At 34.4% G+C, this 144,179-nt stretch overlaps 4 protein-coding genes and 1 long non-coding RNA gene across 12 annotated transcripts; 3 read left to right on the forward strand and 2 right to left on the reverse strand.

Moving 5' to 3' along the window:
• Positions 1-315: 315 nt before the first annotated feature.
• On the reverse strand, positions 316-29,037 carry LOC127869256 (uncharacterized). Of its 2 annotated transcripts, none has more exons than XM_052411641.1 (10): positions 28,812-29,037; positions 24,736-24,778; positions 22,276-22,644; positions 20,388-20,771; positions 20,030-20,149; positions 19,737-19,780; positions 11,540-11,631; positions 11,353-11,389; positions 8,912-9,094; positions 316-5,676 (listed from the first exon to the last, which is right to left on the reverse strand). In XM_052411641.1, exons 2-10 carry the CDS (start codon positions 24,773-24,775, stop codon positions 5,656-5,658), a joined length of 1,290 nt encoding a protein of 429 aa, XP_052267601.1. In that variant the 5' UTR covers positions 24,776-24,778; positions 28,812-29,037; the 3' UTR covers positions 316-5,655. The 2 variants fall into 2 exon arrangements, with proteins under 2 accessions (XP_052267601.1, XP_052267600.1); XM_052411640.1 differs by having other exon boundaries at positions 8,912-9,097; positions 28,812-29,035.
• Positions 29,038-49,673: 20,636 nt separating this feature from the next.
• LOC127869260 (uncharacterized) lies at positions 49,674-74,168 on the reverse strand. Of its 4 annotated transcripts, XR_008044493.1 has the most exons (6): positions 74,001-74,168; positions 72,687-72,857; positions 68,890-68,969; positions 65,060-65,108; positions 62,317-62,408; positions 60,228-62,094 (listed from the first exon to the last, which is right to left on the reverse strand). It is a non-coding gene; the product is annotated as an uncharacterized LOC127869260 (long non-coding RNA). The 4 variants fall into 4 exon arrangements; XR_008044491.1 differs by lacking the exons at positions 60,228-62,094; positions 62,317-62,408 and adding an exon at positions 49,674-49,920 and having other exon boundaries at positions 74,001-74,163; XR_008044494.1 differs by lacking the exon at positions 62,317-62,408 and having other exon boundaries at positions 74,001-74,163.
• On the forward strand, positions 49,797-53,133 carry LOC127869259 (uncharacterized). The gene is made up of 3 exons (XM_052411646.1): positions 49,797-49,961; positions 50,995-51,079; positions 52,774-53,133. The coding sequence occupies exons 1-3, from the start codon at positions 49,797-49,799 to the stop codon at positions 52,995-52,997; spliced, it is 474 nt and encodes a 157-aa protein (XP_052267606.1). The 3' UTR covers positions 52,998-53,133.
• A 2,722-nt stretch (positions 74,169-76,890) lies between the features above and the next one.
• Positions 76,891-80,635, forward strand: LOC127870456 (uncharacterized). Of its 4 annotated transcripts, none has more exons than XM_052413045.1 (5): positions 76,891-76,998; positions 79,431-79,475; positions 79,649-79,693; positions 79,966-80,026; positions 80,446-80,635. In XM_052413045.1, exons 1-5 carry the CDS (start codon positions 76,967-76,969, stop codon positions 80,554-80,556), a joined length of 294 nt encoding a protein of 97 aa, XP_052269005.1. In that variant the 5' UTR covers positions 76,891-76,966; the 3' UTR covers positions 80,557-80,635. The 4 variants fall into 4 exon arrangements, 3 of the variants coding, with proteins under 3 accessions (XP_052269005.1, XP_052269003.1, XP_052269004.1); XR_008044832.1 differs by lacking the exon at positions 76,891-76,998 and adding an exon at positions 77,390-77,675; XM_052413043.1 differs by lacking the exon at positions 76,891-76,998 and adding an exon at positions 78,395-79,088.
• Positions 80,636-88,454: 7,819 nt separating this feature from the next.
• LOC127869262 (uncharacterized) lies at positions 88,455-107,987 on the forward strand. The gene is made up of 13 exons (XM_052411647.1): positions 88,455-88,631; positions 93,662-94,000; positions 94,475-94,606; positions 95,275-95,370; positions 95,771-95,869; positions 96,209-96,355; positions 96,573-96,594; positions 96,841-96,944; positions 97,681-97,711; positions 97,870-98,333; positions 98,540-98,561; positions 98,691-98,773; positions 104,901-107,987. The coding sequence occupies exons 1-13, from the start codon at positions 88,544-88,546 to the stop codon at positions 104,930-104,932; spliced, it is 1,659 nt and encodes a 552-aa protein (XP_052267607.1). The 5' UTR covers positions 88,455-88,543; the 3' UTR covers positions 104,933-107,987.
• The last annotated feature ends 36,192 nt before the right edge of the window (positions 107,988-144,179 follow it).

The following is a 144,179-nucleotide window of genomic DNA, read 5'->3' on the forward strand; positions in this document are numbered from 1 at the left end:
TTTTTTGTTTTGTTCCGTTTGTTCGTGTTTGGTTTTGAACTTGATTGACCGTTATTCGGAGAATCTTTGGAAGGTTTGCGTTTCCTGGTCATAAATAATCACGCAGTTGTTCACTAAAAACACATTTCATTCATAAACACACGTTTAATTCCATGAACTTTCAATTTTTTAGATGTATTTCGACTCCGATAAATTTTTATCTCGCCATGTTCACGCATGCGCACAATATATAATACACACACACGCACGCACACACACACCCACCCCCCCCCCCCACGCACACAAACACACAATTCTTAATGATATCATTTCAGCTGTTGTTATACATTTATTTATAATATCACATACCAAAGTCGAAAGCGAAAGTTGGTGTAATATTTGTAAACATATAAACTTATAAAGTATTCAATAACCACACTATTTAGCTATTATCGATAACTTAATTTACTTTACCTTAAACGAAAACGAAAATTCAAGTTAACGTTAGGTTATCCATAATATACTGACAATATCTTCCTGTAAGTTATTACAAAGAAACATTATAGTCGACTTGAGCGAATATAATATAAACAAGTTAAAACAGATCACATATGAATTTTAGTAAAACGAAATTGCTAAAAAGGCCATCTTCAGTTACTGTTAATGCAAGACGCACTAGATGTCTACTCATTGTCAATACGGGAAGAGCCATAAATTGCATAAATTTGCAGTGCCCGATCACCCTGTACAGTTCAACAATAAGCTTATTCCTTTTGGATTCTGTTTTTTCACAAAACCAGAGAGTATGATTCACAATACTGTCGGTGAACTTGTAACAGATTGCACATTTACTTGCAAATTGCCTCGACATCGCCATACTTAGGATCTTCGTTGACTTGTGGTTCACAGAGAGTGACGGTGAAGTATTAGAAATGACGATGGCGGTAAGCGGTCTATCAGCTTCAAATAGCTTCAAATCCTCGCGACATGTAATTTTATTTGCAATGTCTGAGCGTCTTTGTCTGTTTGTAATTCTAACACTGTTTTTGATTGTACGTTTCCATGCCATCTTTCCGGGGAATACACCACTTTCCAGATATGTTTCTAGGGTAGGCATCAAACTGTACTTTTGTAATAGTCTGTAGATGTCAGGAATCAGCCCTGGCATATTAATGCACCCTAAGCAATATCATGTTAGTCTATGTATGAACACTTTCTTGGCCAAGAATCCAACTGGAAGCCGGCACAGTTGCCCGAAAAACTCAAGCTTCTTAAAGTCTATCAGTTCTTCCGCGGATGGATTCAATGTTTAAGAATGACAATGCAACATCGGTGTTTGTGTACCTACCGACGCTAAGAATTTGTTTAACACATCTTCTATGGGATATTTCAAGTTGATTTATGTCACCATTAGAATAGTTGCACCATAGCAGCGAGCCATATAAAGCTTTGGGCAAGACCACATTAACATATATTTTACGAAGTATTATAGGATTAAGTTCAGCAGGATTAAATCCACAATGAAGGATAGAATTGAGAGTACCTCTCATCTTCGACGAAGCATCACACATCAGTGCACCGCTCGACATGTTACGGTCACATTTCAGTCCAAGATGTGTGTACGTTTCTGCTTCCTGTATAGTTTCACGCCCGAGTGTCCAAGTACGTTCAGGTCGACTGAATCGCTGTTCGTTGAATACTATAACTGCACATTTTGATGGATTATATTCAAAGCGCCATTTACACGAATAGTCATAGCATATTTTCATCATGCCATAAAGTGCGTGCTTTGAAAATGCAATTAGAATCATGTCGTCTGCTACTGTAGGACTGTTCATATTCATTCCGTACATACAAAAACCTAGACCAGAATGTTCAAGAGCATTGATAAGTCCATTTATATATACTAGATAGCAGTTCGGTGAACTTTTCCCGCCTTGGCGAGTTCCATGACAAACAGGGAACCATTTCGATGTAAGGCCACGATTTTTGACACAACTAGTCATGTTCGCGTATAATTCCATGAATGCGGGCAGTGAAGTGTCGTCTATTTTTGTTTGGAGATTGTAAAAGAGGCCGTCATGCCACACTTTATCGAACGCTTGTCTCCCATCCAGGTAGCACACGTATAGCTTTGATCCATGTTCACGTGCAAAATAGACACTTTCACGTAACATGAATGACGTCATCAGACAGCCAAGGCCCTCCTGGAAACCACCCTGTTGAATGCTAATGTCGGCCATCATAATTGTACTACATCGTTGTAAAAGCACAGATTCAAAGAGCTTTAACACAATAGAGGTAAGGGTTATAGCTCTGTAGCTATCCGGATTGTCCTTTGGTTTCGATCCTCCTTTATGTAGCTTAATTATAACACCACGCTTAAGAATGTCATGAATGTACAATTGCAGTGAAGAAATTAGCTAATAATGGCAAAATAGCACTCGCTACAGGCTTCAGATGCTCGTATGTTATACTATCATATCCAGGAGCCTTTCCATTTGGACAAGAACGTATACACCTCTCAATGTCTTCGGGCATTACTGTGGCGTTGCTGTCAGGTATCAATGTCTCACGCAGTTTCCCAACGTTTGGTGACACATGATGACGCCATTTGTCATCAAAATGTTCAGAGATAGATGGCGAATATAGTCTTTCAAAATAAAACCCCCATTGTTCCGTAATCGCTTTCTGGTAACGATGTACAATTTCACCGAACTTGATACCAGATGTGGACTTATTACAGTTATAGGCCATACGACGTGTGTTGACCTGTTTCTAGAAATCATTTGTATTCATTTCTGCAGATTCGTCAATTTCCCGGTTCAGCTGCATCATGTGCCCATTTGCTGCCTTTCTATGGGCTCGCCGGAAGTCCCTTTTTGCCGTCTTATAGGACATATACTCTGTGTTAGTTTCGTTCCTCGGACGTCCAGCACGACACCACTGGGACCTATAATAACGCATCTGTTTATGGTATTCACGTAAACCACTATCCCAGTACGGCTTTAAATGAGACTGAAATTGTCTATTACCGATGCAAGTTCCTGCCGCTCCTGTCAGCACGTCACATAACATAGTATATGTTGAGTCAATACTTTCTTTACTATCGCACACATATGTACATTGATTCAAAGAGTTTGTAACATTTCCAACATAGTCACTAATGTGTGCATCCGTGGCTTTTTTCCAGCTAATACGTTTAAAAGATTCTTCACTGATGTTAAATTAACCGTCTGACACAGGAAAGTTTATGCTTACTGTGACAGGTCTATGTCTAGATACACTAAGACAATCATCATCTAAAATTTCACAATGCGAAACGAGATCAATACAGTCACTAGATAAACAAATATAGTTAATCACTGATTTATATACACCATCATATGATACAAATGTAGACTTCATACCATTACAAGCTGGCAAACAGTTTACAGTTATATTCTGCGAGTCTGAAAAGAACTGCCTAAGAAGCAAACTTCTAGGTTTGTCATCAAGTACAGAACAATTAAAATCACCCATAAGAATTACCATCCCTAACTCACAATAGGCAAACCAAAGTTCATACGATTTCTGCACGTAATCTCTGTATAACACATTAGAATGATTGATACATTGCAGATACACTTGAAAAATAAATACATAATTGCTTGGTGAGATTTGTAACTGTAATCCAATAATCCTATCATCATCAATTTCAAGGGGCGAAACTCTGTCATTGAGTTCATGTCGCCAAAGTAGGGCTACCCCCCCTTTACCAATTTTCCGTTTGCTGGCAATAATTGGTCATTATCACACTTGACAATATATCTATAATTTTTAAAAGCAGATTCAAGAAAATGTACACTGTTATGAAGTAACCAATGTTCAGAAATACCACAAACCACAACTAAGAATCGTTAATTTCTAAGGTGAGAACAGCTGCTGGAAGAACATTTCAGTGCTGAAAAATATAAGACCGATGATAATATATTTTACCTTTTGATGCTAGCAAGCCTCCATGGAGTGCTTATTGTTTCAGCGTGTTACACAATAACAAGTAAAAATTTATATGCCATGCTGACTGCACACATGAATCTGCAATCGATGTAAAAGGCACATCACAGTGCACGCCTACTGATATACGTAATGACTTGACGTGTGGTGAGATTCTATCCCATATGCTGGAAAATTCACTTATATTGTATCATTGATAAGAACGTGACTGAGTAGAAAAGATACATTAGTATATCCATTTAAGACAGCCTCTCTATAACCAGAGACAATGCTGTCTTGATGGTTCGTGTGTCCTAGTAAACCTAAATACAACTCTTCTTTGTGAACAATTCGTTCATTCAACAAAACTGATAGCTTGTTCGCTGACGAGATGTTTAGATCGCACAGAAACTTAAATACTTGTAATACGCAAATACTCGCACCATGATGGCTCCTAAGAAAGCCGCAGAGGACGTAATCGATGAGATGTGGATTGCATGCGATATGATATGCAGTTAGAAATTCCTGCAGACATTTTTTAATATAAGTGGTCGAAGTATCAGTTCCACTGTAACATTTGCTGATTGTCAAGATTCCTGTCATGAGAGCGAACTGCTTGCGAACTGTTAACTCTTTCCAATTCAAATAGTCCAACATTGATTCGTCACAAAAGGCAATATAAGTTTCCTTGTTTCTAGAGAACAGCAATTTGCAAGCAGTTTCAGATAGCTTATTTAGGTAATTCATGTTTGGCTGAAGGTAACGTGTGGATCTTCAAAATGCCCACTTGTATTGTTAGCCTTTTCACAAAAGTGTTCAAGCAGAGCCTTGTATATAACACACATGACAATGCTTTGAATTGTTTCTCATTTTCTATTGAGATAATCCACGTGCATATAACAACTGTGTACAACATGGGTGCTAGTGATATCAGGTTAAATGTCTGTATGAATGTATGCAATGCATTTACCGTTTTTTTTTAAAGCTTATTGTTCACATCAGGTATGCACCTTATTATCATTTCACTTAATGTTTATGTATCGCCTAACCCCTCAACCTCTATCAGAGTGTCAATTTTAATATTATTGAAACGTTCATCAGCCAGTTTCCATGGTCGAGTTGTTGTAAGTACCGTACACTTGTCATATTGAAATCCCGCCATCGAGGGTTCAACTTCATTCCGACCCTCCCATTCATCAAGACCGTCTTGAACTACAAGGAACTTTTTACTATTTATTATACGAAGAAAATGTTTGTACCCACCCTCGCGATCGTCTTCGGTAAACATTTTATCAATAAGCTGTGTTTTAATCATCTGAATTAAATACTCCTGTCCTTTTACTTCTCTCAATCGGATGAAAAAAAGGAACTTGAATTGTTGAATTGTTAACAAGTCGTCAAACGCTGGATTTTCATTCGATGAAGGCTGGTTAACGTTGACCCAATCATGAACTAACTTAATTGCAAACATAGACTTTCCGCAGCCGGGTTCGCCTTGTACGTATATACGTTTATTTGAAATACCATCTTTATAAAATATGTTCTTGTAGGCTATTACTCGTTTCTTATTCATGGACGTCCCATCTTTCTTAATATCTATTTCGTATATGTGTTGCTTTACGTATATGTCTTCTATATCCTTATCAAAGCTCGGATCCAAGGTTGAAAGAGGCACATTGCTACAGGTGTTCTTATAATGTTTCACCAAACGTCGGTAAAAGTCTGAAAATATAATACAATTGATAACGATGTGCTTAAGCTATTTACAGGAAATAAGGAATACAATACTATCTGATAAGTTCCATATATAACAATCCAATAGATCTTCTTTCTTTCTAATAAAAACATGCGATGTATACGCCTTTTCTCGATAATGAATGAAAAAATAATGATATGACCTAAAAACAATCGAAATATGTTTATATTGCATTCACCAGTAATCACGGCCGTTAATCACGCGCGCTACCTCTTTTTTGCGATGCATTAATAAACGAGCCAATGCAACTTCCGAGGTGGCGCTCAAGCCCGGATGTTTTGAAATTTCATGGACAATTTTACATGGTGATTAGATTGTACATGTTTTGTCAACATAATTCGCATTGTTTTTAAAATCGGGCAATGTAGTGCGATTCAGCGAAGATTGATTCATCAAAAAATGTACAGAGACGTACATTCTCAGCCCATTTTAAAACGTGAGAACCTTTATAAGTTGTGGCATGTTGGAGTTTAAAAAAGCATTTCGATTAGTTTTTCCTTTGTGACGAGAAAATGTCTTTCCAATTCAATCGCTAACGGCATCAAACGATCGCGTACAACATACTTTAGATACTGCAGGCACAACAATATTTGCTTCTTGCCGACGTAGTAGATAATTTTGCATTTTTCCAAAAGAGATGGAGCCAATGCCTTGGAGGTGGCGCTAATGATAGGAGGTGGCGCCAATGCAGGATATATCAATTAACAGTCGTATCACAATGACATTATCACATGACGTAGATTTGATAGATAATGTTATTTGTTATATTTAATTATTTTTTCAAGGTACAAACGATGGCCCAAATCTTTACAGGATATAAACACAATCTATTATAAATAAGATGTATTTTTTTTTAAATATACAAGTGATCAACTCAATAAAGAAATCACCAACATAAATAAAACATATTGTACGATGTATAACAAAAATTTGTAATACTCAATCAAACCAATAACTTAATGTTCAACATTATAAACATAATTCATCGACATCAATATTTGTATTCAGTATGATAATTCACGAAATAAGTACAAGATAACACTTCTTCATGAAACTATGGTTTGTGGCCGTTAATCCAAATGCTTAATTTACTAAAAGGCCAAGGTCAACGAATATTAATTAGGCTCATTTATGTTGGTTTGTTTTTTTCTACTATCAACTCCAAAAAAAATGAAGATATCTCGGTCTTTTTCCGTTAACATTTTTTGTATAATGCATGTTAAGTGTTGTTATCCTACAAAGACGAACGTTTAAATCCATCAATACATTGTTAGAAAACTACTTTTTTCTAATTAAAAACGCACGCGACGCAAATGTGCTGAAGTAGTCAACTTACAAAAAATAATGTAAGTCCTGTAAACATAATATAAACCGTAACATACACTATTTCACTTTAAAATAGCTATACATGTGCATTGGCGCCACCTCCAAATCTGAGCGCCACCTCCTTGGCATTGGCTCCATCTCTTTTTGAAAAATGCAAATTTATCTATTAGATCGGCTAGAAGCAGATGTTTTTGTGCTCGCATTAACTTGTACAGTTTCAAAGCAATTGTTTTATGTAATGAGCGATTTAATTGGCAGGGATTTACTCTTCACACAGGCAAAAGACATCGATTTGTTTTTACGAATTCTACCATGCCACAACTTATAAAGGTCCTCACGTTTCCAAATGGGCTGTGATTGTATGTTTTTGTACATTTTTACATGAATTCATAATCGCTGAATCGCACTACATTGGCCGAGATTTTACAAATATTGCAAAATGTGTTGAAAAACATATTAACCTTATCACCCTGTATAATTATCCGTTAAATTTCAAACCATCCGGGCCTGAGCGCCACCTCGGAAGTTGCATTGGCTCATTTATAAATGCATCTCAAAAAGAGGTGGCGCGCGTGATTAACGGCCGTGAGTAATGCGCTTTACCACCTGAGGTGAGGATCAAGAGAATATCCGTGAGCGCACCTAAAACAATAATTTAAGGCGAACATATCAAAGAGAATTGCACATGAAAGTAAAATGAGACATGCCTAATTCTATAGTATTCTTCCTTAATTAGCCTTCCCGCAGTAGCTATAGTACACTAAAACGTACACTGTTCTCCTATCAAATGTGTATGTGAAATTTAAAATAATTACTATTCAGAGACGTCATCGTTTTCGGATGGACATCTGCGTGATAAGAAAGCATATACTGAGTTATATACCAGTTTTATAATATTTCATAAGTATTCATAACTTATCGCAAGATCGTTATAATAAAAGAGATCAATGTCTTAAATAACCGTTACAATATGAACCAAACGTACGAAATTACGCAATTAATACATGGTTAGGATAACGAAACATAAACAGAAAATAGAATAAGAAATTAAATGGGCACATGATGGTTCAATATCTTAACAACTCGTATTAACATGTGTTAAAAGAGAGACGAGTTTAGTAGAATTGGTAGATTTGTAACAAGTTACACGTGTGCATAAAACTGAGTAATCACATGTCACTACAATTAAACTGCACACACACTAATATATCATTTAATGCACGTTTTGTTTACTTTCAAAACACTTACTATTAAGTTATAATAAATGCACTAGCTACGTTTTGCACTTTTTCAAGAGCAGGAACGCACATATGTTAAGAGTTCATTAATGTGTGTGGCATGAGCATTATATAAAACTCGCATAAATAATCTCACATTGAGACGGATGAGTTCATACTTACTGTATTCCTTGATGAGTTTACTGGTTAAGACACAATCACGTGCTTTTATCATAAACATTGAACAACTCAAACAGAAACATACACGTGTTAAAGGCTGGGAAACATTGTTGGTGGTGGTTTAAACGATTTATACACGAAATTTCATGTATTGATATGAACCATTTACGATGTAAGATTGAAATATCATGGAAATGGAAAATAAATGAACCCCAAGTAAACCTCAGTTGGTATATTTCTACAACAGCATCATACCCTTGATATAATGATTAAGTTGATAGTCATAATGTTGAGATTGCACTTAAGCGGAAATAAATTATTACATTGTGTACGTACAAAACAACGTCGATGCGAGCATTCAAAAATGGAATATCCCCTTAATGGATGACAATTGATGGTTATAGAATGCTTAATAGAAGCTTCCTCTGTACGATGTGTCTAAATATTACAATCACAATTTGTTAAGATTAAGCCATACCTTCAAAGGATGGTTGGTCTTTTCCTTGTCTCTTATATACACCGCATGCCCGCTTTTAGCGTCTAGACCAATCCCCTTGTGTTGTAAGTCAGTGTGTTCATGTATAACCTTTTTATAATTTACTGCGAGTTTATCAATGGGCTGTTCGATTTCAGCAGTGTTTGTCTGAAATGGACCTTCTTCCTGCTGGAACATAAAATAAAAACCTGTATCCTGTTCTTTCTAGAAATACAAATATGTTATTGAAAATAAATGACTTGGTTGCTTGCGGTATTTGGTATTTGTGTTTCCCGGCAGGGTTTTTACAGATGATACTGTTTTGTTACTTCGGACGAAACTCACACTGTATCTGTAAGTAATGTAGGTACAAACAAATACTAAAAATCAGCCATAAAAAATCCTGCAAACGGAAACTTTCGAATCCCGTAAACATTAATGGACCGGAAAAAGGTCATGTAGGCAGAGTCACATACCAAACAAAAGCTCAATATCTTAAAGCGTTTTGTAAAAAAAGTCCAAGGCAATTAACTTCGCGAAAAACAATGGACCGTAACGAAACTGACAATTCATGTGTAAGTCATGAATGTAGTCTGACATAACAAAATGAACTCAATATCTTTTTCTTCTTCCCATAAATTGAAGGGCACGGAAGCAATTTGACTATTTAAGGAGTCATCGGCATCGGTAGAGCCAGTACTTGGTGTCTTTGGGGCAGATCTTTAGAGCGCTTCCACTTCCGCGAGTGTTCCAAGTCTCAAAGCTATAGCTATGACACTTTTGGAGTTAAATGGACCAAAACACAAAACTTTACCAAATTTTAAATTGTCTTAGTATAAAAGGGTCATAATTCCGTCCAAATGCCTACCAGAGTTATTTAACTTGTCCTGTACAGTCCCCTTATGATAGTTAGCGAGTGTTCCAAGTCTCAAAGCTATAGCTATGATACTTTTGGAGTTAAATGGACCAAAACACAAAACTTTACCAAATTTTAAATTGTCTTAGTATAAAAGGGATCATAATTCTGTCAAAATGACAGTCATTTGCCTGCACAGTCCACTTATCATAGTTGGTTAAAAAAGGATGCAAAGTATAAAAGCAATATGTCAAGGGACATAGAAAATATTTGAGGTGGTACGCAAACTTAAACATAGATTTATCAATAATATGCATATTCTAAGTAGAAAAGGGACATAATTCTTACAAAATGCTTGATACAGTGTCTGCTCATGTTTATAGATATATAGATTGGGGTCATGTCGGTAAAGAAGTTTGCAAAATATAAAAGCAATAAGTCAAGGGACATATTTGAGGTGGTACGCAAACTTTAACATAGATTGTTTATAGATTAGGGTTATGTTGGTAAAGAAGTATGCAACATATAAAAGCAATATGTCTAGGGTCATAGACAATATTTGAAGAGTTACGCAAACTTTAACATCCCAACGCTCACGCTCACGCTGACGCCGACACCGGGGTGAGTAGGATAGCTCCACTATATACATTTCATATATAGTCGAGCTAAAAACAAGTCACTTGCAATTTCACGAATCTCAGGGAGCGTCCGCAACACATTTTCAGTACTTATTTTTCCATCTTTAAAGGAATAAAAATGGTCTGCAATGCAGAAAATAACGGTCACGGTCATATGAATCGATAAAAAACATCAATAAATCAAAAATTTACTTTCGCATGCAAGCGTCTCAAAAATAAAAAAGAACACGTACGGTTTCTTCCAGCATAGTTGGTTAGAAAAAAACCCGAACACTTTTATATGTGGTGACTTTTGAACCATATAATCTTTATTAAATTGTAGTTTTATTAATTGTCTGGTAATAGTATGTGTTTTAGTTTGTATAAAGTAAGTGAATAAGAACAAGAATTTATCACCAGATATTGTCTCTGTGGTTTCTTTTTTTCTTTATTTTAAGACCCAGTTAACCAGCAATGGAAACATTCAAACTTAACATTTCGTCCCTAATAAGCCTGCTCAAACTGCACGGATGAATTTTTCAAACAATGTGCTACGCATATGCATTTAGCCAGATGGATTCCATAAAAAATGCATTAGTTATATGCAGATACAAGCGTTTGTAAAAATAACTTCGCAAACAAATAGCTTAAGAGTTTGGATATACCCGACATTGATAGAGAAAATTACAATATAGTGTGTATTTTAATAGGCTTCGGTTCAAGATCAAAAGCAGTTCTAGATACAGTAAGTACGCAACACAGGGCATATTGCAAAAAAAATAGGGAAAATGAACATCCATACTTTACCTTTTTTTTGTCAATATCCCCTCGACACTGGACGGGACTCGTATATAATTTATTACTATAAAAAATATACTTTCTTGAACGTACGCAAACAAACACAATACAAGATGCCCGTGTTTTATGCATAGAAAAATATCCATTATACAAAATAAAGATAATACACATACCGATTGATTTTCTTCATCGTCATTTTTGCAATCAACACTGAAAATGCACAACATACATCGCGCGTTATTTAGCATACCCGCATATAGCAACAGGTAAATAATGAACAATGCCATTATGAAGAAATACTGACTCATGAAAGAAACTCAAAGTGTTATTCTCAAGAATATGCATATTTAATTAACTCACCTATGAAGCAGCTTATGCGTTTCTTTGCCAGTTTGTTCCTGGTCTGTATCACTTTCCTTAGAGATAAGTGCTCTTTTTGATTCCGTTCGTTGCTGCAATCAATTGAAAATAAGTCATTGTTTAATAGAAAACGTAAATGATGTGTAATATTGCACTGATACATATATATGTTCTGCTCGAATATACCGACGGTATGCAACAAAATATTAGCAAGGAAGTCAGTATCACACTACTTTGAGTGGTTATTAAAATATATGAATTATGTGTGTGTGGTTGTAGTACTAACGTCACTGATGGTTCGCCGTCTGATTATACCAGACATAAACCCGCAAAGACTAGAGAAAGTCAACAGGTTCTTTGAAAATATTTTGCTTGCGAACTGCAAACGTTTCATGGTTCGATTTAACCATACCTTTATATTATTTTATTGTCTTAGAAGAAGAACATGTTTACTGTTTTTACTTCTTTCATACATTTGATGCCTAAACTATAAAGCTTGTAATAAAATGGTGTGTAAAACTGTAAATATTTTTTTCCGTAAACAGTAAGTTAACATAATATGGACACACTTCCAATTTTCCGACAGGAGCTTTTACAATTTTTTTGGCTAGATCTCCAAATTTATTTCGTCGCATCGTATCAAAAACGTGTATGCATTGAGTAATTCGTTTTTCCTAAATAGTATCCGTAAACCATTAAATTGCTAAATTTCCGATAAATTCCTAGGTGTTATGGTAGTTTTTTTTTAAGTTTTTCAGTGTTTTTCTTTCAAACAATATACAAGTTTGTCTGTATTGATGGAATTAAATGTACAAAAAATCTAGTGAAACAATCACGGTGTTTGTATGAGTCGTTTTGGCTGACAAAATTTAAGAAGATATGTCTGTGTCTGTTTTACCAGAAACTGGGCGAAAGTTGTCAAAATGTAACAAACTTCTAATTTGATATGTTGTTGTTGAACTTTCCTGTTATGACAGTAATTACATTTCGTTGAGAATGTTTTGCGCATGCATTCTTCTTTCCTTTTGATTTTCACTTTATGTAATTTAAGATGATTTTTTAACAGTTGATCAGTTGACAGCAGACACACTAAATTGAAATGGGTTGTAAAATAAAATTTATTTTGCAAATTTCTAAGCAATCCCTCGATGGCATGTAAGCAATACCATTGCCATGCGCAGTGACAACACAATGAAAGTTTCAGCATTGTGATTTATTATATTTGATGATGTTTATGAGTATAAATTTTAATGTTTCTTTTCTTGTCAGAATTTTAAGTTGTGGATGTCCATATTAATGGTCGTGATCATGATGAAATAGAAAATATATTAATTGTTTTCCTAAGCTGCATCCTATCGGTCAGGTGTTTCAGCTAAAAATAAAGATCGAGCAAAACCGAAAAGTGCAAACACCAAAACAAGTGCTCATTAATATCAGGCATCATATTACTTACACCCTGCATGTTTTATCTTATATGTGTTTAGCATCCTGTAATTTAAAAATGATTATCATATGCAAAGTGATGAGAATGTTTTGTTAAAACACAGAATTACATATTAAAAGAAAAATGTAATATGTTACAGGATGGACAACAGTTTACGATCTTTATGAAGCATTTATGACAAGCAAGCATGTAACCAGCTTAGTTAATTCTTGTTTTCAATACTATGGTGGCGACAATTAATATTATAATTAATAATTAATTGCATTAATAACATACTTTCTAAAATACATGTTTTAAATGCATGTATGATCAAGTAATTAAAAAGCCTTATACTTTATATTAATGTTTTACTTTAAGACATTTATGAATACTATAAAATATAAATTGATTAATAATGTGTTGTGTTATTTTCACACACATCAAGTTTGAAAAGAAAAATATCAATAGAGAAAATGATTGCATATTATATTGATTGCAATTTCAATAAATTGTGGACAAGTGGGTGGTCTCCATTGTGTGATGTACCGGTATATTCACGTGTTTGTAGAAGGTTGCTTATAAAGAATCAGCCATTTATATATCGAGGGCTGAACGGAAAACTGTCGTATCTCCTTCTTTATTTAATATGAATTACAACAGTTTTCTGTTCAGCCATCGATATTTGTTATTATTGCAGATTTTCAAATATGAATTTTGCCAATTCTGGTGCAACCTCAACTTACCAAGTTTACATCTAACAGTCAGTTGGACATTATGTGGATGATAAAAAGAGAAAATATATTTTGCGCTTAAGGAGTGTTGTCATTGCTTTTTTTCAATGAATAACACAAATACATTTTGATTGATATGCATGAATTTGTATAACATAAAATTAACTATGCGTATCTTTTTAATTACTCTGTAATCCATAAGTAAACATAGTAAGCATGTTACAGTATGTAAATCATTATGGAATATAATGAAAATGTTTGTTTATTCTGCAAACTAAGTAAGATACATTAAATCTAGCTTATGATAAATGATAATTAACTCATTCATAGTGATATTCATTATAGGTTCAATCTATGGTGACCTGTGGCATTAAACATGTAGTGCTTATTGCTTTAATCTTGTTTTAGTTAAACGCATATTTCTGAACCCACTCGAATACAATGGGTGAATTTTGTTTTCTATCTACGCTTATGCTTAGTTTGATAATATATTGACTATAAATACATTGTTGATAACAAATATCATGTATATGCAATTGACAATTTACTGTTTTTCATAGCAATTGTTAACTTAATTAATGTTGGCTCATTTATTTGATCAATCGTTGAACAAAATACACAATACAATTCCTTAAAACATATGAAACAAAATTATATTTTTTGTATAAATTAAATACAGCGTTTTTGTATATATATAAAAAAACGCTGTATTTAATTTATGCCGAAGCTTTCGACCTCACGGTCTTCATCAGCGGCCATTTTTTTATTTCAAGATGTTTTATTTATGAACGGATATGACGTCTTGCATATTTGGCGTCAACGTTGTTTTCGCGCCCTTTCATGACTGTTCATTCTTGCACGTTGATGCCATATGGTCGGTATGTTCTTAGTTTTGCCTTCTATAATTGCTTAATGGTCTTGCGATACTCGTCCGACCCGCTGAGTTTTTCAAGTCCCATTATTTGGAAATCATCGATGAAGTGTTCGTCTGTGTAGAAATGTTAAGCTATCGGATCACTGTTCAGTGTGCGAATACGCGACAGATTTAACAGGTGTCGCTGGTACAGAGTTCCGCCGGTCTCTCCCACATACACGTACCTGCGACAGCGACGACAGTTGACCGCGTACACAACATTGGATGATTTGCAATCCACATTGTTTCGCACGCTGCACTTTTTGCCGCTGTGATCTGTGAAGTAGTCCGCCGTCATCATTTACGGGCAAATGGCGCACCTCTGCGCCCCACAGGGCCCGCTCATGTTGGGCTCCTGGAAGAACATCCTATTGTGTTTTTGTGCACTAGGATGTCTTGCAGGTTGCAATCCCTTCTGAAGCTAGTAACGGGGGCTCAGGGAACACTTCCTTCATTTGATCGGACGTGTGCAGCATGTGTTGGTATCTGCGGATGATACGGCCGATGTTGGGTAGTGCGCGCGAAAACGTAATCACGAGCGGAATCCTCGTATTACGCTCCGAGTTTGTACATGTATTTTCGCGTAGAAGGTCCTCTCTCTTTTAATTGTCGACCTTCATCAATTCGGTCTCCACAAACGCCCCGTCATATCCACGGTTCACGAGCTGTTCTTTCACCGCCTGTCTGTGCTTCCAGTAGGCAACCTCTTCTGAAAAAAATATTTTCGCACGCACACTCAGACCATATGGTATCGCTTTTTTTTAGACTCCGGGTGCGAAGAATCCCTCTGTAGGTACAGATGTTTATCGGTAGGTTTAGTATATAGGTCGGTTTGAAGGCGCCTGTTCCGTTTTGATGTCTCCGTGTCCAGGAACTCGAGTTTTTCCGAAGAATAGCGGAGCTCGAGTTTATTGCGAGGGTTGATGTCATTTCCTTGTGTGTGGAAAGTTTTAAGTGCCTCGATATCATGCGTCCATAAGCACCACACATCATCCACAAACAGGAAGTAGGCGAGCGGTTGCTTTTCTGACCGCCGAAACAGTTCCTCTTAACAAGCACCCATGTAGGTTGATGCATAGTTCAGCCCGAGGCTTGAGCCAATTGCCGTCCCTTCCGTCTGTATAAAGTGCTCGTCGTTGAAGAAGAAGGTGTTGTTTTCTCTGTCCATCATCACGATGACGTCCTCTGTAGTAATTTCCGGGTCCGCTCGCCTGTTTGAAGCCTTTATAGCCGCAGCACGGGCCTCATCTCTCTGGACACTCATATACAGGGCTTCACATCTAAACAGAATATAAGCGTACCTTCCGGAATAGGTTGTTTTACTTTTTGTATTTTGTTTAAGAAGTCCATAGTGTCTCTCACAAATGACAGAAGTGACGTCGCATGGCTTCGCAGCTGGTCCATAACAATTTTCGCCATTTTCTCTGTCGGGTGGCTTCTACCAGTCACAATGGTGAGTAACGTCATATCTGGCTTATGTAACTTCGGGTTCCCTTGAAGCTTACCGGAAGTGCCATCGTACCCTGTCATAAATTGTTGTAGATCACTGTCTATGGAACCTCTTTTGAACGGGTTGTCTACCACCTTTTTTACCTTGTTTTACACTGATTATGTTTTGTCGTCGGAAACTTCCGCATATGTGTCGCTATCGGAAATTTCACCTTTTATTTTTTTATGTAATCTGTGCTATCCATTAGGGCTAAACCAGAACCTTTATCAGCAGGCCGAATGACAATGTCATCGTCGTTAAGAAGTTCTTTCAGAGCGTATTCTTCAGATTTTCACATATTGAGCTTAAACTTTCTTTTGAGACCCTTAATGATGTCATCCTTTACAGCCTTGATATACGCATCCAACCATTTATCGCGGCCTGCTTTTGGAGTCCATGTTGACGGCGTCTTTTTCCTGTACGGTTTCTCTTCATTAAGATGTCCGTCTTTTTCTTCAGAGAATAAATATTCTCGGAGATGCATGCGACTTTCCCATGCAGTGAGGTCCGTCAACAACTTGCCTTTGTCAACGACTCTTCTTGTTGGAAAAAATTTCAATCCCTTAGATAGAACTCTTTTTTGTGAGGCGGTAAGATGCTTCTTAGACAGGTTTGTCTAGTTTGTCACTACATCCGGTTGGACCGACGATCTCTCAGTGACGATAAGACAATTCTTAGACGTTGAATCGTTTCCTGTATAGCGGCGTTTCCTGTATAAAAGCATGATGACGGCGGACTACTTCACAGATCACAGCGGCAAAAAGTACAGCGTGAGAAACAATGTGGATTGCAAATCATCAAATGTTGTATACGCGGTCAACTGTAGTCACTGTAGCAGGTACGTGTATGTGGGAGAGACCGGCGGAACTCTATACTAGCGAGATCTGTTGAATCTTTCGCGTATCCGCACACAACACAGTAACCCGGTAGCTGAACATTTCTACACAGACGGACACTCCATCGATGATTTCCAAATAATGGGACTTGAAAAACTCAGCGGGTCGGACGAGTATCGCAAGACCATTGAGCAATTATGGAAAGCAAAACTAAGAACATACCGACCATATGGCATCAACGTGCAAGAATAAACAGTCATGAAAGGGCGCGAAAACAACGTTGACGCCAAATATGCAAGACGTCATATCCGTTCATAAATAAAACATCTTGAAATAAAAAAATGGCCGCTGATGAAGACCGTGAGGTCGAAAGCTTCGGCATAAAATAAATACAGCGTTTTTGTTTAAATAATACAAGGCTTATAGAGACTTTGTTATACATATATATATATATATATATATATATATATGGCAGTATAGATGCAAAACACAAATTGGATCATGAGCGGTTATTCTTTTTGTATCAAGTTAAAATCTATACAAAATGTTCAATTTCTGAATACACGCCTATTTCCAGAAAATGTGCATACATCATTTTTGACGATGCTGCGAAGCGGCTCGTCTAATTTATCATACCATGAAAAAAATCTTCACAATGGCGAGCTATGTCAAAGACCAAGCCAGTCCAGTCCGATTGAGATAGCTCGATTTTTTCTACCGTACCCGGGGAATGCTAAATCAGTTGTTGTCGGCATACCTCGCTTATTTTCATTGATAAAGATAAAGGTAGCTCAGCTATAAATAGGATAGCATATTCTGGGGAAAAGATTTAACAATATTTTGAAAACGTTCATTTTAAATCAGTTATAATCAATCCATTATATGTTTATAGATCAATGAAACAACACAGAAAATGCAAAGTTGTTTCATTGTATTTGACATTTGCCGTACTTCTGTAATTAAATTGCGAATGAAAACGTGTATAATTCACGTTTAACGCGATCATGAGTGTCAAGAAAACGAATTATTTCGAACCTGCCATTTGTAAACGTTATAGCGAGTATGGTATATAAACCGCATAATAGCCGTGCGACATCTATGAAACTCGCCCTTATGCGTGCTCTCTCATTTTGCAAATTTAATAAACTTTTCAAACAGAAATTACAGAGCCACATCAGTGCACACACTATGTTTGATAATTCATTCGTTTGTTTGATATTGTTTTCTGTTTTAAAACCATATTAGGTCATATCGCGGAGATTTAGTTAACCTTACCATGTGTTCATGAGCGAACTCACGTATTCAAGTCGTTTGTTTCGTACCCAATTTTTTTTCGTACTCAAATTCTTTTTCGTACCCAAATTTTGTTCGTACCCATTTTTTTTCGTACCCATTTTTTTCGTACCCAATTTTTTTTTCCTAACCAAATTTTGTTTCGTACCCAATATTTTTGGCATAATTTTTGTACACAAAAGTTTCGTACCCATTTTTTTCGTACCTAAAATGTTCATACCCACATGTACAATTGTGGTGATGTAGATACAATTAAATTGATGCTTTTATATCTATCCTCTTCAAAAGCATCGTCACACCAGTACTGTCAGTACTTGATTAATATTATGAATATGTTTACCATGTTCCGTTACCGTCCAGAACTTATTTTGGTGATTTTACTGTTAGTTGTTGTCTTAAATTCTTAAAAATGGTAATAAATATGAAAAAAGGTAACCATGAGTATTTAATTATTTATAAAACTGCAATTAATTCTGTACTCTTTGTAATCAAGTATATCATCAACATACGCAAACAACGGAGTTAGTAACAGCACAAACTAATCAGCATAACATGTAATGATATTCATTACATTGAAAAGTCATTTGATACAAAACAGCGCTATTCAGCGTTTGTGACATGATACACAAAAATTGGCATAACTTCGTCATTTTTAGGATTTGGATGCACAAATATAGTATTTTGATTATTACGATATAGCACTTTCATAATATATGCTTAACTGAAAAAGTCATTTTTTGACCAGAATAGTTAAAATCGCGTTCCCAGCCGCATAAAAATCTAAATAAAATATAATCACAATATGCTCAAAACATGGCCATACAAATATATTTATTTAAATGCACAACACAGGATCGGTTAATTAAACATTAAAAAATAAATATATTAAAACTATATTGTCACCATAGCAAAAATATCGTTTTCAATGCGGACATGTTTTCTCAGGAACCGGAACCATTTTCTAACTCAGCAAAGATACCATTAGGACGAATGATTTGACCAAGTTTCGAACCAAAATTTCGACTTTAAGAGAGTTAACAAAGTTTTACTATAGCCAAAAAAAGAAAACGGCCCCTCCCTCTAGCGGCCATGTTTTCAACGATCCGAAACCTTTTCGAAATCAGACGAGTTATCATTTTAACGGATATGCTGACCAGGTTTCATGAAGAATGGACAATACAACTTCTAGAGCGTTAACAATGTTTTACTGTAGCCTTATTAGGAAAACTAACCCGCCCCCTGACAGTTTTCATACTCAGCTGAGCTATTAGTAGAACAAATTTTCTGACCAGATTTCAGAAGGATTAAACAATAAATGATGCCTCTAGAGTGCTAGAAATATAAATACTGACGAAGCACGACAGACGACGTACGATGGAAAGGCGATCACACAAGAAAAAACAAATACTTCGATGTTGCAGTCAATATACTACGTCACTATTTACGACTGACACTTAAACACTGCAGGTAAACTCTTGCACATTTTAACACCAAGTTAATGCAAGGTATTACCTTTGGTGCCTGTTTGGTTGTATTTGCAGCATGGCATAATTTCACTGAAATATTGATAAATACAAATACAAATTCAAACATAAACTAACACTCTAACAAATATGATACCTTTTAAATAAATGTTAGTTATTTACTCAAGAAACGTATGTTTTTTGTTATTTAAATATTTAATTTCACCCTCGCATTCTTCATTTAACGCTACATATAACGTATCTAAAACTGTCCGTGAATTTAATTCTAGCTTCCGTGTAACATAAACTGATGCTCAAAATATAAAGGAAAGGGGAACTTACATTTCTTCCAATAACGTATTAAGAAGCAAACTATGCATATGCAACAACAACCGACCCAAATACCCACAAGACCTTCAAATATCATGTTATTTTGTATTCCAGTTTCCTTCCGATCTCGTTCTGAAAGAAGGTATATAGAATAATGTACTTATATTGTTATTCACTAAAACCAATCAGATATATGCTTGATAAATATGTTGATTTGTGGGACAATGTGTGTATCATTCATGATAAAGGAGTATTTGTTATTCGCAATCCGTCTTTAAAAGTCCCAATATATTTTTTACAAAGAGATTGATAAATGTGTATAAGTGCTAGACTAAACGTAAAGCAAAAGCATAAATACACTTATAGTTACCGGTATTACTTTCGGTCGATATAGTAACATTATACGTAGTGTCAACCACTAGATCTGTGTAGGGAAAACTAATGTCAAAGCTGATAAAGTTGGTAGGGTTGAATGTTTCGAAACATGAATAATCTCCAATTGTGTCGTTGTCTTGACTTTCTATATGCAAAACTCCACCACAACCCGTGTATACCAGACTGTACTTGTTTTGTGATGATGTTGTAATCATACGGCATGTTTTTTTCGCTAAGTCGCATTCTGCTAGTGTTACAGGCGTTTGTGATGTATTGCTAAAGAAACTGAATGTGAGGTCTACATTTGAAGAACATTCTATAGACGCGTTCTTCAATGTGCCCAACACGATATGTCCGAACGTGTCCGTTTCACCAGCGTCTGAAATTGCATAAAGAAACAATTAATGCATGAATTAAAACAACGTGCTGACTAAATTACTATAATTATGATAATTAATGACCCAATATTTTAAATACAGGAGTAAGACATGTTCAAGTTAGTGCAATAAGTCAGTCACAATAGTGACGATGAATGCCCCTGACCTCGCAAAATGTTGGTACAAGGAGCACTAGTCCGTTTAAACCACACATGTATGGTTTTAAAGAACCACTAGACAATTACATATAACAAATACTACCTCGCCGTTTAAGAAATATATTTTAACGTAAACGTCTAAATAACGGTAAGTCATGCGACCCAGCGGTAGCTGCCAGTTCCATATAAGGGGAATGATTGGAACAAAATAATACCGAAATCTGAATACCATAATGCGATGTAACACACAATGTTCAACCTCTGGGTCTTGTTGCCCAGAGACATAATTTGAGACAAAGTATAGAAGATAACAATTCAATAGAACATAACAAATATAACACAAGTGTACCTTGTTGCGAATGAACAGTTATGTTGCTAATGCAAATACTGATAATCATTGAGTGTCAGTGTGAAAAAACGAGACGAACTATCGTATTTTAATGTACGAGGATGCTAAAGGTCGCACATGCCCAAATTCATACTTATTTTAACGAAAAAAGCATGGACGTTTTATGAGTGCAAGTTAAACAAGGGACAAAATTGTCACAAAACCAGGTTTTCATTCTGAAAAAAAAATCTGATAAAGGGAGAAAACTCAAACTGAACTTTTGAAATGAACAAACAAAATTAACCCCCTTTGTAAGTTTGTTTTTAAAAAAATCTATTTTTAGTCGTGGCGACCTTGACATTGGAGATATTGACGTGATTCTTTCGTGCGACACACCGTCCCATGATGGTGAACAAATGTGCCAAATGATTTTAAAATCTCACAATGAATGACATAGTTATGGCCAGGACAAGCTCATTTATGGCCATTTTTGACCTTTGAACTCAAAGTGTGACCTTGACCTTGGAGATATCGACGTTATTATTTCGCGCGACACACCGTCCAATGATGGTGAACAAATGTGCCAAATGATTTTAAAATCTGACAATGAACGACATAGTTATGGCCCGGACAAGCTTGTTTCGCCCGCCCGCCAGCCCGCCAGCCAGCCAGCCAGCCCGCCCGCATTCGCCAATCTAATAACCATTTTTTCCTTTGGAAAACCTGGTTAAAAAGTGTAGAAAAATAAAATGCTTTTGAATATTCGTTATGTGGTTGATTGTCGTGAAAAAAATGGCATAACTTGTGTAATGTTTCATCATGACCACAATAAACAATACCTGCAAGTCCGAACGTGAAAAGTCTAGCAGAACCCATTTGGAGCAATTTGTGTCTACTGACAGACAGTCGGAAAGACATCTATTGCGATGCAATGATGATTTGAGTTGACACACTTTACTTTGTTAAAGAGGTATAGTAATTACTTTAAACACTAAAGGAGCTGAATAACAATATACGTACCAGAAACTTCTACTAAGTTCTCTGAACAGTTTTCATTTGTCGATATGAAGTCCGATGGTGAAATATTTGTGCTGACAGTATTGTTTGGATCAAATGTTTCATGGCATTGATATGTTCCGATGGTTTCTTTGTCGAGGACTCTTATTATCAGGATGCCACCACGTCCAGTGTAAGAAACGTTGTATTTGTCTTTATGAGTCTTGGTCAACATTAAACATGATTTCTTCGCGAAATCACATTCTGCAATTGTTATAGACGTGTGCAGCATGTTGTTATGAAGTCTGAACGTGAAATCTTTGTCCGAGGAACATTGTATTGATGTTTCCTTCGTTGAGTCCATCAGGGTTAATTTAGGCATGATTCCTAATACTGAAACAAATTGGCTTAAAATAAAACGAAGAGCTCAGCTGTAGAAAACAGATGTCCCCATCACCCAACAGGGCCTTGACATCCATCATTGAACATTTTACACTTAATGTCAAATTGACCTTGACCTGTGAAATAGTGACCCCAATTTCAATTAGGTTCATCTGCTCTCCCAAGGCAAATGCACATGCAAAGTATCAAGCCAATCGGTAAATTCGTTGACGGGTTATTAATCTGAAACGATTTTGACACTTATGGTGACAGTAGCCTTGACACCTCTGATAATTTCAATTGGGGTCATTTACTGTCCAAGACCAATGCATATGGAAAGTATCAAGTAAATCGATCAATTCGTTGACGAGTTATTGATGTGAATTGATTTTCATACTTATTGCGACATTTGCCGTGACGGTTTACCTTGTGACCCCAATTTCAATAGGGGTCATCTACTATCCAAGGCAAATGCACGTGTGAAGTTTCAAGCAAATCGGTCGCTTCGTAGACGAGTTAATGATTGGAAAAGATTTTCACACTTATTGTGACAGATACCTTGACCGTAGACCTAGTGATCCCTATTTCTATAGGGATCATCTACTGTCCAAACCAAATGCACATGTGAAGTATCAAGCCAATCGGTCAATTCTTTGACGAGTTACTGATTGGAAACGAAGAGACAGACAAACAGACAAACAAACAGCCAGACAGACAGACAGATTGACAGACAGACAGACAGACAGACAGACAGACAGACAGACAGACAGACAGACAGACAGACAGACAGCCAGACAGCCAGACAGCCAGCCAGCCAGCCAGCCAGACAGACAGACAGACAGACGGACAGACAGACAGACAGGGAAGGCAGGCAGTCAGACAGACAGACAGACAGACAGACAGACAGACAGGAGAGGCAAAAATCGTCATTATCTTTAATTTTAGCCATCAAATAAAAAAAAGGATAACTGTTTTCAGCATATGGGTCCGAGCATTTGAGTTATTTGTGATAGTTTATCGTCTGGTTAAAATGTATGAACCACTTTCTAACCTATGTTATTATTTATTCGTATGTGCAAAGAGTAATTATACTCATTATGGCGCATTATAAATCCAAAGCTCGTTGCAAGTCCACATACATAAGTAAACGAAAACTTTGTTCATGTTTGGTTGAGGATCATTTTGCATGGTTACGTAGCAAAAGAAAATCATTTAACTTGTAGTTTAAGAGTAAAATAATTACTGAATATGATTGAATATAAAGTAAACAAAACATTTTACCCCCGTCTGTCCGGGTTAGATTCAAAGGAGAACATGATATATATATACATATTTGAACATATTTGTTAAGTGTCGTGAAAAATCATCTCTTTGAGATTTGCCGATAATCTCTCAAAAAGTGGATTAGAAGATGTAATTTGATACAAACTTTATTGACGACTTCAAGTAAAAACCAAACAAAAGACGATCCTTAAAGCTTACCATGATCATTGTGTACTTCGGTGAATTGCATTGTGATTTTAAGGGATCTTTTCACGGTTTGGTAAATTGACAAAATTGAAAAAAGTTGTTTCAGATTAGCAAATTTTCGTTTTAGTTATGATATTTGGGAGGAAACAGTATTACTGAACATTTACTATAGTCCAATATAGCCATTATATGTATCTTTTGACGATTTGAAAACCTAAAAATTATAAAGCGTTGCAACGCGAAACGATTGAATAATTTGGAGAGTTCTGTTGTTGTCGTTTAAATTTACGAAACTACGAAGATTGCTTATATAAGGTATAAAATACTAAAACTCGTATACCCGGCGGAATAGCTAAAGCGTTTTTACTTCTGACTAACTCCAGGACTTCAGGGGTCACTGGTACGAGCACTGATACTGGCTACTTTTTTTTTCCTTTTCTAAATTTTATTCTTGATTTTTTTATTGGAGCTTTTAAGATCCAATGTTAACATTTATCAATATAAAGCATTTAATGACAAACTTAAAAATATGCCAAAATCTGTGAAAAGGCCCCTTTAACAGATTCACTGACCATGTTCACACGTATACAACATTCGCCAAGCCATTAATGTATACTACGTGTATATAATTACCAAAGATATGGGCTTTCATGAGACCACACACGAACCGCATTTTCTGAAAATAAATATTTAAAAGAGTGACAAACGCTATATTATATAACATGTTCATCGAAAAAGTACATTTCTTGAGTTATGTGATGCGGTCAGCAAAAATGACTGCTCCGGCGATAAAGTCGATATCGAGACAAAAACAAGAATTTCATTTTTAACGATTTTCTTAAATTATTTTCCTTTACATTGAACGTTCATGTCAATTAAACGCAGTTGCTTCGATTACACATGCATAACTACCACACACAGTTCTTTACCCCAAAACATATTGCTAAAAGACAATAAAATTTTACTGTTTTGTAACAAGTTTGATATTATGATAATTTTACAGTAATCCGAAGATGTCGCGGTCGCAATTTTGTGTAAACGATGTTGTTTAGATATCAGAAATATACATGGTTGGTTTCAATTTAACGTTAAAGCTGTAGTTTTGGACTTTAAACATGAATAAACAATGCAAGCAGAACAAGTTGTGTCATTGTTTACTTATTGAAATATTAGCCTGTTCATAATCAGATTTGTATACTTGGACCCGGAAGATATATAACCATTGAAAGCATTATGCCGGCAATTAAATCATTTACGTTTTAATAATCAGCATACTTTGACCCAGAGGTAATATAGCCGTTGACAACATTGAACTGTCGTAAATTTTAAATTGTTTTTTTAAGTTAATAACGATGGATAGACACATTCATACTGTTCATTTTGTAACGCACATTTGAAATTTCTTCAATCAAATTTAAATCATTCAAGTCAATTTCCATTATTCGTGTTAATACCTAATGAATAGTTAATAGTTTTGACAGTTTGGAAAATTACTATGTAATGGTCATTTGTAGTTTGCAGTATTTCTTATATCTTTCTACTGCATCTCTATTTCTGCGGTTATCATGTCTAATTGTAATGTAAATAAGTACATTATAAAAATCAAACCTGTGTGTTTTTTTAACTAGTATCACTTTTTGTTTTAACAATGAACATGAATTTTTAACAATAATAAAAGTTGTGTGTTACTTGGCAGCTTTTTATCAGGTTCCATCCTTCTATAGGCTAAGAAAAAAATCGATAATTTTGCAGAGCCTAGTTTAATACTTTTAAAAACAAGAGGACCGTGCGCCTTAAGGCGGTCACGTTAATAACAAAGAAACGAAACTATTTTTACTTGAAATGTTACTTATATTCTCAAATCTTTTCTATAAATAAGGAATGTAGTTGACAATTGTTAATAGTTTTATTTGATCGTTCGTCAAAAAGTTGTTATTCTGTTACTCTTGTATCTTCAATGCAATTGAGTAATTAAATAGTATTTAAATTGAATGCGTTTTAATTCCCTTTTATTATTGTTTAATTTGAGTTACAATGCTATGACGTTAAATTTTATTTACACTTAAATGTATTATGAATATTGCTGGGCCAAGTGTGAGGTTGAGCGCTCTATAACCAGGTTTGAACCCCCAATGCTTTGCATTGACCGTTCCAAGGCGGTGACCCCAGCTTTATTCATATTTTGTGTTCATGTTGGTTTGTATTGTGCTGTATTGTGCTGTTTTGTACTGTTTGTGCAATCGGTCACTTGCCTTAAATAAAGGACCAACTAATTGTTTTTAATGAAAATTCAATACTGCTCCAGCAGCTGGAGTTTCACTTCTTTATATTGTAGATTTTACCAAGCTTTGACTTCAATTTGACCTAGTTACAACGTTTTCTTTTATTTCAAATGACCAAGTTTCGAACTCGGCCGCGATTTCATTGGGACAAAAGTCATGTTCTAACCGATTTTCATTAAGATTTGACTACAAATGTCATTGTGTACACACCAGTCTTACCGACCTGTGTACTAACGCGAAAGGTATTGTGGGTAGCACTTCTTTTACGAGTGAAAAGTGAAAGCGAAAGTAGGTCAGGTAACTGTGCTTCTGATAATCGCTATCAGTCTTGATAGAGATTCAAAATCACATTTAAACATAATTAAATAACATTTCTTTAAACAACATTCCGTTTTAAACACACAATAAAAGACGATTTTTCTTTCATTATTAACCTTTTTTATTCCTACGCAGAACTACTTTGGCGAAAGCATAATTCCCCAATCCAGGGGAATGTGATGCGTCTTAATATAGAGGTGACAATAACGTAGTGACGTCACCATCTATGTATAGAATGCTACAAATGTTACTTCTGAAGTGTAAACAAGGTTAACTATAGCCTTATGTGGAAACCTGCCCCGCAGCCACCCGCCGGCCATGTTGTTTAACATACCAAAGCCTTTTTTAAATCGGCCCGAATTAATTTCTAAACAAATGTTCTGAACACGTTCTATGACTTTTTGGACAAAAGCTGTGACTAAGATTCATAACGAATGCCCGGATCATCGGCCATTTTTTTAAACGGACCGGACACATTTCGAACTCGAGCTATCATAAGAACAAATGTTTTAACCAAGTTTTATGAAAATTGCAGTATAGATATGAATGCTTGAGTGTTAACACGGTTTTACTTCAGACATATGAGATAAACTGCCCGCCCCTAGTCGACTATGCTTTTCAACGAATTGAAACCATTCCAAACTCAGAGCTCGTTTTGCGGTGTAATATGAGCTTAAAATGAAAAACGCCATGTTGATATTATGTTGTTAATTAGACTGGTGGCAATAATGTTTTACCCAGATGCAATTGTGTGGTCAATCAAAGCCTTTGATACAAAATGCATTGAATATAGATACATTGAATGATAAAATAAAGTAATCAAGTAATAGTTAACACAACCGTTTGGTTGTTTGAATTCAAAAGAACGTTTGAATGAATATGTTTGCTGTGCACCTACTGTCCGCATACAGTATGTTTGTTTGTTTTTTCTGTAAACGGAGACACGAGTTTTCTTTTGTGATAAAAGCTTATTGCCAGGATAATAAGCCCAGCGGCCTATTTGTATGATAAGCGTAGTAGTGACTGGGATGTAAACATGTTCCAGCAAAAGCACAGTATCAACAGGAAAGTGTCAATATCTGTGTTGTTTGTAGTAGATTGATTTGTAAATATTTAGCCATTAAACTAATATAATAATTTACATACTAATTAAGATGTTTTTTATGTAAAAAGTTCATTTCATATAAAAATAATTGATAGAATGTATCAATCATACATAAACTACATAAACTAAATAGTGTAAGACCAATACAATCCCGAATCATGCCATTTCCATATGTGAAGTCTATTTTTTCGATATCATATTATGAAAATATATTATGTATGCTTTTACACATGCATTGACACAACAGTCATGAATCAACGTTTTTATTTCCTACGGTTTCATTTTACTTTACCTGCATATATGAACACCATATTTATAAATGTGAGTGAGCTTCACTGCGTGATACAGTGAATGCTATAAGTTTAATTTGCTCTCAGTATCGATACGAAATTTTAGTTCACTGGTAGGTGACATAATTTAAGGATTGTGGAGCGCATAATGGTTGAATAAACATTCTTTTTGATATTATGAAGAAGTGACAGATCATATATTATAATTAGTTTCAAAACTTGCTAACAGAAACTGTTTATACCATACGTTCAATTATAGTATTTTTGTATTATTGTAATCGATAGCAGTTTACAAGTATATGCAATCAGTAAACTAAATGTTAATTACTAGTTAAATAAATAATTTAGATTTAGTGTATGATCTCAAATAGTAATATTTAGTACCGCGGGTGTTCCGTACACAGTTTGAGACTTGGATTTCCTGGTTTCGTTTTCGATTTTAACAAACTCGATTGATTTACACTATTTCAGCTACATATCATATACATTTTAAATGGATTTGGTAATGTTTAAGATGTTGAACCTTTCAAGCCTCTTCTCAACGCAAATCTACATAAATGCGAAAAGACACAACGTAAATAAACACACACAAAAATTCAGTGGCAGTTTACATCTACGTATTTTAATTTGTGCCAACTGCAAACGAAGTATTGATCACCCCAAAGCTGTTATCAGAATGTTACACAGTAAACGTGTAAACATGTGAATACTCACGATTCGTAATGTATCCACTATCGGATTACACCTAAATAAAGTAACATTTTACTGTTTAAACAGCCGTTATGTAATTAATTACGCACATTTGAACATTAGTCATCGGTATTCCATACACACGCCTTTATGCGCTTTAAAAGTAGTGCATGTATTCGCTTTCTCTAAAATGGTATGTGATGACTAAATTCAGTCTATATTAATTTGCTGGGAATTGTATGTGCAAATGTATTTGATATATTGCTTTGAAATACACACTAAAGGATATAATCTCACACGTACATGGTTTACTAATGTCAATATCAATATGCATATTAAGGAGCGGCGTGTTACTTAGCAGCGTCAATCGGAAAACTATGAAACGCCATGACTGTCTAAGCAAGTAATGATGTGCATGATTCGTTGCGAGTAATTGTATCATGTCAAAAGGACGAGTAATTTTATAACACATACACCGATAATCAAGTTACAATTGTACACAGTTTTTAGATGGTCGCTTTAGCGACCGTCTAATGTGTTTGATGTAAAATTCAGGTCGATACGGCCTGGGTATGATTAGCCCAATTCCCGCTTACACTACGCGCGAAGAAAGAGTTGTATAATTTATGCAAGAGGTTTGAGTTTTCCAATTATGTTTATTCACAAATGGAAACATTATATTAATATCGTCTTAAATGCAATAGTTTCGAATGGTGTTTTATAGAAAAGAATAAAAAAAACAATGATCGTATTGCACGTGTCGCGGAGGAGATTGTTTATGAATGATTAAAATAGTCCACTTTCTGCTGCGTCTGCGTGACGTAGTATTTTCGCTCATCTCATTCATAAATCTGAGGCTGGCGATAAACAAAGGGGAGTCCGGGTGAGAATTACGCACTAGTATAAGGTTACGCTTGTTTATATTCACAGGTCTCAATTAATAACACGTTGACCACGAGTTCAACAATTATTACAGGGATACGATAGACAACATAAAAATGATTCATTATCGCTGAAACTGTTAAAAAACATTTAAATATAACAAGAATATTCTCTAAAAAATGTAGTCTTGCTGTTTTGAAATAAGGTTTGGAATTTTGTTTTCAAAATAACTTAATTAAAAACAAAAGTTTAATTATAGTGTTTTTTACTTTTAGTCGCATATTTACCGCATTATAATGTGTGTTATAATAGGCAAACCATACATTAGTAAAATTCAATCTGCCTTCGCACATAGAAGGAATGGGTCAATTAGGTGCTGCGTTTCCTTTGTTTACTTCAGTTAGAGGTCAATTCTTTACGTAAAAGCAATCACAAGGCCCCGGCTTCAGAGGAATTGCGGAGCGTTCTTACATAATTAAAGTCGTAGTCGCATGGTATTTGCGTTTAGCGTCCTATTTGGTCACGTGGTTCTTTTTCGCGGGTGTTTTGGCATTCATGATATGAGGCTATTAATAGATGCGCCTGTCGATAAACAAAGGAAAGTTTACGGGCGATAACAACGCAATAGGTTACGCTCTCACATACAACTCAATGACGTAGTACAGGTCGTAAATTGAGAGATTGGGGGAAAGTTGACGCTTATTTATATTCTCAATTTATAAAACGTTGAACATAAGTTCAACAATAACTTAGCGATACGATAGACTAAAAAAATCATAATCGCTTAACCCGAATATAACAAATAATTTATAATAATAATACGAATGACCTGTTTCATAACCTCGTTGAAGCTCCTACATCGGGTATTTCTGGAAAGCGTTCTTGGTTCTCAACACATAGCGGCGATCTTTTGTATTTACGGGTGCTAGCAACGCAATAGTAGAAGCTTAGTAGAAGGTTTAGCTTGTTTATATTCACAGTTCTCAATACATTGACAGTTGGATATGAGTTCATCAATTACTCAGGCATACTATAGGCAACCTCGAAAATGCTTTATAATCGCTAAAACCGAAAACAACTAAATATATTATATTAAATATATTTATAACAATTTTAAAAATGTAGTCGGCGTATACGCCGACTTTGAAATAAAGTTAGCAATTTACTTTTCTAAATAATTGAATACAATTAAACAAAAGTTAAACTATTGTGTTGTGTTTTTCACTTGTTAGATGCATATTAACCGCATGAAATGTGTGTTAGCATTGTCAAACCACACATTAGTGTGAGTAAATAAAAAATATACTACGGGAGAGCACTTCATATGTGTCCTCATATGCCTTGTTATGAGTATCTTTCTTCATTATCGAAATATATCGTATGTTTATATTTGATTTAAACGCAGTTTTCTTTCGTCACATTTAAATCACACCCCAATAGCGCCGTCATGCGAAAATGGGTCTTATGCGTTTCGGCAAGCGTTTGTTAAACCAAACATGTGCTCTTGCGCAGTCAGGTCATAGGCGACGCTGTTCGCTTTAAAATCACTCAATATGTTATGTTTCTCCTTACCAGAAGGAGGGATAGCTGAGTGGGCTATTTGTATGATGGGCGCATATGGAATAAGACCCATTTTCGCATGACGAGGGTCATTACAAATCTCATTGCGAATTGAAAATCCCACATTTAAAAACAATGCTTTTTAATACAAAATTGAATTCAAAATAGCAAACTTGTTAATAATGGCAGCCTATCGACGCATTAAGGAATGATTTCCAGACGTGCTGACCAAGTACGGCAAACATTGTGGTATGATAATTAAACGATTTTCTCTTATCGTGACACTATACTATTTCGCTAATGATTGTTTTCTCATCTTGAAGGCGAAATTGAAATTCTGCGAGATGGATTGTAACGCGTAATTGTAACAGGGCCACAATTTGTGTCGTTTGAGCATACAGAGAGTAGTCCGGAATTCCTTACACTGAACAGTGCTACATCCTTTGAATTGAGCACATACGCAGTGATGTAGCAAAAATTCAGAGGTTGTATCTCGAATCAGCTTATTAAATATTCGAAAATATTCATGCGTGTCTGTTGGCGTTATGTTAAAGTCACTAAGATGAAAACTGAAACAGCTTCGCCTAAAAGCGCATTAGTGCTCTATACCTATGTTTATGTTAGCGTTGTTGACACCGTGTGAACTGCTCGGGTAACAAGTAAAGCATAAACAGCAATGTTTATATACTTTTATTCCTCCATATACAAGATACGAAGATTATTGTATATTTTGAATTTGTATATGGTGTCAAAAATCAAAAGTTTTGTACACGGAACTTTCATTATGAATTTATATTCTTGGTGAGATAGTCATTTGATATTAGAAAAAATATTCCTTTAATATGATGGTGACTGCAAATTTTCTTTATATTAAGTTCTCATTACCATTTTCATCATACTTTCTTTGCTTTCAGAACTTCCAAAAAAGCATGCTGTTTTTATTTTGTCTTAGTTATTTCTATGAAATAATAAGGATGATAAAAAGTGCACACAAAACTCGACCCGTGCGCTATGACACACACTTTTTAAAGTTGAATGGCGTGTGTTCATTTCAAACTTGCGATTGATTTTGAAAAATGAATTGCGTGTTAAATTATGCAATAGCGAACATCTTCAGTGCCTTCAGCGCTTTGATTTAATATTGTGCTGATCAAAGAAAATATGTTATGTTATATAAATAACGGAGTACAGCTAGATTACCATAACTACTTATCTGTTATGAACGCCGCTCTCTAAATGCATTGGAATACTTATGACCGATATGGAAGATGCAATATAATTTTGTGTTATTACTTACTTCAATATTTTATGTACTATTTTTAAAATAAAAACCATAAATTATGAAAAAAACAACATATGAATTATTGCAACCGATTCGGAAATAAAATGTGAATATCTCACATATATAAGAACAATACAAAACGTATACTTTTTAACTGTATTTGAAAAATTAAACACGAGAATTATTATCAGGAGAGAAATTCGTTAGTATTAGAAGTATTATTGGTATTCGCCATTCGCAAACAGTGATGTATGTAGTCTTCATAGGCTGCATTTATGTTGATGTTTGTGTATATGGTAATGAAAAGTATTACTATAATCAAACAAGTTGGTAAACTTACACATTGGAGAAAGTAAATTTAACTAAGATTAAAAAAGAGGCCTTTTAAATAAAGTAGTGTGAAACTTATTTTTCTAAAATTGTATGTGTAGAAAAGCCTAAAAGACAAAACATTTTGTCAATATTGCACTCATAACATTTCTACATTGGGTTGGGTTAGACCATGCTCAAACAGTTAATCGAATACGCTTATCTACTGTAAACGTGCAAATTATCTAATTCAAATGACAAACTCGGCTAACGAGCTTAGCCTATGATAAATAAAATAGGATGATATGTATTCGTTGATAATGGAAATGGTTAACTATATAGAAACAATATCGTAGAGAACACGTGTACATGCCTAGCTTCTTTATAGTATCGTTTTTAAATGGAGATTCCAATATCCAGCAGCGTAACTCAATCTTTCCATGCCGTTATTGTTGTTTTCTTGTTAGCAACAATTATGTATATAAGCTAATATTTATCTTTAATAAATATGTTTTTAAATTAATGTGTAATTTGATTTGTTAAGTTTGTATTGGTTATAAAACGTAGGTTAAATTTAGAGATTTCAAAAATAGTTTTGAATGATAATAACATACATTATTTGTATCAAATTTTAATGACTAACGTTATGTTTGATATTTAATATAATGCATTCGTTAAATTGCTTTGTTGACATTTACTGTTTTTATTTTCGGTTTAATTATTTATTGATTGGTGAAATACGTTCAATAAATTAGAAATATTTATATATTATGTTGACATCGACAGGAATACATTTAAATATAGACGTTACTGTGCACATGCCAACGCAAAAAGAAAAGTCTATACGTATCAAGGAAAAGATAAGGAAGCATTGACACTTTTTCTGCGCGAAAAATGTGTTTTTAAGATTTATATGATTTGTTCATAATTGATAAATGATACCTCTCAACCAAGTAGAAATCGTATCAAACGCGATTCCTTAGCAATGTACATGATCATATAGAGACCTGCCATGCCAACTGTATTATAAGACTGGGTCGGTATTCATAAAGTTTTGAATTTGATTTGTTAAGTTTGTATTGGTTATAAAACGTAGGTTAAATTTAGAGATTTCAAAAATAGTTTTGAATGATAATTGCATACATTATTTGTATCAAATTTTAATGACTAACGTTATGTTTGATATTTAATATAATGCATTCGTTAAATTGCTTTGTTGACATTTACTTATTTATTTTCGGTTTAATTATTTATTGATTGGTGAAATACGTTCAATAAATTAGAAATATTTATATATTATGTTGACATCGACAGGAATACATTTAAATATAGAAGTTACTGTGCACAATATTAAGATTTTAAGATTTATATGATTTGTTCATAATTGATAAATGATACCTCTCATTAAGTAGAAATCGTATCAAACGCGATTCTTAAGCAATGTACATGATCATATAGAGACCTGCCGTGCCAACTGTATTATAAGACTGGGTCGGTATTCATAAAGCACCTAAGGCTTAAGGAGAAAATTTCCTTAGTTATCAAACAATTTGAAAAGGTAGGGCTTAACTTTCATTTTCATAAAGAACCTTAGGTTATTACTTAGGTAAGATTTCACCTTAAATCTAAGGCAAACTTATTCGATTTCGTCTGTGCGACAATTCGTATTATTTTACCTCACTTTTACTCACAATGCTTAACTCCAATAGGCCATCGTGACATAGAAATACTGTCAGACCCAGCGGGAATACATTTACTGTCCAAAATATGCTGTATCCCGCTGCCATAGAAATCACGTGCCATCAGCGGGAAAAAAAATTACTGACAAAAAAAAACTGTATCTCGCTGCCTTAGCAATCACGTGCGGAATGTTCGAAAATTATACTGTCCCATTCGCGCATGCGCAGTACGCAGTTTTGCGTGTCCGTTGCATTTGGATAATTAAAATATCGATTGCAGCTGAAACTGTGCGGTAGAATAGATTAATGCCATTATTTAAGCTTTGACAGGAGTCAAAAAGAAAATCAATTTAGTATAAACGACACGCTTACCTCAAAGGCAACTTTAATCCAATGCTAATAACAATAAAGTTACAACGATTTACACTTCCAGTGTGTGTTCTTAAGGTGTTATGCATGACAAACACACAATCCGAAATACGTTTTGGATTCGTTCGATGCTTTAAACAAATATTTTACTGTTAAAAAAACCACCACGTCCATATTGTTGTCCCAAAATGTTTCGTCACCGAAATGACGTCACACAAGTACGTCATTAATTTTGTAATCAAGTGATGAAAATAAAATACGGAAAGCTGGTTCTGTAATATATTTTCAAAGAAATATTTGACGAATTAACAAAATTGATGGGATAAATTGATTACTAGGTCGGTGCCGAATAAAGCGAAGTTCATTTTGCTCTGCCCGTAAATCTGAACCACTCAACATATAAATGATTGTTCATTGCTGAAATTAAATTATATTATTGAATATTAAAATTGTTCATGGTTCATATAAATTGTTCATGTTTGAATAGTTTATTCGGTATAATAAAATAAATATTACATGTCTGACAGGGTGACAGTAAATTTGTCAACTTTCGGAAAAATACTGTCAACCTTGGCTTCGCCTCGGTTGACAGTATTTCCTAAAGTTGACAAATTTACTTTTACCCTGTCAGATATGTAATATTTATATATTATTATACCTCACTTTTATTGACAATGCTAAACTCACATAGGCCATCGTGTCATAGAAATACTGTCAGACCCAGCGGGAATAAATTTACTGTCCAAAATATACTGTATCCCGCTGCCATAGCAATCACGTGCCACCAGCGGGAAAAAAATTACTGTACAAAAAATACTGTATCCCGTTGCCTTAGCAACCACGTGCGGACTGTTCGAAAATTATACTGTCCCATTCGCGCATGCGCAGTACGCAGTTTTGCCTTTCCGCTGTAAACATACGACAACATGGCAAGTAAACGTTTTTCAACGATAAGCGAGGAAGTTTTGAAGGCATTGGATCGTGACAAGGACTCTAAAAACACTAAACGTGTAGTTAAACATGGTATGAACGTGTACGACGAATATCTTCGTTCAAATTACATGGATCTTAGTGATCTCGTGGAAAATCCAGCGGAACTTCACAACCAGTTATTGGGTTACGCTTTTTCTATGCACCTGTACGTCAGAAAAACGGCGAGGAACTAAAGAATAAAACTTTGGACAGTCTGAAGTAGGGAATATCCAAGCATCTCTTAAGCACGTATAAAATTAATTTGAAAGACCAGCAATTTTCGTCAAGTAATGAAGCCTACAAGTCAAAAGTTAAGCTGCTTAAGCAAAGTAGACATGGGAGTGTCGACCACAAACCTGTAATATCCGACAGCGATCTGGAAAAATTAAGTGGCAACAGTGTACCGTTTAATATTAACATATTAACACTCAATGTGGTTTTCAAAACAGGATGTGGTTTAACTTAATGCACTTCCTTCTGAGGAGAGGTCAAGAGAATTTAGGGTCGATGACGATTCAACCGGGAGAAAGTTTATACACCAGGTCATCGCATAATCAACACAAAATCACGGGTAGGTTCAATTAAAAAAATATATATTATGCCAACCTTTCAAATGGTAGTAATTTTACTAAAAGCTGGCAGTTACTGCAAAGAATTATAACTATAAAATATGGCTGTTAATTTGTTTGACAGAGGGAAAAAAACATGAATGACATGGAATTTTAGTGGTGAAACCACCTGGGTGAAACCGCATAATCTTTAAGCAAAAATATCTATTTTCGGTTTCAGGCAATTTTAAATGTCAGACCAATGTTTTCAATTAAATGAATTCATCTTTTTAGGATTGACGATACGCCTGATGATACCACAGGAGAAGGAAAGATCTACGAGCAGCCTGGCAGTACGTTTTGTCCAGTCCAATACTTTGAGAAGTACCTATCTAAACTGAACCCTAAACTCAAAACATTATGGCAAAGACCGTTAGAATCATTTCAAGAGGCCAGTGACATTTGGTATTGTGCTGCATCATTAGGAAAAAATACTTTGACTGTGTTAGCCAGTGAACTTTTATTTTTGTTATCAAAATATAAATAGTTATTCATTGCTGAAATTAACTACAATTATTGAATCTTAAAATTGTTCATGGTTCTTATAAATTGTTCATGTTTGAAAAGTTTGTTCGTTATAATAAAATAAATATTACATGTCTGACAGGGTGACTCCTGTCAGACATGTAATATTTATTATATTATACCGAACAAGTGATAATAAATTGACTGTGTTAACCTTCATATCCTCCTTGCTTATCGTTGAAAAACGTTTGCTGGCAATATTGCTTGCCATTTTGTCGTCTGTTTACAACGTCATAAATTGCGTAATCAAGTGATAAGAAATTGACTGTGTTAACCAGTGTACTTTTATTTTTGTTATTAAAATATAAATGGTTATTCATTGCTGTATTTAAATACAATAATTGAATATTTAAATTGTTCATGGTTCTTATAAATTGTTCATGTTTTAAAAGTTTGTTCGGTATAATAAAATACATATTACATGTCTGACAGTGTTACAGTAAATTTGTCAACTTTCGGAAAAATACTGTCAACCTCGGCTTCGCCTTGGTTGACAGTATTTCCTCAACAGGGCTTGCACTAAGAAATAAATTTTGGAAGTCCTGACTTCCTGCCCTTTACCTATGGAAGTCCCACTCAAAAATGTTGGAAGTCCAAACATCTTTAATGTTGATGTTAATGGAATGTCAACTGCGTAAATGATCACAAACTCTTCCCATCCATTTTGGGTCACTTTAATTCTGTGAAAGTAATTAGATATATCATACAACAAGGCGGAGACTACCCAAGGCTTTAAAAATAGGGAGAAGTTTGGAAAATCAGGGTATAAGTTTGTGCAAACAATATCGACTTAAAAGACAAAACATGTTAATTTCAAAACTTTTATTATTTCTATCATTTTACTATGTTCATTCTAAAAACAATAAATTCTCATTAAAATCTACTTAATCATAACACATTTAAGTCATTCAACACATTTAAGTAATTTGAGATATGTGCGGTTGCACCTTTTCATCACATATTTATTGTCATTTTATTATCCTCATCCCTATGACTGCATTTGCAACAAAACACAATCTTAATGAATGGTAATGATGGAGCATCTAGTATATCAATTACTGTTTATCCGAATACTATACATGTCCGAAATATGTACACTTAATAAATGCCTTACCAGTTTAACTTTAAAAATCCAAACTTTCCATGTTGGTATCTGGTTTAACAAACCTTATCAAATGTTTGTTAAATCCATTTAATGTTTTCTCCATTATTGAACCAACATTACTTGTAATTTGAATCGCCAGCTTTGAACTGAACGCGGGTTGAATGTTACAATAGGTCAGCCATTTGCAATGTCGAAGGTCATGACGTTGCAATGTAATTCTACTCGGATAATTTATATCTAATCCAGGAAATGTGTTTTCTGAATGTTTCTGACTAGTAAAATGACTTGTTAGTATAGAAAATGAACTGTGATTCCAGTTTATATAAGATGGTTATTACTCGTAATTATCGGTGGATTAACAAACTGAGAAAACTCGCGGGACCTAATACGGTAGTGAATCTATGTAATTAATTAAACTTTTACCAGTTTTGTTTTTCTTTAATTATTTTTGCCGTCTTTCTTTTACCGTGCCGTCTGCCCAAAACCAGCAGTTATCTCCTAATCATTAGACAACATACGGCACGCGCAAAGAGACACGAGTGTGTTGTTAAAGCAACCAATATTAAGGGACTGCTTTGTAACGGTCAATTTGCGATCCGCGCGGGGGGGGGGGGGGGGTGGCCCTCAAGTTGACAAATTTACTGTCACCCATGTAATATTTATATACTATTTGAATAGCCGCTTCTCCGAGATCTATAATTAGGTAGCAAAATGGCGGACAATTGTTTAAGCGTTGTAATCAAATTGAACGGGTTTTACTATTATTAATGGTAGGTAATTGATACAAAAAGGATATATATGTGAGGTTTACAGATTCGGTATGTATCGAAACAGTTGCCACATCATTTCTGTATCGTTAACATACTTTTCTCGTCGACCTTGTTTTCAACAACAATACAAATTGGAAAAACCAGGAAATAGACGCAAACGATTGTCAATCAAAATGGCAAAACAGAGGGCGGCGAATTTTTCAATGCAAGAAAATGTCATACTTGCTCAGATTATGGGTGAACCATATAGCGACTCAGGCTTGTCGAGGTACAACTACGACAAGCATCGTTTAAACAGCAGTAAGTGAAAATGATAATTGTGGTGTACAGTATGTTTTCAAAGTGACAGTTGATATCCCCCAAAATAGAAATAAGCATTAATTAACCCATTTATGCCTAGTGTACTCTCCCATCCTTCTTAATTGGATCAATTCATTTCCAAAATTTGGGATGTCTAGTATATTTATTTCTAAATTTAATATGATAATAGGTGCTACCTAATTTACGGGCAAAAACTTATTTGATTTTTGTAAAAGATAACACGGGTAATATATGTCTGCACATTATCATGCAACAAAACATTCAATTTCTTTACAAAACAATATGTAATTTAGCAAAGCAATAAAATATAATTTGTTTTAATCTTAAACAAGTTTATGAAGCTATGCTTTATGTATAGTAACCCCTTGTACTGTTTTCAAACTCTTAAACATGTATTTCTTTTTTTGTTTACTTTTAAAAACAATGTTAGAATTAAAAAAAAACAAAAAAATCTCGCGAAACTGTGTTTTATTGATGTTTTCCATATGCAGGGATGCCATTTATGTTTTAGGGCGAGAATATTTCTAAAACGATTTTATTTAACTTAAGCATAAAAAAGAAAGAAGCCGTACTTCATTATTTTGGTCCCATGTCTAAATCATCGACATCGTAAATGTATCCCATGCCAGGGTTTTTTTGGGTTGTGGGGGAAGGGGCCTTTAGCCCTTATGTGGGGGAAATTTTACGCGGGATTTTCCACTTTGGGGAAAAATTGTGCGCCTGGGAATTTTCGCGGCGTTTCCCTTTTTGGGGGATTTGTTTACTTACTCTCTCATTATTGCAATACATGTGTACATGTTTGCACTATATTCTTTGTTTTATTCATAATTTATTACGTTTTGCAAGATTAAATTGAAATAGAATTGAGATATTATAATCATGAGACACATCTTTCTATTAAAAAAAAGGGGGAAAAACAGCCTAGTTTGGTGGGGGAAGACGCCGATATTTAGCGTCTGTTATATAAGGTAAAAAACCCCTGCCTGCATATGTAAATGAAAAACTTTTTGTACTTAATTAATGTTAATAAACATATAAATGCAACAATGCTTGCGGGAGTGTTTGCATCTATCTTGAAAGAAGTGCATAGACCTCATTCACTGCGCAAAATTACACAGACCAGAAATATCACCTTTGGCTTTGGACACAATACTCTGTGCATATCTTCCGCATTGTTAGAGCTTATGTCATGAAATGTGGTAAACTTATTGTATTTTTCTGAATCCTCAGGAATTAACAGTTGGTAAAAACTATCGCTTATGGGATACACAGATACATTACTAGGTTGGTGCTAAGGAGAAAATACTAGTAGCAAAAATTTAGATTTATGATGAAGACCCACATCATAAGCTTAACGCTAAATATATGAGTGTACCTGTCACTTTATGTGTGAGACAAAAAATAAACAACAGCATACTTATTATCACGAATTTACTGTTATCAACAAGAATTGTTTTACCAGTTAATAATTTACCAAACCATATTTAAATAAAATATAATCAAATATTTTTCACCTGAATTTAACTTCATTATTTCGTTTATTTTCATTTCATTTAATTCATTTTCATGTTTTGAAAGTAAAGATATTCAGTCATTATGGAATGTGGCATTAAACATATAGACAGCATCTGCGTTTTGCATGTGAATGAGGCAGTTTCCACATGAATATGATTATAAAATAACAACCCGATTATTAAACTGCATGTACATCCCAATTGATTAAAGTCAAGTTTTTGTATGTTCAAGCTCATAAACAAAATAACACATTCAGTATGTTCATTTATACCCTTATCTTCTCGCCCTTGTTTCTGTGCACTCAACACATATAGTATTAGACACACTGTTATGAGTTTGCATATATTCGGATAAGTTCCTACCACGCGTTTGTTAGTTCAAAAACACGCTCAGTCATGGCACTAAATGTCAATGAGTTGACTTCATCAAAGATGTAGAACCAAAAAAATACTCTTCTCATCCAGTACGCCTTCTATGAAGAAATAATAACAAGCAGTCATCAAATAAAATGAATACCGTATCCTACATTTTCGCTTAATTCTTATATGGTCTAAGGTGTGTCAAATGAATTTTTAGCCAAGGATTATTAATTATAGGTATAAGTTCAAGTTGCTTTGTAATAAAAATATTGCAAAGTGTGCTACTGGCACTGCATTATGCACATTTATATTTAAGCAAAAATTAACATTGATTTATATAATAAACAAGAAATCTGATACTTAAAAACCACTTAGTAGATATTGTTTAATGTACAATGTATTACTCAAAGTCATCATCACACAATGAGATAACACAATGGTCTCTAAACAGAGTTTGCTTTTCAATTGTGGCATACATTTTCAATCTCCACGCAGAGTTGTCGTTCCATGCTCTCACATACAATCTCTGCCATCACAAGAAAATCCTACCAGATTTGGTAGGATTTTTGTTGTTGTTGTTTAAGTATTATATTATTAAAAGTAGTATCATGTTCTTTTATATTTTGTAAATAGTGTTTAAGTTTAGGTTCATAAGAAAAAATAAATTACCTAAATCAAGAATAAAATAAAAATAACAACGGTAAAACTATTGTACTACATGCCTTGGCTATCATCACGTGGTTGGTTATGAATGCAGAGATTTGATCCAGCTATGCTGGTTCCAGTCAAATCTCTGCGCGCAGGTTGATACATTTTATGAAATAATACTAGTAATAGAAATACAGAAAAAAACGTCTAGAGCTGCCTGGGAACTATCATTTTTAATATCAACAATTCATTTGACATGCCTGATTGCAAATTGTTAATTTCAGTATTCTTTCACATTGTTTTCACACCTGATATTTGTTATGCTGTATATTCTTTTTGCTTACAGACATACAGAGTCTCTTCACAATAATTGCAGTTTCTCAACAGACCACTAATATTGAACATTACAGAGTCACAATTGCTAATGTTTCAGTCTCGGTCAAGCTTTATAGGTCCAGAATCGCTTCGTTGTTGAGTACAAAGCACACAGTCAGTTTTGCTCAGCAGAATGCTGCATGGAATGTGTGAAGTCCAGCATTTGACAGAGCAGCTTCTAAAAGAAAATCAAAGAGAATCCATAAAATGTACATATGAATTAGTATATTTCCAATGTGTATGTAAGCACAGTTTGATTTTTTACAGTTTGAAACAGTTTGGTACGAAAATGATCGAGTATGAGTCGGAGATGCAATATTGTTTACAATCACAACGTAACTTAATACATCACAAAAGAAAGGGTCTTTAGAATAATCACGTAGAATATACTCAAGAAATAACTCCAAAACTTAATAAAATGATAACTTTTATGTTCCAGTAGTTTGACTGAATAATCGGCGAAATTTTGTATCCTCGACTAACAGAGCGACTCTGGTCCCTGGCCGTCTTTACCTTATATGGTAATCATAACCATATATGTCACAACACAAACATCTATAAATAAACGTTATGAATGAGTGTAATATGACCATATATGAAGAAAGCGTAATCAAATAACGTGCGAGGGGTACCGAATGGAGAAACAAGAAAAAACATCGTTGGAATAATCTCTCCTTTTGATTGCACACGAGCTTTCAAACGGTTGAGATCCGGTATTGTATACGTTTGTGACATTGTTTTGAGATCAAGAAGTCATTTCGGCGCTTATATATTTCAGTTTTGTTTTTGAACTTGCAATAGCTATCTTTTAATTGTGATTTGGTGTATTTCGACGTTGTAAAGTGTATAATTCAAAGTGGCATTCATTTTCGCGACCTAGTCCTAGTAACTCGGTGTGAGTGAACGAAGGATTTGTGTTTACTTTTCACCTTAAGTTCAACTGTGCGTTTTATTACCCATTTTGTGATCTATTAAATTTTAAAAACACGTGCTTCGCGCATTTGGACACTTACAGTGTGTTTTACACTAGTGCAATAATTGACACGTTTGATGTGTTTATAGTGACTGTGATATTTGCATTGATTGAACACTTACCAGTGGATTGCAATTTTGAGTGACACTTTAATACTAATTATTAAAAAACAGGTGCTTCGCGCATTTGGATACATTCAGTGTGTTACACACAAGTGCAATAATTGACACTTTTATCATGTTCATAGTGATATTTGCACTGAACACTGACCAGTGTATTGCAATTTTGACACTTATTGATTATTGAAAACTAGTGCTTTTTAACTTGTGTGACCTTTATTTTTATTAAAGCGTGATTGATCTGTTTTGTTTATATTCTTTTTGTGTAGTTAGATACACATAAGACAAGTTTAGTCGTCCTTATTAGTCTTGTTGCAATAGTATTGTTAAGGTAGTATTTGGGTTGTTAAGACTTGTCTTTTTATAATTAGTAAATTTATTACGCAGGCTCTTTTGAACAGGATGCAGTGTTGTGTCAGGAAGCATTTTCCTTTTATTTTTTCAGGTGCCCAAGACAGGAGAAAAGTGAACAGTATTGCTGGGGACTCCAATGCTCATCGGATTAAGGATATTCTTCCTGACGATATAGCTGTCAAATGGCTGCCAATCTCTGATGAGAATATGTAATGACAATGGTATAGCACAGTAATTACAGTTTCAGGTTTGTTTCTATTAATGGTATCACATGTACACATTCTTCTAAACGTTAAAACAAAATGATTAATGAAATAAACAAAAGGTTACCGTTTAAACGGTATCCATATGTCAGTTATAAAAGCGTCATTGACATCGCATTTCCAAACTGAAACTAATGATTATTTCCAGAAGTTATATTCAGATCATTACCCATTTGGGCAATGACGTCATATTAAAACCAACTGTTCTTGCCGTTGTTGAGTCATTGGGTACACATTTTCTACTTACATGCCGTAGTATTTTATAACAAAGACAAATAAATATTGATCCCACATTTCTTCAATAAGACTACACCTGTGTAAATTTTTTATTGTTTTCTACCTAACAAGATGTACATAAAAACGAGTATCTGTTTATTAAATTAATAATGAATGCGGATGAATAAATGTCGGAAAAAATGTCCTCATGCACGTTGTGCTGACGCGCGTCAAATGTTCAAGACAATTCGGGGAATGATCATGCAACAAATAGCTGGAAAATTTTCCCGAGCACTTTGTGCCGACGTGTGTCAAATATTCAAGACGTCTAGGTCGTACATGGTGTTTTGTTATGTTTACGCTGTTGTGAATAAGGGCCATCTGGCACACATGATACAAATGTATACCAGTCTTTTTTTAACAGCTTTTAATAAGTTTTGCAACATTGTAACGTAATGAACTAAAATGGATAATGTTGATATCAACAGTCGTTTAAATGTTTACTGTTTTTGTAAACATTTTTGAGAAAACACGAAATGCCACCATTTAAACGTGATACTCATAGTTTCTATAAATGATGTAATTATTTCATTTCTTTATACTTAAACAGTTCAAATGTCAAGTCCTAAGCTTCGTATGATTACAGTATTTGTCATCAATATAAAGTTAAACTTATTATGCTGATGTCATCATGTGCAATGATTGGCATCATTGCGTTTTCTAACTAATTTGCATGGTTATATATTTTATTTAAGCGTGTGGAATATTTTACAGATTGTAGGGAATTGTAATTGCAAACTTTTCATTTTAATCTTGAGGCAAAGCATGAATTTTCCTTGTGTATTCATTCATGTATATTTGTGATTTATTTACACAGACATTCGCCAACTCTGTTTTCAAAGGTGCCAAATTTTCTTGTGATCGTTTTCGCCATGCATTGTTGAGAGACTTGCGGAAGATGGATGTTCAACAGCTGTATCTTCATCTAGGCTCAAATGACATTCTTACGAATGAAGCGGTGTTTTACCGGTACATATACAATTTTAAAAAAAGCTTTGATATTTAAATTTAATGTAGTTGTTTCCCATAACTATATAAATTTGCAAAACTAACATTTTAATGGTTTATTCCTCAATGAGTCATGGAAACTTGCAATCATTTTAGAAGTGTTATCTAGTTTCTAATTTATAAATAAAGCATTTCACAATATTTTCTATTATCCATGTTAATTTGACATTTTATGCTCCCCCAAAAAAATTTGGGGGGGAGCATATAGTCGCGTCTTCGTCAGTCCGTCTGTCCGTCCGTGATCAATTTTTGGATTCTCAGCAACTAAAGGCCGGAATTCAATGAAACTTAATGGGAAGCTTCACTATTAAGAGGAAATGTGCATATTATCAGCGGGTTCTGGTCGGATGATTTGTCACAGAGTTATGGCCCTTTTAAATTTTCTATTAACTGTTCATATAGTGCAATTCTTGTCAGGGCTATTTCTCAGCAATTAATGACCGGAATTCAATGAAACTTTATGGGAAGATTTACTACCAAGAGGAGATGTGCATATTATCAGCGGGTTCTGGTCCGATGATTTTTCACAGAGTTATGGCCCTTTAAAATTTTCCATTTACTGTACATATAGTGCAATTCTTGTCCGGGCTATTTCTCAGCAACTAATGACTGGAATTCAATGAAACTTTATGGGAAGCATCACTACCAAGAGGAGATGTGCGTATAATCAGCGGGTTCTGGTCGGATGATTTTTCACAGAGTTATGGCCCTTTGAAATTTTCCATTGTACATATAGTGCAATTCTTGTCCGAGCAATTTCTCAGCAACTTATTACGGGAATTCAATGAAACTTTATGGGAAGCTTCACTACCAACAGGAGATGTGCATATTATCAGCTGGTTCTTGTCGGATGATTTTCCACAGAGTTATGGCCATTTGAAATTTTCCATTGTACATATAGTGCAATTCTTGTCCGAGCTATTTCTCAGCAACTTATTACATGAATTCAATGAAATTTTATGGGAAGCTTCGCTACCAACAGGAGATGTGCATATTATAAGCCGGTTATGGTCGGATGATTTTTCACAGAGTTATGGCCCTTTGAAATTTTCTATAAACTGTACATATAGTGCAATTCTTGTCCGGGCTATTTCTCCCCAACTACTGACTGGAATACAATGAAGCTTTATGGGAAGCTTAACTACCTTGAGGAGATGCGCATGTTATTAGTGGGTTCTAGTTAGATGATTTATTTACAGAGTTATGGCCCTTTGAAATTTTTAAGTTACTAAACCATCCATTGTATTAATTTGTCCAAAGTTATGCCCCTCAAAACGTTTCCTTTTATCTGAATATATAGTGCAATATTGTGACAAAAAAACCTTTGTGGAGCATCACCCGTCTCAAACGGTTTCTTGTTTCATTATTTGCTGTCTACAATTAATTTTACATGAAATAGCAAATGTTTTATTTATGCGCATAATATTAACAATATAATTATACATATTTGTTTATGTAACTATTTTGATAGGTAAGTCAGTCTGCAAAGAAAAAGAACACATTTGTATATATTTTACTCCACATTTTTAATGCCCCCTTTCGAAGAAAAGTGGGTATATAGTTTTCTCACTGTCTGTCTGTCTGTCACACTTTTCCTGTCCCCTCTCTAATTCAAATAGTTTTCATCTGATCTTTACCAAACTTGGTCAGAAGTTGTATCTAGGCAATATCTAGGTCAAGCTCGAATATGGGCCATGCCGGGTCAAAAACTAGACCATGGGGTCTATTAGTGCATTTTAAGGTTTAAGCATGGTGTCTGCTCTCTAATTGAAGTAGTTTTCATCTGATCTTTACCAAACTTGGTCAGAAGTTGTATCAAGACAACATCTAGGTCATGTTCGAATATGGGTCATGCCGGGTCAAAAACTAGGTCACAGGGTCACTTAGTGCATTTCAAGGATTAAGTATGGTGTCCGCTCTCTAGTTTGGGACTTATTTTGCATTTCTAAATTAACGTTTTTTATGCCGCCGAAGGAGGGCATATAGTGATCGCACTGTCCTTCCGTCTGTTTATCTGATGTCTGTCTGTCCGTCCGTCACACTTTGTGTTTAGGTTTCGAAAAATGCTCATAACTTCTTTTGTCGCTTCAGATGTAACATTCATATTTGATATGCATGTGTACATGGACAAGGCCTTTCCATATGCACACAAATTTTTACCCCATGACCTTGACCTTAGGGTCCGTGTTTAGGGTTCAAAAAATGCATTTAGATTTCGAAAAATGCTCATAATTTCTATCAAAGCATTTATTGGGGGCATACGTCATCTTATGGAGACAGATCTTGTTTAACAATTTAATTGAAAATAATATGTTGTCAACATGAAGTGTATATATGCAAGATCACATTCCCAGTGACAACAACTCTTTAATTGTTGACTGTATTTTAGCTGGACTATTATATATGAAATATATATAGTGGAGCTATCCTACTCACCCCGGCGTTGGCGTTTCCGTGAGCGTGCAAATGTTAAAGTTTGCGTACTACTTCAATTATTTTCAATGTCCATTGACATATTGCTTTCATATTTTGCATACTTGTTTACCAACATGATCCCAACCTATAAACAAGAGCAGACCACTGTATCAAGCATTTTGACAGAATTATTGCCCCTTTTATACTTAGAATATGCATATTATTGATAAATCTATGTTAAATTGTGCGTACTACCCCAAATATTTCCTATGTCCTTTAACATATTGCTTTGTTATATTGCATACTTGTTTACCAACATGACCTTTAACTTACAAACAAGAGCAGACCACTTAATCAAGCATTTTGATAGAATTACAGCCCCTTTTATACTCAGAATATGCATATTATTGATAAATCTATGTTAAAGTTTGCGTACTACCCCAAATATTTCCTATGTTCTTTGACATATTGCTATTATATTTTGCATACTTGTTTTCCAACATGACCCCAACCTATAAACAAGATTAGACCACTGAATCAAGCATTTTTATAGAATTATGGCCCCTTTTTTACTTTGAGAATTGGACATTTTGCTTAAATTCACATAACTTCTTTATTTATGATAAGATTTTATTAATACTTTGACAAAACAACACTTACCTGAATACCACAATGGATTCCACCCGTGCAATACCAGTGCTCCAGCTAGGCCTAAATCGAAGGGCGCCCCGCCCTGCCCTCCCGAACCTCCGCCCTGACCTTCCTAGGGCCCCCCCTGCCCTTAAAAAAAATAAATTTTTTTAAATTTTTTTTTTACATATGATGATTAATAAATCTCTTATTAAAATACATTGTAATTAATTTATTCCTCATTGTAGTAATTAAATTTGAATTGTTTAATGACAATGGGAATAATTTATTCTTACAATTATTGATAACACATAAATTAACATGCATGAGGAAGCGTTCTAGAAACACCCGCGCGCTCGAAAGTGCCCTTTTGACAAAATACTGCGCGTCCAAAGTGCCCTTTTGACAAAAAATCCCCCTGCCTTTTTCAAATCCTAGCTGCAGCACTGCAATACCCCACGCCCCAACCCAGAATCCCTGCCCCCCCCCCCCCCACCCCCCCCGCAAATTTTTTGTTTTCCTTTTTTATTTTTGAAAGATCGTCAGATCGTCAAATAAATGACCACACCCCACGTTATACCCCCCTCTCAACCCCCCTACCCCCTCCCCAAATTTTTATTTTTTTTCCTTTTTTTATTTTTGAAAGATCATCTAATAAATTATTGAATATGAACAATTTCCCCATGATGGCTTACGTTATACTGTCAAGCATTCGAATAGTCGAGCGCGCTGTCCTCTGAAGCTCTTGTTATCTATTTTTATTAATGAAAATGATTGTATTGAAATAATTTCAGAGATGTAGCTGACTTGTGCGATTTGGTGCATTAGGTCAGTCCAGACACTGAGGTTGTCTTTTGCAAAGTTTTCTGAATAAAATACATTTAATTTAGTGGTTTGATAAAAATAGAAAATGCCCAGAGCCAGTAGCACTGACACTTGCAGTGTGATATAAGAAATGGCAAAAATATTTTGAACCTTCTCCCATAACAGATATCTCCCTGTTAGCTAACAAACGTTTTTTTGACTGATAGTTCAGTCACATAAATGTGAGGGGACTGTCAGGATGTTTTTTTTTAAATAATAATTATTGATTAAGTGATAAGAAAATATTGAAATTGTGTTCATTGTTATTTGAACTAACTTTAAGAAAGTATTGAAATTGTGTACATTGTTATTTGAACTAACTTGCTTACATTACGTGCATTTCAAGGATTAATTATGGTGTCCGCTCTCTAGTTTGGGACTTATTTTGCATTTCTGGATTAACTTTTTTAATGCCGCCGAAGGAGGGCATATAGTGATCGAACTGTCCTTCTGTCTGTTTGTCTGATGTCTGTCTGTCCGTCACACTTTGTGTTTAGGTTTCGAAAAATGCTCATAACTTCTTTTGTCGCTTCAGATGTAACATTCATATTTGATATGCATGTGTATATGGACAAGGCCTTTCCATACCCACACAAATTTTTACCCCAAGACCTTGACCTTAGGGTCCGCGTTTAGGGTTCGAAAAATGCTCATAATTTCTATCAAAGCATTTATTGGGGGCATACGTCATCCTATGGAGACAGCTCTTGTTTAACAATTTAATTGAAAATAATATATATGTTTTCTTATCTAAGTTAATGTCAAAGTTCTTGTTTAGTAGGTATTTATTGGTTAAAATGATGAAAAATAAATGTTAAATATATTTTTATGTTTCACAAAGTTTTATATTTAAAGGAGGCGCACAATCGGTGTCCAGAATGCAGGGTTGTTTGCTCCAACGAAGACGCTTTGCTGAGCCACTTCTGCAGTCGCCACATCAAGCAACCAGAGACTGGAAAAGAGAGTAAAATTAAGCTGATAGGCTCACCAATGGTATGACTTTAAATCACTAACTTGTGTATGCTTGACAAGCATTTTGTGTACAAATAAAGTAACAAAAAAAGGGGGTCAACACATGCACTTTCCCATATAATGCTTTCTGTATCTTTTAGCAACTAATGACACGATTTTGTGTTGACATACTCAATATGATAGTTATAGCCCTATATAACTGGTATGTTCATTTTAGTTAATCTTTCTATTTTATTAAACCTGTTTGTTTTAGCTAGATTGCTTGAAAAACACAACCAGGATTATTTTTATGCCCCCGGATCAAAAGATCGGGGGTATATTGTTTTTGGCCTGTCTGTCATTGTATGTGTCCATGTGTGTGTGTGTGTGTGTGTGTGTCCCAAAACTTTAACCAAAACTTTAACCTTCATCATAACTTTTGCAATATTGAACATAGCAACTTGATTTTTGGCATGCATGTGTATCTCATGGAGCTGCACATTTTGAGTGGTGAAAGGTCAAAGTCAAGGTCATCCTTCAAGGTCAAAGGTCAAAAAAAATAATTCAAAAACTTTAACCAAAACTTTAACCTTCTTCATAACTTTTGCAATATTGAACGTAGCAACTTGATATTTGGCATGCATGTGTATCTCATGGAGCTGCACATTTTGAGTGGTGAAAGATCAAGGTCATCCTTAAAGGTCAAAGGTAAAAAAATAATCAAAGTGGCGCATTAGGGGGCATTGTGTTTCTGACAACCACATTTCTTGTTAGCATTGTCTTACCCCTGTTACATGCAATGTACATGTGGCTTATTAAATTGGAAACCCTGGTTTGCATGAGAATATTTTGCAAAACATAGTTGAAAAAACATACATGTATACAAACTTAGTCATTACTGTTAGTATAATGAGCACCTCTATTTCTGAATATTTTGATTGGATGGTTATGGGCCTTTATGCTTGTGTCACATTTATGTATGTGAAAGTGTGTAATTAGACAAAAGAATTTATATATTTTTATTTTTTGGGTAACAATCACTTATTTTAGAGTTATTTATAAGTAAATCTTACAGATTGCATCTGCTAATCATGAACTCAACGAAGTCAGCTCAAGGAAGTGGAAGGCATGCTTGGAAAATAGAAGTTTCCATTATGAAGGCAAATTTTAGTATATTTCAAATTTGTAACCAAATGAAGTGACAAGATCTTGAATGAAAATTTGATTGAACATTTGTTATCTGTCAAGAGAAACAGTTTGAAGCGAATGAATTAAGTATTGCCTATTGTCTATAAGTTAATTGTGTGACCTGAACCCTGTGAGGGATATTACTTATTTTTATACGCCGGTTTTGAAAAAACGGGAGGTATTATAGTTTCACCCTTGGCGGGCGGCGGCGTCCATAACAGTGTCCACTCTCTAATTCAAATAGTTTTCATCCGATCTTCACCAAACTTGGTCAGAAGTTGTATCTAGACAATATCTAGGTCAAGTTTGAATATGGGTCATGCCAGGTCAAAAACTAGGTCACGGGGTCACTTAGTGCATTTGAAGGATTTAGCATTGGTGGCTCTCTAATTGGAGTAGTTTTCATCTGATCTTTACCAAATTTGGTCATAAGTTGTGTGTAAATGATATATAGGTCAAGTTCAAATATGGGTTATGCCGGGTCAAAAACTAGGTCGCGAGGTCACTTAGAGCATTTCATGCATTTCGCATGGTGTCTGCTCTCTAATTGAAGTAGTTTTCATCCAATCTTCACAAACTTTGGTCAGAAGTTTTATCTAGACAATATCTAAGTCAAGTTCAATTATGGGTCATGCCGGGTCAAAAACAAGGTCAGGGGTTCACTTAGTACATTTCAAGGATTAAGCATGGTGTCCGCTCTCAAATTGAAGTAGTTATCATCCGATCTTCACCAAATTTGGTCAGAAATTGTGTCAAAATGTTATCTAGGTCAAGTTCAAATATGGGTCACGCCAGGTCAAAAACTAGGTCACGAGGTTACTTAGTGCATTTCAAGCATTTAGCACGGTGTCCACTCTCTTATTGAAGTAGTTTTCATCTGATCTTCAACAAATGTGGTCAGAAGTTGTATCTAGACAATATCTAGTTCAAGTTCAAATATGGGTCATGCTGGGTCAAAAACTAGTTCACAGGGTGCATTTCAAGGATTTAGCATGGTGTAAGCTCTTTAATTGAAAGAGTTTTCATCCGATCTTCACCAAATTTGGGCAGAAGTTGTGTCTTAATGATATCTAAGTCAAGTTCAGATATAGGTCATGCCGGGTCGAAAACTAGGTCACTTAGTGCATTTCCAGCGTTTAGCATGGTGTCCAAAACCTTCAAACGGGTGTATCTTGTGACAGTTTAGCACTCTTGTTTATTACATTAAAGCCACACACCTTGAAATTAAATACATGTTACTCAGTACATATAGATGCAATTTGAAAGTGTGCAAAATTGTCATTAAATCTATAGCCTAGTTAGCAAGTAATTTATTTTTTTATATTTTAAAACTGAATGTATGATTTGTATACGTACATGTTCAATTCGAGAAACACAATTATTTTTAAGTTTTAAAGCACAAGAAAGACGGATTTCTACCTTGCAACCACCAGATATATTCTAATTGGCAAAGATAAAATATGTTTCTTATTTATATCCAAATTTACTATGCCAGATATTTCATTTCAAGGTGTGTGGCTTTAAGGAATGTTTTTTAAATGGGTATATTACCAAGATCTGCACAGCCAGGGTGATATTAACCTTCAGATGTTAAAGCTTTCTAAGAATTTTAAGGCTTGCCTTTTATACTTGAAATGATAAATCATTAACATGTTTTGTTCTTTAGGAACATACAAACATTTCCCACCCACCATGTGGATCAAGATGTTTGGGCTGATGATTCTGGGTCGTATGTGTGGACAAGGTGGTCTTCATTACATCATGATGCAGCTGTGTATTCAACAACATGTTAACCTGTCCCAGCGGATGTTGATGCTCTTAAATCTCTTAAATGATGTTGAGAAAAAACCAGGACCGGTACTTTATGACAAAATATACATCGTTTATTGAATAACTATATATATTTATTTTAACATTAAAGTGATTTTTTTCTTGCATTTTTGTGCCTTTTGTTACTGAGAACTATTTTATCATATGTTGGTGATTGAAACCCAGGACCTGTAAGTGCTTCTTAATATTTGCAACAAATGACATATCATGTTAAGTTTTTGAAACATCTGTTTTTTGTTCAGTTAAAGGACATATTGAACTCACTAATTGCTAAGTTAACTTAGATGCATCAAGTTTTTTTGATGATTTCTACTTTCTGTTGAATCATTATCCTTTCCAAAGCCAGAGAGATATAGTGTTGGCGTTTTCCATCGGTCAGTCTGTCAGTCCATCCATCTGTTTGTTACAAACATTTTAGGGCTTCATATCATGAATTTAATAAGATTTCAACATGGAAAAATAAGTGTATGCCATATTCATACAATAGTGCAAATTTACTTTTTTTCTTTCTTTTTAGATTAGTTATTAACAGAAAAACAGAACAGTAACATACTTTTATTACATTAACAGAGGCTCTGATTAGATGTGTATCTGCGTAAAGAACTCATAGAAAATATCAATATATAGATAAATAAAACAAAAATAGAGTTAAACAAATCATGGTGAAATCCACAATACACACCAAGAGCTATTAGTAGGCTTATCTCCATTGACTTATTTTACAGTAAATCTCTTTTTTTTGCCTTTTCATTAACATTTTCAATCAAAAATAACATTTGTGAAAAACTTAGTCAATGATTATAACTAAAGTTAAAAATGTGGACACTGTAAGTTAATTGACTTTGGCTTCCAATCTGCAGTTTACAAAGTTGCTTGTTATAGGAGTATTCGTGCAAATGGATATCCTGCAAGGAAGACTTCCACTCCATAGGACAGCAAGATGCACATATCATCTCTCATGTGGTTCAAGAGAAATGCTGTAGATGGGGAGACTGTACCAAAGTCCTGAGCTTTAATAGTCTTGAAAACCATGAACTTAAACATCTCTATGATGTGAGTTTAGCACTGTGTATGAACTGGTGTTGCTTCATTTTCTGCATATCTTTATCTCAGTCTTCTCTAGTTTTGATGGTCAAATACATATTGTCTGCCAGTTTTTTCCCCCAATACTGCCGTTCATCGTTTGCTTGCATCAAGAGTTTTAAAAGAAATTAAAACTCATTTGTTTAGTTAGAATCTTATGAAAGACTTAAATGGCCATGTTTAATACAATTGTATAACAACATATATGAGCTAAAAAAATAGTTGGAATAATTAATGTTTATATGAACATAACAAATTTACTTAAAATCATAGTTCTTGTTTTTGTCTGCCACTATAAGAACCAGAACATAAATCTTACTGAGTTTTCTCAATTTTAGCTACTATTCGGACATGGACTGACGGACAAATGGGCAACAATGTCGCAATTTGTATACCAAGTTTTATAAGAATTGTTTCATAAAAGTAACCAATGTGTCTGTTCTATGTCAAGGTAACTACTAGGATGAAATACACAAAGATTTTGGTTCACAATAGGGTAGGCTCCGCGTGCCGTGAACCGGGCAACAGCTTTTGTCATTTAACATTTGTGTTATAATGGCATAAGCTGGCAGATACCCTTTAACTTTAACGATGTTTTCCGATAATTTCTCGGAAAATACAATCTAGCAATTTTTATTTAATTTAGATTACTAAAAATTAATATTATATTTATGCCCCCCTTGGAAGAAGAGGGGTATATTGTTTTGCACATGTCAGTTGGTTGGTCCACCAGATGGTTTCCTGATGATAACTCAAGAACGCTTTGGCCTAGGATCATGAAACTTCATAGGTTTATTGATCTCGAAATAGTAAAATGGTTTCCGGATGATAACTCAAGAACGCTTACGCCTAGGATCATGAAACTTCATAGGTACATTGATGATGACTCGGAGATGACATCTATTGATTTTCAGGTCACTAAGTCAAAGGTCAAGGTCACAGTGACTCGAAATAGAAAAATGGTTTCCGGATGATAACTCATAAATGCTTACGCCTAGGATCATAAAATAAAAAAATCATTGGTACATTGATAATGACTGGCAGATGACCCCCTTCATAGGTACATTGATAATGACTGGCAGAAGACCCTTATTGATTTTCAGGTCACTAGGTCAAAGATTAAGGTCATAGTGACTCAAAACAGTTTAATGGTTTCCTGTTGATAGCTCAAGAATACTTAGGTCTTTGATCATGAAACTTCTCAAGTACATTGATCATGACTGGCAGATGACCCCTATTGATTTTCAGGTCACTAGGTCAAAAGTCAAGTTCACAGTGACAAAAACGTATTCACAATGGCTGCCACTACAACTGACAGCCCATAGGGGGGGCATGCATGTTTTACAAACAGCCCTTGTTCTGTGTTAAAATTATGTACACATCTGCGTTAAATAAATATGTTTACATTTGAAATAAAGCTAAAAATGTGTATTGTTGTTATTAGTAATTTGAACCGAATTGCTCTGTGGGAAGTATAAGTACTATCAACCAGACCTAAATATGTGGGTAATTAAAGAGCACGAGAAAAGATGAAAATTAAGTTAGCTCAACCATTTTAAGCAATATTACTGGGTCACACTTTTTACGATGCAAAATCTGAAGGGTCCCTAGACTATGATGATTACTTACACGAGGAGTGTCCTATTCATTGCTGCCGCATGATCCTATCAGTAACGAATTAACGCTTGTATCGTTAAAGCAAGTCGTATATTCACGTTTATAAATATTTAAATAGAAAATAAAGGTTTAATTGTCGCATATCCACCGCATGATGTGTTTCTTATAAAGTGCACGTATATTCAAACCGAACAATTTTGTCCTTAGATAAAAATATACTACATGTGATCATATGTGGCCTTACAAGGCTTATTATGAATTTATTATATCGCAATGAGATGTAAATAGTTCATACATGCACAGTGTTCTTTCAACACAACCAAATCACACTTATAGTCGCGTCTTGCGAAAATAGGTCTTAATGCGTATGCGGCCAGCGTAAGTCAAACACGGTCTGCGCTATTTCGCAGTGATTGTTGTTAGGTCAAAAACGTGCATGAAGAAGTCCGGATTTCCGCAGTGATTTGGCCAATGCTGTGGGTGATTTCTCTGAAATCAATAATTAAAATATTCTGATTCATTCATTCGGGTCTACAGGCGTGAAATTTCCCCATCATTTAATTGTTTGTTGATAAAGGGTATTTTATGTGAAAAGCTTGGTAAGACAGCTACGCCGAACAACCGAACTAGCATTCATTAATTTGATCAAAATATGCACACAGCAGAATGATTGTGTTTCTTACATGGCTTTTAGAAGAACAGACCATGCAGGCGAGCAGTGAACAATATGTTTTTTAGGTTTAGTTGCCCTAACCCTATATACCCTTGGTATGACTTGTGAGTGTTGAACTAATGTGCTACAGCATCACTTAAATACAAACATACGATAGTCAGGTATCCCCGCATAATGACATATAGAATATTACTGGGTAGATACCGCTTGGCAAACTTGAGCCTGGGATAGTCGGTTATACCCGCTTTGTGAAATTAGGAATATAACAGGTTTAATAAAGCATTAACAGTACGTACTTGGGGGTTATAGGAAATACCCGCTATATGACTATCCTGTATATAACTAAATGACGTCAAAAATACAACTGATGTGATACGGCATTACTTATACGAGCATAGGGTAGTAAGGTATAACTCGCCTCCTACAAAAATGACCTGATTCGATTTGCTTTGAGAGGCCATGTGCCCATTGTGTATTTTCCATACACCCTGAGAAATTTCCATACACCCCGAGTAATCGGTTGAGATATAATGGATACACAGTTAGTAACTGATTGTGTATAGGATATACACCCTCAGTTCCCTTCTCGAGCTTCGCTCTCATACACCATCAGTTACAAACAGTGTAACTAATACGGTATTACTTATAACAGCATGGGGTAGTAGTATATACCGCTATATAACTCGCTAGTATAGTACAGGCTTGATACGGCATTACTTATATACGAGCATTGGGTAGTAGGATATATCCGGTATATTGCTCGCTAGTAAAGTACTGGCTTGATACGGCATTACTTATATACGAGCATGGGGTAGTAGGATATACCCGCTATATAACTCGCTAGTATAGTACTGGCTTGGTACGGCATTACTTATATACGAGCATGGGGTAGTAGTATATATCCGGTACATGACTCGCTAGTATAGTACTGGCTTGATACGGCATTACTTATATACGAGCATGGGTAGTAGGATATACCCGGTATATAACTCGCTAGTATAGTACTGGCTTGAAACGGCATTACTTATATACGAGCATGGGGTAGTAGGATATACCCGGTATATAACTCGCTAGTATAGTACTGGCTTGATATGGCATTACGTATATACGAGCATGGGGTAGTAGGATATACCCGGTATATGACTCGTTAGTATAGAACCGGCTTGATACGGCATTACTTATATACCAGCATTGGGTAGTAGGATATATCCGGTATATAGCTTGCTAGTATAGTACCGGCTGGATACGGCATTACTTATATACGAGCATGGGGTAGTAGTATATACCCGCTATGACTCTCTAGTATAGTACCGGTTTGATACGGCATTACTTATATACGAGCATGGTGTAGTAGAATATACCCGCTATATAACTCGCTAATATAGTACTGGCTTGATACGGCATTACTTATAATGAGCATGGGGTAGTAGGATATACCCGCTATATAACTCGCTAGTATAGTACTGGTTTGATACGGCATTACTTATATACCAGCATGGGGTTGTAGAATACCCGGTATACAACTCGCTAGTATGGTACTGGCTTGATACGGCATTACTTATATAAAGGCATGGGGTATTAGGATATACCCGGTATATGACTCGCTAGTATAGTCCTGGGTTGGTACGGCATTACTTACATACGAGCATGGGGTAGTAGTATATACCCGCTATGGCTCGCTAGTATAGTACTGGCTTGATACGGCATTACTTTTATACGAGCATGGGGTAGTAGGATATACCCGGTATATGACTCGTTAGTATAGTACTGGCTTGATACGGCATTACTTATATACGAGCATGGGGTAGTAGGGTATACCCGGTATATGACTCGCTAGTATAGTACTGGCTTGAAACGGCATTACTGATATACGAGCATGGGGTAGCAGTATATACCCGCTATGACTCGCTAGTATAGTACTGGCTTGATACGGCATTACTTATACCGGGTATACGAGCATGGGGTAGTAGGATATATCCGGTATATGACTCGCTAGTAAAGTACTGGCTTGATACGGCATTACTTATATACGAGTATGGGGTAGTAGGATATACCCGTTATATAACTCGCTAGTATAGTACCGGCTTGATACGGCATTACTTTTATACCAGCATGGGGTTGTAGGTTATACCCGGTATATAACTCGCTAGTATAGTACTGGCTTGAAACGACATTACTTATATACGAGCATGGGGTAGTAGGATATACCCGCTATATAACTCTCTAGTTTAGTACCGGCTTGATACGGCATTACTTATACGAGCATGGGGTAGTTGGATATACCCGGTATAAGACTCGTTTACCAGCATGGGGTAGTAGGATATACCCGGTACATAACTCGCTAGTATAGTACTGGCTTGATACGGCATTACTTATATACCAGCATGGGGTAGTAGGATATACCCGGTACATAACTCGCTAGTATAGTACTGGCTTGATACGGCATTACTTATATACCAGCATGGGGTAGTAGGATATACCCGCTATATTACTCGCTAGTATAGTACTGGCTTGATACGGCATTACTTATATACGAACATGGGGTAGTAGGGTATACCCGGTATATGACTCGCTAGTATAGTACTGGCTTGGTACGGCATTACTTATATATAAGCATGGGGTAGTAGGATATACCCGCTATATAACTCGCTAGTATAGTACCGGCTTGATACGGAATTACTAATGTACGAGCATGGGGTAGTAGGATATATCCGGTATATGACTCGCTAGTATAGTACTGGCTTGATACGGCATTACTTATATACGAGCATGGGGTAGGAGGATATACCCGGTATATAACTCGCTAGTATAGTACTGGCTTGATACGGCATTACTTATATACGAGCATGGGTAGTAGGATATATCCGATACATGACTCGCTAGTATAGTACTGGCTTGATACGGCATTACTTATATACGAGCATGGGGTAGTAGTATATACAATGGCTGTTTGTAAAACATGCATGCCCCCCATATGGGCTGTCAGTTGTAGTGGCAGCCATTGTGTGAATACGTATTTGTCACTGTGACCTTTGACCTAGTGACCTGAAAATCAATAGGGGTCATCTGCCAGTCATGATCAATGTTCCTATGAAGTTTCATGATCCTTAGTTTCATGATCCTAGGCCTAAGCATTCTTGAGTTACCATCTTGAAGCCATTTTATTATTTGGAATAACTGTGACCTTGACCTAGTAACCTGAAAATAAAGATGGGTCATCTTCCAGTCATGATCAATGTACCAATGAAGTTTCATGATCCTAGGCCTAAGCGTTCTCAAGTTATCATCCGGAAACCATCTGATGGACGGACCGACCGACCGACATGTGGAAAACAATATACCCCCTCTTCTTCGAAGGGGTGCATAATTAGAGAGCGGACACCATGCTCAAAGTTTAAAACGCACTAAGTGACCCCTTGGCCTAGATTTTGACCCGGCATTACCCATATTCGAACTTGACCTAGACATCATATAGATACAACATCTGACCAAGTTTGGTGAAGATCGGGTAAAAACAACTTGAATTAGAGAGCGGACACTTAATACGGACCGACAGACAAGACAGGCAGACGGACCGACAAACTTCGTTTGTGGGGGTATAAAAATGTATTAATAATGCTACTGGTATTTCATTTCTGCGTATTTTAGTCTTATATACAATATGTATAGTTTCTATTAAGTGCATTATTCCAATTTACTATTCATGACACTAACTTCTACGTTATAAACAAAATCTTTCAGATCATTTGCTGTTATTAGTAACTGAACGAGCAAAGAAAAAAATCTTACGTTTTGAATAACTAATAAATCCTTCCAACAATAAGCATTTTTCCTTGTGACTTGACTTTCACTGGGAATCAAACCCAGATCTCCGACTTACTTAGTAAGTCGGCATGTTTTCTTTACACCATGAAAGCGATAAGTTGAAGGAAAAAGCTAATCATTATGTACACAAAATATATTTAATGGATAAAATTTTTAGAAGTCTTTTTCCTACAAGTCTGTATTAACCATTTGACCCCCATGGCATGGCCAGTTTTATGCTAACACAATTGTGTTTCGTTTTACTACATTTACACGATGCTTTGCTGAATACCAAATATCTATGCAGTCAGATTCATAGATGATTTTCCACTTTATACATTAATTAAATTTGGACTTGCTCACATTTTGGCAAAATGACAATTTTCCAAAACAATCAAATTATAGAACAAGAGCCCTAAGGTGCTCAACTGTGACCAGCAGTAACTAAACTATTCTGAGAGGGTGTAGTTTAGAATAATAAATGAACTTGATCAAAAATATGTAATTTGTAGGCAAATAATCATTTATAAACTTGACTTTGCTTATCATTACAGCAAATGTTTTGACAAACTTTAAACAAGATGTGTTTGTGAAACACAATGTCCCCCTATATGACGTTTGACCTTGTAGGATGACCTTCACCACTCAAAATGTGCAGCTCCATGAGATACACATGCATTTCAAATATAAAATTGCTAGCTTCAATATTGCAGAAGTGACATTACATGATCAATTTTGACCCATATATTTGACCTTGAAGGATGACCTTGACCTTTCACCACTAAAAATGTGCAGCTCCATGAGATACACATGCATGCCAAATATCAAGTTGCTATCTTCAATATAGAAAAAGTATTCATAAAATTAGCGATTTGGGCCACATATATTTGACCTCTGACCTTGAAGGATGACCTTGACCTTTCACCACTCAAAATGTGCAGATCCACGAGATACACATGCATGCCAAATATCAAGTTGCTATCTTCAATATTGCAAAAGTATAATAAAATGAGCGATTTTGGACACATATATTTGACATCTGACCTTGAAGGATGAACTTAACCTTTCACCACTCAAATTGTGCAGCTCCATGAGATACACATGCATTTCAAATATAAAATTACATTGGGCCAAATGCTCTGATCATCTTTCATGAAAAATGCACATAAAAAAGCCCAATTGTGTGTTAACAAGGTTCTACTCTAGCACTTTAAGAAAAACTGTCATGTCCACTGGCAGCCATGTTAGTCTACAAACCGGAACCAGTTACAAACTCGACAACTGAGCTATCATTAGAATAAATATTCTGACCAAAATTTATGGAGATATGGCTAAAAATGTCACTTCTAGAGAATTTACAAGGTTTCATTATAGCCATAAAAAGACAATTGCCTCGTGCTCTAGTGGATATGTTTTTTGAATAGATTAAAAAATTTGAAACTGGACTGAGCCATCATTTGAACAAATATTCGACCAAAATGCATGAAGATTGGAAAAAAAACAGTGACTTCACTAGTGTTCAAAAGGTTTCACTATAGCTATATAAGGAAAACTGCACAGCCCTGTTACATACGGTCATTTATGAAGTTCCACAACTGTTGTCGTACGTTAAACAGTTATCTAGATAGTAATGTCCCACTATTTTTTCCATCAGTGCAGCTTATGATCAACAGTTAACTAGTCACTTCCACTTTAAACCTGTCCACTGTAAACACAAGGTTTACTGTTTTGACCTTTTTATACTTTTTATTTCTTATTGCTTTTGAAATATCATCTTATATATAATGTTATAATGTTCGCATGTATCACAATTATATTCTACGACACCGGTTCAATACATTGAGCTGTACACTATAAATGTAGGGACTAAAATATGATGATAACATTTCTCATCTCTTCTTCTTCTTGTCAATCACTCAAATGGAAACACTGGCCCCTGTGGTACACATTCTTTTTGATCATCATGTTTTGTCTGCCAAACTGAAAAAAATAATAATCACAAATAAACATTTTAAAGAGAAGTGTTATGCCCCAACACTAATCTTTAGTTTCAAAACAATTGTAATGTCCAAACAAAATTAAACTAAAATACCAAAGTGTGCAAATTCAAATGCTTTTTACTTTGAGCTAATAGAGAGAGTTATACAGACAACAAGACATTTGCACATGATGAATACTTGTGTTATTTGGATAAGGCATTACCATGATATAGTCTGAGCAGTAGTAGGACGCAATGCATGCCTCTCCAACCGCTCAACTATTGTGACTGCTAGATGATGATTTCAGCTGAGGAGCTAAACAAAAATGAGCAAGGGCCATAGTTCTGCAAAATTTGGGCTCATACATAATTTATTCCTTTAAGATGCCAATGTTTCCAATGTTGACTAGAAATGGCGCGGCAGAGACCGACGCACATCCCCACGCCGCATGTTTGACCCAGGGGCGCCCCAGGGTTGGTAATGGGGCCATGCATAGTTGACCGTATTGTCATAAGAGAAGTTCAGTATCAATTAGAAGTGAATCGGTGTAGAAATGAAGAAATTATAGTAAAAGGCAATTTTGGGTGGGCGTGGCCTATGTGGGAGGGGCACCCCAGGGTTGGTAATGGGGCCATACATAGTTGAGATTGACCGTATTGTCATAAGAGGGGTTCAGTATTAATTTGAAGTAAATGGGTGAAGAACTTTTAAAGTTATCGAAGGATCCAGAAAAGTGTCAGACTGACAGACACAGAGCGCAAACTGTAAGTCCCTCTCCTTTTTCAAGGGTAGGAAACTAACAAGTTTTGATAATAATGTAAAAATAATGGTCAAAACAAGAAACTGATTGAAATACAAAGTTAGGTCGCCCAAAGGGTGTTCTCATTATGTTATATGCACAAACAGGGATTTCAGATATTAAAGGGGTCAGGACCATGGATAATTAATAAACCCTCATGTCAATTTCATGTGAATTGCCAGCATTTAATTCTTACGTTCACCTACCATTACTAACATCAAGAGTGTCTTGGTTTGGGTAAAGCTTTCGTATATTGTTTGGAGGCATAGTGTAATAGCTGTGATATTTTAGGAATAAAATGAACCTAAACACAAAACTGAAGCAAATCTGCACCTTTCTAGGTATATTTTGACCTTTGACCTTGAAGGATGACCTTGACCTTTCACCACTCAAAATGTGCAGCTCCATGAGATACACATGCATGCCAAATATGAAGTTGCTTTCTTCAATATTGCAAAAGTTATGGCAAAATATTAAAGTTGGAGCAAACAAACCAACAGACAGACCAACAGACAGGGCGAAAACAATATGTCCCCTACTATAGTTCATTCCAACGCTCACGGACACTGGAACCCCGGGGAGAGTAGGAAAGCTCCACTATATATATATTTCATATATAATAGTCGAGCTAAAAACCCTATTTTACTATGATTCAAGGGCCATAACTCAGGGGTGTCTGGGTCTATTTGGCCCATTATCTAACTTGACCTAGATGTTATTGCCTTACACATTTTCATGAAGTTTGGTTAAGATCTGATGTCAATTGCTTGACTTATTGAACGGAAAATAATCCGGACGGACTGACGGACGGACTTACTAACTTACAGACGGACGGATGGACTAACAAACTAAAGGACGGAGCGATTTTAATATGCCCTCAAAATCGCTGGTTCGGGGGCATAAAAACGACATTGTATAAAATGTATTGTATTTCTTAAACTGTATGAACTGTTATATCATACATGCCATACGTCCCGGATTTTCCGGGACAGTCCCGGAAATGAAGAACTTGTCCCGCTGTCCCTGAAATCTGTCAAATGTTCCGAATTTACAAAATCCATATATACATGTACCTTATCTTAGGCTTAACTGCACCTCGAATCTGTGTATATATGCAGCGTCTCCATGACAATGCCTACCCGAATAGGCAGACTACGCTACGTGTCAAAATCAATCAATTAACAGGGGTCCTGTTATCATATTGATTGTCTCACGTTCGCTGTCAAACCGAAAAGGCGGCATTGTTTTGGTTGTTAATTGACTTATATCTACATCGAAACAAGAGTGTAACTAATGTGTGACTGTACGGATTTTAAGTTGACGATCTACCGGTACTGTTTTGTTGTATTTGTTTTATGTGATTGGTTGTATGTATTGTGAATTGATTTGAGTTGACAATCTAACGGTACTGTATTGTTGTATTTTTTATTATATAAATGTTTTAAATGAATAAAGGCGTATCAACAACTACGCGTTACACACCAGTCTTAATAACAATAACGCAGTGACGTCACCATCTATGTTTAGAACGATTACACTGAAAACACATGGCCTGTATCTAGTAAAGGAACTAGTAATGTTTTATTTGACGTTAATAGATCAAGTATATTTCGGATAGGCTTTCGAACTTTTGCAATTAACGATGCGAAACAAAACAAAACGTACCAAAAATGCATATGTCTATAAATATCGCTACATTTTATACATGTCCCGGAAAATCGGCAAAAGTCCCGGTCATGTATGGTTATATGTAATTTCCATTTAACATTATCATTACATCTTCTCACGCTACATTGGAAGTCTCTGAACTGTTATATACAGACAGATCAATCCCTAGTTTATCTTCCAGGGATCAGAAGATGTCTTGAAATCATTATGAACTGTTCCATCATTTAAAATACTGTATGAAATAAATGACAAAGTTATGGCCCAGACAAACTTCAGGTTTAAAACACAATAAGTGACCCCATGACCTAGTTTCTGACCAGGCATGATCCATATTCAAACTTGACCTATACATCATCTAGATACAATTTGTGACCAAGTTTGGGTGAAGATCTGATGAAATTTCGGGACAGACTGACGGACCGACAAAGTGGTTCCTATATAGCCCCCATTACCAAAAAGATAGTATTACCAGCAGTTGGTTTCAATGGAAATTTCTTACCAGACAAGAGGTTTGATGCAAATTGTTGTGAGGGGAAACTGGAAAATATCTGAAACAAAAATAAAGTCTTATATAATTTGAAGCGCTATATTGTTAAGTCAAATTTTAATATTTGATAATCATAATACTGCTAGCTGTCTGATTACAGAGTCTTCACAACATAATGCGTTAACAGTTTTCCTGCAATAAGCAAACAGGACAAAATCAACAACACGAGTATTTATAATATATTCAGAGACAAAGATGATCCATCCATGTCTTTGGAAATAAAAAAAGGGCATTTAACAATTATTTTGGCCTCATTTTAGCCATGTTTATAAATATAATGGGTCATACTGCTTGGTGCGTTACAAGTGAAACACCATCAAAACCAGTGCTCCAGCTTGGCATGAATGGAAGGGCGCAGCACCCTGCCATTCAAAGATTCCAACCTGTCAACCTTGGACACCCTTCCTGCCCTTTGATGAAAATGCCGAGTTGGGAATAGGGAGTTACAGTTGTAAGATCGTACGCGAATATCATTTGCCATTTAAAAGGAATCATGATGTTCAAACTTAACCTTTGACCTAGAAGTTGGCAAAGGGTTTGTTTTTAGTTGGTCGCATTTTAGAATTTACAGAGCATATTTTGCAAATCAGTGTGTGCTTAGAAGCCTTAGCTACGGAAAGAACCGCAACTCAATTTGCTTAGAACGATCACCACTGCCTGTCTGCAACAGATGACAAATGATTCTGTTCTAGCAGTGAGTGTATATACCAGCTTGTAAGACGACATTGGCCAGACTAGTGTTTATCATTAAAGTCTGTACGTATTTGTACCATTTTCGACCTCATCCAAGATATCATTGGGACAAAACTTCGGACAAAGTTTCATGATGATCAGACAATAAATGTGGCCTCTAGAGTGTTAACAAGGTTTTACTATATAGCCATAAAAGAAAAAATGCAGAGCCCACTGGCAGCCATGTTTTTCAACCAATCAGCATCATGTTTGAACTCGTCCAAGATATTATTGGGATGAATCTTCTGACCATTTTTCATGAACATCAGAAATAAAAGTGGCCTCTAAAGTGTTAACAAGACTTTACTATAGCCATATAATGAAAAAAATGCCCCGCCCCCTGGAAGTCGTGTTTTCCAAGCAAATGTACCCATTTTCAAACTCTTTCAAGATATCATTGAGACCAATCTTCTTACCAAATTTCATGAAGCTTGACAATAAATGTGGCCTCTAAAGTGTTAACAAGGTTTTACTAAAGCCCTATAAGGAAAAATGCCCCGCCCCCTGGTGGCCATGTTTTTATAGCAACCATACCCATTTTCGAACTCATTCAAGACATCATTGGGACAAATCTTCTGACCAAGTTTCATAAAGATCAGACAATAAATGTGGCCTCTAGAATGTTAACAAGGTTTTACTATAGCCATAGAAGGAAAAATGCTCTGCCCCCTGGCAGCCATGTTTTTCAACCAATCAGCATCATTTTTAAAAAAACTCGTCCAAGATATTATTGGGATGAATCTTCTGACCATGTTTCATGAAGATCCGACAATAAAAGTGGCCTCTAGGGTGTTAACAAGATTTTACTATAGCCATTTATAGCCATATTAGGAAAAATGCCCCGCCCCTTGGCAGCCATGTTTTTCAAGCAAACATAACCATTTTCAAACTCATCCAAGATATCATTGAGACCAATCTTCTGACCAAATTTCACGAAGATTGGACAATGCGGCCTCTAGAGTGTTCACACGGTTTTACTAAAGCCATATATAACCATATATGGACCATATATAAATAACCATATAAGGAAAAATGCCCCGCCCCCTGGTGGCCATGTTTTTAAAGCAACCAAAACCATTTTCAAACTCATCCAAGATATCATTGGAAAAATGTTCTGACCAAGTTTCATGAAAATCTGACAATAAATGTGGCCTCTAGAGTGATAACAAGGTTTACTATAGCCATAAGGAAAATGCCCCACCTCATAAATGCCATGTTTTTCAACCAACCGGCGTCATTTTAAAACTTGTCAAAGATATTATTGGGTTGAATCTTAAGTAATATGCATATAATAATGGAAAAAGGGCCATTATTCTTACAAAATGCTTGATACAGTTGTCTGCTCTTCTTTATAGATTGGGGTCATGTTGGTAAATAAGTTTGCAAAATATGAAAGCAATATGTCAAGGGACGTTAAAAATATTTTAGGTGGTACGCCAACTTTAACATAGATTTATCAATAATATGAATATTCAAAATGGTAAAGGAGCCATAATTATTACAAAATGCTGGATAGAGTTGGTTGCTCTTGTTTATAGGTTGGGGTCATGTTGGTAAAGAAAAATGCAAAATATGAAAGCAATATGTCAAGGGACATTGAAAATATTTGGGGTAGTAAACAAACTTAAACATTTGCTGCATTTTCAAAGTGGAATAGGGGCCATAATCAGTCTTCGAAATTAGCACACGCCCGATCGCCCGTGGCGAGTAAAATTACTGCCGGGAACATACAAAAATTCAAGTTTGTGGCCCGCCGGGCATGTAAATTATTGAAGCCAATTGACAGTTTATAAAAAAAAATCGTAAGCGGTTCTTGATATTTGCAGATCTATTTATCAATTTTGCGAACAAACACCTTTCCGTAAGTTGTAAAACAATGAAATTCGATTGGTTTAACAACACGCACCTGCTTGCACACGTCATCGTTATTGTTTTTGACCGATGCAGTTCGGTCACATTCCGTTCTTATCGACGGTTTCTCTAGACATTAATCGAGAAGATACTTTTTGAATCAATCAAGTAATACACTTCCGTTTTTGTCAATGTAAACAAATGTCATTGTCGACATAGAGGCAGTATCTTAGGTATGTTGATGGGGCTAAGCCCGATAAAGCACTTCCAAAATAGAAAATTGACAATGATTTAGAGAAAAAGGAAGCCAAGAAATGGTATGAGGACACCAGAGAACGCTCTTTTCAAGAGCACTGGTGTAACGATTGACCGTCTTAATTCTAGTGATTGATTAGATGTAATTGTATTCACTACTATTGAAACAAATGTTCTGCTTTACTATGTGTAGCATGTAAGTGTTAAAATGTTGTGATTTGTTATAATTTTGGTTAAAAAAGTTTGGGCATGTAAAAAATATGTTGGGCATGTAAAAATTCTTAAGTAACTGGCCCGACTGGCATGTAACTTTTCAAAGCTAATTTCGAAGACTGCATAATTATTACAAAATGCTTGATAGAGTTGTCTGCTCTTGTTTATAGGTTGGGGTCATGTTTGTTAAGAAGTATGCAAAATATGAAAGAAATATGCCAAGGGACATTGAAAATATTTGGGGTAGTACGCAAACTTTTAACATTTGCATGCTCACCCTAACGCCAATGCTAAGGCTAACGCAAACGCCGGGTGAGTAGAATTGCTCCACTATATAGATTTCATATATAATAGTCGAGCTAAAAAGGGTCTTTCTGTAAATCTTTAAGAGAACAAATTAAAAACTCAACAGGCCTTTTTTATTATTAAATATGCTTGTTTCCATATATAATTTAAGGCCCTAAAATCATTCAGGATATAACTTTGAACATTTTTTACAGAAATAAAATGATCTTAAAGTTCTCTGCAATGCAAAGTAATTTTTACACACTAGATATTTAAAAAAAAAAATTGTTAACTTGTCCATGCTATTCGGGCCGGCTGTGCTCTAACTGCCTATGGAAAATCTTGATTATATATATATTATATATATATATACCTGTGTGACCCTTGAGATCCTTATGAAATGTTCATAATTCACTAATAACTGTATGTAAAAAAAATTGTATTACCAGATAATCAGGTTCAAAAGTTATTTCTTTCAAGACAGGATGGTTGGTGGGAAATGTCTTCCGACGAAACTGAAAAACATCTAAAACAAAAAGAAAGTGACTTCTTGTATAATTTGAAGCACTATTCATTTTAATACAATTGTGTTTTGACAGCCATAGTTCTGCTGAGCCTAAAAATTAAAAGTAGGTCAACAAAACACAAAATGAAATCCAATGATTGCATCACCAAATCTTCTACATATCCAATTAATAAAATTAGTGTTTATATATAGACGGTTTTGATACATGGCACAACATCAGGGGTGTCAAATGTCCCAAATTTGAAATCCTAATGATAAAGTCTGGAGTCTGAGCCTGTAGGTCCCTTACAGGTAGAGCCCCCCAAAGCCATAGTTCATTGTTCTTTTTATAGTCTTAGTTGCTATTTCTGGTGAGTAAAATGCAAACTATTATAAGCCAGACCACCAGTAACACTCGATGTGTAATTGTCATTTTATATAAATGTTATAAAGAACATCGATAACAAGGGCTGTTTGTAAAACATGCATGCCCCCCATATGGGCTGTCCGTTGTAGTGGCAGCCATTATGTGAATACGTTTTTTGTCACTGTGACCTTGACCTTTGACCTAGTGACCTGAAAATCAATATGAGTCATCTGCATGTCATGATAAATGTACCCATGAAGTTTCATGATCCTAGGCGTAAGCGTTCTTGAGTTATCATCGGAAACCATTTAACTATTTCGAGTCACCGTGAATTTGACCTTTGACATAGTTACCTCAAAATTAATACGGGTCATCTGCGAGTCATGATCAATCTACCTATGAAGTTTCATGATCCTAGGCGTATGCGTTTTTGAGTTTTCAACCGGAAACCATTCTACTATTTCGGGTCACCGTGACCTTGACCTAGTGACCTCAAAATCAATAGGGGTCGTCTGCAAGTCATGATCAATCTACCTATGAAGTTTCATGATCCTTGGCATATGCGTTCTTGAGTTATCATCCAGAAACCATTTTACTATTTCGGGTCACCATGACCTAGAGCTTTGACCTAGTGACCTCTAAATGAATAGGGATCATCTGCGAGTCATGATCTATCTTCCTATGAAGTTTCATGATCCTAGGCCTAAGCGTTCTTGAGTTATTATCCGGAAACCACCTGGTGGACGGGCCGACAGACCGACCAACCGACATGTGCAAAGCAATATACCCCCTCTTCTTCGAAGTGGGGCATAACAAATGTTAATCCACTAACCATACAGTAAAACAACTGTCCAAAAATATATCCAGATATGTCTTTTGCAAATGAAATAATATATGCACTTAGTTTGACAGCAGAAAATGGAAATTTAATGATGGGGGACATATGCTACATTTTGTAGTATGTAAGATTTCTGGAAAGTAGCCAAGAGGTTAGGTCAGTTACCTTTTATGTCCGTGTCAGCGGATAACCAATCAGACAATAGTAAAACAAGGGACAAAATTGTCACAAAACCAGGTTTTCAATGTAGAAAAAAGTCTGATAGAGGGAGACAACTCAAACTGAACTGTTTATAATTAACCCCCTTTGTTTCAAAATAAATATATTTTTAGTTGTGGCGACCTTGACCTTGGAGATATTGACGTAATTCTAAAGTGCGATACAACGTCCCACGATGGTGAACAAATATGCCAAATCATTTTTAAGTCTCACAATGAATGACATAGTTTTGGCCCGGACAAGCTCTTTTATGGCCATTTTTGACCTTTGAACTCAAAGTGTGACCTTGACCTTGGATATATTGACGGTATTCTTTTGAGCCACACACCGTCTAATGATGGTGAACAAATGTGCCAAATGATTTTAAATTCTCACCAAGAACCACAACGTTATGGCCCGGACAAGCTTGTTCCGTCCGCCCGCCAGCCGGCATTTGCCAAATTGAATAACCCGTTTTTTTCTTTGGAAAACCTTGTTAAAAAGACCAGGAAAAATCCCTACTAAGCGCACATGCCCGGCATGCCAATGAAGCAATTACAATATTTGTTCACACCCCCTTAAAACAAATCATCAGATTTACACTGATCTAAAATTCAATCCTGAATGGCTCAAATCGGGATTTCCAAATAATCCGGACAATTAACACCCTTGCAACATGCATGGGTTGCTAAGTTACTAAATGTCCTACATATAACAAATTCAGAATTTGTGTACCATCCCACTCACATAAATAGCAATTGCAAGATGATGTCCATTACAAACCTGTTTGTTATCATTCTGACCTTTTTGTACTTCTATAGTTTTTCAAATTTTAATGTGATTAAAGTGCAAACACCTGATTATAGAAGGTATACCTAAGATCATATTGCTTGCCATGAGTAATAATCCAACAGATTGGCTTTGTTTGTATGCCAATAGATAGAGCTTGCACATTCTTTTTCAATATGTGGTTATGGACAACTGGAAACATTACTTCATGTATTTTAAGGGGCCTTTGCATGTTTTGGTAAATTGACAAAATAAAACAAGAGCAGCTGTCACCATAGGATGACTTATGCCCCCTATAAATGCTTGATAGAAGTTATGAGCTTTTTTCGAAACCTAAACACAGATTTCGAAACCTAAACGCGGACCCTAAGTTCAAGGTCACAGGGGTCAAAATTTGTGTGCGTATGGAAAGGCCTTGTCCATATACACATGCATACCAAATATGAAGGTCATATCTCAAGGGACATAGAAGTTATGAGCATTTTTCAATATCTAAACGCAGATTTCGAAACCTAAACGCGGACCCTTACTTCAAGGTCAAGGTCACAGGGGTAAAATTTTTTGTGCGTATGGAAAGGCCTTGTTCATATACACATGCATACCAAATATGAAGGTTATATCTCAAAACATAGAAGTTATGAGCATTTTTCAAAACCTAAACGCAGATTTCGAAACCTAAACGCGGACCCCAAGTTCAAGGTCACAGGGGTAACAATTTTTGTGCGTATGGAAAGGCCTTGTCCATATACACATGCATACCAAATATGAAGGTTATATCTCAAGGGACATAGAAGTTATGAGCATTTTTCAAAACCTAAACGCAGATTTTGAAACCTAAACACGGACCTTAAGTTCAAGGTCAAGGTCACAGGGGTAAAAATTTGTGTTCGTATGGAAAGGCTTTGTCCATATGCACATGCATACCAAATATGAAGGTTATATCTCAAGGGAAATAGAAGTTATGAGCATTTTTCGAAACCTAAACGCAAAGTGTGACAGAAATACGGACCGACAGACGGACAGTCTGATAACTATATGCCCCCTTTTCTTTGAAAGGGGGCATAAAAATTGTTTCAGACTTGCACATTTTTGTTGCAGTTATGATATTTGTGAGAAAACAGTTATACTTAACATTAACAACCTCAAATTGCAAAACAATTGAATAATTTGGAGTTCTGTTGTCGTTTTTAGTGACACTACGAGCTTTGCTTATAGAAACTAAAAGTATAAAATATTGTATGAGCATGGATGGCCGTCTTAGCGTTAGACTTTTACTCCAGAGGTCAGTGGTTCGAGCCCAGATGAGGATTACTTTTTCTTTTAATTTGTTCTTGTTTTTTAATTGAGCTTTTTAGATTTAATGTTTATATTTATAAATATAACGCATTTAATGACAAACTTCAATACATGCCATAATCTGTTATAAGGTCCATTAAATACCAAGATGAGTATCAAGGAACCTGAGTGAAACATTTTATTTTATTTCGGATATATACAGGACTGCTTATTGGAAACAAAAAGTTTGCTCGATTCTTGAATGACTTACAAAAATGTTTATCAAATCAAGTAGGTTCGTTTATTCTTCGTCTGTTGTCCCATCTCGCCAACAGTCAACCAGCTCCCTCCAGGCTTGTCAGTTCCAGGCGAGTCTCTCTAGCTGCCCCCATTTTGGCCCATCTGCTTAGAATCTGCATCCAGGTCACGGCGCCAGGTGTTACTGTATTTGAAATAAAGTAGGTTGGATGCCATTAAATGTGACTTTAAACACCATAATGAGAGACAAAATAACAGGTCTATTTCCCTTCAATTAATAACAAGCAAATTCATTGAATTGATATCCCCCGCTAATTAGCTTCTGGACACAAAAGTGTTATATTTGACACTCAGGTAAAAAAGCATTTTTTTAGGTTCGAAGGGCCATAACTCTGTTATTAACAGATAGTGTACAATGCCATTTGGCATGCATCATCCTCTTATCTATACATATACTCATACCAAGTTTCGATGAAATCCACCAAAGCACTTCCAAGGTATGGCTCCCAACACAAAAGTGCCGGATGGACGGAAAGACGGGCGGACAAGGCCAAAACAATATCCCTCCGCCTATTGCAGGGTGATAATAACATGAATGTAAATTAAAGCCAGCACATATATGAATTAACTGCCTAGATGGGTGTATTAAATATAATTTAGGGCTGTACAATACTTACTGATATGTGAGCATATATTTACTTTTAATAAATATAAATAAATGTAACAGTAATACTTACACACTTGTGACTGTGAGTTTATACATGTAACTAAACCTCCTTTATAATTTTATAACAGTGTTTTATTCCTGCCATAGTATTAAGAAGTCACTTGCTCAATAACACATTTAAGCATGAGCTGTTTTTTTTAATCTGCATACATAAGAAAACATCGAAAAAAAACACAAGAGGAGCATGTATCCGAAAGTAAATTACGTCCGAAATCGGGCAAGTTAAGCATGCGCAAAATTCACAAAAACATCGATTAAATATGGTTTAAACAGAATCATATGTAAAACTTGAATGATAAATTAAACATTATCCAACAAAAGCATGCAGCTTTAACCAAAAAACAACAGCAAAAATCAGCAATATAGCGATGTTGTTGAATAACTCAGCGAAGGCTAGCAAGAAGAGAATTTTCCAGGGGAAACAACTAAAAAAGTAATGCGAACGGATTTAAATGGCTCATGCACGAAAGTTTATAATATAGCAACAACACATGATTTAGCTATAGAATTAGAATGCGAAAGATTTATTTTAACTATTACTCGAAGATTCCTTAACTAAATAAAATATCAATAAAAGTTAAAACTTTGAGTTTGACCTACTTAGCAATCAATGGTCAAAACAACCTCGAAATAGCTTTTTCTTCATGTCAACAATACAATTGTTGAGTTAATGTTGACGTAATACTAATAATGGTAATACTATCCATATTCTCTACCTAGAATATTCATCATATTAAAATATCCAATATTTCTTTTCACGCTAACAATTCAACATGGCTTACAATCGGTTTTGCTTGGGCATGCGCATTGCAAGCCTATTTGGTTTGGTCCCGCCTTTTTCTCCATATATGGTCATTTGAGCTTGTGGACGGCCGTGGACCATCCACCTACAGCTAACCATGGATCGCCGTAGTCACAAAGAATCACAAACACTGCAAATCAATAACTAAAGTAAGAAGCAATAAACTTACTTGTTTCATGAAGTTAATCCTTTAAACTTATATTCCACACAAAAATGAACGTCAAAGTAAGCATCCTCGTAGTTTATAATCCCAAATTAACACACACATGCTTGACTGCGTCTTTTGTTTTGAATGTACCTTGAATCGCCGGAAATGACGTCGTCATAGCCTTGGTTGCAATTAAGGCCAAAACTAGTTTATTTGTGGTTCTGTGTTCATAACATATACTTGCGCAATAGTCTGACAAGTGTTAAAACAAATTGGGTGTTAAATTGTTTTTTTTTATAACTGGAAACTTTAACAGTGTAACATATTTACAGTTTTTAATATGACTTTATTTTATTCTTCTGGTTTTTGGCAATGGGGACAGTAGAATGCATCACCCCTTCTTATTACTTTCACTGGTGCGCAATAACCTAGGTGTGTCCAGTGCAAGCATGGCATACCATTGCGAATCCCATCACACTGTGCCCACTTAACAAAGGTAAGTGATAAACATGCTGCCTGCTCTTCGGTTTGAAACCGATCACAGGCACAACAAGTTTCATCATCATCATCATCATCATCATCATCATCATCATCATCATCATCATCATCATCATCATCATCATCACTGCTTGATGTTCCTGGGATCACATTCATGCGCGATGGACCTGGCTTCGGACTGTCTACAATGAAGTTTTGTTCAGGGGCTTTTTTCATAACACATGACTTGCTTGTTGTTTTCAATAACCTGGCTGGGACTGATTTTGTTGTCTTCTTGGGTCTTTTCATGACCTGTTCATGTTGTTGGATGGCATTTATGACATTGTCACTGGTCAGTTCTTTGCCAGACACAAGCTTACTAACTGTTCTGTAAGGTTTCCTGACCGATTCATTCTTCTTTTTTACTAGCTGTTGTTCCTTTTCTTGAAATACATCCAATGGAATCCCCCCTTCTTCAACGGTAGCTTGACTTGACTGACTGTCACAACTGTCATGAAATACCTCAGCTGGAACCATGCTGCTCTTTGGTACAACAGTTCTATCCAGAGGGTAAATACCTGTTCTTCTAAAAGAAGACTGCAAATTATCCGCACATAAGGCCCTGTTATATACCTTACAAGAAATTTCGGCTAAGCTGTACTTGGTGATGGAAGCATGTGTTTGTCGTATGTATTTGTGCAATTGGACATGGTACATCCTCTGAAAGGGTCCAAAGCATCCAACATCAAGGGGCTGCAGAATGTGGCTTGTATGTGCAGGTAGGATGTATAGTATGACGTTGTTGTCTTTTGCCCACTCAGCCAGTGTTAGGGCAACATATGTGACCTATGTCCATCTAGGAGCAAAAGAACCTTTTGATCGCCCCTTCCTGGTACAAACTGTTTGAAGTGCTCTGTAAGAAATTTGCGAAACACATCCCTATTTGACCAAACTGAATCGGATACAGTTCCACTTGCTCCTGCTGAAGAACCCTTTAGTAGGTCATAGTTCATTTTCTTGCCAGGGAACACGAAATATGGTGGAATGGCTGAACCACTTGCGCTACATGCACCAATTATTGTAACAGTGTCACCTTTTCCAGATGTCACCGCCTGAGCGGGATGGTTGGTACCTGCAACTATATGAGGTGGTTTATGCAGTATTGACACACCTTTTTCATCCACATTATAGATTAAATGTGGCTTATCCAAGAGATCATTTTTTTGCAGACAGGTTTCAAGATTATCAAAGTATGTCATGACAACAACCTCACTAGCCATCTTTGCCCTAACAAACTCCAGTGCTCTGGGTTTTGTTACCCGCATCTCTGGCCACCGCTTTAGAAATCCTTTCATCCATTTCATAGACAGAGGTTTATCTTTGGTGCGCTTCCCCAGCTGAACAGCAAATTCACTTGCAACATCGATGCATTCTTGCTGGGTATAGCCATAACCTAAGTCAGCCATCCACTTGAAATGATTGACAAGCTTAGCTTCTTCAAACTGGTCAAGTAATGGAAGTTTGCCCATAACACACAACTCAGGATCAACTCTGCCAATAAACCTGTCTCTAAGTGTTCTTTCTGGCACATTAAACATTCTTCTAGCCCTGTAGACAGTTAGGCCTTCCTCTTTCACCATCCTATAAGCATTTGTGAGGGCACTTGGTGAATAAACCCTATAATGTTTCTTCACAGGTGTGGGATGTGCCTGATGTAAAAATGAAAAAAATGCATCTTCAAATTTATCTATCAGAACATGGGTCAGAAAAACCATCCATACAAATAGTTTGGCCTTACTACGAAATACTACGGTCACGTGATCTTCATTGATAAATGTAAACAGAGCAGACGGTAAATGTAACAATTAAAAGGTTTAAAAACGGAATTTTGTGTGATTTGTTTGGTTTTTTCAATAATATTCATTTTTGGAATAATAAAAATAAGCTTTTTATCAATTAAATTCTTAATTACTTGTGAAATACCTGTTGTCGAGTTTGACAGTTTCCTTCCGTGGGAACAGCTTTCTCACAACACTGTGACGTCACATCTCGCGCATGCGCGGAAATATCGCGTGATGAGAACAAAACTTGTAAATACGGCGAACCAAGGTATACGGCGATTTTAGGTACGTCTACGATATGTGCCGAAAACAGTTCCCATGCTTTCAAAGGTAATCTTTAGCAATATAATTATAGTGTGATGTTTTATGTAACCAAACGCAATATTTTAATTGAATAATTACTTACCAATCGAGTGCATTCCATTAATTTATTAAATTTCAACAATGTAAACATCCACCAGATAAGTCAGTTTCAATTTTCGCTTCTTGATGACGTATTGACGAAAGCAGTGACGTCACACAGACATGTATAGTTGTCGACGAAAGAAACGCGGCCGTTCATGTTTAGAACAAATTAAACTTTTAAACAATTGTTTATTTATGAAAATGGATAATATTAACTATAGAATAGTGGGTTCATTGAAGAAGTTAATTCGAGAATTAATCTTATTCGATATTGTAAACCGGAAGTACGCGAATAATTTAGAAGAGTTATCTTTTTTAAGATTTTGTTAACAACATCTAGAGCAATTTTCAATTTGCAATGCATTATGGGAAACAGAAAGTGTCACACAGGGAGGCAAACAGACGTATTTTAACGTAGAAATGCAAGGAGATAGAGTACCATTACCTACAAAATAATACATTTCTTGTCGTATTTTTTATTGAGGAATGCATCTACGTGCCATGTAGCGTGTGTCGAAGTGCCTATGTTGCTCCAGCGGTCTTTGATTTTCCATCGCGAAAATAGATGACGGCAGGAATTATTTGACTTGATAGCCTATAAGGTAATGTCTCTCTGTATTTCAGAAAATTGATACAAATAAACGGTCAACGCCCGCTTCGTGGGCTTTTGCCCGTATAATATTTCTTACAAAAATTCCTTTAAGCAAACAGCGCAGACCCTGATGAGACGCCGCATCATGCGGTGTCTTATCTGGGTCTACGCTGTTAGCCAAGCCCTTTTTCTAGACGCTAGGCATAAATGGAATAATATTATGTCATTATTTATCATCAAAATGACCATTAAATCATTAATTGAAAATGTGTATAAATACTTAAGAAATAATACTTTTGTTATTTTCCACTATTTGGCCCTTGCATATATAATGAGTTCTAGATGAACAGCGTTAGCCGTTAGTTATAAACACTTTTGACATGTGTCAGAGAACGTCCAGAAATTATATATAGGCAATTAGGCATATTTATTCAAATTTAATACAAAAGGTGTACTAAAATAACAGTTGTTTTAAACTTAAACAGCTGTGATGTCACTAGGCACTAGTGCTGCAACAATATACCGGTATATCGGTATATCTCGCAATACGCAATCTGCATATTGTATTGCGATGTGATTTTCATCATACCGGTACGAACATTCTACAAAAATACCTCCACATTTCGGCCAGAAAAGCCATCCGAAATAATGATATCAAGGTGAACAAAACAAATCGGTGTTTACTGTTCACAGGCAGCAGTATCATAAATTTGCCCCTCCCCCACCCCCCGGGACCCTCCCTCCCCGAGTTTACCCCAGGGGTTCCAGATTGTTAATGTACACTTATTGTGTATGGTTTTACTTTTTAACATCGAATATTGACAAAAATACATTGTTTGAAAAAATAACCCTCGTATAGCTATTATATATACACACGGTATGAAACGCACTATATGCCTATTGCTGAAAGATTGTGGAACACTGGACCTGACCTTTTTCATCGAAAACACACATGTTCCAATGCAGTTGCCGACAAAAAGCAACTGGATTCGTTAAAAGACAGTAAAAGCAACGAGATTACGCTACTAACCGATCTCCTGCTCGGCTAATAACTTTGATATTCAATTAAATTCGACTTTCTCGCTACATGTCGGTGTTTTGCTGTCATATTTTGTCAATCGAATGCTCGGTTCTAAAACGCCATATCATTGGCCAACACAATGAGAACAACCAACCAGATGACGTGTTATAAAATTAAAATGGTGTACATGTGTAGATGAAACACCTAGTGACATATAGCGTGAAAGTCAAATTTAATTGAATATTAAAGTTATAAGCTCTTTACAGGAAGTGCCCCTTTTCAGTCAAAGTATGACATCATTACAGAAGCTGTGATGTGTGTCATTGGAAAAGACACCGTAACCGTGACATGCACTGCTCCATTAAACTTGAACAGCACCTATTTACAGCTAACAGGGTCAAGGTTAATGATCAATTTATTAACACTTTATATGCAATAGGTTAACTGATTTCACACTCTTTCAAAAACATTACCATTGAAAAATGCATTTTTTGTCAGAAATGTTTACTGGTATAAATTGACTTGGGTATAATTCATGTATATGTGCATAATTAACTTAAATGAACAACAGTGCATGTATATTAATAATATTCCATGTAATATAACACATAATTTCTTTTGATACACAGTCATTTAGATATGTTTTCAAAATGTATATAACTATTTAAAAATCCTGTAAATATAATCTGTTTTAAAATTAAAAAAAATTAGGTAATGTTACTTAATCAATTTCACTATTTACAGTGCTGAGAGTCACGAGGATGCTTCAGATGACGCTATTTTGCCAAGGTACTAATCTTTTCTTGTCATGTGACTTTATAAAGTCAATTAACATTTCTTACATGCATGGTGCAGCATAATCATATAATATTGACAGTTCCAGATAGGGTAACATCAAGGAATAGATTATTGGCCATTTTTGCTCAAACAATACCATACAATTATTGTCCTTATTTATTCAGCTCAGACAGATGCAGTTCGCCTGAGCCCCAATCTCACAAAAGACGGTAAGATTATGGTTTATGTTTTCATTGACAATATTATTTATCATAAAAAAGTGTGTTAAGCTTTTATGTAGTTCCTTTTTTATAAAGCAGTTACAATAACAACATACAATTGCCACTTGCAAACATTTCTGAATATGAGCAAACATAAAAAACAAGAATAGTAAATCATCTCACAGCCACAGATAAACGTACCTTTAAACTAATTTTGGTTTTAAAAATATAGTTATATAAAATGATCAATTCATGTTTTAATGTTTAAAAATTTCTCACAGAAAGGAGTGCACAACCAAAGTAAGAGAGAAAAATCCTAAGATGTGTGGTCTCACATGCTTGGTAACTATACATATTTATTCACTGAGGCTATATTGTGTTTGTTTGTTTTAATGAATATGCAATGAAACAAAATTGAGTGATATGAACACATATATCATTTACCTATTTTGTAACAAACACTATGTAAACAAGGGACACAATTGTAAAAAAACAGGTTTTCAATTTGAAAAAAAAAGTATGATAAAGGGAGACAATTCAAAATGTGCATTGTAACTGATTGTTCCTATTTACCCGATTATGTAATTGAAATAACCTGTTTTAGTGGTAATTAACATGTGAATTAAAAAAAAAAGTTCAATGAACAAAAAAATACGGTGATCAACATACCACAAAAATTTTTGCGATGTTAGTTGAAACAAACAACTTTTTTTTCTTAGCATGAAACTCATCAAATACTGAATGGAATCTTTTTTATTCAGTTGAAGTCATTGCAGTTTGGATGCCATGAACAAACTGAATATGAAGAAGCTCAAACTTCAAATCAAATTGTATGTGGCACAGCTGGCAAAGTTACAAGAAGAATGACCTAGTCAAATCTCTAAGAGAAGGGCAGTTAAATGGGCATATTGACTGTGTATGATTTAAAAAAATAAAAGTTTAGATAAGAAAGTATTTACTTAAATATTGCTTAACATTTCGAGCCCTATAGGAATAAGATAATCTCATGGCATATGTTTGTTTTTTAGCTCCACTGGCCAGAGGCCAGCGGGTCTTATGTCATGGTCCTGTGTCCGTCATGCGTGCGTTAACTTTTCCTTAAAACATCTTCTTCTCCTTAACTACTGGTCCAATTCTGATGAAATTTCTCAGGAATGTTTCTGGGGTGAACCTCTTTCAAATTTGTTCAAATTATGCCCCTGGGGTCAAATTTAACCCTGCCCCGGGGGTCACAAAAATGAAAATTTGCTTATATAAGGCCTATTTTGTGAAAACTTTAAAAATCATCTTGTCCATACCCATTGAGCCTAGGGCTATCAAATTTGGTATGTAGAGACATCTAATAGTCCTCTATCTTATTTCTTCAAGTTATGCCCCTGGGGTCAAATTTGACCCTGCCCCGGGGGTCACAAAATTGAACATATGCTTATAAAAGGCCTATTTTGTGAAAACTTTAAAAATCAGCTTTTCCATAAACATTGGGCCTAGAGCTATCAAATTTGGTACATAGAGACATCTAATAGTCCTGTACCAAATTTTTTCAAATTATGCCCCTGGGGTCAATCTTGACCCTGCCCCGGGGTCACAAAATTGAACATATGCTTATATAAGACCTATTTTGTGAAAACTTAAAAAATCATTTTGTCCGTAAACATGTGGCCTAGGGCTATCAAATTTGGTATGTAGAGACATCTAATAGTTCTCTACTAAATTTGTTCAAATTATGCCCTTGGGGTCAAATTTGACCCTGCCCCGGGAGTCACAAAATTGAACATATGCTTATATAAGGCCTATTTTGTGAAAACTTTAAAAATCATTTTGTCCATAACCGTTGGGCCTAGGGCTATCAAATTTCGTATGTAGAGACATCTAATAGTCCTCTACCAAATTTCTTCAAATTATGCCCCTGGGGTCAAATTTGACCCTGCCCCGGGGGTCACAAAATAGAACATATGCTTATATAAGGCCTATTTCGTGACAATTTTAAAAATCATTTTGTCCGTAACCATGGGGCCTAGGGCTATCAAATTTGGTATGTAGAGACATCTAATAGTCCTCTATCAAATTTCTTCAAATTATGTCCCTAGGGTCAAAATTGACCCTGCCCCGGGGGGCACAAAATTGAACATATGCTAATATAAGGCCTATTTTGTGAAAACTTTAAAAATCATCTCGTCCATAACCCTTAGGCCTAGGGCTGATAATTTTGGTATGTAGAGACATCTAATAGTCCTCTACCAAATTTATTCAAATATGCCCCTGGGGTCAAAATTGACCCTGCCCCGGGGTCACAAATTTGGACATATGCTTATATAAGGCCTATTTCGTGACAACTTTAAAAATCATTTTGTCCGTAACCATTGGGCCTAGGGCTATCAAATTTGGTATGTAGAGACATCTAATAGTCCTCTATCAAATTTCTTCAAATTATGCCCCTAGGGTCAAAATTGACCCTGCCCCGGGGGTCACAAAATTGAACATATGCTTATATAAGGCCTATTTTTTGTAAACTTTAAAAAGTCAGTTGTCCATAACCATTGGGCCTAGGGCTATCAAATTTCGTATGTAGGGACATTTAATGGTCCTGTACCAAATTTCTTCAAATTATGCCCCTGGGGTCAAATTTGACCCTGCCCCGGGGGTCACAAAATTGAACATATGCTTATATAAGGCCTATTTTGTGAAAACTTTAAAAATCATCTCCTCCATAACCACTGGGCCTAGGGCTATCAAATTTGGTATGTAGAGACATCTAATAATCCTCTACTAAATTTCTTCAAATTATGTCCCTGGGGTCAAATTTGACCCTTCCCCGGGGGTCACAAAATTGAACATATGCTTATATAAGGCCTATTTTGTGAAAACTTTAAAAATCATCTCGTCCATAACCCTTGGGCCTAGGGCTGATAATTTTGGTATGTAGAGAAATCTAATAGTCCTCTACCAATTTTCTTCAAATTATGTCCCTGGGGTCAAAATTGACCCTGCCCCGGGGGTCACAAAATTGAACATATGCTTATATAAGGCCTATTTTGTGAAAACGTTAAAAAATCAGTTGTCCATAACCATTGGGCCTAGGGCTATCAAATTTTGTATGTAGAGACATTTAATAGTCCTGTACCAAATTTCTTCAAATTATGCCCCTGGGGTCAAATTTGACCCTGCACCGGGGGTCACAAAATTGAACATATGCTTATATAAGGCCTATTTTGTGAAAACTTTAAAAATCATCTCCTCCATAACCATTGGGCCTAGGGCTATCAAATTTAATATGTAAAGACATCTTATAGTCTTCTACCAAATTTCTTCAAATTATGCCCCTGGGGTCAAATTTGACCCTGCCCCGTGGGTCACAAAACTGAACATATGCTTATATAAGGCCTATTTTGTGAAAACTTTAAAAATCATCTCGTCCATAACCATTGGGTCTAGGGCTTATAAATTTGGTATGTAGAGACATCAAATAGTCCTCTACCAAATTTCTTCAAATTATGCCCCTGGGGTCAAATTTTACCCTGCCGCGGGGGTCACAAAATTGAACATAATGCTAATATAGTGTCTTTTTGGTGAAAACTTTACAAAACTCCTTGTCCATAACCATTAAGCCTAGGGCTACTAAATTTGGTATGTAGTGATATCTTATAGTCCTCTACGAAGATTTTTCAAATTATGCCCCTGGGGTCAAGTTTGACCCTGCCCCGAGGGTCACAAAATTGAACATATGCTTATGTAAGGCCTATTTTGTGAAAACTTTAACAATCATTCTGTCCATAACTGTATGACATAGGGCTACCAAATTTAGTATGTAGTGACATGTAATAGTTTTCTTCTTAGTTTGTTCAAATTATGTCCCTGGGGTCAAATTTGAAACTGCCCCGGAGGTCACAAAATTGAATATATGCTTATAAAGGTCTTATTTTTTGAAAACTTTAAAAATCATCTTGTCCATAAACATTGGGACTAGGGCTACCAAATTTTGTATGTAGTGAAATCTTATAGTTCTTTACCAAGTTTGTTCAAATTATGCCCCTGGGGTCAAATATGACCCTGCACCGGGGGATCACAATATTGAACATATGCTTATATAAGGCCTACTTTGTAAAAATTTCAAAAATCTTCTGTCCATAACCATCCGGCCTAGGGCTATCAAATTTGGTATGTAGTGACATCTTATAGTCCTCTTCCAAATTTGTTCAAATTTTTCCCTGGGGTCAAATTTAAACCTGCCCCGGGGGTCACAAAATTGAACATATGCTTATATAATGCCTATTTTGTAAAAAAAAAACTTGTCCATAACCATTAGGCCTAGGCCAACACAATTTAGTATGTAGTGACATTGTATAGTCCTCCACCTAGTTTTTTTCAAATTATGCCCAAGGAGTCAAATTTGACCATGCCCTGGGGGGCCACAAAATCGATTATATGCTTATATAGTGCCTATTTTGTGAAAACTTTAAAAATCATATTGTCCTTAACCATTGGGCCTAGGGCAACCAAATTTGGTATGTAGTGCCTCTGGGGTCAACTTTGACCCTGCCCTGGGGGGTCACAAAATTGAATAAACGCTTATAAAGTTCCTATTTTGTGAAATCTTTAAAAAATCTTCTTGTCGAAACCATTCAGACTATAGCTACCAAATTTGGTATGCAGTAACATCTTATAGTCCTCTACCAAGTTTGTTTAAATTATGCCCTTTGGGTCAAATTTGACCCTGACCCGCGGGTCACAAAATTGAACATTATATACGCTTATATCTTGCTTATTTTGTGAAAACTTTAAAAACATTCTTGTCCTTAACTCTAGGACCTAGGGCTACCATATTTTGTATGTACATGTAGTGAGATATAGTAGTCCTCTACAAAGTTTGCTCAAATTATGCCCCTGGGGTTAAATTTGAACAAGCCCAGGGTGTCACAAAAGCAGTGTTCTGCCATGGATGAGCCCTTGCGTCATTGGCACAAAAATAAAAGATTTGTCACCACCCGTTTTCCGTATATTAGTCCGCGACCGCACAGGAATTAGTAATTAAAACTAATCAATTCAATTGGTAAGTCGGTAAAGTAATCGAGTGAGTGTGTAATCAAAACGAATTATTTCATTGGACGTGACGTCATTTTGCAGCCAATGGTAAATTTACTTTAATAACACTTTATTGCATTGGTAAGTTGACATTATAACAACCCATAAAAATGGCGGAGAGTGACCGGCCGAAGAAAACAAAATCCATTTTAGTTTTTGTCCTCCGGCAAGTAAAATTAGAGAATATGACGATAATAATAACAACACCCCAACAGAGTCTTCCCAAGTCCCAACATCGTTAAGCAATGACAAAAAAGTCTATCCCTGGCCCTAAACATACGTTCCAAGCAAATTGGCTTCGAAAATTGTCTTGGTCACTGTTTGACAACAACAAAATGACATACACTTTGTGCATAAAGCACAAAAAACGCCTTTACTATCGGTAATTCTAATTATCGAACAAGTACTTTGACACGCAATGCTGAGTTCAATGACCATAAATCTGATAAAAGTTTTGTAAATATGTTGACTATTGTTTGACAGTTTTAAAAATATTCATGGTTGAATTAGAATGTTACGTCCTGTGGACTTGCTGTAAGAAGAAAACAAGCAAATTTAAGAGTGCAAGTAAAATATAATTAGTTTCTGAAAATTAAATTATGCTACAAATATATTTCTCCGTCCCCATATTTTTCCTTTTTGTCCCCACCTTTTTAACGCTAAAGGGTCCCTGTCCACAACAGCAAAAATTCACGGAAGAACACTGCAAAAGTGTACATGTGCTTAAATAGAGCCTATATTTAAGTATTTGCACATGCAGATAATATTTGTTTCAGCCTTTTTTCAGCAGTGGAGCGATACAGCGCCACCATGGCCCTCTTGTTTAATTTCATAAAACATAAGTTACGATTATATATTTGTCACAAGATCACCACATAACGGGTGCTAGGCTGTGGGTGCAGTTTTGAATAAATGAAAGCTTGTCAGAATTTTTATTTTTGTTTAGAGGTCACAGTGACCTTGACCTTTAACCTAATGACCAAAAAATGGGTGTGGCATGTAGAACTCATCAAGGTGCAGCTTCATATAAAGTTTCAAAGTTGTAGGTTGAAGCACTTTGATTTTAGAGTCAATGTTAAAAACCTTAACAAAATGTTAAGGTTTTATTAGAGGTCACAGTGACCTTGACCTTTAACCTAGTGACCCAAAATTGGGTGTGGCGAGTGGAACTCATCAAGGTGCAGCTTTATATGAAGTTTCAAAGTTGTAGGATGAAGCACTTTGATTTTAGAGACAATGTTAAAAACCTTAACAAAAGGTTTTAGCATTGCGGACGACACGACGATGGATACGGACATGGCGAGTTTGCTATGACAATACCTTGGTTTTTCTCCGAAAACAGCCGAGCTGAAAATTGAACTTTTGTGTTTATATAGTGTAATATGCCCATTAAATAATTAAGAAATATACAGTTAGACAAGACATGTATGATGAAAGATTCGTTAATATTCCAAAGAAGTTATGCAAACATATTTATGAGGTTGGCTGTTTTCGGAGAAAACCCGAGGTATTGTCATAGCCAGCTATGAAACGAAAGAGAAACTAGTATTTTTTCAATGCTGCATAGGCTTTTGTTTCTTCTTGTTAAAGGGGAAATTACATGCACTAGCTTTTCATTTAAAAACAAAATACCATTCCTGTCAAGTCTATACCGTTCAAGCAATTCCATATTCGACAATTTATCCAAAACATCTGCGCGTTCACGAAAATTTCTTCTAGGCATTCTGCAATAAAATTGACAAAAACTATCACATAATATGTAAATAAATAAAAAACTTACACGTAAATGCATAAACATGACCGAAATTGAGTCAAACATAATAGGCTATTAACAAATAAAAAAATCCTACCATATAAGCTATGGTGGGGCGAGTCGTTATATATGTGGGACGAGTAATTATACAGGTGGGGCGTGTCGTTATATAGGTGGGGCGAATCGTTATAAAACACGGGACGAGTCGTTATGGGGCGAGTCGTTAAGTGGGCGAGTCGTTACTAATTCGCAGTTACACCGATGTCTTTGTGATGTCAATGACTCGGATATTTGGTGTCATAATGATGAATTTCCAGACTGAACAAAAGACATACCAAATCATTCGTTGATAAATAAACAATCGAACGATAAGGTTTGTGTTATCGTACACTCAGATTTATTTGCCAAGTGTACATCACAAAATCAATATCAAAGTGAAAACACAATCCGCTTTGTTTACGCTATTTTGCTTCCGGTGTTCATAAATACCGCTTATAAGTTAGAAAATTATCTCCCTTTGCAATACAGAGAAAAATAAAAAAACGAATGTTAGTTCGTAAAAAGGTAAAATATGTACCTTGTAGTGATTAAAACACGATAAAATGATTTAAATACCAAACGTCGTCTGCGTGGCCGCCATTTTTAAGGATTTTCTGTGAAAGTTAAGGTAGGTATGCAACTGCCTTACATTTTAGGGGGAAAACGCTTGACTTAAGGATGTTTCTTAGGTTAATTTCTTTGTTAATAAGACCTTAGTTTTTTTCTTAACTTTGAGGGAAATTCCACTTAAAATTTAGGTTATTTTATCAAACTAAGGTAAAATTCCACCGTAGAGGCTTTATGAATACCGGCCCTGATATCACTGACCATTTGCTACCGTCATGTCCAGAATGATAGAAATACATCACGATAGGATATGCCGTAACGTTGCACATAAAGACATTAAGATGTGCAGACGCATAAGGCAAAAGGGAAGCCGCGGTCATTTCTTTTGTAATTGAACGTCAAATATCTACATCAACATCAATCAGAGCTGGAGATGAAAGTGCACCGCTCCGATGTCGTCCAAGCCAGTGTACATTTAGACATATAAAGTGTTCATCAAACGCAAGATCAAAGCGATAAAACTCACATGGGTAAGGTTTCAAAAGGAAAATTAGTATCAACCAATCACACCGATCATAACTAATTGCGACATAGCAACGCCGATGAAATCTGAAGCCATGGTTAGGCGAAGTGAATCCGGTTGTTTTCTCGTGTTTGTGCCAAAGTCATGTTCCTTAAATTAGTGAAACAAATTAATAATGAAAACATAAGTTTGTAATTAATGAAGCAGTCGGAAAGACCAAGCCTACGGGGACAAAGTGTTTTGCTTTCTGGTGTTGCAAAGCTTAATTCCTAATCAACGCAAATCTTAGGTATGATATGTAGAGACAAGTATGATAGACAGTTGTCCACTCTTAAATTGAAAGCCTATCCAAAGAGTTACGAAGAACTTTGGTCGCGTGTTCGATGTATGGTTAACGAATGTGTTGCTAATGTGAGCAGTACTGTCTAAAGGATTAAGTTGGGGAATTAGTAAAGTGTACCTTTAAACAACAACAGCTACACGCCTTTGAATGGGTTAACATTTTCCAGACGAAAGGGGAAGACATCGGCAAATTTACATGATGAATAGTATGGTCCTTTTAACTTTGATAATAAGTATGCCTTTCACACATCGTTCCCATTGTTCAACATCCATTCATATCTTCTGTCACCGACGCAAAATTGTCGATACTTGAGCACATTTGCAAACTGGCCGCCATAGAACTGCACTTAGCGTTCGCTATGTAATAGTCTCGTTGTTATTCTCGAAAACAAACACTTACAAAAACATGCCTTCAACGAAACCAACAGTATTGCGATCAAAAACGTCCTCCTTCTATTGTCAGTTCCGATCAACACTTGATACAATTCAATATACACATTGTTCAGGCATACAACTTTTAACGCGTTACGGGCTGCCATCGAAGCGACTCGTATTTATGTGCCGGCCATTTGAATGCTTAGAAATGATACACCGAATATTGGAATTATTTGCTGTGTCTTTGATTATAATGGCGGAAAATGGCGGTAAGTAAGTTTTATTTAAAACTGAAAAACACTATGGAATATTACGACTTGTAAAACGAAAATGTGATTATTAATCACCGTTCTTATGTGTTTTGATACATTGGCGAAATCGCCAAGAAATGTATTTTATTATGTATTGATGTTTTAATTAATACATACTTCATTATGTGTTCTGTATTAATACTGAAACTATCGCACACTGTGCAATTCAGTATGTTAATAGTATGCGTTATAATTATGTAAAAATCCTCGATGCGGATAATACCATATTGACATTTTGTTCTGAATATCAATATGCTAGATTTTCAAGTGATTCAAACACCACGTATCAGCATTTATCAGTAAGTGAAATATAAATGTGGTGCCTGCAGACAAAGTTTCCCACGGAAGAACACAGCGCTGGAATGTGACACCTGCAAAACCTCGTACCACCTTCCGTGCCAGGGTGGCATGTCGGACACAATGTATGCCATTATGGACACTAGCAATATTTCTTGGCACTGTCTTAAATGTGACCTGTCAATTTTTTCTAGTTCTTTCTTCAACCATAGTGACAGCCTCCTACTTTCTTATAAATTCTTGGTACTAAGCCACCCGGATAGCCCTGGTAAACCCTTTGCCACATCTTCACCTACACCCAAAGAAATTTAACTAGAAAAACAACAACATAAAAGTAAAAACATTAACAAACCTCTTAAAATTATTAGCCTAAATTTCAAATCACTTAAAACTTAAACGTTAACATTAAAAACCCTGAACTAGACCCACCTATAGAATCTACTTGCCCTGATGAAGTAATTGGAACTGAAACCTGGCTTGATCCAACTGTCTCATCGTATAAATTGTTTTCGTCTGATAGATTAACATTATACAGGAGAGACCGAGAGTCAAACACAAAAGGCCAATGCCATGGTGGGGTCCTTGTTGCTGTGAATAATCAGTTTCTGTCTTCAGAAGCGAGGGAACTGCAGACAGATTGCGAGATAGTCTGGGCTGAAATCACAATCCAAAACTCAAGGAAAATTCTTATTCGCTCATTTTACAGACCACAACAAAACGATGATACATCACTTGAACAACTAAACATATCCTTAAGCAAAATAAATGAAAACTCAAAATCTATTATAATCATAATTGGATACTTCTTTCTTGGTAACATCGACTGGAAATCTTGAAGCTGCCTCCCGGGAAAACCAAATATGAAACAAAGCCAAAAACTACTTAATTTAGTACATTTCCATCCTCTCACTCAAATATAAGCACCTCTTATAATAACTAAAATATTGTGACGTAGTTAACGGAGAACATAATGACACGATAAACACATACAGAGTCCAATAATGATTTCTTTACATTTTATTTCTGCTTATTTACACAGCACAACGTTATCAAAATGTTTGTCAATTTCAATATAACACGCGAATCCCACAACGCGCCCAGCCTGCGAAAGCAGGTAATAATGCGCCTTCTATGTTCGGATACTCAAGTAAGACTGCTTTATTAGTATAGATATCAACAACAAAAGCTTTGATAATTGTTGCATGTACAATTCTGATTGGCCGTGTAAAGTCACGTGTCTGCGACGTAAGCAACGGACACTTAACGAATACATACGGCATTGACCGGAGATTGACACATATGTTAAGCAAATATTCGTTTCCGGTAATTATTGACGTTTGCTAACCCGAGGCTACTGAAATATTGATCTAGGTGAAAAATGTATGCAATTGATACAAATTTCGATAAATATATTTATTCAATAATGCACCAACTTGTTATATTATGTTACACAATTATGGAATTAATTCAAATGCTTTCTTCTGGATATCTGACTTCCTAACAAATTGAACCCAGACTGTTGTCCTGGAGGGAACCATGTCAGACGAGGTACCTTTAACCTCCGGAGCGCCACAGGACACTGTCTCTGGGCTCATCTTATTTCTGATCTATATAAATTACTTTGCTGATTATATAAAACATAGGACCCTAAGACTTTTTGCAGACGATAGCATCATCTACAAAAAAATCAACAACCTTTCAGACGCTAAGAACCTCTATTCACGCTGCTGGACGATGGGAGCAGGACTGGTTGATGTAATTCCACTCCGAAAAATGCAACATTCTCAGCATAACTAAAAAAAGAAACCCCATAATCTTCTCATATAAATTACATGATCACATCCTTGAAAAAGTAAATCATGCCAAATATCTAGGCCTCACTCTCCAAAGTAACCTCAAATAGGATAACCATATTAACTCAATCACTAAAAATGCAAATCAGGCACTAAGATTTCTTCGCCGCAACCTAAACATTAGCTCATCAACAGTTAACGATCATGCTTACAAAGCAATATTGAGGCCTTAACTGGAATATTCCTCCAGTGTCAGGGACCCACATACAAACACTCAAATAAATCAACTGGAAAAAGTACAAAGACGTGCGGCCAGATTCGTAACAAACATATACTACAACAACAGCTCAGTAACTAATATGATAGACACCCTTAACTGGCAAACTCTTGAAACATGCAGAACATAATTCCTTCTTATCATGTTATATAAAATTAGCCACCACATAGGTGCCATTACTCCTTCAGATAATTTTCTTGTTCCTGTCGACCGCCGATCCAGACTCAGCAATAACCATTGTTTTAGGCACATTGAAACTTCAAAGGACCCTTATAAATTCTCATTCAACCCAATATCAGTAATACAATGGAATTCACTACCTCCCCATTTACATGAGGCAGCCACAGTAGAAGTGTTCAAAACCCTTACTACTGTGGCCGTCAAATAAAAATAAAATATCAATCTTCTTTATAGAATGTTCGCCAATATGTTTATGTAATGTATATGTTTATGTAAAACATTCGAATAAACGTAAGCTTATTGGGATGTAATCACTTTACCTTTCGTCTGACAAAACAGGCAATTACAAAAATAAGTTATGGTTTGTAAATATCATGTTGATTTTAATTGGGTGGTTTATGTTCAGGATTAAGGGCATAACATAATTTATAAAATAATATTTAAAAAAAGTACAGTTTTCACAATGACTCTGTGCTTATATGAACACTTTAACGATATTTAATAAAAACTAAAACCGTAACCTATTACTTTGATGAAAACATATATATTTTTTGTAATTGTTTTTGATTTCGATGCGTACATATTGATTTCTTGTATCGCTAAACAATATAAACAAATGCTAGTGAAATATATGTTATGTTATCGAATTATATTACGCTTCCATATTATATTTCTGTACAGTCAAACGTTAGAACAGCGGTCAGTTAATGGAAATGACCAAAGTGACCGTTGTCCACAGGTGACCGTTGAATTCGGATCACAATTTTAAGATGGTTTGTCAGTTGGTAGTATTGCTACGTCATTTCCCCACCCAGTCGTTTGCATACAGTGTAAAACAAAGGCTCATTGCCATAATAACAGAAATAACTTACGTGTGTATATTGAATAATACAGAATAATATCTTATAGATTGATTTAATACCATCTTGTTAAACTAAAGCAATGGCTTTATCAACGCTGGTATAATTGTTTACTCATGCATCTCGTTCATTCAGTAAATAAAGTTTGTCACGTGCCGTTGACGTCACGTCCGTACAAGTCTAAAATGCTGATTTGCTGTCATAAACCGATAGTACAATGTAATTGTACCGTTGAAAGTACCATGTACTAATTAGTGGTCATTTTATTAGCGATAATTACTTTAAACGTGTCACAAACTCTGACATATTTTCTTTTGAAGATACCCCCATATTTTTCAATTTATAGTTACAACTACAAATAATTATATGTAATACTACTATTGTTCTCAACTGGTTCATAACTGTTTGCAATATTTAACATCCTTATACACGTTGTTATTAACGTACTAGGCAGATATGCTCTGAGTAACAAACTGCAGATAGTCATAGTAGATCATTTTATCGAATCATATTGATATGGAAATAACGCTAGAGACAAATCACTTACACATAAATAGCACCAGTATGTATTATGCATTAGATATCAAAACGGGTTTATAATCCAGCGTGGACAAAACTGAAATTATGTTGCGTTTATTAAATATGCACAATTCGAGTTAGGTGGTTAATCTACAATATCTCAAAAACATCAAAGCAGCAAGTTGCTAATTTTGTTTAGAAATAGTATCTGCTATCTTACTTGTCAATGAATAACAAAAGGTTAAGTTGTAGAGGAATTAAATCGCTAGAAACAAATGATTTCCTCACATGTATATTCAAAATTCTCACCGTGTTGTATTCGAAAATAAATTTATAGAATCAAGTACATTAAGTAGATTATTTTGATTCTAAAACGATATTTATTTTCTTAGCTTTTGTTGTAACGGCGTATGCACAGAAAGTACATTTAAGTTGCATTTAATCATCTATCTAAAAATGTGACGTCATTTATTCATAGCAAAACATCATGCTATAGGTTTAATGCATTCCAATACAGTAAATGCCGTCGGAATCATTGATAAAAAAACATAAGATCCATGATGATGTCTTAAGGTGAATGTAATTTGATTACAAATAGAAATAAGACAACAACTTTCATAACGTTACCATGTTTACGTTTTATGTAAATTTAATTACTACTGATATCCTTAAAAATGTTGCTGCTTCAATACTTACTTCAAGAACGGTAAGTTTGTAACGCTTGTGATATAACGCATTTAAGCTTAAGAAGGGTTGCACGCAATTTTCCGAAACTATTAACAAAACAGTAGAACTCTCTTTATTGCAGAATATCCTACACTTGATTTCGATATAAGTATATCGAAATCAAGTTGCATGTCCTGTTAAAATTGACTTTTAACTAGCATATGGCAGCGACCACCTGCGAACTTGCCATTATCAACTAGGCGCATCTGATCATGCTCTGACAGTATGAATGGATATGGTTAATTCAAAAGTCAACATTTTTTCAAATACTTAAAATCTCTCGAAACAAATTTACGTTAACATGTTTGCAAAATAGACATATATCTTAAATTGCAGGGTCGTTGGTACTATTGACCACTATTGACATAAAACAGATTTGCAAAACAACCGTGGAAATAACGTGCAGTTCAAACAATGTAAACCGCGGAATATGGAATATATACAGGAGCCAAGACGGTTCGAAGGAATTAGTAAATATGGCAAAGATTGATGACAGTAAATTAAAATGCCAGGTTTCTGCACAAAAATTGTATAAATCGACCAAGTGTATTTGCTTCGAAACTAATCGTATCACGTGTACTATACATGATGACAAGGTTGTTCACACTGGTCACCAATGGGAGTGCAATATATTCGTGAATAGAACTACTGATGTTAGCAAACCACGCAGTGTTGGTAAGCTTACTATTTCTAACGATTTTAAAATGATAACATATATAGCAATAAAGGGTTTAACAGAGAACTGCATGCATACTTTGTTTAAATTCATATAATGTTTGTCAAATTGCTTCTATTCATTTACCCATATAATCACATACAATATTAAATTTGTTATGATTGAACTTTGCTTAGAGTTTGGCGATAGTTTTTGTAATATGTTACATATTGGATCTATTTTCGGAACATTGTTCGTGCATATGCTCCTACAATTTCCTAAATGCATAGTTCATTATATAATAATCAACAAAACATAGCTACAACTCAAGAACCAGAATGCAAATTGATGTACAAAAATGCAATATAAAATTGGCTGAGGGAAAAGCGAGACTGTTTCCATGCGGTTATATGGGATATGAGATTTTTTTTATGAACACTACACTGAGCGTTTTTTTGAGCGCATGTATCATTTATCATGAATAACCATCATAGAAATCGATAACGTCGAGGAATGCACAACAACGCATGTCACTGCACACGTCTCCGAAGAAAGCAATACCTTATTTACAACTGGAAGTATTGGCATGATAGAAGATACAGATAACGTTTTTAAGGAGATGGAAGGTAAAATAGTTTTGTGTGTCGATATTTGCGTATAGATCTGTGAAAGCTATTTGTATGCGCCAGTGGCGGGATTAGTATACATGTGTTTGCATATATATCAGGTTTTATGCATTATTCTGCATAAAGATAGTTATGTTTTCGGAGTCATTTTCAAACGTATTTCACGAGTTTAATTGTATCATCACGGTACATTAGGTGTGATAATACTTCATATATATAATTCGGTTTACTTAAGGAAAGTTATAACCCAGTTATCATCTTTAAAATATTTTTGGTAAATATATTCATGCATAAAAAAGTTATAAACACGCCTTTTTACGTGTTTACATTTACAATGTTATAATGTAAACCTGCTTCAATGTGTTGTTTGTTCAGTTGTTGATTACAACGGTATACAAGTCATAATAAAGGCGGTTAGTTAACCAACTCACACTTTTCCTGTGTGAGCCGGTTTACCAGTTCATACGTTTGCAAGTAACTGACGGCTGCCGTTATTGAATTAGAGGTATGGGGAGAATGGACTTAATTTCCAATATCCCCACAAGATATGTGGCAAGGCTGAGGATCTAACTCACGATTCTCGGGTGTTTAGTCCAGCGCTCTACCAAATGAGCTAACAGGTTAAATTTATTTTAACATGGTTTATGTTGTTGTTATTGTTTTTGCAGAAAATATAACAACACAAAGTTTTAAGATTACGACAATTCAAATTGATAACGATGTTGACGAAATTGAGCGTAAAGGATCACAAAACAAACCGGACAGTAAGTTGACGGAAGCATACATTTAAAAAGTCTTGATGCGCTTCGATTGTAAAATAAAACATCTTTGTACGCTTTTAACAATAACACAATAGGGATACTGAAACTTCAGAAACATGATCAGGAAATAAATATCATCCGCATGTCGTTTTACAGACAAATTATCAATGGTTTATCAAAAATATAACGAAGCAAGATTTACCATAAAACAAACTTAAAGAAAGATACCTGAATGACAATAACTCATATTGTAGTATAACTGTTATACATTATTGTGTGTTTTTATATCAACATAACCTAAAGTGAATGCATGTACACTGAAGTCGTTCATCGTGTGTAACTTTTTCTGTGCTGAATGAAACATATTACAGTATATTAATGTTTATGTCCGTTGTAATTTCAGTAACACAGCTAGCTCTAATGATTGCCGGACCGTTCATTGCCTTTGACATAGGGCTCATTATGTTTATTTATAGAAAGAAACTTTTATCATGCTTGGCAGGTACAATTAAGTTGAGTTTTTTTAGTTGAATAAGCATTTGATTTTCAAATGTGACCCTACTTCACAAATACATGTTTTCATTGACAGCTGAACTATACTCATGAATTTAAATTAAGGAGATATAGAACCAGCGTGTTTATTTATCTATCCAAAGTTTCGTCTTAAATAAGTAATGAATCTTATCATTTATAATATCGATTGGCATAAATAATGCTATTTTTTTCTGTCATTAAAGTAGCCAGAAAATAGTTAAGATAATATAGGTTCTGTAAAATGTTATATGTTTATCAAATATATTAACATTCCTTTGCTTAATCTTAAACGTCTATATCGATACAGGCAAACATGATTCCGCACTCATCCATACCAATACGTCCAACTTCGGTGATCGAAACATTAACATCAATAGTGAATGTAACAATGACGCCTGCTCAAATTGCAATTTACCATCGAATGAACGGACAAGAATGTGTCAACCAACAACAGGTTAGTACAAATTCACGGATCAATACATTGAACAATAAGCCGTGTTCTGTTTCAAATCTTCATCACCAAAAATTTAGAATAACATAGGCAGATTGATAATCGTTTTCTCTTTAGAAAAAGCAGTTTGGTTGTCAATAAAACTATTTAACAAGTATGTAAGGTTATTTTGTTCTTTTTTTTCAAACACGTTATATATTTTTATGTTGTTGTTTTCCAGGCCCGGCTGTCGATCAAATAAGGTCACCCTTTCTTCTTGATTGTTGTTTTCTAACCTTAAGGACGTTTTCTTTTCTCAACTTAATGGTGTATTAATTTCAAAATTCATATCTGAGTTAGACGGTTTATTTTAATTTAAGGTGACTGCTGATATTTAATGATACAGCACATAGCAGTATATAGTGAATTATACATATGATGTTTATTTTTTTTTATTTGTTTCTCATTTCGACAACGTGTTTTTGATGTTTATTTCACATTGTTATAAGCATTGATCTTAATGGGGATCAGCAAGCAGATACAGACACTCGCGAACGCATTGAGGATGACCCTTTGTATAGCCGTGTACAAGGAAATGCTAAAATGTGTGCAGGTACTTTAAATGATTGATATTATTTTAATCTCATTATATACAGGGAAATTGGAGAAATAACTTGTATCATTTTCATAAAACGATCAATGTCTTAGAAGAAAATTTGGTAATAAGCCATGTTTAATTTATTATATGTATAATTATTTTTTGTGCTGGTATAGTATGAATTTAAACTTGTAAGGCAGGAATCACATATATTACGTTGATTTAATATAATGAACAAATATTAGACACTTTGATTCTAGGACTTATGCGCAATATATAGGAAGGGCTATTTTATGGCATTTGCATTTTGTCTCGCAAAAATCATTACTCTTGTGCCATTTTAATCGTTTATTAAGAGCCTTTTTGAATCATCAAAATTATATGAACCTTGGAACATAGCTTAAGTAAATTGATGCACACGTAAAACGATTCAAACTAGCATTCTTCTGTATGTCATGATGAAGACTATTTGGTTTTAATGTTTTGGGGTTTCAATGTTTTTGAAATTTAGATTCTTCTGTTTCATATCTAAATTAATTGTGTAATAGTTTAACTCACACGTTTTTATACATTGAGGTCGAAATTATCAACTCGCAGTTGAGATGGGACATTTAAACCATTATACAATAATACATTAACACGAAACCGATTTTTTTTTAAAATATTTTTTGCGTTGTGCATAAATAGCACATGTATATCACAGCCATTACTAGTGTGTTATGCAGCTAGTTCAACAATACATGTATTGCAGAAGCAGGTGCTTGTGGCTTCACCCTTCATGGGTAAGTGGACTTAAAGACATATAAAAATTATGAAATAATATCAAGATGAACTGATATGTATTATTAAAAAAAAATTAAATAATGAACTATTATTTCGAGAATAGTACTTGCATGCGTATACACCATTATCAGGAATGATATAATTACGTTAAAACTAGGGAGGAATTCACACCAGCCGATGCAGTATATATAGATATTGACAATATTGACGCCCATTATGCAACTGTTAAACGGGATGGACCTCCTGGCAGCAAAACACATACAGGAAAGCGACTGTTCGCAACGCGTACTAATGTAACAAAGATTGTAAATGAAGATCCACTCTACTCAAAAGGATTGAACGATATGTGTCAATCACCTTTAGAAAATCCACTTTATCCTGTTGACAACGCAGCATTTCCATTTAATGGTGATAGCAGTTATAGCAGTGAGGATCCCCTGTACTCAGTTGTAAACAAGCCTGAAGGCATTTATTCACTTGCGAAAAATATCGATCCTCTGTTCTCAACGGTGAGGAAGAAAAAACAAATATGTGAAATAAAGCAATCGAGTGGCGCCTTTGATACAGTTGCAATCAAAGCTGACCCTCTGTATTCAGTAGTGGACAAGACCAAAAATAGAGGTACTATCCATCACATAAATTAGTTAGATTATTGAAAGAGAAAAGTGATTACAAGCCTCCTCATAATATGAAACAATAATCTTGGCACACCTATTGTAGATTGCTAAGAGTTGAATGAGAATCTGATATTTTCCTGTTTAATGAATGATTCATGGTAGTGTTGTGTCAGTAAACGTTTATTTATGAACGTATGTTTTCTATTTTAGATGCAGGGAATGATTGGAATACGTAAGTATTAAATGAATGTAAACTGGATTTTACTCGTTGTATGCATCGCTTATTAGCTGATTAACTAATTGTTAAAATAACCAAATTAGCCTTCATGTGTTAATTGTTCATTTATTGATTTAATTACAGCACAGTTCCTCCCGCGCCACTCCGTCACATATCTACGTATCCTCCTTACAGCAAAGTCAACAAGAAAAATACGCAACGTGTTGGTAAGGAACAGTGAACAACCTGGGTCTAATTTATAATTATATTTGTTGTTTCAAAACCTCAGTTTCGGTGAACCGATTCAAACAAGTAAGTTTTAAAAAAAATAAGTATTATGCATTTCCAACAGTGTATAAGACATGTGTTGATATTGTTATTGGTACATTAATAAACGACGTACAGTTTTTGGAATAATTTCCGCTTCAAAACACCTTTGTTCATTGAATATAGGTAATATATTGGTAAATGAGCGTACACATTAAATACTTTGAATGACATAAAATATCAAATAGTCTTAACCACAAATTGTTTTACTTTCGGAAACTAAACGACCTACACTATGAAAAACTTTCATCTCAGAAGGAAAACAACATATTTAAACGTGATTCAATATAATAAAACGACCACGTTAAAAATGGCAATCACAAAATTTAATGCCTGTAACCTAACACAACAGGGATTAATTAAATAAAGCTTCGTTAACCATGATATTTATTAGCAACGTTTATTTTTATTTAAGAACTGAATAGCATTTTTCTGCAATTCATCGGTGTATGAACTGTCGGGAAAATTACGCCTAATTTGCATTACGCCGACGGCGTTTATGCATTAATTAGGTGTATTTTTCCCGACATGTCATACACCGATAAAATAAAGAAAAATGCTATTCAATTCTTATAATTACAACACAAACTGATCTTAAAGCTGAAATTCTATCGTGGTAAATGTCATGAAAGTCCTTTTTAATCTAGCGTATGAATCTATTTTCAGTTTCGGTTTCATCTCCGTCAAACGGGTATATCGTTGAAGTTCGTGCAATAAATATAATGTCATTTCGCTATTGACCAATAAAAATAACGCCATTAAGTTTTGCGCAAAACATAACGTCATTTTTGCAACTTGTTTATGACCAGAAAGAAGCGCTATGAATATTCATGTTTAAATTTGCATACAAAGTGGGTTCATCGGAAAATGAAAAACCGGTCACGTGAACAAATTATCCAATCTGAATGCAGCATTCATATGATAAGACAGAAGTTGTAATTATAACATAATATTTTAGTTTTTATACAAAACTTGTCCAGAAAATTGTTGATACATTATGAAATATCCCACCAAAAAAGATTTCACAGTGATGAGCTGATATACGTTAGCAAATTCAATTGTGTTCAAGTGTTTACTAAACAAAAAATATAACGTTATAGCAAATGGCGATGACACAAATGTAACACGCTTAAACGCAATATGAAATAAAGGTCGAAACTACAATCGATGTCAAAATTAAAATTCGGATATCATGATTGGATGTTGTGATCAAAATACATACAGGGACCATATGATGGTTAACGCGACTTTTCTAACCCCATAATATGCTAAACATTATATCATTACCAACGCACATGACACGCACTGATATAAAGGTTCATATAGTTGATAGAATTGTCTTTGCTTGTAATAGAAATGTTCTTTTATGTATGCCAAATGATATAGCTATTGAATTATATGGAACAACGAAAGTAGCAGACCAACCATGACATAAAATGAGTAAACTTGATCATAAGTTCTATACCTTTTTCTGAAGTTAAATTACAAATTTATTTAACCCGTTACCTAGTATACAATTATTACTGCGCTTTGTGCAGAAAGTCATAAGTAAAACTTTATATTTCATGATGATTATTAAAATACTTCAATGCATGCTGTTCTGATGCGTTAGTTTACATCAGATTATTTAGATGTTCTGTTGTAATTTAATTGAAATTTATTCTCTTTAATTGTTTTTTGTTGAATTGTGTGGATATGACGTTCAATTTAATTTACCTTTAAATGCGTTATTAATACATTACGTAAAGTGTGAGCTTTGGGCTGCCCTTATACCAGTTCAAACATGTCGCGGTAAACTTTTGATTGGCTGAACAAAGTTGGTGTTGTGTTTGTCATATGTAAGTATAGTTTTAGGACAAGTGGTATTTTCCGTAAATACCGGAACTAGTTTTGAGAATAAGAGTGATCTGTTTCAGATCCAATTTGATTTGCCTAGATCAGTTTAATTGACGTCTCGCATAGACGATGTCACGTGGCACAGCGGTCAGAGTCTAAGCTAACACCAACGTGGGTTCTTTGCCTATAGATTGCCTATTGATTACGCGATTTTTCGGATGATGTTTATTGACTTTTTTCACACCCTATAACACTGGTAAAAGAAATTTGTGTCACATATTTATTATGCAAATGCAAAACCATGTTAGTTTATTAAGAACATTAGCTGTGTATAACGGATGTTTCGGTACTTTAAACACGCTCGCAAACGCTTGCGCCCATACCGTAATCTCACCGGTTACTAAGTGTAATGGTGGTATTAGTAATAAATTAATACCTCAACACAGGTATTTACCCATGTTTTTTTTGCGAAAATGCTAACGAAACATTTGTCCACATGTATTTGACACGAATAGCGCTTTATAACTCGAATTTTGTTTTACGCGCTTTCTGGCAACGAGCGGGTACCGAAATCCCCCATGGTATAATGTATAAAAGTGCAGACCAACACAACGGTGGCATCGATACATTTTTATTAAAATATTAACATAAAATAGTTTGCGCTTGTTTCTGACATAACAATCGCTTTATAACGTTGATATCGCTCAGTTACGCAAATACCAATATTCCCTATTAGTTTACATATACATGTGATATAATTCATACTTAATATTGCATATATCACATTTCAGTTTCTAAAATAAATTAATTTTCTATAAGGGAGATTATGGTAATTTTGGTTATTCTACATATTGAAGTTTCCATTCGCACTTGTCAAGACCACATTTCCGCGTTGGAAATTGTAGAAATTATATTCCTCTAAATTATCTATCTGGAGTTGCATGTACCACTATGTTAGAAATACACATATTTGCAATGAAAAGCTTAAGAAAAGCTTTATGATTATCTATTTTAATTGATGATAAATCCATAACTGAAAACTTACACCTGTTACATTTATTTTTTCAGAAGTCTGTATTTTTTGGATATAAGAGAAAGATGATAACCTACATGTTGTGTATTTAAAGGAGAAGTTTATCTTTGTAGATCTTGTTCTAATTGTTCGCATATTATAACTTCATGATCCATAACTGAAACCAAAAACTGACTATGAATTGATTCTTTGGCAGTAAAGTATATGAATAATAGAACAGAGTTGATGGAAAAAAAACTACCTGTACATGTACAGATACAGCCCGGGGGCAAACAAACATCGTTGTTTGTTGGTGTTGACTGATTTAACCTTCAATATGGCGTCTTTAATAACCACGGTGGTATGGGGTCGAATTTGACATTTAACCCTTCACCACTTAGATACGTATTCTGACATGTCTGTAGTCCCGTAGAAAGTTACATTTAATTAAATATCTTTCTTACTAAATGCAAGTTGTTAAGGCTTCATTTCCAATCCTTATATACTGATGAGCAGCAAACAGCATTAAACCGGAACAGACTGCCAGTTACTCGCCGGCTGTTGTGGTTTTACGCTGTTTGCACATAGCCATTTTCACCTCGCTTATGATTGTGGTATATGGTTGAATTTTGACATTTAAGTTCCTCAGACCATAAATAGATTGAACAGTTGCTGCTTGAAAAGACATCACCGACTGATTTTACCGATTATTGGTTTATACTTTTGTTGTAAAATTAGCAAATGGTTACATAGTCAGATTGATTTCAAATGTATACAAACAGATAGGTTGACACAAGAATGTAAGTTTGTATCAATTTTTAATTCAACCCTTAATTTATTTAAAACTGTATGCATACTGAGATAACATTTTCATATTGAATAGTAATAATTCAATTTGTTTATTCAAAATTCACCAAAAATTAAAATTCATACTGCATGTACTGTGATGTGACTTCACTTTTGCAACAGAGTATAAAAATGGCGTAAGTTGTCAACACAGTTTTTCACTTGATTATAATGCTTTAAAATGTTGAACAATCATCTTTGAACAAAGAACAAGAGGAAAGTTATTACTAAGACAGTAAGGAATTTAAATCGACTTTATAAAAGTGCAAAGCCATTTGTATTGACTTTTATCATTGTATAGTACAATTATTCATGAGAACCTGACAAGGAAAGTATATTTCATTCTATAGTCCAATTATTTATAAGCACCGGACAAGGAAAGTTTATTTACAACAACAATTAACACCACTCCCATTGTGTGTGCTACATATGTACTGGTCAATCGGCTGGTACAATAAAACTGGGAAAATTAATGCAAAATTATATTTTGCTGCAACAATACTGTATGGTGTCTAATAACTAATGCTATTTACAAGGAGTATAACCGGGTGTAAAATCCTATGACCGAGTAGACAGAAACGGGTAATTTAACTATTGTACAAGTCACAATTTCCTGTCAGCCAGTCTGCAGACAACTACAATATTGATCTACCAAAACGATAAGAAATGTTCTAATGACATGTTTTAATTTTTTATTTTATCGCTTGAGAGATGTGAAAGTAGTTTACCACTAATCAATGCTGTGCAGAGTGACAGACCAAGTGACTCCAATAAACATCCTTTAAATCTTTGCTTTCTGAGGTGTAATTAAGCAGTAAACCAATTCATTTCAAACCAGCGTGTTTTAAATTAAAAGAAAATTAAAAGATGCAAATATGTAAAGTATTGTTAGTTTTATTAAGACTATTCCCTGGACAAAACATGCAACAAAATATTGTGCACTTTCAACACCACGTCATAATAATTAAGCAAATTAAAATGAAAATTTGTATATTTGTAGCACAGAGAACATTGAAATATATGTTGGCATGTAGGTTACATCCAAAATATATATTTCTTTATGTACACACATGAAGACCTAATCATGAGACCTCACATGCCAACATGAAGAAAATTATATATTGGATTTCTCATCAATGCAACAGTAGAGATCTTTACAATTGGTTAACCGATTTGTAGTGCATGTACCAAAACTTCATCGTGTATGATTCGAAATTGATTTTGTTTCTGCATAAAAAACTAATCAGTTTCTCTATATCCATCTACATGTACATAAACCTAATTTACACCGTTTCTTTATATTTCCTTTCCTATTTTTCGAACAAAATAAACGAAACTCGTTGAATAAATAAGAACTAGGCATTCGGCTTGTCTAGAAAATGGCGGACATGTCGATAGCTACCGGCGCGCACGATTTTTCGATCACTGAATTGTCGATCGATATTTAGATTAGAATCTGATGAACAGTTGGCGAGATGTCAATAATAGACGAGCTCTAATTAATGTTCATTGTTTCATGTCAGTATGCATCAGACATAACTTAATTGGAGGATTATTTTTGTATCGAAAATTGCTTAAGGTGATTAGAATGAAAATACATCCCTAGTATTTTACTTGATTTGATTCATGATGGTATGGCTTACAACTTTATAGTTCAATGTGCATACTGTAAGAAAAAGAGCTTCATAAAATATGTTTTTACCCCAAATGTCTGATATTTTATTGTTTGCGTTTTTGTTCGACCGTTATACGCTCATTGTAAAATGTCAATGACAATCGGTAATTCGTAACAGATAATATTTCTCAAAAATGTATGCCACTCTGGTACTGTTTTTTATATCGTTATTATTAAAGCGAACGGTTTTATCTTCGTCATACATATAGGTATTAATACCTCTAAAGATTTGTTGGTAAGAAATCCCAATGACTATCTTTATACCAAAGTCAAACATGTGACTTGGAAAAGCAGGTACTAGTATTTAAAAATAGTAATAAGTAGAATACATATAGATGTGTTTGTGCACCATTTTGATTGTTAAAAGATATGGGTATAAACACCTTTAATAATATGATTATAATATGTAAAGTAATTAATAATGCAAAAAATAAATAATACAACACCAGAAACAGTTTCGGTTAAAAACTTCTTGTCCGCTAAAGTCTTTTACGGCCAATACAAATCAATTCTTTTCAAACGATGCTACATTAAACATTTAATCATTATTAAAACTGGGTTATGAACATTGAACCCTGAAAACCCATTTTACACATGTATAAGTCAGCAAATCGAGATAACTATTTAGCAATTCATACTCATAATAATCTATTTGCAGATACTGATGGCACAACAGAGGAAAAATCTTAAACAATAAACCTCATGTTAAACCGACGAAGGCAAAAACGATCACCGGTAGAAAACTGGTACATATGTGTGAATGAATTCTAGTTGATTGCATTTGTGTTGTTATTGTCTCGAGTTATCCCACTCAACTGTTTAATCGTATTGTACACCAGTATGTGTAATGTCATTTATACAGCTGCATAAACATTTCGAGAAGTGTTGATTTGTAAATTAAAAGTGTGACACATATTGCATTGAAAATGTGCATGCCCGTGTCTTGTAAATATAAGTAAGCATGTAATATGAAGGAAGACGTCTCCGCATATTTCCAAACAAATGTCTCGTTATTCAGATGGTTGGATATAAACTTTCTCAATATGACTTTTCACATTTATGATACTGGGTAAACGAGTAACATATCTAAACAACATATGCCCTGTTTTTTTTTTTAAATAAACGTTTGATTTTGACAGGACCTCTATAGCAAAAAATCAAATGTGTTCGAACCATACAGATAAAGGGCGTGCTTTAATAAATATACACACAAACAAATCATCGTCATGTAAGGTATCTATATGTATTAAATTGTATTGGTCTTGTTATTCGACTACACACAGTTCTCTCCATCAGCGTTTCAATGAGGATTTAAATAATTGAAATGCATATCATTAAAACAAGAGTTATAATAACTCAATAAATAGTTTTTAATGTTTCAGCAGTGTTCAGCTAAAAAAAGTAATGACTGATATGCTTATAAGTGTCTTTGAAACCGGAAAAAGACGACTCGATCTTTGATGTCCAATGTTATGAATAACTACACAAACAAGCAAACGCTCAACTAATTCGCCGATTCCCTTTATGTTCTGGTCAGCATCAAGTTCAATATAAATCAAAATAGTAGATACTAATTACATCAAATTCATAACACGAGTGACTGCGGCTTTAAATTGAATATTAAAGTCGAATTTATACTCAAGTCTTGCCTTCACAGTCTATGTTGTAATTATTTCAAAAGGTTCACTATCACAAATGAATGAAACCAGAAACCGATCACCTGCTTAATAATGTATAGGTAAATAATTATTATCAAAATTGATTTATTATTATCAAAGTAAATGATTAAATTTTTTAAATTTTCTGGATGATAACAAGATGTTCAATTTATTTTTGTGTTCATTAATTTCTACAACAGGCTTTTCCTATTAAATGACATTTAATAACAGCCCGTCATACCAAATTAATTTCGTTATTTATCTAAATTGCACTTGTGTTTTGTTCCTTGGAAGTCAGTGCATGCAATTAAATCAAACTAAAATAAACCATGAAACGATTACACATTGCAAGTTACTAGTTTTTACTTCAGTGTTGACACAAGATACCCCTCAATAGATTGCTTAAATCAATCTGTGGATATGAGCATCTTACAAAAAATGCAATCACAAACTTTGAACTCATCCCGCTAAACATGATTATAAGCTAGCATCTTTACAATAAATAAATAAGCTGCGACTTAATAAACAATTCAAATGATCTTGGATATTTTCGCTTTCCATTTCTAAGATTGTTTGATATTACTGTTCTTCTTAAAATAGCATTGACCCACTTCTATTGTCTTGTAACATTACAAGATGACGAAAGTGAGTCATCTAGTTATTTCACTGCACACTATGAATAAACAACAACACAAAAATAAAAATAGGTACTGATACTAAACTAATTTCATTAAATATGTGCATAAATTAAAAATAAATTAAAAATAAATTATTCATCAAATCTATTGAGTTACCATCCCTTAATATGTATCTTGCTTCTATAAGCTTCTGTACATAACATATGTTATAAATAATCTATGGCTATGGTGTATAAAAATGGTATATAAAAATTGTGCATATTAAAGTTGTGTTATGTAAATGATGGTAATCAGGTGTTGATAACAAATGGTAATTATGTACATAGTACGTATATTATATGATACATTTTCATTGTGTATATGACAAATGGTAATATTGTATAAGTCACTGGACAATATGTTATGTATGTGTGTATTGATTGTGTATTCCCAATCACTTATTTTTTAACATAATACTGGTAAATGTTTTAGATACTACTTGTTTAGTACATTCTATTGGAATATATGATACTCAGTAAATGGTAATGATGTACAAGTCACTTAATAATATGTTATGCATGTGTGTATTGATTGTGTATTTTCTTGCACTTATACTTGAACATAATTTAGGTGTTTACTTACTTAACAAATAGTAAAGGTGTATATGATAAATGGATATATTTTATAAGTCACATGTTATGCATGTGTGTATTGACTGTTTTTTTAGCACTCATATATGAACTTGAACAAGTTGCTGTGTGAGTTATCTTACTTTGTACAGCAACTTTAAAATCGTAAATTGCCTGTGTACTCTCTAGCACTTATTAAGTCTAACCACACTTACTGGATGATCAATTTTCTAATTGTACATCAACATAATTATTTATTACTTGTGAAATCTCAACACTTATATATTTGAACTCCAGTTGTTAGATGATTTATCTTTTGTTGTACAGCAACTAAATTGTTTGTGTACTCCCTAGCACTCATACATTTTGAAACTCAGCTGCTAGATAGCTTATCTTGCTTGTACACCTATTTGTTTAGACCTAGTGTGTTGTCATATTGACTGAATGCAAGTCTATATGCTAAGTCAATTAATTGTAATAGGACTGATTTTTCTCCCTTTTAATTAGTTATTTCCCTTTTTGTTATTAAAACTTTAATATTATGTTGTATAAGGGGTTTGTGTATTTTTCGTGTTGGGTGGGTGTTTCTTATACTTAAATTATTGTTGAGGGTGGGAGTGGGTTTGTTTGTACATTGTTATATTTTTTTACATTCATATATTGTTTATACTCTGTACTCTGGGAAGTCATCTTCCATTGAAGGAGTCATTGCTAAGACGTAGTACACCGCCTTACAAAGGTATTATTGGAATCTAGTATTCCACTTTATAGATAATTCCCAGCTTTGTATTTAATAGAATATTTAATAATAGAGTAATTAATAAAGGATTTAATTATTTTATATTTGAATTGCCTTGATCCCAAAAGCCTTTTTAGGTTTAATAATTAAATTGAACCCGAGACTATTACATAATCAAGCAGTTATCTAACATATCAAACAGTAAACATCTACGTTCTACTATGATTTGTAAGATCTTACCAAACTCAATTCTTGTAAATATATGTCCAAATGCTGCTTTCAACTGTGGTGTGCAATAAAGCCCACATCAGCTGGTAATACATCCATGAATTAATTAATCCACAAGCTCGAAAAATGAATATTAACACTTGGGTGAACACACACATCCATTTCTATTTAATTTTGTAAATGCAACTACACATATTTCATTACAAATCACTCAATAAGATGCACATTTCAAAATCCATTTCACCCGAAATTATGTGTAAACTCTTATTAAGAAAAAATACAATTAACACAATCACTCACTCCTAACTTGTGCCTAAACTGTAATCTACAATCTTTCGACACACCATTAGTGCACATGTATTCTTTCAGCTTGCGGAAATCATGCTCTTTCTTCAAACACAGACTATCCCGTTAACACGCCGCATTAGCATATATACATCAAGCTTTGTAAAAAGCTTGTCATTTTTTCGGTGTGCCTAAGTACTAAGCCCATGTTGCGTAGATTATTGTACTATTATGTTTCTACGCGATCATCCAATATAAGCTTCACTTCTTGTATCATTTATACAACCCAAAATATAAATGTATCAAATGAGGTTTTAACATTTCTTTAAAACATCAACATGACCAAACTGTTTGTCTATTTTGGTTATTTTTCTCTTCTCAATATTCCTCCACCCAATCTTCCACTTCTTGCGGGCCGGGCGCACGATAGCTTTTCCTCATCCAATTATTTCTTGCACTCGGGCATTACATGCACACTGACATAGGAGTGTACAGGATGAGGATAGGTCTGTTCTACTCTCTTACTATGAAAAGTAAAGGGCTTCAACAAATGAATATGTTCGAGTTAGTTTGCTGGCTGGCAATTCTTCTTCTAAGAGGAGGCGATGTCCATCCAAATCCTGGACCCGACAGCTCCCTTGATATGTCTTCCTCGTCTTTGGGTATATCTTTCTCATCTTCAATAAATGATGCATTTGCAAATAATCTAAAAATTGTTCATTACAACGTTCAGAGCTTCTTCGCCAAGAAAGATATTCTGTAGGCTGATCTTAACAATTTTGATATTATAGTCTTTACTAAAACTTGGCTCAGCTCAACAGTTGACACTGCCGTTCAGACGGGATAGAAGAAACGATCCCCATGGAGGTATTCTAGTATACATTAAATATGATCTCTTTGCCGTTGAGCGATCTGACCTACAAATTGACGATCTAGAATGTCTATAGGTCGAACTACGTATCAAGGGAAGGCGTCTTTTAACTGGTTTTTGTACACACCACCAAACTCTTGTCCTTATCTTCTAGAATGCATTAACGATTCGATCTCACTAGCCGTTGACACCGTATTGAGAACATTGTTATCACAGGTGATTTTAATCTCGACATGAATAAACCACAGAACAGTAACAAAATAGACTCCCTTCTTTTACAGTATAATCTCACACAGATTATTAAAGAGCCTACTCATTTTACTGAAACCTCGCATTCCATTCTTGACCTTTTTATAATAACATCTTCATTGAAAGTGTTGAAAAGTGGCGTTGGAGAACCTTTTCTTAACCAGCAACTTCGATTTCATTTTCCAGTCTACTGCGTCATAAACTTCAAAAGAACAGCTGGGTCTAACTTAAAATGTAACATATGGCGATATAAAGATGGGGACTACACTAATCTAAGACAACTTGTGCAGAACTTCGATTGGAACAGTTGCTGTGATAATAATATTGTCATATATACTTCAAATTTCACACGTCAACTTATCAGTCTCTGCGAAACTACAATCCCACACAAAATAGTTACAATAAGAACAGCTGACCCTCCATGGCTACATAATAATATTCGCAAGGACATTCGACGCCGTAAACGAGCATACAAAAAAAAGCCAAGGCCAATTTAGACCGACACTGGCACATCTTTCGCCAACAACGTAAAATTGTTAATAATCTTGTCAGATCAGCGAAAAAAGTTCACTTTGAAAATCTCGCTAAACTAATACGTGAAAATCAACACTCATCATCCTACTTAATATATAAAAAAAATCACAAATAAAAACACCTCACATAACGAGTTGCCTCCCTTAATTCATAACGGTACCATATATGAGTCACCCGTTGATAAAGCGAATATTCTTAATTCATTCTTCCAATCTCAATCTACTTTTACTACACCCAGTACGCATATGCACAACCTACACTCCGAAGAGCCAGATTGCCCCGTCTTTGAAGATTTCATTACTTCCCGTCAAGATGTCTTGGATCCATAAAAGTTATGAAAACGGGAAAGGCATCAGGCCCAAACCTAATGAATAGTCAAGTCCTAAAGCAAATTGCATCTGAGATTGCAGGTTCACTACAAAATCTTTTTAATTTTTGTATTAGTAATGGTAGGATCCCACGGAGCTGGAAAGAAGCAATTGTTTGTGCACTTCACAAAAAGTCTGATCCTCAGGATGTTGAAAATTATAGACCGATCTCTCTTTTAAGTGTTATAAGTAAATGTCTCGAGAGAATTCTCCAAAAATATATTTTTAACCAAGTAAGGACTATTAAATTTATAACCCCATTTCAATCAGGCTTCATTCCAAAAGATTCCACTTTCAACCATTTAGTCTCTGTATATCACTCCTTTTGTGAAGCTCTTGACGAAGGTAAAGAGGTTCGAGCCGTTGCATTGCAACATTTCTAAGTGCTTCGACAGAGTATGGCATGAAGGACTTATCCACAAGCTCCGACTAAGTGGAATGTCGGGCAATCTTCTATCTTGGTTAAATGACTACCTAAATGATATGACCCAGTGTGTTGTAATCTCTGGCTGCCAATCTGACCCATTACCTATAAACGCTGGTGTCCCTCAAGGGTCTATATTAGGGCCCCTCCTCTTTCTTATATATATATATATATATATATATATATATATATATATATATATATATATATATATATATATATATATATATATACATATATATATATAAATGACATTGTACGAGATATTCACTGTCCAATTCGCCTATTTGCAAACGACACCACACTATATATCATCGTCGGCAACCCTGTTGATGCGGCTAACCATCTTAACTCTGATCTTGCAAAAATTCATTCTTTGGCTGATAAGTGGTTGGTTACCTTCAATCCATCCAAAACGGAATCCTTAGTTATATCTAGAAAAATCAACCGCCGAATCCATCCCCCTCTTTTTTCAACGACTGCCAAATCACTGAGGTTTCGTCTCACAAGCATCTAGGCTTAACTTTTTCCGATACATGTTCCTGGCATGACCATATTGAATCTATCAAGAAGGAAGCATGGCAAAGACTCAATCTTATGCGAACGTTTAAGTTTACGCTCGATAGAAAGTGCCTTATATCGATATACACAACATTTATTAGACCAATTCTTGAATACGCTGATATAGTCTGGGATAACATTAATACACAATATGAAATAGAACTTGAGAAGATTCAACAAGATTCAGCAAGGATAATCAGCGATACTGAAATTCTACCTGCCTTGCATATTTTTGTATGTATGTTTGTATTGTATTGTATTGCTTATATGTAATTTCAATGAACTAAATAAATAGTGTTTAAACTAATAACAATTTTGTGGAACACTGCAATTTAGAGCTTATTATAACTTAAGTATATATATCCATTTCATGTACAATTCAAACGCATTTTTTCATATGTACGGAATAATGATGCGCGCCATATTTCCGGTATCAACGGTTCATAAATACTTAGCTGCAATAGTTATCCGTAGAATAAAATTTACAAGTTATATTTGCGTTTTTTGGGTAGTGGTATACAGTGCAAAGAAAGGATTTATTGATTAAGTATTTATATTGCTGAGGATTTTACCTGCATGCCTTATGACTGGTATTACTTTGTTCACAATTATGTTCAGATCGTTCGGCGTGTATTTTGTAGATATGTTTGTATGTTATTGAAGTTAATTCATTGTATTTCCAAAGTGATGTTAAAACGTATAAAAAGATGTATATAACTGCTTGTTCGAATTATATTTTATTGATAACCAAATTATTTTTCCCCCGCCGTAGGCTGAGGGATTTAGTTTTTGCCATGTCCGTTCATCCTTCTGTACATCCGGAACACTTTTGTGTCCGGAACAATATCGCAGAACTGCTCGGGCCGATTTCATTGACGCTTGGCACGAGTGAATATATGGATAAGAGGATGATACGTGTCCAATTCCATCGCAATCCATGAGCAAATAAGTCGAAAATAAGCACGCGTTTTGTCTTGAGCCACATCTTTGGCAGATTTCATTGAAATTGGAATGATTGCATAGATACATAAGAGAATGATGACGTCAAATTGTCAAACAAGAAGTCAATAACGGAGTTATGTCTCTTTTCGACTAACAAGTTATGTCTCTAGGATCAAGAAAAAGGGAACACTAAGATCAAACATTACACGTATTCAAAACATATACCTTATTTGGTTCGGATTCAACCATATATCAAGAAATGTTCAAATGCCCTGATGAAATTATTCATCGGTACCAGGCAATTCGCCAAATGGCCAAGGTCAAGGTCAAAGAAATTGCGTTGCACACTGCCTTTTAGTAGCAGATTATCTCCTTGTATTTCTTAAAATATATTTGTATCACCTTTTTTAGTAAAATAAATAAATACTTTGTGCCAAGTGGATACACGGATAACTAAATGAGCTACTCCAATTATCATTACAAACCATGTTTTAATAACACCAACATTAAACACGTTTCTTTGCAAAGTATAAAAAAAATCTTCCTCATTTCAAGTTTTTAAAGTAATAACTTTAAAGGTTTCGTTAAAACTATATTAAACTGTATAGATGAATGATTCTATAAGTAGTTGAGTACAGCTTGGCGGGAGATATTAACTCGTAGAATGACCGTATTATTTAACCGTTTATAATTGCGATTATTATTAATTATGGTGTTCTTTTGGTAATGTTATATTTAAACATATATTTAACCGGTAGATTTACATTTCTTTGAACTACTTAAATATTTGCAAATTGAAAACAAAAATTGAAATCCTTGATACGGATATGAACAAAATAACAATATGTGTTGGATTTTTACAACAAATATTCTAAAGAATAGATTACGATGATTTTAATATACATGAATAGCTATAAGCTGGGCTGTTAATCTGGTTTAAACACGCCCATAGAGTATCTAAATTGTGCAAATGCGTAAATACAGATATAAAGTGCACTTTGTTGTCATTTTTAACGTTAACATGTTTAATACAAGTATGACAACTTTCACGCGATATCAACCCTTAACCAAATTTAATCTTCATTCATTTTAAATAAAAGCTTATTTTCATTTACAAAAACATTGCCAGATTGTTATATTAAACGCTTAAAAAATCATTTGAATTTCACTAGAAATAGTAGAAGCTGTAGAAGTAGTAGAAGTAGTTGAAATAACAGCAGCAGATTACCAGAAATCAGCAGACGCAGCAGAAGTAGTAGTTGAAGTAATAGTTGTATACAATTGACAATTTGAGCCATTAAGTAAATAATTTGTGTATATCATTTTCAACACAATACCACACAATATCACAATATTAACCTTAGCCACAAAATGATTATATTACACGCCATATAAGTGATTATTTTCCCAGTGGATGCCCAAACAAATAGTATGTATGTTTTAATGAATCGTCAAAAGCATCATCAGACAAAAAGCCTTCTAAAGAAAATAAATCGTAACGCGACCGTAACTAAAACAATGCATGTATGTCACGGTTTAACTTTGACGCTATTTTCGTCAAAGAAACAGTATATATGTTTACACAAAAAAATGATTACATTTATAACAATTTGAACAATTTGATGTCTCATTCCGCCCTTAGTTTTGTGGGCGAAATAAAGTCTAACGTTAATGAAACTTGCAAATAAATTTAATATATGTTTACATATTACTCATGTCTTTTTCTTACTGAAGTTAGTATATCGTGTTTATAGACGTTAACAACATTTCCAATTGATAATAGTAATACAACGTAATGAGAAAAACAGCTATTTTGGTGTGTTTTGTGTTTGTGCGGTTGTTGTTTTCTTGGCCATCTTTATATATAATCGTTGGCCTTAGTAACGTAAAACACACGCGTTGTTTTCAGGGACTTGTTAACTTGTTTTCTTTAAAGGATTCTGAAAGATCCTTCACAATGTCTATACTTGCTCTTTAAGACTCCTTGATGATCCATTATCATCAGCGGCATGCTTTTCATTCCTTACTTGAAATCTTGCTTTACAATCAAGACAACAAAAATAAACTTTGTCTCACCATGTCATCTACTTCATTTCCTAAAATATGAGGAATGCCAAATAAATTCATTGATATAGGTTTTGCATTACGTATGTTTATTCTAATAACAATCACCATGAGGTGAACCTTAGCACATCCGTTTTATCACTGTGATTGTGTGTGTGCAGACAAAATTTGATACATGACCGTACGTTTCATCTTAGTTTTAGGACTAAACAGAGAGCAATTTTGATGAAGAAGTATGCACAATTAAGGTATCAACGTAATTAGAAATAGCAATTGTTTTTTACAAAGAATGTTGAATTTAAGATTATTATAGAGAGGGATTGAACTTAAATCCAGTTAAGACTTTTTTTATTCATCACCATGTGTGCACTATCATAATGAAACGTCGATTTAAAAAATTAGCTCTTGTTAAGCATTGTTGGGAACAAAATGTCACGCAAAGAACTTTGACATTTTTTTCTTCAAAGGGAACTTTTCACGTTTTGGTAAATTGACAAAATTTAAAAAAAGTTTCAGAATAGATCATTTTCGTTGTAGTTATGCTTTTTATGAGGAAACAGAAATACTGGCCATAAACCATACTCTAAAATATACATTATATGCATCATTAGACGATTTAAAAACCTGATAATTATCAAGCGTAGCAACGCGAAACGATTGAATAATTTGGAGAGTTCTGTTGTTGTCGTTTTATTTTGTGACACTACGAGGATTGCTCATGATAAAGATAAAGTACATCAATCATTGTATGAGCACGGATGGCCAGGTGGTCTAAGCGTTATACTTTTTTTCCAGTGGTTCGAGCCAAGTTGAGGGTTGCTTGTTTTTTCTTTCTTTAATTTTATTCTTGTTTTTTTTTTACTGGAGCTTTTTAGACCCAATGTTTACATTTATCATTATAAACTATTTAATGACAAACTTCAATATCTGCCAATATCTGTGAACAGGTCCCTTTTTGCATGAGGGCATTTTTATTTATATCTTGTTTTTCTTGAACATTTTGAAATTACTTATGTTAGCTATCGAAATAAAGTTCTATATTTTTACGCAAATGATGAGGTAAATTTACTTATAGGTACCTGTGGAATACATATACGTTTATTTTATCGGAACGAACACATTATGTATAAAGTCACGCTAAATGAGCTCATCCGTAGTTGTAGTTTCATCTTTTATTTAAGTGACACATAGTACATACATGTTATGATTACCATATACAATTTCAAATCAAATAGCACTACCCAGTCATGCAAATGGCTTACGAGAAACTAATCAGACATGGATGAGTGTAGCCGCCTTATGCCTGTAAAGAGTATTTAGTAAAATAATCACTGATTTGATATATGATGTAGCATGTATAAGTGTCATGTATAATTTTGTGTAATAGCCATAATAAAGTCATATCGTCACACACAGCATACTTTATCGTTTTTAGTAGCAGTCGTTTATAAATAAAGCAAATGTATATATCACTCGTTTATCCGTAATGAAGCTTTTAAGTATGTCACTATATTCCAATCAGGTCTGGTATTATCGTTATGATGGAATTATAAAACATACATTTAATGTTTATATAACAGGAACATTCAAATGAGAAGTGGAACTCGGATTCGATTTAATTTTGTTCCTTGCAAAAAATCACAGTCTCTCTATATCCTTCAGGTGTCGAAATATCCCGGTTTCAATGCGTAGTGGCAAGTTTCCAGTTCTGATCAGTGCAATAAACGATCTGAGGTGTTTTAGGGGCACATTGTCACGTAGTTTTCGAACACATACTGATTTTTTATCGCCGATATGTTCTGAGTTTTGGCTGAGTTTGGAGGTCCTGCGTCCATTTGTTGATGTCGTTTTTAGAATAGGTGCTTGCACCTATGCTTATGGTATATACCACATTTCAAAAATCCACATACATCGGTTGTCCATTATGAAGCCTTACCTGATCAAAAATCAGACGAAATATCTATTTAATTTAGCATATGGTAATTCTTACAATTTTTGGGGGGAAACGTTTTTCTAACGTTTTCTTCCAAGAATATTGCTGACACCGTTTTAAGTGAATTTTTCTAAGACCGTTTTATGTCAAAAAATCTTCTTATAACCTAAAACAAATTTCGTTCGTAAAACAATTCTGTTCTTGTTGATAGTGACCTCACACCTAATTTATATGGGATCCCAATTTCTATTTCCTTCGTTTACTGTTCTGTGAGAGGTCAAATGTTTACATAACTGAATTAATAAGGCCCTGGTTAAAGTATATGTAACATTTCATCGGTTAATTATAAATAGAAATTAAAACATATTCTCAGCAGGAAGTGGGGCATAAAGCACTTTTATTCTTTGAAAATGTGTAAAAAATGGCGGAGTACGATGAATGTTTTCTGATTTATGACATGGATTCTGACGTGCCTTTCTATGGATTTGATGAAGTAGAGTTTAAAAGTAATAGAGATGTGTTAATTGAAGTTAAAATGATTTACTTTGAGCCAGAAATTTACGTTACGAGTAGAGTTAACGGTTTAAATGTGGCATCGGATTTAATGGATTCGCGCGAATTCTGGACGAGTGCTGTGTCTGTAAAATATTAAATGGAAAGCTGTAAATGTATCAAGTCGGAAAAGAAAACGGATGGTTGCATAATGGTATGCGTGAAATAATGTAATTCTACGTATTTATTTTCATAGTTATGTCATTTTGTAACCATTCACATTCGTCACTATTTGGAATTCCCGTTTCTAAAAATAGAGCATTTTGTTAACAAGGGGGGCGACTCGTGATGTCAGCAATCGTTAAGGCTACAATATACTAAATAATCAAGTCATGAAGGGCTGTACTTTCTAAACAAATCATCATATTTTCCTCGAAGGCATGTTATACACTTTGTTCTGGTTTTATCGTTTGGAGATATTGATAGGGTAAGCATAGGTGTTCACTACTTAATCCCTGAAATAGGATAAAGTTGGAGATTAAAGTAAAAAATGGCGCTGCAAAAGGTTACAATCCACTAGAAAACGGCCGAAAAAGGCGCAAAAACAGTCGATTTTGATTTGAGTCGAATTTGTTTTTGGTTTGAACATGACAAATCTTTTTTATTGCTTAAATCGATTCAGCTAAGAATGCCCGTCAAGAAAAGGTATGGTTATGGGGGTCTCTATGTGCAAAATGTTGTATTTATTTTCGCTCAAAGTTGTCGCTTTTACATCGAAACATATAAGGAAACTATTTAGTATATTTTGACCTAAACATTTACTTCAGCAGCAACTTCCCTGTATCTTGCAACTATGCTTTCAGCGCCATCGGCGCTCTCGTTCTTATATTGTTCGGTGGCCCTACTGAGAAGACTATCTAGTGAGATGTTGCTCATCGATCTAGATGCAAATAAGTGCTGGAGGTTCAGTGAGCCAAAGATGTGCTAAATGTCGGAGTTCCAGCCTTTATTGTGAGAGAAGTCCCAATTAAATGCCGTCTTTGTCTGGCATCTTAAAAAGGCGGTCTCACAGGCGCACCATTCCTATATGGTGTATAGCGGTAGTAGTCTGTCACCCCACGTTGCAGTTAAATACTATATTTGATGCGTGTATATGAACACCAAGAACGGCTCGAATTGCCCTATGTTGTACATGCATAGTATAACATTAGAGTATGTTTTGTATATCCAGAGCCCTGAACTAAAATCCATCACAGGTATAACACTGCTGTTGTAAAGTTTAGTGTATACGGTAACCGTAAGTCGATTTATTGTTTTAGCTTGATTTACAATCCCTGCCTGCCGATCCCACAAGAGTATTAGCGGTGACGAAGAAGTCAAGCGTGTCTGATAAAATGCACTCGAGGTATTTATAACTGTTCGCTAAGTTTATAGCGTGCTCTCCGATGTTAAAGGTACACGTTGTTTGTTGCTGACTTTGCATTCGGAAATGCAAAACGCTCGTTTTTGAATGATTTATTTTCATGCGCCATTTTTTGCACCATGCATCGATTTTATCCAACAGCTTTTGGAGATTTTGCTCGCTTCCGCCTAAATTACAATGTCGTCCGCGTAAAGTAGGATACATATATTTTTACCGTTCATCATTATACCAGAGTACATTTCTTTCCACGCAAGAGCCAGATCATATATATAGAGTCCAAATAACATCGGTGAACTCATGTTTCCCTGCTCGACCGAGACTTCGATGTTAAGTCGGTTAAGTGATTGTTAATATTAACTCTCGCTTTCGAAGAGCTGTAAAGATGACGTATAATGCAATAGAAGCATCCGTTCATACATATTGCTAATATTTTGTCTTACAGATCATACCTGCCCACCATTTCAAGTGATTTCATCATATCAATGAAACATGTATACGTTGCTAGTTCATCTACCTCTTTGTTGCGAATGATGTAACACAATGTGAATAGATGATCGGTGCAAGATCTAAGTTTGCGGAAGCCTTTTTGCTCATCGACAATTATTTCCTTCTTGTCAAGGTATTGTGTCAAACGGTTGTTAAGAACACTTGCGAATATTCTTAGCTCCGTGATTCGTCGATAAATATAACATGTTCTGTGAAAAAGCGTTATCTGGAGGATCTATGATAACTCAAAAGGTGTTTTACCTGTTATTTAAATTTATCGCACACATGTATTAAACAATTTACGTTTTCTAGGAGTGTGCTGATGTACTGCTCACTTGCCAGTGAACAACTTAACATCGACTCAAGAATGCAAAAAACTTTCAAAATGTGGCCGCAATCTTGACGAACATTTTCTGCGGTCTACTGACCCGAAAACGGCCACTGACCGACAAAATCGGCCACAGACCGGCAAGAAAACGGCCATGCACAGGCCAGAAAACGGCCACCGCTCTCGGCCCGAAATCGGCCATAAAATGGCCACAGTAATAAGATGGCGGATATTCGAAGGCTTACTTCCTTTCACAGTTTAACAAATATGGCTAATTAAAGAAATCATGAACAATGGAATTCGAATAATACAGAGGAGGATTAACTATTTGCTTCATTGCGAATGTATTTTCTTTAGAATTTGCTGGAGTTATGGTAATGTTTGAATTGACAGCAAGGTAGACTAGTCGAACATAGTAACACATGCAATGCAATATGTCGGAATGGCTAAAGAACAAGGGCTTATAAAATGCACTTCTGACCGAGATTACACGCTACAATGCCTTGTGACAAAGATACAGTATATCGTTAGCTAGTTCCCTCGGCCAGCTTTAACAAAGATAAACGTAGCAAAGGTACAAGGTAAGGCACTTTAACATCCCCTATCATTTTAGCTTTGATGAAATAGGCACTGAACGTTGTTGCAAAGAATAGTCTTATATTAAATCTGAATGTCAACAAATGGCGATAAAGGTACGTCACTTGATGGCAACTCCGTTTGCCAGGTATTATGTAACTTTTGATTGCTTTGTCTATGTCATCACTTTGACGCTTTATACTGAGGTCATTTAAACATTTCGATATTTGCGGAGAACTGAACGCACTTTCAGTTGCACTGCTGTTTGAATTATCAAAACCACGGTGCAGAATCAACGGGGTTTTCATGGGTTTACACACGGGCTGGACAGAATGTGTTCACACCGTTAAGAACTTTATCTTTGCAAATATCTCAAGTTATGGTAATACATTTGCAACAATCTATAGTGCATAAAAGACAGTTTTTCTTGAAGTTTGAGTCGATATCTTATAAGGTATAAGAATCAATCCTTAAATACGTCTGAAATCGGGGACAGAATTGTACGTTGCGTGAAACATAACCGGCCATTAACCGTGTAAAATGTATGCAGTAAAAATTATTTTTTGTAAAGAATACATGCATAATAAATAAAGTAATTCCGATGTATTTCACATTGCCATAAGCAGCATGAAAGTCTGTATTTTATGCACAAGTTGAAATTCTTAAGAAAACTTGTGTAAAAAGTAATTTGAAATAAAGCACCACTTACCGTCTTGTTAAATCAATTTAAGTTAAAAAGTGGAACCTCACAAAGCCACGTGATCCTGCTCCCTGAAAACTATATGTTAAGCTATCTGTCAGACTGTGATCATTATTACAGTGGGGTTAGGAATTTTTTTTCCCTGATTAATCTCTTTAGAATCCTTAAAACATAACCCTCATTCAGCCGATGTTTAGGGATAAATCCGTTTTCACCGCGTTTTATCCAAATTAATCTGTATCCAACTTTTCTATAGGTTGTTAGGGATGAATTGCGTAATTAAAAGGTATTTATCTCTACGCATGCGTAGTCTTTTAAGAGTCAAAATTGGATAAAATTAAATTATCCTTTACGCATGCGCAATCGATGTCAGGGGTGAATTGAGATGAAAAGGCGGAGTGTATCAGTGTTGCCAAAGAGTAAGCGCGGCGTAAACAACTACTATTAGAAGAAGAATTTACTTGTGTCGGTGTCCTGCATAATAAAATTTATGATAGTATGCTGCATATACAATTGTACATAGTCTATAAAACGCACCATTTGTAAAATGAACAAATATGTTTGTACGTGCGCGTTTTTAAATGGTACAACGAGGATTATGCGTGATATGTACTGTGCTACACAACAAAGATATATCAACTATTCTAACACTACACGCGACTTGTTTTCTACAGACAAAGAAGGAACTCAAGTGTGGGTTATTCTGCAATAATTATGGGCGGAGCTTAATGTTTCCGAATAAATAAAGAAAATATTGCAGTAAAATGCACGTGCTAAAACCCGCTCTTAAAGAAATGTAATAAATGTAGCATGTATATAAATGTTATGAAACAACAAATTGTATATTTGTTGATAGGTGGCCTAACCACGCCTACATAGAATGTTATTTGTTAGGAAACGCAATTAAGAAAACATTTATAGCATGTCAGCTTTTCAGTAGCATCAATAAACGTGACGTCATTTAGTTTCCACGATTTTTGTTTTAATTGAAAGTTACGTCATTTGCAAAATATTTATGAATGAAAACGACGTCATATGTTTGTACAATTAAATGATGTAACTAAATAATGAACTTTGTACTAAGAAGAGCGGAGTATTGAAAGATATAGTTCACGTCCAAAAGCTTGAACCAAATCAATAAGAATCGTGTTAGAATCGAAATAATAAATTTCTATGATGGTTTGTTGTCGAATAACCCACAGTAAGAAGTATAGATGCGTGTTATCAAATCACTCGTTCTTCCCACTCGTGATTTAATTGCTACGCATCTATACTCCTTACTGTGGGTTATTCGACAACAAACCATGATAGAAAAATATTATTTCTTAAACAAAGTTTGTTGTTATCGCGAATTCCCATCGATTAAGCAACCAATGTGTCAGTTAAGTGAGAAAGATGACGCATCTTATCGTGATAATCTTATTTAAACAAGGTCGGCATGTGGTATCACAGGCATACCAGTTATCGATCTTAATCAACAATGGATTTTTAGTTTTTTTTCCTGTTTAAATGTTTTTATTCATTTCATAATATATGTACATACACATTATTTACAAAGTAATGCACATTCATGTATTAATCTACCATATGTAATGTGTTTTCACTATATTATTAAATTCATTACACAATTTGAATTAATATCATACATCTTTCAACCTTTTTTACTACATCGACTAGACTTAAATAATCGTCATGTACAACACAATAATAAGTGCGTCTTGAACGAAGAAAGGTTTTGATTAACCAAAACAATTTAACTATGGTTACAAGTTCAAACAAGATAAAAACCAATTATGTATCATTTTACAAAACAATCAATTTAAATTTATGATCAATATGCACACAACATAGTCAAATTTGATCAAATAAAACAAACTTTGCACATTTCATTCATAATTAGAGTTAAAGAAGACAAAACCCAATTATGTATCATTTGCTAGTTTGGTAAGTACCAAAGTTTGGATTTACTATCAGAGTGCAGTTTACAAATATTTTCAATTTAAATTTATGATCGATATGCACACAACATAGTAAGATTTGATCATGTAAACAAACTGTGCACATTTCATAAATTATGTAGTGAGAGTTAAGGACAAACCCCAATTATGTATCATTTGCTAGTGTTGTTAAGTAACAAAGTTTGGATTTAAAATAAGAGTGCAGTTTACAAATACAATCAGTTTAATTTAATGATCAATATGCAAACAACATAGTAAGATTTGATCAAGTAAACAAATTTGCACAGTTCATATATAATGAGAGTTAAGGACAGTTATTTTTATTAATCATGTAACTACGAATTACATATTCCTCTTATAACTGTCCAAACAAAATTTTTACTCGATTCCTTTGTTGTGGTTGCATAAATATTTAAAGCTAATCTTAGGCTAGCCTGAAATCCCTGAAAAAGTGGAATAACTTCTTTCCTTTTGTATTCAAAAATGTACTTTTTAACTTCCATGAAAAGAATCAAGCAGTTGTCATTTACATTTGCATCTCCAAGAAGAAACATTTTGCAGTTTTTTTCTATTTGTATTTTTGCATTTTTTAAGCTATCAGATATATCTTTCATACGTATTTTTACTATGTTACATTCCCAGAATAAATCTCTAATTGTTTCTTCTGACATTTTGCAAAAGGTGCATATATTACTATTTGACAAGCCCATTTAAAAAAGGAGTGAGTTTGTTCCCAATATTTTGTGGATAATCCTAGTTTGCAACCATTGAATATATGTATTATTAGTTTTTATAAACACTTGTCCATGAACTATTTTCCATTGTATGGAATCATCTGCAAAGTATTCATTCCACTTTGTTTGGCATGTGGGGATTTCAGAGTTCCATTTTAACATGTTGTATAGTAACTTATTACATGAATTCAGAATAAAAGGTTTTATATAGGTCGACACAATGGGATATGAATGTACTTTATACTCGTCTAATTTTACATTTTGAACTGAGGCCATGTATGTGGAAAGAACTCTCTTAATACCTTCATAACGACAAAATCTGCCCACCGTTTTAATAATATCTTTAACATACTGAATGCAATTATCATACCAATATTTCCAAAAAATGTATTTATTGTTGATTAATAAAATGTTATTGAAAAACAAAGGCATATCGAACAGTTTATCAACAGTGTCGATATTAATACTCTTAACAAAGTCAGAATATATGGTAAAAACATCTATCCATAAAGTGTTGGTTATTTTTTTTTACAGCTAAAGTGGCGTATAAACTGCCTGTATTACATAGCATATTAAAGTCAAATAACTTTCTAGCTAAGGATGCAAATTTGTTTTTGCCTTGAATAACTTTTTTTATCCATGATAATTTTAAACTTTTCATAAATGCATTTATGTCCACCATTTTGAGTCCCCCTTCATCAAAATCTTTTGTTACGACTTTTGCTTTGATTTTTAAAGGCCCTTGCCACACAAATTAGAATAGTTTATCATTTAAAACCTTACGAATGGCCTCTCCGGGTTGTGGCAAAGAGACAAACAAGTGAATAAACAATGGAAGTATCAAGGTTTTAACAACAGTTATCCTACCTAGGGGAGTTAGATCTCCTCTGTTCCCATTTGAAATGATATTTTCTAATTTTACTAATTTGTCATTATAATTAAGCTCAATCATTTTAGATAAATCGACGTCAAAAGTTAAACCTAAAAGTTTAAATTTGGTACATCCCCACACTAGTTTCCACCTTGTTTTTATAGCTCGTGTGCTGTATTTTAAGGCCCCTATCCAGATAACTTGAGTTGTTTCAAAATTTTCGTTCAGACCTGAATATTGTGAGAAGGAGTGCAACAATTGTAGTGCAGTATTCAAGGATTCTTCTGACCCGTCCATTAATAAATAGGTATCATCAGCAAATTGTGATATCTTGTATTCTTCATTATCAATTGTTATTCCCTTCATTTGCTTACATTTTCTTATTTTAATAGCTAGTATTTCTGCACAAAGTATAAATATATACGCTGAAATAGGATATCCCTGACGACAATCTCGTCAAATTATAAAGAAGACTGACAAAACCCATTTAACTGGATTGCATTTTCCATATCATTAAAAAAAGTGTTATCCAGTTCTTAAACATTGGCCCAAAGTTAAAAAAAAAATCAAACACTTGTTTTATAAAGCTGAATGATAAGGTATCGAACGCTTTTTCGAACTCAATTAGCATCAGTAGGCTAGAGATTTGGTTGCACTAAGTATAACTCATAATATCATTCATAGTTTGTTGTCTTATAATTTCCAGTTCATTTGTTAATGTAATTAGTAATTCCTTATTTTCTTCAGTGAGTGATTGCTCTATTATTTCAATGTTTGATATGTATAAACTTTCTTGTGTTCTTCTTAATTTTGCTATGTGACTTGAATAAGAGATGGTCTTGCCTCTAATCTCCATAAAAAGTGGTCTTAAGAAAAGTTGATCATTTATAACAAACTGTATTTGGCTGTCATTAATCTCATTTAATGTGTCTAAATTATATATAGGAATGCAATATTGACGTTTTATATCGTCTATCAAAGTATAAATTACTGGCAAAAATTCTATATCAGATAGCAACGAGTTATTAAATTTCCATAAACCTTTTCCACGTACAATTTTTTCAAAACTTATAACCATGTCAATAATAAAATGATCAGATCTGTAGCTTGATTGTATTTGAGCATTTATTAAATATTCAATCATATTGTTTGTAATAAGGAACAGGTCCAGACGGCCCTGTTGCAATGGGTTAGTACGTATCCATGTGTAGCCTTTTTTCTCTCCATTTATATATCTATATGTGTCTTTCAATTCCCTTTTAACTATTTCCCCCGATAACAAGTCTCCAGCTTTTCTATTACTATTTAAATGTTTATAGTTAATATAATCCAACAGTGGGTCAAGCACTAAATTAAAATCTCCATATATAATATACATATTAATGCCAATGTTATCAATTGTATCAAATACTTGTTTATAAAAGGACGGGTTGTCTGTATTCGGGCCATATATGTTCAGTAATGTGAACTGTTTGGAACAGTAACTTAGATTAAGGGCTATCATATTTCCATAATCATCTTTTTCGACTGAATTTACTGTAATTTGTAACTTGTTTTTAAATAAGATAGCAACACCCCTAGAATTAGATGACCCAAAACTAATGAATCAATCCCCACCCCATTGTGAGTATATATTTTTCTCCATGTGTGCATTCCAGTGAACATCTTGTAAACAATAGATTTCAGCATTAAACTTTTTTATGTAATTCATTACATCAAATCGCTTTTTACAATCATTCGAACCCCGGAAGTTAAAGGAAATAATGCGCAGGTCAGTCATTACAAAGGATTACACAACAAAGTATCAGTGTTCCACCGTAAAATAGAATATGGTAAATTGTCATTGTAATATAAACCAAACAAAACATAAATGGTACACTTAAATGGCCCATGAAACAACACAAATAATGTAAACAGGAATTTAAACAAAGGAACAAAAAGAAAAGAAAACAGACAAACATGTCTGCACCACAAAAAAAAATAAACACAAAAACCACGCTCTGTTGCAAAGACAAATAGGGCATACAATATTTAGTATAAATTATGTTTTTTATGAAAATTGACAAACAAAATGTCTACAGCATAATAATATGGATGGTGATATGCTAAAAGAACTAATGTCCTTATGAAAAGTATTGGCATATATATCTTTCCCTTATTAGTATAAGAAAATTATATGGATCTGAAAAATTTACTATTCTTCTGGGATCAACATTTAACATAATAACATTTTCAAATGCTGATTATTTTACAATACTATATATTCAAACAAATTCACCAACATATTGGATAGAATATTAATATTTAAGTTTACTATTATATATATATATATATATATATATATATATATATATATATATATATATATATATATATATATATATATATATATATATATATATATATATATATATGTGTGTGGCTGCACAAGCAATTTTGACCCATTTGGTCAAAAAATGACATTTTGAGATATCATCATTTTCTGGTAGAGTAGAGTTTGGGGAAACAAAATATGAAATTTTGTGAAAAATTCATAGTATTTTTCATTATACAGCCTTTTTCGTGAACAAAGTGTATGAAATTAATAAAGTGCAAAAGTCTAAAATGAGTTTGTTTTTATTGCTCACATACTAATCATTTTAAGCATTATTCAAGTAAAAGTATACACAAGTAAAATAGTTTTAATAAGTTTTCATATAAACACATGTTTTAATATAAACACATTGTTTGTTAAAAGCATCTTTTTTTTATTTTAAATGGTTTCCATGGTTACCATTATTTGAATGTTGGTATTTTATCCCCAAATTAATTTTGTTTAAACAAAGATACATTACTAAAAATTTGTTACATCAATCTTGATGAATAATTATAGGAAATGTGTACAAAATTGTTTATATATGTGAAAATGCATAAAAGTAAACAAATGAACTGAGTTGTTTTTATTATTGACATTTCAAAACTAATTAATGTAAACTGTAAGTACTTAATGTGAAATACTGTTATATAAAATCATTTCGCATACAAAATACATGTCAATAAACAAAATCCATACACCCAGTCCACTGAAAGCTTTTAATAATTTAAAGCAAAAAACTGGTCGTCATGGTAACCATTTGTTTTTTAACATTGTACAATATAAAAATTTGCCTTGAAATAAAGGCTGGTTCAACATTAGTAACGTCGAAAGTGTACCCTGTACTTACATTGATACATGACAAATGGAAAAAACATCATTGCAAAGTCAATGTGTATTACTTTATTTCAGTTAAAATAACATTAATACTATTATCTCCAAATATATGTAATCAAATTACATAGTTATATAAGCATGAACCAAATGAATAACTTATTCATATAAAGAAGAGGTTCTAACAATGTACTGGTTATTAAAGAATCTAACAAATTAGAAACAATGCAATGTATGACTTTTTGATTATTTCCAAACATGAATCAGGTTTTTAAATATTTTTTTTATAAACAAAAATTACACAACATGGGCTATACTTGAAATGCATGTAAATTAACATAACAATGACATCATAATGCAACATTGACAAAATTAACCTTTCATTGCAGGCAAATCAACAATACATGCAAATATACACGTAATAATACTTTACTGCACACAACTCCATATACAACATTTATTAATGCCTTAATTGTCAGCAATTTTTCAAAACTGTACATTCCAAATAAACAATTTCTTTGGAATAAGAGGTTTGGGACATGTTTTCTCTTTTGCTGACTCAGCTGACTCAGACCTGAAAAATTTCGAAATGTGATCATACAAGTACCACTGTCTTGCTAAAGGGAGCACTGGAATTGTCTTAAGTGGAGGCATGGTATTCTTATTTATTGCACACTTCAAAAGATCAAAACACTCCTTGGTAGAGTCAGCATACTCCTTACAATGCAAAACACCTGGAACATCTTTGGAAACAAAGAAATGGTGGTATTTAGTTATGATTTTTATTTTCCTGAACTCGGCTTCATGGTGTGACCGCCACGCAAAGAATTTGACCGGTCTGTCCATGGCACACACGAGATGGGGAATGTTGTGACCCGACCGTTTTGATGAGCGTACAGTTGTAGCAATGTCTTGCGTTTTCTCTGCATCACTCGACCTCCACTTCACTTGACAAACCAAACACCAAAATGCCAGTCAGGAGCAAACTTTGTGTGGCCTGCTAGCATGGTGTTGATACTGATGCTGGTGTATTCATGAAGGCCTAAAAAATAAAATGTTAAATGTCAAGTGTAAAAGTAAAACAGTAAATGTTTGTCTAATTATTCCCTCTGTAATATTTAATTGTAAGACTAAATTGACTGCCATTTACTTTTCTAAAAATATTTCATGCAATTTTAACAATATTTAAGTAACAAATGTCAATTTTAAGCAATATTTATTTTTTGCAGGCATACTATGATGAAGTGTTCACTGAACACTATAAACTCAAAAGAAGTTGCATACATTCAAATCAATACTTATCATTTAAAATTGTTTAGAAAGGTCATAATGATTTAACCATAACATTAAATATAAATTAGTTCTTAACTATTCTTTCATGCAATTGTATTAATAACTGTTCAACTATTGTTTGACATTAAATAACCTTGAATCACTCGCCACATGCAATACCATGGTTCTTAAATTGGCAGACATACAAATAAACAAGTCCACAATTTCTGTAAATAATGTATCAATGTACCAGTATATGTTCAACATATATCAAATACATTTGTTTACTACCGTATTCAAAAATCCACAGATACACATTTTTGACAAGGAACGTTACATGTAAGTTGTTTATATGGAGCAAAATATGATTTTGAAATGAACCTTTAAATACTGCTTTACCTATGCGTTCTTCTCTCCATAACCATAGTGCTTGAAATAATGGTGCACTAAGCTTATGACACAGCCCGCACCCATTCCAGGCAGCTCTGCCTCATCAATCATGTAGAACGTTTGATTTCCTGTTCCAAGAGAATAATTGCTATAAAGACTAAAGCAAATTTCATACAAATTATGTCAAATCATCCAAAATATGTACATTCTCTTCTTAAAATAAACCTGTAAATAAGTATCTTATGTTTATATTCAAACAATTTTATAGTGTTATCATGTACAAACTTCACTTTTCATAAAATGCTACCTGTTCCCTTTGCATAGCAGATTAGGGAGGGCCAGCCTGTCTTGCATGGTGTGGATAATGCACAGTCTGTGCAAAATCCCACGAGTAATGCAGAGCTCCATCAAAGGAACATTGATCGGCCCCTGTAACAAAAAGCTGTGTATAGTTTTTAGGATTAAATTGCTGTAATTCTGATATCACAGACAGTTATTGGTATGTTTATGTTACTGATTTTATATTGGTTTACTAGTTTGTGCATAAGTATTTCAATATTTGACACATGTCATTGCCCTTCATAATCACATGCATTATGAATATTCTTAAATGTAAATTATTATCACTTCATATAAGCTCTGGAGTGCTTATACTATGGACGAGATGTCTTATTTAACAAAAAAATGTCATTGTTATAGTTAATAACATTATGAAACATGTACACGATTAAACAAATCATGAACTATGCCACATGTCCTTAAAATAATGAAAAAAATCATTATAGCTAATTAAATATAACAATTATAATAATTTTTACTGTAACAAAATACACAAATGTATAGTCCAATTTATTGTTCTATATCACACCTATAACAATATCCTGAGATGCGCAAGTGGCTTTATAGATAGTATCTATTACTTGTGTTTTATACAGAAGGCTCTGTTTCCTAGCAAGTTCCAAACACAGGTGGAAGTAACGTACCCTGGATAGTATTTTTTTAGGAGCCCAATATATTCAAATTAATATATAAAATCATGTTTAATGAGAAAATAATTGACAAAGAGCCATGAAAAAAAATCCCCACCCTCTTATATTGGAATCATAACAAGGTCATTAACTTGAATTTATCATAGACCTGTCTTCGGCGGCCGCAAAAATGTCAAAAATAGCTTTAATCCAAAGCATCTCTTGATCCTCCTATGGGCAATTGGACAACCTTTCAAAAAAAAGTTTACTTAAAAAAATCTGTCCAGCCGTTAACTTATAATCGGTCGATAACCAAGCAATATTTCGAGCCCGTTTGTCAACCCGAATAAATCTTCGACAGACTTTCAAACAATATTTTTTAGTTTGTTCCCCTTAATCGATAGCTCGCGTCCTATTTCTTTAAAGCAACGAGGCATGTCACATAATGCATGCATATGCAATCACTTACCCCTAAAAAATATCCAGGGTACGTTACTTCCACCTGTGGTTTCAAATGATCAGAGTATTGTTCAGCTGAATCTTCCATGTCTCCTTCTGACATTTTGCCACTAGTGTTAAGATTTGCCAAAAACATTTTGACAGACTTAACATAAATCTGTACCTGGTTTGGTTACATTTATGTGGACAAAGTTCTTTCCATCTTGTTATTGTTCTACATGTTTGAAGTGACACTTTTTTTCTGCACTTTCTTACATATAAAGGGGGTTAACTACATCTGAAAACATAGGATAAGGATTATAGGTTATAATGAGTTTTCTCCCTTTAGCAGTACAATAATATAGATTCTTCACTATTAACAGTTCAAATGTTTATGGAGTAGTTTTAAATGTTTTGATGCATTAGAGTTAATTCCCATTATCTATTAATTGTGGAGGCATTTTTTTCACAATTATGTTATTAAACTACTCTTTTAAGATTAAAACAGGTACACATATCTATATGCTGCGGAGGTAACAAAATAAAAACATACCGAGTAGGGGAAATGTTTTTTATTAGTTTTCTCATATACGCAATCAAATTACTCTTGAAGATTTTACAAAACATAACAATGTCAAGTAAGCATGGAAAACACTGGGAAAGAAGCACTTGTATCTACTTGCCGAATCTGAAGGTTTCGATTACATTGTCTATATTGTCATATATGTCAAACTTGACACGCTCTTGTTTGGTGGTTAGACCATACACCAATCCTTTGAAAAACCAAGCACTGTCTATGTTATGGTGCAATGTTAGTCTGCTTATCAGCCCAGAGTTCAGTTTGGTCACATCATCCGCGATACGGTTACCCGCTGCCTTCATAGCCTTGCGTTTTTTCATGAGGTTTGATTTCGCTGAATTGTTCATCAGCTTCATGAATTTTTATGGTTTGCTTATATTATGTATCCGTAATAAGTGAAGGAAAAACAATATATTAGTTTGCTTTTTACAGTTTAATCTAAAATGTACACTTTAGTTTGAAATTGTTTTATAAAGAAATAGATTAGTTTAGGAAATAAGAGAGAACATTACAGGAACAGCTTTAAAAAAATCCATCAAATTTAGTTCAGCCTTTAGTTTTTATATTAACTTGAAAAAATGATACTTGATTTAGAAACATAATTCCAATTCCAGTTTATGACGAAGGCTATAAGAACTGTTAATAAAACGTGTGCCTGAAATATTCAAAGTTTGTCTACTAAATATCTTCTGAACTACTTCATGTAAATATAATTTTAATTTAAATAAAGTAGTTCAGACGATATTCAGTAGAGAAACAGTAAATCTTTAAGGTTGGCGCTAAGGCAAAATAGGTAAACGCCAATATCTGACGTGCCTTTTAAGCAAATAGAAAAACCGTGATGTCCGTCTGTGTGTGCGTCCTAGACGTTTCTTTAAACGATCTCTCCTGCTTAACCAATTCATAGAATTAGACGAAACTCATAGAACTGTTCCTTTGGTGGTCCTCTATGAATAGTGTTCAAATTGATCCGATTTGACAATTAATTTATTCACGGAACCCTACAGAAGGTTTATAAATTGAAAACGTTCCTATCAAACGGCCTAGCCCAGAGGTTATGTATTGAGTATGTAATATCGTTGTGTGATCCTCAGCAAACTGTCTTTAAATTAATACCATGTGGCCAAAACCGGCTTTGCCTATCGCAACCACCAGTTTTACCAGACTCATATAGAAAACGATAGTAAATCCGCAGATCACAAGGCTTCCATATTTTGTATGCATCATCATATATTATCCCTTTACAGAGTGTGTTAAAAGCAATCTCCTTTGTTCAACACTTGCCATAGATTCATATAAGGACAACTTAAAATAAAAATCTTATCTTAAACCGCAAAGCCAATATCTATTTACACTAGTGTTCAAAATCATCTAGGGGTCCACTTAAAGGTTTGTTAATATTGTGCCCATTCGATTAAAAGTGGCCTAAGAAAATGTAGTTTTGCAAATCCGAAAGAGAAAACTATCGTGCACTAGTTCGGAATGAGGAAGATATCCCGCTCAGTCATGCGAAAACACTAACAAATATTGGTCATTTGTTCGGAATGTCATGAAAAACAAATAAAGCTAAGTCATTGGAAAGAGTATCATATATAGCAAAAGCGGAAAGAAAAATATATAAACTTATATTATTCACACATGTTAACACATAAAGAAAAATTAATTAGTAATATGTATAGCTCTATTGTTTAACACTCTAAATGAATGTATTTTAAAGGTAATATTACATCACGATTCAAAATCATATTACCTGTATGTTTATTTGAATAACAGGTCACACGTAATCGATGCACAAAATACCGCGAACACGTTAAATAACACGTAACCGATCAACCGGCGTGTGCGTCTGAGCGACGCAACAAAACTTAAATGTCACGTGAAAGAACTTGAATTGTTTTTTTTTTCGAGTAAATCGTAATTTCTCCACTTTGGGCATCTCGTATAGATAATTTGTTATTTGAGTTTAGTGGATTTTCCAGGAGGTACATCCATCCAAAGGGGATCCAGTGACTGTTAGTGCCCTGCATGAAGAATCTTGCAGACTGTACCCTATTTGAAGGTTGGGTTAGTAGATTAGGGTCGAGTATGGGTTGAACCTGCGTTCCCTGAGTTCTGACATCAATGTGTTACCACTAGACTCTGAATCTGTTCTGAGCAGTGCCAAAACAACGAGGTCCGTTCGGAGCAGTGATAAAGGGAAAATTTTAATTGTAAACTGTCACAAAAAAGTTTTGTAACTACTGGCTACCGAATCATGTATTCGCATACACATATATCATTATTATTCGACGAAGCGGAGCGCTTGCTATTTAAACTTAAAAAATTAAAAGAATAAATGTTCAATTATGTTGACATATTTAATATTTTACAGACCAACATTCAAAAAAACATTAAGATAGTAAACCATTTTTTGAACATATATTTGCGAAAACATCGCTCCCGGCGCATGACAGTCACTTTACAGTTAATGAATAGTTTCAACATGGATCTCCGGTTTTCTATCACAGCACACGAACACGCAAAATACATATATGTGTTAATTCATAAAAATGGATTCGAACATTCGTTCCAGATATTAAATTAAACAGCAGTGGTGGGGCACACTCTGGATACCCATTTTATGCAGCAATCGGCACGGCGTTACCCCAGACAGGTCGATTAACACAATGTCTAATAAGGTCACCTATTTTTAGGCCATCAGATATTGTAGCATTATCAATAAGATTGCGTGGCAACTATCAACACATGATATGATATGACAACAGTATGAGTGCATGTCGCAGGTAAATATATAACCAACCGTTTGTTCGAGATGCTTAAGTTATGGCTTACCCACTTGTGTTCACAGTTTATTATTACATGACAACTGTAACTGAATCCACTTAAGCGTCACACTACTATCAACAATGTCATAAAACGGTTTTACAACCGATCCATTGACTCTTCTTGTCACGGTTGTGACAAGGGGATATTGTTTATGATGAGCAATAATGTGTATACATCCTAAAGCACGCTTTGTGAACAATGGTTATACACATTTAGAAACTACTTCGGCTTTCATTCCATATGCAACAAAATACAGATTCAGATGGTAATACACCTAAAGTTGCATGTTCTTGTCCTTAAGTAAGGATATTGTTTTGAATGAAATCGTGTGTATTGCCTATAAATTTCCATGGATGTTTTACACTTTCTATTTTGATTTTCAACGTAAGCATCCACTAAAAAAGAATAAGAGATATAACATAAGATAAAAGGTCTTGTTCACATTAAAATATTAATAGTTCTAATACTGCACTTAAAGTGTATATATATATATATATATATATATATATATATATATATATGTTGCGTATTCTTATACCGTTCTTAAAACAGTTAATATGAACAGTCGTTGATAAACAAAGAATGTGTTTGTCATCATATATATGGATACTGTGTTTTTGTTTTCATACACACCTCGCAACCAGGAAAAATATATGATAACTTAAAATAAGGGCCACTGAACAAAAACTTTTTTTAAATTGGAAAAATACAGTTCTTATCTTGTTACGAGCACACATAAATGTGATATTTAAGGTTAATGGGAGGGATAAAATTCATTAAAACTTTGATTTGCTTTTTCTTCATTCAATGTGGTACAATATGGTCAAACTATATATCATTTTAAAGGTAAAGACGGATAGAATAACATAAACACATTTTTTACATTCAATATTTTTTGCTTTATTCATATTTTTGTTTAAAACCAATACATTTTTACACTAATTTACAAAATCTCAATCTAAAGTTAGGAAGGATATGCACTACCGTAAGTTGAGTAAATACAAAGCTATATACATATACAAGGTCAAGTAAGCAACATTTCACAGAAAATTATTGTCAGAAAACAACAAATGAGTTATTATTCAACTGCATTTTGTGGATAATTTTCCTAACAAAGTTCTAAAAATAACTAAACTGAACTACTTTTTAAAAATCCAGTTATGGTGGATAATAAGAGTCACCATTCTATATCAAGGGCTAAACAATTTTGCTATAACCAAATGGAAAATTTTAAACCATCTCAAATTAAAAGAAATTGCAGACGACATATACAATTGTAAATAAATATAAAGAAATAGGTTTGGCTGGGTAGAAATCATTGTGATAAAAGGAGATATTGCTCATCAATTTTATGAGTTTTGTGCAGACGACTCTAGAAATCATAGTTTTACATAGAAATACACAGCTAGGTATCATGTTTTTTTCTTTCTTTCTTCCTGAACACCTACTGTCCTTGTACCGTTTTGAATAATGTGTTCCTTTTGGCAAACCGAATCTTTTTATACATTTGTATTTCGATTCCTTCTACCCATTTTGAAAGCGTGGCACTCGCTGTGCTCCGTAGAAAAAAAACGTGCATTACAAATCGGTCGAAATCACGTGAAGTAGTAAGAAAACCTGGTATGTGTATACACATACCTGAGAAAACACATCATTATTTTGACAGTTGGGTCGCGACTAGTAAAACAACTGTTAACATTAATCAGGAAGAAGGAAGAAATCGCGCTTAATAACAGAAATAATCACACAGAGATATAATCATTTACCCCATTTCAATTATTTTCCAGCTGAAAATTTCCCCCCACACGTTTTTTAGTGTATTTGTATTGTTTTTCTGGAGCCGAAGTGCATCTCACATAATATCCATCCGACTTCCGTTGTTTTCACTTTCGCTATTAAAAACTCCGTTTAAAAGAATTATTTTTACATTTAGGTTGTTGAAGCGAATTATTATTATATATTATCAATAAAATAGTATACCGTGATGAATTGAACGGAGTTTCGTATCGATCTTTCTGTCAGTCTGTAAGCGTACTATTTTGTGCGAAATAATACAAGTACATGTGATTCGACAACAATTGTAAACATTGGTGAAATGCTTCTTACAAAGTTATTTTTTTTGGATTGTTTATGAGGTCTGATCATGCAGTTTGCACACATCAACGGAAAGATTACAATCCAATGCATTTGTCATCGTCAACCGTTTGGAATGTCAATAAGGCGATGAGTGAGTTTTTAGCATGTTTCTTTCAATTTTATTAATCAAAAAATGGCTGCCCCCATCGTCATGAAATGACATGTGTTCGAGTTTTGATATTTCTAGATATGTAAAAAAAAAATTACTATTTAAGCGTAACTTACCCTCATCAATGTCGATATTATTAACTAGTTACATAATTTTCCGCCGAAATACGTTGAATAAACATCAATTATATTTTTGAAAATAATGTCTATTTTTGTGTTGAAATCGCTTTGTATTTTGATGATTTTGTCGATGGTATGAGATTTTGCTGCACAAAATTGGTAGGAGTTTGATAAAAAAAAACATCCTTTAAAGCAAATATGTAAACATTTTCAATGTGGCACTCTTCGTTTAGTCAAATTTGAGTTCAATGCTAGGGGTCCCACATTTTTTAAACTGAAGCCTCTACATGAACCTTAACATATATCAAACTCGGCCAACAATATAATTCATAACTTTATGGCTTGACCATACGCATGACACTAAAATAAAAATTTACAAGCCCGCACATGGAAAACGCCTTTCAAACTAGGAAGTGAAATGCCACACTATTCCAAGGGCATATCTGCCTTCACGTGATATATTGAATTAAGAACACTTAAGTACATGCCATAATCACATCATAGATTAGTTGCCGATAACCTACTATTAAAAATTTAATAAATATCGGCTTTATTTTCGGTGTAGAAGACTTAAGCATGTTTGCGAAGCAATTAATTGCCAACCAAGTTGTTTATGTAAACATCCAGTTCGTTCCGATTTTGTACTGAATTAAGTTGATATGATTACTAACTTTAAATGCGACTTTAAAACAAAAAATGAATTTATTTAAATCACTAATCGTTATATATTCAAATTGACACTGCAACTATTTTCTTAAAGTACCGAGTTATCCAGTACTTTAAGGTATATCAGTCGAAGTAAAGTACTCGATAGCCGACATACTGACATCAATTATTTCAATCGTTTATTGTTAGAAGCCGCACATGTCAATGCTGAATACACGTATGTTGTCCGCCTTAAAACCCTACTAAATGCTCGTTTTTAACGCCACCGATGCACGTTTGATAAGTTTTCCATTTCAGATATCAGTATCAGTTTCGATAAATCATTTAAAATATCAAAAATTAGTCCAAAACCCTTTTAAATGACGCGTCGTGTGACTTAGGGATCTCAATGACACACATAAACACCACAATAAGTTGTTTATTTCCACTAACATCGGTTATTTCACTATTCACAAGACATTTCTACTTAAATACGGATTTTGATATTGCTATCTGTGTTACGTAGGGAATGTCTTACTGATGCTTCATTAAGTATAACGTGATTATTTAACGACATGGCGAAAACTATAACATGTTTGTACTTGTATTTTCATAATTTCTTTTTACCTCAGAAAGTGAACATCTGTTGCTCTGCAGTTTTATTTGATTTGCTACTCAATTTGGTCTATGTTTTTTTTACAAGAGCCTGTCATTGTTGCCATAAAATTAATGTGAGGCCCGCTATGCATTACATCGACTGTTCCGTGGCGTTTATCCTAGAAATAATAAGTTGTTTGCTTGATGGTATTTGTTGTGTTATGTATATGCTGTTGATTTTGTACTTCAATATTATGTGTAAATTACTTGCATTTTATGTTTTCAAAGTGGCTTAAAAAATCAATACTTTGGATTGACCGTTCTAAAATAGACCCTGAGATGTTGTTAGTTAGATCTGTATATTTATGTTCGTGGGCTTTTCAACTTAATGTCATGGAATGAATTGATCACGTTCTTTGTATATAAGTCTGTCGGATAGTGATTCTGGTTATGTCTCTTGGCTGTTAAAATAACTATTAGCATTCACCTTTGTACATGGTATGATAGAACACGGTCCTTTGATAAATTGCTAATACTATGTGCAAATCTATACTTCCATATACCATACAAAATACATATTTACATGTGGAATATTAAGGACTTTACCTTACCGCTTAGCTTAATAAAAGGAAAACCTTGCTACTTTAGTTGCATTACATACCACACCATCTGCGTTATCTAAAAATGCATTGATTTAAACATTTTTTGAACGGTCAAAATACCTTCGTTCACGTTAATAACGGGGTTATCGCGGGATAAAATTTCGACCAGGAAGAACGCGCGTTATAATATAAAAAGACTAGCCTATTTTATGTTATCCTTTTTTTGAAAGCAATTGAGATAGTAATTGTATAAACCGAAGCGCATTTGGTGCTAGGGTCGTGTGTTAGATAGATTGAAACCAATTTTATCAGTGCCAATTTTAGAAACAACTAGTTTTGAACATTAATTGACCAGAGCTCCTCCAATTTTTATTTTTATTTAATTGGTAAACCTGTTTTTTGTTTTCGCAAGTTTAGTTGTATAGTATACACATGTATAATGTTATTTTGAAATGATGTTATATTAGTAGTAACATATTGAATTACTTCTTGATTGTATTTTTGTTTCGAAAATTAACTTACCCAATCAGCATGATACAACTTTAACTGCTCTTTAGTATTTCAAATTCCATTGTTATGTTAACAGATGTACGCCTGTTCATATAATTAAGCAAATATAACAATATCGCAAATGTACTTAACATTGTAAAAGTTGTCAAATTGATACATTGTTTATAATGAGAGTTAATGCACATAATGGCACCAAATAACTAGTAGATATTATTCAATTCGTACAAACTGATGAAACTCATAACATTGGCACAACAGTCTATTAAAGCTTTGCCTGAAGAAACATGCTCAATAAACTTTTTTGTATTTTTAGGCACAGTAAAGGCCCCTCTGCAATAAAAGCAACTGTGAAACACATTATTGTGAAAACGATAAAACACTTTGTGTCATGAAAATATCCGTCCGAGTTATGTTTCTAACTTTATTGAGTTTTTGCCTGTGTTGGAAACGGATTACCCCGATAATTGTGTGTGTCATTCTTGATGCCTTTGTCTTTTACTTTGTTTCCGCTCCACGTCTCAAGATAGATGATGAAATTATGTTCATCTTTATTGAAATGACAATAACAAACATATTATTACAATTTAATTCAAAATGCAGAAGAAAACACATATATATATATATATATATATATATATATATATATATATATATATATATATATATATATATATATATATATATAATATCAAACAAATAATATATTAATACCGCTTACATTAGGACAGAACCTATATATAACAGACTTTTGTAAAAATAACTTGTAATAATATAGTTATCTACATCATACATACAACGAAGTAAAAAAATATTTAAATACCTTGGCAGGAACATGATTTTGAATAACCCTTGACACCATAACTTTCTTCCCACACATTAAAACCAAATAACTAAATCACGTTTTTGTCTTGTAATACTGAGTAACGCAAAACCCACTATTTAAATCTATTAGCATGTCAATATAAAACTGTGTTTCGTGATTTTTCGTTAACATATTCAGGTATAAAACAATAGAGAACTGGTATAATACTACAATAAACATTTATTTGTGAACATAATGCATCCGTTGAGAGTGCGGACCTATTTTATCCGCACGACATGTGTAAATGGTATACGAACGTTTCACGGTTAACATGCGGTAGGCATCGTTGCAAAATCATTTTTTAATTTTGTTGAAGCAGAACGAAAAAACAATCACTACGATTAACAGTAAACATACTTATACCGTTTAATCCTATTTTCTCGAAGATTGTCAGTTTGTCAGATATTTTAATTAACAAAATAAATAAATGATGAATACAAAGAGGAATAAACATATTTTAAAACGATATATTGTTTACAAAGTAATTCTAAACAAACGAATTATGCGTCGCGCGAGAGTAAATTGAAAAGTGCACTCTGACACGTTATAATCACGTGGTATTTTTCGCCAACGACCATTCATTGAAAATAGAATTTTACGTCGCTTCGTAAATGTCCGTGAAACTAGCGTGGTTTTGTCATAAATGCTTTCATCGTATTGGCTAACATTATACCATACGTTTAAAACAATTTCAAATTAGTAAGTCAATTTAACAGCTTTTTTGCTTAAAATCAAAAGTTGAGTTATTATCGCGTCATAATGTTATTCACTGCACTATAAAGCTTGTATGCATTCATTATTAATGGGTTCATTTATTGACGATAACACAAAATAAGTGTATATAGTTATGTCTTATTTTTATCTCGATGTTGCTTATTGTTAATGTAAGTCAATGTGATTGTGTTTGTGTTGTGCTAAGCGTGTGCTTGCTAATTGAGTTATTTCCCTTTGGGGATTAGTATTGGAATATGTAGGAATTTATTTCAATGTGTATGTTTGTTTGTTGTTGTTGTGTTGTTGTTTTTTTTCGTTTTTAATGTCCTGTCACGAATATAATATTTGTCCCTCCAATGGGGTTTTAATATTCCAATTATAAGTAACAAAATAATTTGCTCTATGGACATTTAACGGTGAAAGATTATCACACTGTGAAAGATTTTTAAACTCATTAATCAAACGGTAAAGACATCTAACATCATATTAATATTTACTCCTATCTTACAATATGGTTACCTTTTTGGTATTGTGCAATACAAACGACAAAGGAGTTAAATCTAAATTCATCTAAGCTCATTGAACGAATGCCGTTTAAGGTTTGTTGTACGGGATACATAAGTTATTTATGAGTGCATATATTGACCAACATCCGCGCAGACATATGACTGTTTCCGCACATTACTCAATCATATCCCTGTTGTATTTTTACACTTTCGATTTTGTTTGATTTAAATTGTTATGTTCTTCTATATGACTTTCAGCCTTTATTCTTATTTGTTTTTGCAATATATTTAATGTAGACCATATATAAAAATTATACAGAAAATAAACAGATTTGCATAAACTATGAAAAATCACATTTTAGGTCTGGTTATATGTCTTTTCTATCCTTTTTATTTGAAGTTTTTAGATAAACCTCATATTTCCTTTCAGATAAAGCCGTTCGTGGGTTCAATTTGGTTACGCGTAAGAGATCACTAACCCGCATTCAGTTATTTTGTTTCATCACGAAAGTCAAATATCGGCTGTATATTTTATCAAAACAATAAACAAATATATATTGCCTTTTGTTCTTTTAACAAATGTATTTACTCACGTTTTGCCACCTCTCAAGACCCCTAGTAGAATTTCAATTTGTTGCTATCTGCCATCAAATTGCTATTGTAAGCTAAAACGCTCGCACAGTTTGGTATTCCACTTTGACGCACCAGCTGGAGCTTACAGACACCGCATCCGAAGATGAACGAATATCCTTACCATGTTCAGCAAATATTAACAATTATTGGAAATATTGTGTCTAGGTTCATTAATATTACAACTACAAGTTGCGAAACAGAAGCAACATGTTTTTACAGGTTTTCGAAAAAAGTAATGGTTTTAACGGGACTCAACTACTCAAACTGATGTCTGCAATCTAAATCTCCTTTTTTCAGTTACCGCTTCAGACGTCATTTGCACTGACCGCGTAACAAATCATTTTCATCAATTATAAATTAATCAATTAAAACAAAAGGCCCCAATTCTTTCGTACGACTAACAACCATAATACTTATACTTCCATTTTCCCAATCCTTGTCAAGTTTGTTTTACTGTTACTTTAACGAACAGCAGCGTTGTGGAAATGTGTTACATGTAAATGTGGATTGCAGTTTTTCATTTAGAATAGGCATAATATCTATTTTAATTATTTACATTTGAATAGCCTAGCTTAGTTTATTAATATGCTATTTAGCCGACAATAAAACAACATTTATTTCGGGTGAAATGTACTTAAAAAACGTGTTGCATCACTTTACATGTACGTGTGTTATGTTAGACGAAATGTTTGTGATTTTGATCTTTAAAACAAGTAGCTTAAAAGCAGTGTGTAGATCAGTATATATCTTGTCTTTACTTTAAATGTTTTAATTGTTAAATCCTGTTAACGTCATCATTAGTATGTGCTGAACTTTGACATTCCGCCGTTTTGTTGAATTCCGGGCGAAATAGCTACAATATTTGTTGTATCGCTGTTGATAAAATTACACATATGTTCTTCATTAAATCAAATCTATAACTTGGTCACATATTTCTTAAAAGACTATACTTGAAAATTCCTTAGCACGTGTAAATGTCAACACAATGAAAAATATAAACTATCAACGATGTTAACAATTGCGAACTCAAATCGGTGTTGCAATCTGATTTACAACTTTATAGAAATAATGTTTGCACAAACAATTGAAATAATTAAAAGGGTCTCAACAAAAGTTTCAAAACCCTTATACTGCCACTTTGTCGCGCCACCAATTATATTAGGCAATAAAATGTGTAATGCCCATGGACCCATGAACCCAACTTTAAATAGGGTGATGATATCAGCCAGGCCATCCAAAAGCTATTCTAACTATAATGAGTACCTTATGATCAAATTGATTGAATAATTGCGTAGCTTGCATAAGTACACGCAGTCTAAAATGTATTATTTTATTCTTTTACGCAAAGATCTGAATTACACACGAAATGTTTTGTTTTAGCTTAAAGTTACGTAAGTATTTAAATATTTTAGTATATATCTTATAAGAGAAAAAGTTTAAACTTAAAAATGTGTCTGTAATTCAAAATGGAACTAATGACACGTATGAGGTTGATACCCATTTTTCGTTATGCCCTTATGCATCAGGAAGTTGTGTCTGAATGTATTTGGATTAGAGCAATGTCTGTCATGACATAATCATCTTACTTTGAAGCAAATATCGACCCGGAAGAACATGCTACTAATCAGAAACTTAAAACCCTACGCTCGCTCTGTTATCACGTTTCACAAGCTTTCGAAAATAACATTTGCACAATACATACCGACACAATATGTCTAGAAGCAATAAGGCCGTTTGATGTGAACATTGTGAAGAAAAACTGAAATAACTTGTTCGACGATATGTTGTTCTGCAAATGTATTCACTGTTTAGGAATTTGGCAAACCCTGATATTGTCGAGTTCAGGTTTTGTGTGCCTATAATAACACAAATATACATATATACATATTACAAATGAATCCCGTTGTAAGAGAAAGAAGAGAATATAAATATTGAAACACACAATACATTTTGCTATATTTAAATTTCAGTAACACGTCCTTAAAGAAAAATATAAGTGACACATAAACTATTTTGCCACTGTACTTTATTTCACAGATGTTTGATCAACTGAAGATCGGGGTTTATTAATCCCACGTGATCAATTTAGGTATGGTGCGTAATTTCGTTTTAAATAATAAAATGATGTTCGTTAAATTGTAGGACGAAACAATGATTTAATTTAAAATAATTATCTGCTGCACAGCAGAAAACTTCTTCATATACACAAGAGATCTACATTTTGGGAAAACCCCATTAATCTTTGCAGAATCGTGCATACGACACGTAGACACAATTTGGGTTCTGAAACAAATACGAGTTAAAATGTAGTTTTGGTAGTAAAGTGGTTAAACATTTCATTGAAGTAAACATTTTTTCTTTTGTGCCCAAAAAGATTGGTAATAAATTTCATTTAGAATTCCTCGTTTATATTCATATGTGATTTTACGTACACGAATTAATTGTTGACATCGAAATCGTATTAACTCTCTTAAACGTATAGGGACCACCTACTTGACGATTTGAACACTGATTGGTACTTTGATTAAATTGTGGTGCTCTTTAGGGGAGGATATTATTGCCATGTTACCATTCATGTAGATTGTGCTTTAAAAACAGTGTACATGTTCAACTCTCTGACTGTTACTTTTACCTTTATGGTATTCGAAATTTCTACATCCTAAACATTCGTTTTAAGTTATTTTTAATTTTCCTGCGGGATGATGGACTTATGGTCTGCACTAGATATATTATCCAGACACAAGTAACATTTGACCTCTTGAACTTTGACATTAGGGTCATTGGCACTGAACGCGACACGACAACTCCACATCACGAATATTTATGTTAATTGCAATGCGAATTGAAGTACAAATTTAAGGTTTAACCTGAATTGGGCATCGACCATTATGTTTGCTAAAGTCCCTTGCTTTGGTTGGTTATATATCCCTATGCATGGTTTCTTCCTTGCTTCGTTTCTAACAAAAAAATAGATTTTTCATGTTGCATTTGCACGATAGTTTGTGCATTGATTATTAAATTACATCACATTAAATGTTTTAATGATTCATTATTTAAAGTTTAAACTGCCATGTATTAAGAGACATTTATGTTTGGTTCATTCGATTTAGTTGAGTCAAGCCGAATTTTTAGACATGTGCTGGGTTAAGTTAACATTATGTTAGTTTCAGTTG

The sequence above is a fragment of the Dreissena polymorpha genome, chromosome 2, assembly GCF_020536995.1.
Source record: "Dreissena polymorpha isolate Duluth1 chromosome 2, UMN_Dpol_1.0, whole genome shotgun sequence".
Classification (NCBI taxonomy): domain Eukaryota; kingdom Metazoa; phylum Mollusca; class Bivalvia; order Myida; family Dreissenidae; genus Dreissena; species Dreissena polymorpha.

Excerpts from the sequence above, each read along its gene's own strand:
- LOC127869262 (XM_052411647.1), top strand. The coding sequence starts at position 88,544 with ATGTGCCGGCCATTTGAATGCTTAGAAATGATACACCGAATATTGGAA. Across the intron at positions 94,607-95,274 it reads CGTTTTTAAGGAGATGGAAG|AAAATATAACAACACAAAGT; the intron begins GTAAAATAGTTT and ends TTGTTTTTGCAG. Across the intron at positions 98,334-98,539 it reads GGACAAGACCAAAAATAGAG|ATGCAGGGAATGATTGGAAT; the intron begins GTACTATCCATC and ends TTTCTATTTTAG.
- LOC127870456 (XM_052413043.1), top strand. The coding sequence starts at position 79,000 with ATGTGTGTCATTGGAAAAGACACCGTAACCGTGACATGCACTGCTCCA. Across the intron at positions 79,089-79,430 it reads TTACAGCTAACAGGGTCAAG|TGCTGAGAGTCACGAGGATG; the intron begins GTTAATGATCAA and ends CACTATTTACAG. Across the intron at positions 79,694-79,965 it reads CCCCAATCTCACAAAAGACG|AAAGGAGTGCACAACCAAAG; the intron begins GTAAGATTATGG and ends AATTTCTCACAG.
- LOC127869256 (XM_052411640.1), bottom strand. The coding sequence starts at position 24,775 with ATGCGGTTCGTGTGTGGTCTCATGAAAGCCCATATCTTTG. Across the intron at positions 9,098-11,352 it reads ACGATGAAGAAAATCAATCG|CAGGAAGAAGGTCCATTTCA; the intron begins GTATGTGTATTA and ends TTTATGTTCCAG. Across the intron at positions 5,677-8,911 it reads AGACCAACCATCCTTTGAAG|ACTTTTACCGACGTTTGGTG; the intron begins GTATGGCTTAAT and ends TTATATTTTCAG.
- LOC127869259 (XM_052411646.1), top strand. The coding sequence starts at position 49,797 with ATGTTTCACAAAGTTTTATATTTAAAGGAGGCGCACAATCGGTGTCCA. Across the intron at positions 49,962-50,994 it reads AGCTGATAGGCTCACCAATG|ATTGCATCTGCTAATCATGA; the intron begins GTATGACTTTAA and ends TAAATCTTACAG. Across the intron at positions 51,080-52,773 it reads TAGAAGTTTCCATTATGAAG|GAACATACAAACATTTCCCA; the intron begins GCAAATTTTAGT and ends TTTGTTCTTTAG.